Source organism: Condylostylus longicornis, unplaced genomic scaffold, assembly GCF_029603195.1.
Source record: "Condylostylus longicornis isolate FDR11 unplaced genomic scaffold, ASM2960319v2 ptg000034l, whole genome shotgun sequence".
In the NCBI taxonomy this organism is placed as follows: Eukaryota; Metazoa; Arthropoda; class Insecta; order Diptera; family Dolichopodidae; genus Condylostylus; species Condylostylus longicornis.
Window position 1 is genome coordinate 2,248,442 of NW_026578003.1, and position 144,179 is coordinate 2,392,620.

Sequence of the window (144,179 nt, forward strand, 5' to 3'; positions counted from 1 at the left end):
TGAATCATGTATAAGTAAATAAATTTATTTATGTATGTTGGTTTAAATATTTTTATGTATATATAGTTTGTGTAAAAAATCTATGCTTTAATATTTAGAATCTTTAATGGGAAAAGTAACATGTATTTATATATATATATATATATGTATATATATATAAAGTAGAGAAGAGCCTAAAACAACCCAGTAAAAGCGACCTACACAGTGAGTGAGAGAGAATTCTATTTTAGAATTGTTTTTCTTCTTGTTTTATGTGTTATATTATTATTGTTATTATTATCATTTTAATTTTATATTTCTGCAATTTTTTATTATTATTTTTCCTTACATTTAAATGTATATATATATATATATATATATATTTGTATGTGTATAGGTATTTTGTTATTTTCTTATCTTTTATTACAGAGAATACAACAAAAATAACAATAATAAAAATAATATAAATATAAAGGAAACACTCTGTATATTATAAGGTAAGGTGAAAACATTCATATTTTTCTTATTGTATAACAAAATTGATTGATAAAAATCTTTCAGAAAACAAAAACAAAAACACAAAATATAAAAACAGAAAATAACTTTGTATAGGTATATACAATTATTTTACAACCGCGAAAAAACATTATTATATACATACATTTATATTATACATACTTGTAATACTTATATATAATTGTACAAAATGCAGTATAAAATATTAATATATTTTGTATGTATAATACACATTTTATTCAACGAGATCATATTGAGTATGTGCTTCAGAAAGTTTAAAAATAATGTAAACATTTAAAAAAAAAAAAAATATTTTTGTATAACAATAGAAATATACGAACAAACTTTTATACGAACCATTCCAACAAACATTCATACCTTAAATAATATTATACATGTAATATCATATATATATATATTTATAATATCATATATATATATAAATATAATATATATACATATAATATATATGTATATATATATAATATCATATATATATATATATGTCAATATATATAATATCATATATATATATATATATACTTGTTGCATTACATTACATAGTTTTTAACATGAAAAACTACATCAACTATTTATGTATATTAAATAGTGTATTGAAAATATATTTTTAAACATGCATATGGACATACACACATACACATTGTTTATGCAATTATATAAATATAGGACAATTTTACCTAGAGGCAAAATTCTTATAAACTTATACAATATGTATAAGCATACATATATTAATATTATTACAAGAAATAAGAAAAAAACAAAAATAACAAACAAAACATAAAAAACCTGTTGCCTATAAAAGTTTCAGAAAAAAAAACAAAAAAAAAAAAAAAAAAAAGAGTTTTAAAGCGAAATATTTTAAAAGGCTAAAAAAATAAACACAAAAACAAAAAAAAAAGATATAAGAAAAGAGAAGAAATATTTTTGTTTTTATTTTATTTTTTTTTTGTTTTTGTACATAACATAAAACAGAAAAATTCATATATGTATGTATGTATATATGATTACCTATACATTCTTATAATATTTTCTGATTTTTACAAGATGTTTGTTTAAATGTATTCCTTTTTCTTAAAATATTATATTTTAGTTTCCCTAAAACATAAAACATAAAAAAAATCAAAAAACAAAAAAAAATTGACTTACCAACCAAGAAATTTTAAATCCTTTAAAAAAATATTTTTATTTTATCTTCTTCTTCTTTATTTTTAGAGAATTTTCTTTTAATCAGACTAAAAGATATGCATATATTATATAAGTCTAAATGTATAAATATCATAATAAGTATATGTATATATATATACATATTCACATAAATATAAATTTTATTAATATAAAAATATCTTGGACAAATTATTCAATGTCTTATCATTGTGTATACATGAATATAAACATCTTAATAAAAATTTATAGGACTACTTATAGCTATATCAAAAACAAAACATAAAACAAATGTTAAAAGGGATACTTAATAAAATACGAAAAAATGAAATATTTTAATTTTTAAAAAATATAGTTAATACCTAGTGCATATACAAAATTTAACTACTAGGATCTATTAAATTTTTAACAAAGTTATAGGAACTTTTAATCCATAACATTTTATAATAAAGTTTAAATTATTAACCTGGTCATTATTAAATTAAAAATCTATATTAAAAAACATAGTGGATTTGGGTTTACCTTATTAATATAAAAATTATAATTTCTTTAAAACAGAGAAAATATGAGCAAATTAATAATTTAATAATAATTAAAAATAAGAAATACATAAATTTTGACAAAACTGCATAATATGTAAAACGATCAAATTAATGATTTTGTAAAACAGGACATACTTTTACGATTTGAGTCAAAAATAAACATATTGACATGAAAAATACATAATCACCATAAACACAAAATATATATTGTTGTAATTGTATATAATATGACGTGAATGGTAATACTTGACGTGCTAATGAAAAATCTTCGTTTCTAATTTTGCGGAATAAAATAAATTCTGAAAATTCGAAATTTTTTCTAATCAATATCCAATCAGCTCCAGTGATGCTACTAACAGAATAATAATCCCCTCTATTATGTATATCGGTATCGGCCGATAAACGATAATTTATCGGCAAAATTTTGTGTTTGTATTACCAACATTGTTTATCGGTAAATTTTATCGGAGTCGGGAAAGCTTTTTTTCCCTGTATAGGAAACGTATTAGCTGGTATTATGAAAACGATAAATTGTCGGGTTTTCACCGATTTAAAAGCTGGTACAAATTTTTAGACGACAGATTTTTTTTTTGTAAAATCTTCATTTTATCAAGGAAACTGGTGTAATTAATTGCTTTTTTAAAATGTAAGCATTTTTTCTAAATTATTTTCTTTCAAAATGTTATTCATATATTTTATTTAGGAGTAAAATCGTAAGCAACAAAAAACAAATTGCGCGGTTAGTAGAAAAAATGGAAGAGGACTTAAACCTGGCAAGGAATGATAATCTGAAATTCTGGATAAACCTAAAAAATGTGTACATATTATATAAATAATAAAATAAAATAGGTACATAAACATACATTTTGTTGTCTAAATCCAATGGATTAGTTGAATCTCTTATATGTCGTCTTTGAATAGCTTGCGTTTCTTCACTTTCAAAATATAATGCACGTGACATTTTCCCGATATATGTATACTTTTATTTTACAAATTTAACAGAAAATAATTTTCTTACAACAACTTTTTAGCACATCAAAACCAAATTCAAAATAGTTTTAAAAATTTTTTGAAAATAACTTTTGAAAGAAAACAAATGTCATTAGAAAAAAAAACATTTTCTCCAATTTACAAAAATTTGTATGAAAAAGCTTCTTTTAATCGGTTGAAATATTTTTATCGGTATCGGTTCATAATACAGAAGAAACCCAAAACCGATGAGAACTGCCGATAATATATCGGCCGATACCGATGTTCATAATAGAGGGGAATATTATGAGTGATTATCATATTCTTACAATAAACATATTTTGCATATAATTAGGAGAAATTATTTATTTATAGAATAATAATTGAATTAAATTAATTAAATCAGTTAAGGCTATGTTTATTACGATAACAAATAATGGCAGTATGGCATGATTTTATTTTAAAAATTTCAAAGAATTCACCGTTAGTTTTTTACAATTTTAAGGTTTAGTTAAGGTTTTTATGAATTTGAAGTAATAATTAGTAGGTATATATGTATCTTCAATAAAAAATTTATATTTTGTTATCTTCCAATGACCATGGCTCAAAAATAGAAATTTGGATTAGATTTTTTTAATATTTGTAAAAAGTTACAATTTCAAATAGCCTGAGTTGCCGTCTAAAAAAAAATTATATGTATCAGAAAATTAAAATAAAAAAAAAAAAGTAGTTTTGGTGTAAAATTATTTTAAATTAACGGGGTTAGTAAATGTACGATTCATACAAAAGATTTTATTTTAGAAGTTAAAATTTATTATTAAAAGAAGTTGTCGAATTTGTGGATAACTAGGTACGAAAACTTTTTTATTGTCACCTACTTTCATAGATCTATTAATTAGCTATAATAATTAATTTTATTTATTAGCCAATTAATAAAATTTCTTATTCAATTTTCATACATAATTTTTGTTTCAAATATTTTGATTATTCCAATTCGATTATTACCATTTCTTCAAGTTCAAATTTTTATAAATTGAGAATGATTTTAAATATAAATGGTATCATATACATATATACATAATATTAATTTAGTACCAAAAGTATTTAATAATTAATTGATTATAAATCTAACTTTTAAACTAAATTTTCAAAAAACAAAAACAAAACCTTATTCAAGGAATCCATTATAAATAATTACCAAAATTGAAAGAGAAAATAAAATTGAAAAAAAAAAAAATGAATATACAAAAATAAAAATAAAGGAAAAATAACGATAAATATAAATATAATATAATCACTTCCTTGTACATATTATTTACTTGGAGTCCTTCAATAAATCTGTCTTTATATGAAAAGCGTATTCAGTTAGGTCTGGATCATAAAAATGACACTGACAGCGGACTTTACTTTGTAGCATTTACCTTTTTTCCTTATTTTTATAAGAGTAGGTATACATATCATATTGATGGAGTATAAATATGTATATACATATAATATATTTGTGTATACATATACATATGTATGTATGTATATGTACATATGTACATATAAATTTTTTTTTTCTTGTGAACTTAATATTTTTCATGAAGAAAACAATTTTTATTGGAATAAAATTTTTTTTTTTTTAACAAACATTAACCGTGTTCGTGTATAATGTACTAATGTATATAAGTACATACATACATAATAAATTTCTTAAGATTCTTTTCATTCTATTTATGCCTTATTTCTTAACCTGAAGTTGCTTTTTCATTATAAAAAAAAAAATTTTTAATACCCTTTGGTTGTTTTTATTTCAGTTAAAAATTCGTTCAATATATCTTTAAATTCTCTTTTTTCTTGCCGTTATCGCATATAGAATTTTAAAAAATTTAACAAAATCATAAATTCGTTTATAACATTTCTGATTTTATTATAATAAATATTAAGAATTTTATATAATTAAAAATTAATTTTATTAACTAAAACAACTACTTAATTTGATTCTGCCAAATTGAAAAGTTTTTGTGGAACTGTGAAAATTTTCCATTATATTTTTTTTTTCTTATATTTTACGCAATTATTATTTTAATTCATAACTCAAAGTTTTTTTTTTTTGGTTAATTTATTAGATTAACCAGCTAAAATTTCAAAATTTTAAGAAATCCCTGAATTTTTCTTTAAATATCATGGTATATACGAATAGTTATTAAAAATTGTAGTTTAAGTTGGAGAATTTGGAAAATTTTCGAAAGCAAAAAAAAAAAATAATTAATTAAATATTTCTAGCACTGAATTTAAATTTCACATTTATGAATTTATTTCATACTACTAAAACCTTACCTCGACTGGGAAATTTAAGAAATAGAAATTATGCACTTAATTATGTATCTGAAACAAGCATAATATATGTACCTACATGCATTTCGCCAATATCCTATAATTGAAAAAAAATTTATAACTCTCGTCATCTTTATTCTGTTCCTCTTTCTTTTGCCTAACTCTTTTATGCTTTTCTTTTCATTTTTAAAATACGATACACAAAAAACACGCAATGTCTGCAATTCAAGTGTTTTATTCTTGTTATACATATATATATATTCCTATAAATTTCAACATTTTATCTTAAAGAACTGCAAAGAAAATTAAAAAAAAAAAAGTAAATAAACAATAAAAATTGGCTGAAAAGAATAAAATAAAATTACAAGAATTTTGAGCGTTAACTATGAACTCAAATTCTGAGATGTTGGTTAATGTTATAAGGAAACTGGCATTTTAAATTTCTAACTACTTTTAGGGATAAATTTTAATTGCAAGTAATAAATTTTTCGCTTTTATACAAATTTGTATGATTTTTATATTGTTTGTACGTGTATATTATAATGAAAATTAAAACTAGTTACATATTATTATATATATCATACATGATTATGGTGGTACAAGTTACATATGTATCCCAAATGATGCACATTATCTAATTCTATTAATCGTTTTATTATATTTCTTTTTATAAAATGTATAATTGAAAAAACATAATAGAAAATCTTTATGACCTTTTTAGAAAAGCGAAAAGATAAGAGATTGTTATAACAGCAGAACTGTTTTAAAAAAGGAATTCAGTCAAGTTAAATTTTGTTAGTGCTGGAAACACATGTTTTAATGGTTGTTAAAAAATTATAAGAAATCATTTAAGTATAATTCCTTTCATTATTAATTTATTGTTTTTATATTTATGGATGGATTTCAAAGCACCACAATGTGTTAATGAAATAGTGTTTATTAGATTAGAAAATTTTTTATATTTGATTAGTTTATACATTTAAAATGTAAATATTAAAACTGAGAGTTTATCTATAGTTTTTCAAAAATTTTAAGAATTTTCTTTCTGATTCTTAAATATTTAAATTGTTAATGGGAAAATTTTAAATTAAAACATTATCAAATAAATTAACTTAATATTTTATTACTTACAGTATTCTAAAAAATAATGTAAATATAAATATATGTAATAATATAAGTAAGTGTGTATATAATTTAAATTATATGTTATAAAAGGAATACTTTAAAATAATACAACATTAAATTAAACATCTAAGAATTTGCAAATAAATGCGCCAACAATTCCGGTTCAGTCAATTCGATTTTATATTTCTGGACAATATCTTGAACTTTTAAGCGTCTTCTTACATGTGGAGGCTGATAACTGGAATTTGTTAAATTATATTTTTAATTTTTAAGTTATAAAAATCAACAATTCTATATTTGATGTAAAACTTACGAATCATTATCTAAACGTCTTCGTTTTGACATATTAAATGCAGTTTGTCTAACTAAATTTCCGACAACGCGCCGACTTAATACCATACCATCTACTAATGGTGTTGCGAAACTCATTCTTCCAACTGGACCTTGCAATTTCACTCGAAGCAAACCAGATTGTAATGCATGTAAAAATATTATATGACAATCACTTGAACGAATTATTTGCCCGGTTTGAGATTCTTCACCTGTTCTAGTATAAGGTAGTAAACCATCTAAAAATATTCAAATCAAATTAAAAATAATATATAATTTTTGCCTGTAATCATACCAATAGGAAAATTAATATGATCTTCAAAACTTTCCAACCAAACTAAAAATATTTTTGCTGAACTTTGGGCTTGAATTGTTGATTTTAAAACACCAGTTCGCTTTCTAGCTGGTGGAATAGGCTCTTTCGCTTTATCAATATCTAATGATAATGTTCTTGGTTTTTGATTTGCAGAAGGCTTCAAAGATTGCTCGGAAGTTGATGAAGAATCAGATTTATTATCATACCAAACACTTGAGTTTGATTGCGCACTTGAATTGATACTTTCATTTCCAACACTCGAATTCCATGAAGAACAATTACCATCAGTATTTTCTTGGCGCCCATTCCACTCTGTGGGTACAACAAACGCTATTTCTGAACTGACATCAGCCCAATATAATACCCTGGATTCTCCATTAAATCTCATATCAAATAAACCTAAAATTAATAATTTGTTGTAAGATATAATTCAAGTTTCAGTTACAACAAGCAACCTGAGGCACCACTCCGTTTTGAATGATCGTTTTGTCCTGATTTTGTTGCACTTTTCAAAGCCCAACTATTCCAAACAAAACCAGTCCATCCCGAATGCTCATCAATTTCGACTGGCCAACCCAATGTTTGTAACATATTCCAAAAATGTGGATCAATCATTCGGATATTGTCGTCATTCATATTGCCAATGATTTCTTGGCAATTTGATTGACCATTTTTAACATAAAATACATGAACTGTATCGTAAGTTCTGGGGCTTAATTTATCCAATAAATCCAAGTCATAACAAAAATTTTGTTTTTTTGTATCTAATGCTGTTAACAACCTATTAGTTGATGTTACAAGCTCACTTTCTTTCTTATTACTATCATCAAATGATAAAAAGCCGAAATGTGATAAAAACAATCTAGCTGCTTGAAATTCATGACAAATATTAGGTGGTACCGCTTCATGAGCATGGCTTAATCCGTCCAAAGAATTATCCGTCTCTGCCCACGCTAATTTTTCAAAAACATATTGATTTTCAAGCATTTGCTCAAGACGTTTAATTTGTTCACTTCCATATTCGTCTCTTATTTGATCCAATGTAGGTATTGAATAATCAGCAACACAAGGTGCGATTTTATCAACAATTTCTGGAAAAAAACGTTGATCTAATTGCAAGCATTGCGGCTGATCATTCATTGGAATTGGACGACCTGGATTAACAGCATGGTATTTTGTACCAGACTTACTTCTTGGTAGATGGCGTAACTGCATTGTCCAAGCATGGCGACCGAAAGGACCACGTATCAATACTAAAATTGTTAAAAGTAGAAGTACATATATAATACTACAAAATATTTTGTGCCAAGAAAAAACAAATTTTACTTACGTGTTACTGTGGGTTGAGGATCTTGGTCGTTACCTAACGGCTCTTCAAGAAGAGCTAAAATTGTAGAATTCTCAGTAACAAAATATTTAAACTTTTGAACTGCCATCTCTAAAGTTACGTCTGTAGTAGTAACTGAATTGCAATGTTTTACTAACGCAGTTTCATCTAGAAGGGAAGATACGGATTCAGGCCCACACTCGCTTGGAAAATAGCCAACTTGTTCTAAGATTATGGTTAATAAATTTTCAGCCGCATCTCGAACCCTCATTGAAACAGGTTTCAATTCCTTTTCATCCTTAAATTTAGGAGTATCACCCATTTTTCCAATGCTTTTTGATCCTGAAATACCTAACTCAACAACCTCAAGAACAATATTAAGGCAATCCTTGTCTTGTAATAGATACGGATGCTGCATTAACCATGCAGATGTACATTGGAAGGCAGCCACTATTGTACTATGCAAATCTTTACTATGAGCTGGAGGTGGCCTAGAACATTGATAGCAAATATAATCACAGATCCATTTTACCGCACGTTTACATTCTAATGCATCTAAAAATACAAAAAGATATTTGTTAGTCATAACTTTTATTGAAATATTAAACAAAAAATTAGATACTATGTATACTGAACTAAGTTTTAAAAATATTAATTTATTACCAGCAAATTTCTTGGCTGCATGTTAAATGAAGTTTTTAATTAAATATACAAAATTATATGCTTATTTTATAAATTTATTTTCTTTTTAAAATTTGTAAAAATATATCTGAAATTTTACCTGAATCTCTTATATGTAAGCGTGCAAGTCCCGTAAGTAATTCCAAAGCTGCTAAGGAAACATTCAAATCGGTTTTCCACGACGAAATCAAACGATGACAAACCAAATAAGTCGCCCGAACAAACAATGCATGAGCATTATCTGCTGAAAATAGCATCAAAATCATAAAATTTTAACTTTTCTTAAAAACACTTAGGCCAAAACAATTTACTCATTTATCTATAGCATATTCGCATTCTAAAAAATATTTGTAAATAGCAATATTACACATGAAAAAGCAAACCTTGCTAAACTATATAAAAATTAAACATATTCCTTTTAAAATTGTTACAAATTATACAAAAAAAAATTTACAACTTTTACAATGCTTTTACATAATTTTAAACATAAAAAATGTGTAAATTAAATAAAAAGTCAAAAATTAAAAAAAAAAAATTACCATAAAGTGAAGCAACTTCAAAATCATGTAATAAATCAGCTGGTATATCATCAGATATTGATAAACTTGGACAATCATGATGAGATGAGCTATCTCTTCGTCCTGCACCGATGCTAGCGCCAAGTGTAACAGTACTTTGCATTCCTAAACTAGAGTTACTTGCGCTTGCAATAGATGAACCGCCTTCTGAGCAAGCTGTTTTTCAATGCATATTTTTTTTTTCATATTATTTTTGTATAGAACATACAGAAATAAATAAATTCAGATGAAAAATAATTGATTTTTTGGAATATTCAATAATTTTAAAAATTAAAAATTCACAAAACTTGTTGAATTTCCATCGAAATAGTGAGTAAAAATTGAAAATTTGTTTAAGAGTGTGTAAGCTAAAAGACTAAAAAGATCTCAAATCGTTTTATTTTTATCTTTTAATTCAAATTATTTAACAGCCGCAGTTTTAATTTTAATTAAGACGTAAATTTGAACACAAGATTGTCTATCTGTATTTTATGAAAACGTGTTTCTCTTATTCAACATTAAGAAATTGTTGTTTATAACAAAAATTATACAATTTTGAGAAGAAAAAAACTGAAAATCGATAATAATTTTATGCTAATACCAATGCATAACGGAAGGAAAAATATAAAATGAAATTAAAACAGAAAACAAAAGCATAAAAAGGCTGGAAAAAAATTATTTTTTAAAAATAAAAAATAAATATGTATAACAAAATCTTAACAAACTTATTAAGAACTTTCAATACAAAATCTAAAAACTTTGTTTTTGTTACATTTAAATTAAAGAAGTATAGAAAAAGTGCAGAAAATTGAAGAAGCTCAACAAAAACAAATGTAGAAGAATTCTTCCAAATGTAAATTATGTACTACCAGAACAAAAAATCATATTAAAGTTAAGTTAGAAAAATTTTGAGATTAGCGCACCTGAACTTAACAAATTCGTTTCTGGAACCTGTGGTGAAGATGGTGTTTGCATTGATTCATTGCTTCCCATTTCACTTTCTTCATATGCAACTGCATCTTGTACAGTCAACAATAAACCACCTAGCAACATATGGTTATTTTGAGCATCAGTTTCAACTTGTAAAGCATTCATTAAAATATTTATCATACGCGGCTTTAATTGTGCGAAAGTTATCATTCTTAAAAAAGAAATCATGTTAATTTTATTATTTCACAATTATTTAATAAAATTTACCTATCCATTGGTCCGTTACTTAAATCACGAATTGGAAGTGTTTGGAAATGTAATGGTAATGTTAATATTGACAATAATATATTGATTGAAGCTCGTCTTAATTCTGTTTTATTTACTTGCATTAATTGCGATTTAATTTTTAAATTTTTTTCTGGTAATATTAATTCTAATGCAGATATAAAACCAGGTAATAATACCTGTATTCCATCTAAATCTAATCTAAATATATCTGATGAATTTATTAAAATACTTGCTAATGTTTCATCAAATTCTTTTGATTCTGTAACTTTAAGGCATTGTTGTAAGCCCATGTAAAATCTAGCTAAATACACTGGTAGTATTTCTTCACCCGTTTTCTTGGCACAAAATATTCTACATAATGCTCCTATAGCCTCAGCTCGACCTGATTCGTATTTATCAATTGTCAAATCAGATGGTAATTTTGTATAATCTATTAAAGAATTTGGTTGTGATAATGATATACTGCCTTTTCTATTTTCCATTATCATTGATGACGGTCTTCTGCTTGCTTCTGTTGCTTGTCCTTCAAATTATGAATAACAACATACGCATAAATAAATATAAGGTATTAACAGTTTAAGTAGACTATTGTTAACTACAATAATAAAGCAAAACACAACTATTTTCTTTAAATTTGTAAGGATAATGTTTTGGAGACTCAGCGCAAAAAATTTGAATTTTTACTTTTCATTTTTAAAAATGTTAATTTTTGAAGAAAAGCATACATGTAACGTGATATATGTACATACATATGTATTTCAAAAATTTTATTTTTTTCTCATAGTCAAAAATGGGTACTATACTTACTTTTAGTGTTCTGAATCCATGCATCACTACCAATATGAGCCGCTTCAAATAACCATTCACCAAATAAATGTAGAATACTATTACATTTTGGTCTGGAATTAGCTAAAGGTGCCCTTATTTCTCCAAGTATTGTTGGTATTGCTAAAAATTATGATAAGTTATTTTATTATTTAGTTAAGAAATTAGTAATTTATTTTATTTTAATTGTATATTTTATATACATGAGATACTGCTCGAAGAAGGTGGACCAGAATTGGGTGTTAATGGTGGATGAACAGATGAACGCGATGTTGTTAATCCAATTAAAGCAGCCTTACTCAAACCTAACCAATATAATACAGAAAATTTAGAATATTGTTATTAGATCCCAAAGTATTAAAGACAGAAAATATCGGAAAATAAAAAATTAAAACAAAAATGGTTAAGATATGAATACAATATTTTATTTAAAGCTGTACATGTAAAAGAATTATGTATGCGAGTATTACGAGTGTTATTCAAAACAAAAATTTGCTCCCTATCTATAATACATATACATATAAATTCGGAATTGATGGGCGGATATTATTATATTCATAGTACTTAATGTTAGATATAATCAGAAAATGCAAAATATTTTACAAACATCCAAATATGATAGTATTTTAGTTTAAACAGGTCTAAGATAGAATGAACTATATAGCTTACGATGTAAAATTATATTCAATGAAATATGATGTGAGAAATAAAATTATTTTTAATGGTAAATATGGTTTAAATTTTTCTTTTCATAAAAATATTTATTTTAATAATATAAATAAGTTAAAATTTGCTTTATTTTCATATTAAAAAAACATACATATATATTTCTAAATGATTCGAAATTCTACGCATTTATTGGTAAGTAGACTTATCAAAACAATTAATATTTAAGTGAATAAATCAAGATTTATGTAAATGTACTTTAGAAGATTGCTAAAGTATATATTTTATTAATATATTTATACAAAGTTATTTATATTTCTACATACGGTTTGAAAATTAAAAAGAACTACTCAGCTTAACATAAACGTCCTTTTAAAAACCATTTGAAGAGAATAATCAAGGAAAAATCTTTTACCATTTTGATTTAGTAAATTAAGTCGTAAAAGAAATGGAATATTCAAAATTTGCTTAGATAAAAAGTTGTCTGATATTTATTAACGTAGAAAACCTTAAATTAGGAATGAAGTTTAAAATTGCAGAAACTTGTTATAAATGTAGCATTTAATGCATTTTTAATTCAATTTTCTAATCATGAATTCAGTAGTTAATCACAAATACGTGAAACATAGCTACAATTTCAAAAACATGCAAAATCAAAACTTAAATTTCAACAAAATAGCATAAACAGAAATAATACACTTTTAACTAATATAACAATGCATTTGGAAACTTTAACTTACTCAGATCCAAAAACAGAACTAAAAGAATAACTACTTATCAAAATTTAAATAACTACCGTTACCGAGAATCTTATGATCACATTAAAATTGTAATTCTTACAAGCTCAAATAAATAATAATAATTGAACTTAGCAGATTAGCAGCTTTAATAAGAACTGTTTGTACTATAGTACAAATAAAAATTGTAACTTTAACAAAAAAGTAAAAATATTTTAGTTTTTAGTGTAGCAAAATTGTGTAATAACAAAACAAAATCCATATTAAATTATAAAAAAACATTATAAAATGACGTTTGTTTTTGGTTAAGACTGTAAGGAGAAGAAAATCAAACCCTTTTGCTGAGATGTTGATGGCGCTACACTAAAACTTTTCGCCAACCTTCTTTGTAAAGGAGGTGTTGGTGAATGTGGTGTATTGTGATCAAATATGCTATGACCACTAGATAAAGCTGCTGTTGTTGTTATAGGAGTTCCATTACTATGGTGACCTGTAATTGCCGATGCTGCTCCAGCAAATGCAGAGAAATGAAAACTATTTAATATTCCTCCACTTCCACCTATAGCATTAGTACTACTTGAAGAGGCAGTATGACTGCCTCCACTACCACCACCAATTGAATTAAAAAAAGAGTAATTATCTCTAAAGTAAAAATGACTACTACCACTAGATGTAATATGACTACCACTAGATTCACTTGTAGCACGCAATTCTAACGTCGACTCATCCCCGTGCTGTTGTGATTGATATATTCCTATATGATTAGAAATAATGGTTTAAAAAAAGAAAATAATTTATTTCTCGGTATAAAATTAAAATGTAAAGAGAATGAAAGTATGTTGAGAAGACAAAACAGTTTGTAATTAATCCATCTATAATTTAATTACCGAGAAAAGCGTCAACTTGACTGGATATTCCTTTGATCGCTTTTAAAAATATTTGTGGTAGTAATAGTAAACACGGATGGTGGTACGGTTCAATATTGTTTCCATTGTTCCTCATTAATGACCACTGAACAAAATGTTGCGTTTTGCTAATAAGATGCGGGGAGCATAATGCAACTGGACTACCAATAATTCGAAGAAACCTATACCAAGTTTGTGCTATACAATCATTTGTCATTCCAGCTGGAATCAACTGAGCATCTTCTTCCACTAAAATAATTTTAGTTTTATATATAAAAAATTTTACTAATTGAAATTGTAATACTTACAAACTTTTAATTCTGGAAAAGAACTTCCATATGAAAATTCAAGTAACCGTGCAGTTAATATCAAATTAACCCGGTTCCATTGCTCGACCAGTGTTATCCTATGTCGCCAGTTACAACAAGTTTCTTGCAATGTTTTCCACAAAGAGGGTGATGGAAAGCAACGCACACAAGCTAAGAGCCATACTTCAAACAAAACACTTAAAACACGTTCACACAGTTGATCTCCTACATCGTCTTTTACAGTAGGAGGTGCCAAAAGAATATCATTAATAGCTAACAAAAATAAAAGTAAAACTTCCCAAGTTTCTCTTTCAATTATTTGAGATATTTGTGCAGTTTGCTGTAAAGTTCTTAGAACTCTATGACATAGCACAGTTTGGCGATTGATAACATCTGTACCTGAAATAAAAATATTTGTCAATGTAATGTGAAATAATCAAGATATAAAATTAACTAAAAGAGAACATTTTATTAATAATTTTTGAAAGCAGGTATCTTACCATAATCCAAATACAAAAAAGTAAAGACTTGAAATATTAGTCATTTCATTAATCATGAAAGTATTATTTAATATAGAAGTAACTAAAAAATTTAAGCTTACTTTCTCCATGACGAGGTACAAATAAATTATGAAAATGGTTTATAATTTTCCTGCAATACATATTGGGATCTTCTATAATAGGTTTTGGAACACATATTTTTGGGTTTGGATGTAAAGCTGTCATCCATTCGCAATAAACATTTACACAGTCTTTAATTGTCTCATGCTCTTGTAGAGGAAGTGATAATCCATAACAAATAACATCCATACACCATAAAACCTAAAGAGGTAAAGTATACAAATTTTAGAAAGTACATTTATACACACAAATATATAGCTTTTTCGCCCACCACTTCAAGTGCAAATATTAATTTTATTACCTCTTCATCTTTAACCAAATGACTTGGTTCTGCATTCTGTGTTATTCCCAAATTCGATGCCAACTGTCGAACAACATTAACAGCAACTTCTTTTCCGGCAGAAGCTGGAAATTTATTCAAAACACTTTGAGATTGAGCTCCTGACGCATTCGATTGCAATGTAGATGAAAGTGATACCCATTCTGAATACATTTTGCAAAACAAGAAATAGTTTCCTTCAAATTACTACATTCATGCCCAAATAAGAAATAAAACGATTTGTATTAAGTATTATTAGATAAAAACTTAATATTTATAAATTTCTCTTTTCTTTTAAGAAAAATATGTAAATAGAAAATTTGACACGAAGCAAAATTAAGAGACGTCAATTTGTATTAGACAGAGATAGATATGTATTAACCTATAGGTGATAAGTAGGTGCAATTTTACCTCTGATATTCTTAATATACGTAGAATATTTTGAATATGTCAACTGAAAAAAAGTTACCTTTTATTTAGTTAAAGATGTTTATATAAAATTTTATTTAATCAAATCGTAGCTTGAAAACCCATAGAATAGATTTCATTTCAAATGCAATTACAAATGTAGAAATTAATAATAATATGTTAATGTTTATGCAAAACATTAGCAAAAGTTTTTGATTGACTTCATTTTATGGCATCAATTAAACAGGGTAATTGTTACACAATTTAATAATCATAACTTAAATACTGAAATTTTCGGTAATACAGTTTTATAGACATTTTGGAATAGACAAGTTACGTACAGTGTTCTTTGGACAATATTATTTTCGAGTTAAAATTTTATTCTACCCAAAATAATGAATAATGTGAACGCGTTTGGATGTATGCATACATACTTAAAAAAAATAAAAAAAAATAGGCTCTGTAAATTATGCAATGTATTTTCAAGATAATCTGCTTTTACGTATGGTGTTCAAGTAATATCCAAAACCCAAATATGTATGTACATATAAATACATATAAATAAATTGAATATACCTAAGTATGCATACATTATATTGACCAATTGACATATACATTGTGTCTACTTTTCATATTAATTCTTTAAGTCCTATGTGTATAACCGATATATCCAATTAAAACGTTGACAAAATCTCGTGCTTACCAGTGAAAAGAACACGAATAGGGTGAGTTACATTGTAATACAACATCTGCAAAATTTTTTCTAAAGTTCCATTCTCAAGCGATGACCCTTTATTCATCGACAATACATATGAATTTCGACGTAAGTTTCACTGTGTTTATGGGTGACCATGAAAACTACGTGTTAGTTAACACATTTTTCGTTACTATTTGAATTCTTTTTTCTTTTACGTTAACCAAATACATTATTTTCTTTTACATTAATCGAGAGTAGGAAAAAAGGAAATAAAATTTTGTTAAATTACCAAAACTTTTACAGTTATACATTCTAAATTTATTAAAATTCTCATTTTGCAATTACATATTACTCGTGTACAACATTAAAAGCTCAATGAGCGACTATTAATAGTCATTTAATAGCTTGACACTAAAAAATAAAGAACAATTAAATTAATGTTAACATCAATTGAAAACTTAAAAATATTTTTAAAATTACCTGAAAATTAAATTTTTACTTGCAGACACATAATTATATTATTTAAATGTGATTTCTAGCGAAATATTTATGTATAGACTCTGTAAAAGCACATATGTATGTATGTATTTCGTACAAAATTCTATGACATAATCCATTTTGAATACGGCCCTCATTACATACATACATATTATGTATATATTACAAATTCAAATATGTATAAATTACTGTTTTAAAATTAATAATTTTTTTGTACTTTCATGAATTACGAACTAATTTCATAGGTAAGTTCCTAAACAAAAAAAAAATAGTAAACAATTTCGTATATTTTCAAATTATGAGTAATAGAAAAATAATAATGGAAATTGACTTGCAATCATGATGCGTTTAATGAGGACAAATTATAGTAATTTGCAGGTAATTTATATATATATTATGCAAATATGTATGCTTCTTATCTTTATGTAAATATGTCACCATATTGTAGAAACAATGTCGTAGATGTTAAAAATGAGTAATGAAAACAATTTAAAATTATTTCACCTTAGGAACATATCATCTACAGCGAAGAAAACGTAAGTGATTGATTATTTTTCAAGGCATTGACCAAAAATTTGCTAAAAATTTTCAGACGTAGTGAAACCAATGGAAAACATTAAAGAATAATAGATAATGAAACATTTTTGAAATAAAAGCACATCATATAAATTATTTATATCTATACAATTATTATTTATTAATTGTACATTTCATATTAATGTGTATTTTAAACTAAAACCTAATTTAGACATTTAATTTACAAAAAAAAAAAATGGAAATTTTCAAAAAGGTACATTTTAATTCTATAAATTAGTTTTTAAAGTTTTTTTAAAATAAAAAATATAAAGAACTATATTTTTGGTTTTATTCACAAATTATTTCTTATACACAGACATACAATATTTATGTATTTTATTTTATTATAAACTTTCACTAAAAGCAATTTAAATTTATGGATTTTACGATAGGTGATTTTGGAAAACAAATTTACTAGTCCTCTATTATAATTATTATTTAATTATCTACAAAATATTACGAGTTTTTAACGAAACAATTTAACAAAGTAATATTATCATTAATGTTCCTATTGAAATTTTATGAAAGATCTTATATCTTTTATGTTTTCTTATAATTTCAAATTGAGAAACAAACTTAATTTATTATTTTTATTTATATCTAACAAATTCTATATGTTGTATTTTTTGAAAACACGAATCGATAAAACTTCGGAAAAAAACTACCAAAAGCAACTTTTCAGTCTTTCTTTTTCGATTCTTTTGTTTTAATTTCTTCTTCTTCTGATTTCTCTGTATTACTTACATTACTATTTTCAATAGCTTTGTTATCTTTGTTGTCAATCATTTCTCCAGAAAATCCAAATTCATTAATACGTTTGTGATCTACTTTATAAATCCATCTTTGATATAAAAATATGAAGAAAACTATATCATCACGGAAACAGCCCAATCTGTACATTGTAGGCATCTTAATTACGAATGCAAATATATCATCAATAAATGTATTCAAAAATTTATATGTCATCATACGCCATGGTAAATGTGCAACAGATTTTAATTTATAATTAATAAATAATTGCGGCGTCATCATTATAAAACCAAACGTTAATAAATAACCATATAGCATGTTTAAAATAAATGAATACCATCCTTTATGCTCATTATATATTAGTGAATATATAGAATATCCAATTAATAATGGAAAACATACCCAACCTAAATATTTAAATGCCAATTTGTCATATTGTTTTGTAGATGATTCAACATAAGATCCTTTATCGTTAAACTCAATTCTTGGTAAAAATCCGAAAATTTTTCTTTCTCGATCATATTTAATATCGGTTACTTTTTGAATTTTCCATACTTCGATTCCTAATCCAACAAAACATGATATCCGAATCATTATATTTGTTTCATTATCTAACACATATAGTAAAACAATCAAAGATTGGAATACTCCAAAGAAAACAGATCGCACTGATAAGCCTTCTAAAGATTTGCGATTATTCCAAAATTGAATATCATTTTTAAAAGCTAAAAGTTCAAAAACGGAATGTAATATCGAAACAATTATAGTTAAACCTAATAAGTATGGGTTAGTTTCCAGTAAAGTTTCTTTAATAGAATCTTGATCTTCATCGGATTCTTCAAGTCCACCAGTCATTAAATCCCCAAATAAATTTCCTGTAATGAAAAAAATACATAAGTTTGAAAATAAATCAATAATTGAAAAAAAAATATTTCTAAAGCATGAAATAATTTAATCATCTTTTCTAAAATATAATATCAAATCTATGTATGTATGTGTATGAATAATTTACCAGCTATACTATTATTCCAAATATAAAAAAAAAAATATACTTATTTGATAAAAAATATATAAAAATATTAAATTAATTCTTAAATTTTTTTATTCCATATTTCAAAACATCAATTAAATAAAACCACATTTTCATTACAAGTAAAATGATAACAAAATTTCCAGAAAAAGAACAAAGATGATAAATAAATAAAACCCTGTTTATAAATTAAAATTATAATCTAATCGGCTGAACAAACATCTTCCTCAATTTCATCTGATTCTAAACCTAAGATTAAAAGAAAAATTTATTTCACAGTATATTTTGCAATTGCAATTAATTTTCAATATTTTCTAAATAGAAAAGCCAAAAACAAAATAAAAACTTCACAAATCTACTTATTGTCGAATTACAAGATTCAGATAGTACTTTTGTTATAAAAGAAGCACTGCAAAAAGCATTTGCAATTTTTGTATTTGAGGGTAGTTATTGGCAATTTTTTCTTTCGCAAAATAAAAAGTTTTCATGATTTTCTTCATGTTCAAATATAATGCTTCATAGAGCATTGTTATTTTTGAAACTACATAAGTTATTCATAGCTGTAAATACGTGTAAAATAGTGTTTAATCACTTATACGCAAAAACATAGTGGCAATACAATGGAATAAAAAAACTTATCTTTTGTTAGTAATGAAAACCAGATAAAAATGATTGTTTATGATAAGCAAAACAATTTTTAAAGGTAATCGCAAACTTGAGAAAACTTACCGTTCCATTTATTTCTCATAGCCTGAGCAGCATATAGCTGCCACTTAAACATGCTCAATGGTTGAAATGTTACTGTTAAATCTAATTCTTGAGTAGTTTCATTCACTGGTTGATAATCTCGTAACATATTCCAATAATCGTTCACAAAAACAATTGGCAAATATGTGCGCCCATTATCTACAAATTCAACATATTCATCTAGTGGCTGCGGTATTGAACCTTTTGCCCAATTTGTTTGATCAACTACTAGATTCACAGTTATATTTGGATGCCAATGTGTTAAAATAGTGTCTTTTTTATTTAAATTCTTTTGTACTTCTTCGATTTCTTCTTGTCCCCCAGTTATCAAATTATAGTTACGTTTTGATTTAATTTTTTTATATTTACTCAACATACGATGAGTTTGAGATAGATATTCTTTGGCGTAATGTGGAGAAGCTGGATCAGGAGAACGACCGCTTTTTACCACATACGCATGTAAATATAACGACCCATTGTTCATTAACCGTTTGCTAGCTAAAATTTTAGTTGAATGTGAATATGTACCATCTCCATTCAATCCACCATACCAATCACCATAAACTAAATCATCTTTTTCCCATATTAAACTATTAGGATTTTTAAAGTCCACGTAATTACTATTCTCTGATACGTACACATAAAAATCAAAAATTGTTCCATTTTCAAAATAATTCCACGCGACTGTTTTTTGAATGTTCGCTTGTCCGCCTGCTGTCGAAACAGTTTGATTTGCGTCTTGATTGGCAGGACGACGGAAAAATGATGAAATGAAATAAATTATTAAAGCCCTTAAAATTAAAGATTTGGTAATTGCGAAAAATGATTCTAATTTGCTAACAGGTTGTTGCTGCTGATCCTGTTGCTGTTGTTGTGCATTATTTTCGGAAGTACTAACGACTCCATTCTGAAAAAATTCCATCATTAATTTATTAATTTTTCTTTATACTTACTGAAAATGATGAAACAATATAAAATTTTATATTTACATTATTAGTCGCTGCCAAAATAGTTAAATCTTCTTCAGTCATCTTAGTTAATTAAAAGAACTTCTAATAGCTTAATGAAATAAAATTACATTTGATTATTCCAGTATTATTAAATAATTTAACCTTCTATTAAGAAAAAATTATAAAAATGAGTATTCACTATTGTAATAACTTGACTTTCCAAAAACTTATGATTTGGTAGACGTCTTACTTTGACTTTAACCAGTGGTTGTAAAACATTTGAATAAAAGAGATTCCATAATCGACCGTATTTTTCGTGTAAAATACATAAACAAAAATTTCTACTTAATTATATTAATGGAATCATACATACAGTCGAATATTCATACTGATATTGTACTGATTTTTAAGCGAATGTTTGATTTTTAAATTGATTGCTTAGCGATTTTTTTCAGCCCTTAATAGCGTTTCTATGAAACTTTGCATTTTTTATAACTTTTAAAATACCTGATACACATCAGGATAAATCTAGAATATAATTACACATAAAATCTAATGAGCATTTACACATCAGACTTATTTTATATTTTGTATGTCAAACTTTTGAAAGAAATGTTTTATATAATATTATCTACATAATTGTAATCTATAAACTTACATTACAGATTTTCACAATCAGATTTAAACAGATTATACCTTAATTACACTTTAATTAAAAGACCTTAAATACATTTAAGATTTTCTTCAGATTCATATTTTATCTAAGATTTAATCTGATCCCAACTCGGTTTTTGTATGTAAAACTAACAAGGAAGAGTGATAAAATACGTAATGTTTTATAATAACTTACATAATTTTCTTGAAACTGAATCAAAAAAATTTATTATCTTCAAATTACATTTAAAAAATGTTTTACTATTACATCAAAAGAATAATTAACTAAAAATATTTATTTTGGTTTTGATTTTTTACGTTTCAAGTAATTCGTGAAATAAAATTCAATACGCGTGAAAACTCAACTTGCCTTCAAAATCCGGATTCAAATTATTGAGCGTTCAACTAAATAAAAAATTTATTATTTTTCAAAATAATTTTCCTGAATTTCAATCTGCGCGAAAACCTTTTTCGTAATGTATACTGGAAAAACTATGCCAATGTAGTATCATCTTAATTTTCTTGATTTTTCGAAAATATTTTGACAGTGACATTCGTATTTTTGACAGCCATACAATTTGAGTTTTCATGTTCAATGTTCATTCTTTTCGTTTGTCAGTTTTTTAAGAAAGCACACGTTTTAAAAGGTAAGAAAAATATTAATTTAATAATTATTTGAAATCCTAAAATTTTACTAAAATTTTAGTAGTAAAAAATTTTGTTAGTATTTCAATTATTATTTGGTTATGATGTTGTAAATTTTTGTAAAGTTTTAAAAACCAAACTAAATTTTGCATGTTAATTACGGATTCTTATTGTTTCATATAACCTAGATGGCGATTAAAATAATTTGTGTTTTTTTTATTTGTTTTGCAGGAAATCAAAATGCAAATTTTCGTTAAAACTTTAACTGGCAAGACAATTACTTTAGAAGTCGAGCCATCCGATACAATTGAAAATGTTAAAGCAAAAATTCAAGATAAAGAAGGTATTCCACCAGATCAACAGCGTTTAATTTTTGCTGGAAAACAATTAGAAGATGGAAGAACATTATCTGATTATAATATTCAAAAAGAGTCTACTTTACATTTAGTTCTTCGTTTGCGTGGTGGTATTATTGAACCATCTTTACGTATTTTGGCCCAAAAATATAATTGTGACAAAATGATTTGCCGTAAATGTTATGCACGTCTTCATCCAAGAGCAACAAATTGCCGTAAGAAGAAATGTGGACACACAAACAATCTTAGACCAAAAAAGAAGTTGAAATAGATATTTATCATCTATTTCGATGAAATTCCTTTTTATTAAATTGAGAGTAGTTTCATTCTAACTTTTCAGTTTCAATAAAATTTATAATTTGAAAAAGATTAAATTGTTTTGTTTATTCAATTTACATGATTACATAGTAGTTAGAAAAATGTAATTGTTTATCGTATTTAATGGGAATTAATTTCTCTTTGAATATTAATACTTTTACCAAAATGAATCAGTAACTATTCATTATATAGTTCACTTTTTGGTCGGTACATACTTAAATACGTGTTACTTGAATAAATTTCTCATTGCAGTTGTACAACATCATTGGTAAAGAAGTTGTATATTTTAATTACAATATGTATATTCAGAAGGAAAATAAATACTTTTATGTACTTCATTATTCGAAAATATGTTAGTAATTAACAAAAGACAAATATGTATTCTGCGGTTTCAATTGCTTTCATTTTTGTTATCCTAATTTCAATTGCAAAATTTTTGTTATCCTAAAATTATGCAATATTTTTTGTATTCTAAATAGTTGTTAAGTATTGCATATTTTTATTAATAATATATATTTTGAATGAACACCTTTATGAAGTCATGGTGTTCTAATTAAATCTAATTTTTTGAAAGAAGTAAGTTGAACATTTTACTCCTTAACACGTTCGCTACCATCGTCGCATATATGCGACGCATTTGTTCTTGCTTTTGAGCCCGGTGGCGCAAATCTGAGCCATGACTATCTTATCAGTTTTTGCTACGGTATTGCACTATTTTTGTGGCAAAAACAGATTTAATAGGTTAAGAATAATGAAATAACTGCAAAGTGTTCTTGGTCTGAAGATAATAACATTTTTTTTATTCTAATGCTATTAATATAATATTAAAAAATCCAATGCCATTTAAAGTCATTCCATAAGAAAAATTTCCATTGTCTGTAGTACAAGTTTTTCTTCTCAAGCTCCGGTAGCAAACGTATTAATTTTCGATTATCTTATTGACATATGAGGTAAATAATATGTATTTGAAACGTTGTGTTTTTAGAGCGAATGAAATCATTAGTTACATTATGAAAGTATCAAATTTAAATTTGATTGGAAAATCTGATGAAAATTAATGAAAAACTTTCAGTTGTTATTGTTTATTGGCATTGGAATATTTTAATTTTTAAAATTCACAAACTGTTAAATTTTTCTTTTTCACTTTCTCGCAGTTTACTTTTCATTTTAATTGCTGCCAATAAAATTAATATGCATTGTACAATAACAATACATAAAAGGTCTGTAGGTACCTACTTAATAAAATGTAAATCATAATATTTTTTTTTTTTTAATTTTTAAATCTTTTCTTTCATTAAAATATAAAATTAATAAAAAAATTAATGAAGCATATTATAATATAGAATGCATTCAATGTGAAAATAAAATTATGACAACATTAAACTAAAAGATTAAGCTGGAAATCGTTTCTAAAAAAAAAAAATATAAGTAAATTGTAAAATTTCATTAATAAGATCTACAAAATTTGTAGGAATGTATATACTATATGTATATAATTATCTAAGTATATATGAGTTCGTATATAATACCTTTTTTAAATATACAAAATATGAGCATAAAATATTATATGAATTTTCTACAATAATCACATATACCAAATATCATATTCTATTGTTGTACATACATACATACTATCTTTATCACTTATATATTGTTTTTTTTTTATTATACATATATACGAACACATTTAATTTCTAAGTTTTAGTTTAGGAAAAATCTCTTCAATCTTTTTTTAAATATTATCCATTCATGATTTATTTAAAACTGGTATATCATTATTATTTTTATTATTATTTTATTATACTATGAAAAATAACTATATATACATATGTATGTATTACATATAAATATTATGTATGTATGTAAGTTTGTATTTTTAAAGTCAGTATCATGCAGCCAGTTATTTTTTATCTAGCCAGTACCTCAAAAAATTTTTTTTTTTATGGCTTGTACCTTATTTTAAAGTAAGTACTTATATATCTCATACATATATATATACATAAATATATAATATGTAGGTTCCAAAGTCATAGTCATAGTATATATATGTACAATATATATAATATACATTAATTTTTATGAATACATATATATATATAATATAATATACTTAAAGCGCATGATCATATGAAAAACTTTTCATATATACAATATATATATATATATTTATGTATGCGCCCGCAAGTGTCTCTAATGAATCGTATATATGTATATAGTATGTACACATTATAATAGGAGTATTGTAGATAAAATCTTAAATATCTATGTACATAATATGTATAAACATGCATGATTCCAAATAATAAGAAGGAACTGTTATATTCATATATATTTGCAGCATGTTCATCAATATATACCATTCATAATATGAGTATATTCTAAATTATATATCCATATACATTACTACAATATGTAGTAATTATTAAGTTTTAGTTCAAGTAAAATGTATGTAATACAGAAATTTTTTTTTGTTTTATAAAATATTCTTGAAAGATTCAACAAAAAAAATATTGTTTTTGAATTTTCTTTACATACTTTGTAGCTACCATATACACACAGTACACTATACTTAAATTACGAAATTTCGATAAATTATTTACGAAGAATATGTTTCTTTTTTCTTTTCGAAATTAAAGAGAATATTTTATTACATATTTTTTGTAATCTCCAAAAAAAAAAAAAACAAAAATTAAAAAAAAACAAAAAATCTACGAAATATATTTTCTATCTATATATATATATATATATATATATATTTTATATACATGCGCTACATACTAACATTACACTATAAAATGCTGTTGTACACATAAAATACATTAAATACAAACTGGAATAAATAACAAAAACAAAAAAATATGTTGTTTTTCCTTTTATGCTTTTATTATCATCATTTTTATGCTTATGTTGTATTGGGTGTCTCTCTCTAAGCCTTTTTTCTTTTCCTCTTTTTCTTTTCATTATTTTGGATTTTCGAATATGAATTGGAAAAAAAAAAAAAAAAATAAAACGAAAGAAAAAGTACCAAAAACATAACGAAAATAAGTCGCAAAAAAAAAAAAATAAAAATTCTGGATAAAAGCTAAACTCTGGTAACAAACCTTAGACGCTCTGTGACCGTTTAACTTATTAGGTCGTTCGTTATAATAATTATAATTCATTCAGTCGAGGCGAGTGGAAAATCTATTTTTTTTTCTTTTAAAATTTTTTGGCAAAGAAAATATAAAAATATTTAAAAAAAAAAAAAAAACCAAAAATAAAAAAAAATATATTTTTTTTTTCCTGAGAATTTTGTGAAAAAATTTAATAATTAAAATAAAAAAAAAAAAACAATAATTATTTATTATTGTAGGTAAAAATTCTTCGTTACATCTTTGGTAATAATCACGATATTCGAAAAAAAATTAAAGAATTTAATTAATTAGAGAAAAAAAAAATTGCATACTTTCATAAGAATTTGTGTGTAACTTAATCTCATTTTGAAATTCAATAAAAAAGTTAAGAAGAAAAATTTAACAATTTTCAAAAAAAAGAAAAAAAAATAATGGTGAAATAAAAATAAGCAAAAAAAAATTTTATTTTACAGTATTGAGAATTTGAGAAGAAAAAAAAAAATTAATGAAGGAGAGAGAATAAAAATTATAATTACATGTAATATATATACACATATATACATACATATAAGTTTATAAACATTTTGTATATATGCAAAATTTGTGAGAAAAATAACTACTGTTTTTTTTTTATCGTGTTATTTTGTTATATTTTTTTTTTTTTGCTATTTCTTATGTTGGGTTCATTTTAGTATTGACGTAAAGGGCCAAATTTTCTATATACGTATATATATATATTAATATATATATATATATATATATATATATATATGCATAATATGCTCTTTCTTCTAAAATACAATTCGCCTATATATTATATACCAAATATGCCCACATATTATATATAACATTACCTATATAACATACCATATATACATATATAACAGTATATTATTTTTAAATATATCGCTCAAAATTACCAATATATTATTATGAATTTTTAGTGTATAATATATTCAATATTGTACATTTATTATGTATATACTAATTCTATATAACATTTTTGTATATTTTGTATAAAAATTTTTAGCATAAAAATATCGACATAACATTTTGTAGAGTTTTTTTTTTTGTAGCTTAAAATTTTTCTCATTACATTTTTTGTTTTGCTTTATTTTTTTGCTTTCTTACTGATTTTTCTGATACTAGATTTAGGTACCTATATAATATTCATACATACATACATGTATATGTACTGTATAGTAGAAAAGTTTTGAGAAAAAAGGTACCAAAAAAAAAATATTTATGTATACAAAAAAATAAATAAAAATAGAAAGAAGAAGAGAAAAAATTAAGAAAATGAAATGAAATTCGTAAAAGAGTGTAGATTTGTAGATTTTTTTTAGAAATGTTCATACTCATATATACCTATATATATGTATATAATATATATATATATGTATATATGTTATATATGTATAGAATATTGATAATAATATAATATGTGTATATAACTCTCTATAATATTATATAAGTGGGTACTATTCTGTATGTATAGAGTTATTTTACAATATGTACATATATATATATACAAAGTATATAGAACCCATATTTTCATTTTATTATTAGGTATACATAATATATACTTTACCTATTCTAGTATATATACAAATAATATATCCATCCAGATTTATATAAGTTTTCATATATATAAGTATTTATTTTTTTCACAAATTAATTAAAGAAAAATATTGAAAATATTTGGAAAAAAAAAAATGTATATATGTATATATATATACATATACATATATGAAATTTTAGAAAGAAATATTTAGTAAAAAAAATATTAAGTGAAGGATTTTTTTTAATATTATTATTCATTTTCTTTAGTGTTATTAAATAATAAATATATATAATAGAAACTGATTTTAAAGGAAGAGAAATTATAAGTATAAATGAATTAAAAATATTGCATATATATGCATATATTGTTATACTCTTATTTTTTGTGTGTATATAAGTATGCCGTACTTATTTACTTTCATGAATAAAATTAATTTAAAAACAAATTGTAATATAAAATCTAACGTATATACCCTATTACATAGACAAAGTATAATTTTATATTATAAAATATATTACATACTTATCTTTTATACATATAAAATAACATTCATAACTATTATATTAAAAACAAAAAAAAATTATAAAAAAATTTCAATAAATTAAAAATATTTTTTTACTATTGTAATTGCAAAACTTCAATATATATATATATATATATATATATATATATATATATATATATAATATATATATATATATATATATATATATATATATATATATATAATATATATATATATATAAAAACAAAAAATTAATTTATTTATTATTATTTTTATTTAAAATCATTTAATAATAATCATTAATACGTAAGGTTAATGCTACAACTAAATAACTCGCAATTATTGACTTTTGAAGATACAAAATTTAGCAATATTATTTATCATAAAGATATCTAGTTTTTGGTATTATCATTTTCAGATATTTAAGAACACTTTTAAGCTTAGATATTGATTGCAAATGAAAGAGTATTCGATTTTATGACGCCTAATTGCCTAAATATATAAAATTTTCCAGTTATCTAGTTGTAGTATTAACCTTACGATATATATAAGAATAATATCATTTTTACAATATATATATATATATTAAGTTATTATTAAAAATAAGTTCATTAATAATATTATGTTAAATTTCATTATTTAATTAAAACATAAAATCAAATACCAAAGTACCATCATATAGCAAGTGTATATATATAGCAATCATATGTTCTTTTTACTTAATTATTAAAATATAAAATAAAATAATAATAAATATAAGTACTTATTTTATTTTATTTACTTTACTCTTATTTCTTTTTTTGTTTCGTTTTTAATGAATTTATTAATTATTAATATAAAATTACTTAATTATAAGTATATATATATGTATATGAAAAGAGAAGGTAAGATTATTATGATATTATATTTTTAAAATATATTATAATAGTAAAATATTATAACTAAATTTTTTATTAAAAAAAATTTCAAAGGGTTTCAAGTTACATTTAAAGGGTTTTAATTAGAAAAAGATAAGTAATTATTATACTTTGTAATTTTGGAATAGAAAAACAGTTTATAAAGATAAATATATTGGTATATATAGAACATATATAAGTATATATATGTACTTATTTGTGTACTATGAATTTAAACCATAAATATAGAAATTTGGACTTTAATATTTTGAAAATTTTCAATATTATATTTATAATTAGTAATTATTTAAGTAAATATTTAAGTATTACTTATATTGTTTTATAGTAGTTGGGTATATGTACGATTTTATTGGAGAAAATATTGTTAAAATTAAAAATGTCCTGTATATTTCTATTCAATTATCAAATAGATAAGAATTTAATTAATTTGATAATATTAAATAATACTAACCTTATACTTACATGGTTTTCATTTATCTTATATAAAAGTTTCTTAATGAAAATGAAATTTTTATTATATAAATAAATAGAATTTATTTAATTTTTGAAATATTAATTAATATACTTAAAACTAGTGATAGTAACACAAATATTATTATCATTTACAAATATATATATTATATATGTTCCATAATTAGAAATATTTTATTAGTTTTTTTTTACCTACTTGATTCCTGGGTGAAGTATGAACCAGTTTCTTACGTCATTGAATTTACTATAGGTAGGTGACGAGCCTACCATAATTTTATTAGTTAAGATCTTATACTTACTTAAAGATTTTCAAATTTATTAATTTTAATATTTTAATTTTGAAAATTCCATAAGTAAGCACTCAATATTTATTAATTAATTATTTCTCATTAAATTTTCTGCAATAATTTTAAAATATACAAGTAATCGTCTTCAACATCTAATTACTCTTATATTGTATACGAAAATGTTTTAATTTGATATTTCTGTGCTAATATGATACACAAGCAATAATTTAATTTTTTCTGTTCAATGAGCCTCTTAATATTTTCATATTCATGAGCATTTGTTTTAAAAGAAAATCATGTCAATCAAAAAATTTTACTTACTTGACTTATTAAATCTAATATAATAGCTAAACGACATTTTCGTACTTTCAAGCTGACATAGGAAAAACGTAGCTTGAGTTTCGAGTTTTGGTTTTAAATGAAGTACTCAAGCTGCAATATAAACGAAGTGTATGTTTTATTATTAAAATTACCACTTGTCAAATGTTGCTAATGATAATATTTTCAAATAAAAACAAAAAAAAAAAAATGAAAAAAAATTACGTTAAGCGAGGAAAAAATTTACGATCTTTGATTTCCATTAAAAAATTGTATGGGTTGTAGGGCGTGGGGTGTAGATAATTAGGAGATCATGGAATTATTATAATTCCTTAAAATTATAAAGATTATAATTAATAGTAATTAATAGTAAAAAACGTTCTTATTAATGAATAATTGTGAAAATTTATATTAAGTAAATTTTTGGTCTTATATGAAGAAATCATCTCTTAATTTTACAAAAATAAATACTGGGCTATATAAGTATATAGAGTATTTTTATACAGTTATATTGTCAGGCTTATTCAATATTATGTTCCTATATATATATATATATATATATATATATCATTCTTATTTTTTTAAGTTTAATCCCAGATAATATCAAAACATTATTGTCAACCATTATTTATCATATAAAAAGAAATATATATTTTATTGTGTGTTATGGGAAACAGAATAAATTTTATTAATCGATAAAAAAAAACCATAACCATATTATATATATATATATATATATATATACCAATTCTATATTAAAATTATGTGCTCCATTGTATATTGCAGATAAATTTTCGCATTCAATTTTATATTTTAAATATTTAATGACTTATTTTTTTTAAATTTTATTTATTTATTTTTTATAATATTGAAAAATATTAATAATATTATGTATATGGTTTGTTTATAGGTAATTTTATCGATTATTTGCAGTTAAAGAAAAAAAAAATTTTTTTTTTTTGAAATTTAAATCTTGATTGAATACATAAGTCGAGAATTTTATTGGTTCCAATAAAATTTTTATTTTGTGGTCGTTTTTTTTTCAATAATAAAATTTTATAAAGATATTTTATAAAAAAATAAAAATGAGGGTCTTAAAATTATGTTAACTATATGTGTTAAAAAACAAATTCATAAATAATAAAAATCAAAGATTTTTTCAATAATAAAATTTATTTTTTCTCCATATAATGTGAATTTAATTTTCATTACATGTTTGTCGTCATAATATTTAAATCCATTTTGCAAAAAAAAAAAATGAATTAGGAATTGAACTTGAATTTATAAATACCTTTCCGTATTAAGATTAGTTCGTGATACTATTTAGTCTAAAAGTGAAGATTCAATAATTTTTTAAATTTAATGCTTTTATCTTATACCTCTGATTTTATTTCATTCCTCAGTCACTAATTATTAGTATAGAAGAAAATTAAGAATAATTTCCAATATTTTTAAAAAATTTACATTATTCTTTTGTATTTGGAAACTTATAAGAACTTACTTTTAACTTAACGGAAATTTCTTCATGCAACTGCACAGCAAATTGATGACGTAATCAAAGGAACGAGTTAAAGGCTAAAACATTAAAAAATTTTCTCCTCGAACTGGACTCGAACCAGTGACCTACCGCTTTCTAGGCGGACGCTCTACCAACTGTGCTACAGAGGTATGAAGAAATTGCCGACGAAATGTTCTCTACATTACTTATAAGAACTTACTAATTTCATATTGTGTTACATTGTACTCACAGTCTGTATAAAAAGTACTAACGAATTAAGAATTAATAAGAATAAAAAAATTAAAATGAGAATTTCAAAAAAAAAAAAAAATGCACTTGTTAAATTTCAGTTTTGATTTACAATTTATATGTAGGAAAATTAAGCAGTGTAGAGGGACACTATATTGTTGATTAGAAATTCATATACAGTAGATTTATACTCTTTTCGCACATTTAAATCAAGTAGGTTTTTTTCGGTGTTTCCTTAAATTTTATTTGTTTGTTATTTTATTTTATTAATTCAACATTTACTCAAAGGAGCTTGAAAGCTCGTATAGAGTTCTACTAACAATTCTACAATTATACATGCTTTTAAATATTTAAAAATATTCGACTATTTTTATATACAGTATGGTTTGATTTTTACAATTATTATAAAAAGATTTTATCACTCACAATAAAACAATTCACAATTATTGTTATTTTGACGACATTCTATACTACCGACTTTGTATTATCAATACTATTTTGGGAAATTCACATGTTTGGCACATTATACAAATTCAACTGTATTTTGTAAATTTTGTTTCTCGATTATTTAGTCAACTATTCCTAATTGCTTGTACTCACATTTCATCATTTTGCATTATATAACTATAGTATGTGTGTATGCATTAATATAAAATAACAAAATTAATAAATATCAGATTGATTTTGAATAAACAATCATAAGTAGTCAATATTTTGATTTTATATGTGTACTATATGTGAACAACTTGCGATTTTCAATATTACAATGAGTAAATGTTTACAACCAAGACTGCCGTTTCATTTTTTGTATGAATAGCAGAAATATCCAAAAAAGAGAGCCATTTTCAAAAAAGTGAAGCCGATTCCTATATTTCATTAAAAACCAATTTACTTTATTTCAAATTTTCTTACCGTTAGTTAAATAAGATCACAACTTGGTTTCTAGCATTTTGCATCAATATTTTTAATATAAATCTTTTGAATTTAAAATGTTGCTTACTATTTTAAGATAAAACGAGTTTCTCAATTTAGTTTTAATCAAATTAACAGAAGAAATACCCTTTCAGCTACAACAATGCGCTAAACTGAGAGAGTTTTAAATAAATTTTACAAGTTTTTAAAAATATACGTACTCGATCTACTTCAATTAAAATGTTAAAACTGCAATATTATCGTCTATTGAAAAATTTCTATACCAAACATATTTCATCTGCTGCCATCGACGAAATTTCCTAAGTTTGGTTATTTGACACTTTAACTGATTAATTGATTAACTTGACTACAAAAAGGCAAGGTGGCGGCTTCTGAATTAGCAGAAAAAGGAATATGTACATAATTATGTTAGCCACAAATTTTTAAATATTACAAAAAAAATTTCAATTGAAAAATTTTTTCAAGAATAATTATCAATATTGTTTTTGGGTCTGAGGAGCCGGGAACACAAATTTTCAAATCGGAGCCAAACGACAGCTCTGTTTACAACTGATCTTCGATTATAATGTGCAAGAAATTTTTTCATTTCCAATTGATATAAAATTTATGGAATTGCAGGTGTTCTATTCATATATACATACATACATGAGTACCTCTGTACTCTTATATTATGCCACTGTCCTTTCAAATATTTAGAATGAAATAGAATAAAAATTAAGATTTAAAAAAAATATAATTTTAACTTTTCTTTCAACTTTTATAGAATTTTCAAATCTAAAAGTTGTTGAAAAAAAAAAAGAAATTTTTTTTTTTATTTTAACTTTCAATTTATAGGTGCAAGTTTTCTATAAAGGAAAAGAGAAAAAGAAAAAAAAATCAAAATCACTTTTTTTTTCTCAAAAGACATGAAAAAAAGTAGAAAAGAATTTCAATAAAAAAATCATGAAAATCAAAACAAAATCGAAAAAATAACATTAAGTCGATTTTTTTTGCTTCTCTTTTCTCTTCTCTTTTCTCGTAAATATGTTTATGTTTTGTTTTTCTTTTGAAAACCAGTTGTGTAGAGAAACGTTAAAAAATCATTATTGTAGTTGAAAAAAGGCAAAGAAAATTTTTTTTTCTGTTTTTGTTTTCTCTCTATTCTTGGAGACTTTTCGAAAAATTTGTTTTTCATATTTTTGTTTCTGTCATGTTTTTTTTTTGCTCTCTCTTCGACATAAAATATATTATATAAAAAGTAAAATGTTATGTTGATATTGCTCCGGTACGGTAGCCACAATATAGAGTTAAGCTACACAACATAACTGCTATCCTACTCTACTACTATAAACTAATGCATATATGTATATTAAAAAGGAAAAATGGGAAAAAATGGAAAAAAAAGAGAGAGAGAGAGAGAGAGGAGAGAGAAAAAACTGTGTAATATGCATGCATGGTGGGTTCTTTAGTAAGTTGTTTATTATTAGTGTTTGCTTCCTAGCTTGCTTTTGGGTTTTATACCTTTTTTTTTATAATTTTATTTATAAACTAAATTATAATAATATGCTCTTCTCTCCTCTTTTAAAAATGAAAAAAAAAATAATTTTGTTCTGATAATATTAAGTACATAACTACATACATATATACCTACATATATTTTAATCCAATTCATATTATATGTGTTGTGTATGAAAAATCCCGAAATATAGATGTACATATGTGTATGTATGGGTGAATGATTATATTACTGCTGCTGCTGCTTCTGCTGCCGTGCGGTGCTGTATCGTTGATAATATGTTATTCAAATATTTATGTAGGTTCTCTCTTATTTTTTTTTCTTCTACTTTCCCGATATGCTCCTAAACATACATATGATTGCTACAAAAATATTCACAAATTATTATATGTCTATGTGAATATAGAATATGCTATTCCAATTCCAGGGATGTTATTTTTGCTCTATAATATTTATAATAATAAAAATAATTGTATATACATATATATATAGTGTATATATTATGTATATATGAATGTGTATAACATATTTTTTAACTTTTCATTCTAATATCATATTTACAGCTATTGTATTATGCACAGTATGCACATTTATATACCTAATATATTATAAATTTTTGTGAATAAATTTACATTCACATATGCTTATATAACTTAATATTTATGTATATATGTAATAATATAATAATTATATGTATACAATATTAATAAAATTATTTTAATATGGTAATTAGGGACATAGAAGAATCTGTTTATTTTTATTCAGAAAAAAAAAATAAAAATTTTTGTTTTGCAAAATAAATTTAAAATTGATAATAAATTCTTTTGAATTCCAGATTTGTGCCGAAAATGCATTTGAAAAATTATGAATACTCATACAGATATACATATGTACATATGTGTATGCACCTCTATATTTAATATTAGAGGATCGTTTAGATTTATAGGTCCATGCAAATTGAATTCGCGTATTTACTATACGTACAGAAATTATTTCAAAAAATTTTTAATTTATATTATGTTAGACAGTGTTATTGTATATACATATATGTGAATATATATATAATTATGATTTATAGTTTAAAATTTGTTATATATACTTAAATATTCATCATTTGGCTAAATTTTGTTGGCGATATTGTTTTTTTTTTTTAGAATTTTAAGTATAAAATTTTCTATTACTTAATTATGCAAATAAATAAGTTTTAGTGTTAATATTTTAATTAACTACATAAAATATATTTACATATTATATACATATATACATATGGATATATGTAGGTATATAATATATATGGGTAAGAAAATAATTTAATTTTTTTAATTAATAATATTCAAAATTTTTATTCAAATCCTTTCAAAATTTTATTTGAAATTGTTGGAAATAATTTATTTTAAGAAAAAAATTTTTCAATTAATTTTTTAAAAATGAATTTCGTTAAATATTTTTTATACTCGTATACATATACATTTCTATATATGTATAATACTTATTAGTGTCTAAATTCCATTTGAAAATTAGTTTTGCATATTCTCTTGAACTCTGATTTTTTATTATTGAAAATTGTTAATGGCTATATGTTGAGTACGTTTTAATGTGATTGCAGTACCAAAACAACATTTCATATATTTATTATTTAGTTTCGTAAATAAATATGAAAAATATACTAGATTAAGAGTTTCGATTCAAGGGTATTTGATTGTTGGAATTAAAAAATTAAAAATTGTTAATCTCATATTGTATATTTTAAGTATTTAAATAACAAATCAACTAAATTATGAATTAATATGTATAACAAATTGTTTAACACTTTTAAAATTTAAGTTTGATGTATAAATTTTTATTAGCTACATGTTTTTAATTAAATATCATATAATAACTATATCATATAATATCATATAATATTTGATAAATTTAATTTTTTTATATAAAATTTAAAAAATTATCTAAAAATAAAAAATGATGCATTACTGAGAAATAACTATGGTATGTAACTTGGGTATAGTTTAATTCCCACTAAAAGATAATCTTACAGTCAAACACGCTTAATGTCGACCCTGTTTAATATCACAACTTGGTTAAATTCACAAAATTTTTTGAAAAGAAAAAATCTCCGTATATACTTTTACACATATTCGAATTCCCTTAATAAAAATTTCTCTTAAAATCACGTAATTCTCGTCGTCGAAATGTCTAATTTCATTAAATTTCGTTTTCTTAAAATCACAAAATTAAAATTCGACAAAAAAACCAAAAATTTCAAATAAAAATCCAGAGGAAAAATTCTTGCTTTTTTAAACAAAAATTGTTAATCTTTTTGTTTACGACATCTGCTGGCAATTTTTTTTACAAATCTATTGATTGTGAATGAGTTTTTTTTGTTTTTTTTTTTTGAGAATGCACCCGTTGAGATAGCTGACAATTATGATTTATATTTGTCATTGTTTCCAGCTTTTCTATCTGTTTAAATATTTTTGCCATTAAAATCGTTTTGAACTTTTTTCAAAATAAATACATATGTAAAAATATTTTATAAGCTTGCTTAGTTTCACATAGTGTAAATTTATTTGAGCATCGCTTAATTTTACAACTGGTTTATAATCACAAATTCTTGGTAATTTTTCTTAGAAATTTGTTCACTTATATTTTTTGAAATTTTTTTTAAAATTTTGCATACTTATAGGAGCTTCCCAATAAAATGTAATTTAAATGATGATCTTAAAACACCGCTAGCTATTTAGTTTTCTTTAAATATTTTTAAATCGTGTTTAGAAACATTAATTGATTAAAAATTTTAATTAATTTTAATGCAGAACAAAATTCCAGAACAAATTGAATTGAAATTTTAAATTATAATATTATATTAAAGGAATTTTATTTATTTTTTTTTAATTTTCATTCTAAAATTGATAGGAATAGATTTTTTAAAGTATAAATTCAAGTAATATTTAATTTTCATATTTAATAATTTTAATGCTCGAGCGTTAATGGGTTAATTAGTATTGTAAACATTTCTTTTCATAGCTTACTACCATAATATAGAAGTTAAAGATTTATTCATTCTTATTTTTAATAAATTCTAATAATTAACTTTGTTGTAATATTAAAAAGAAAAATTATTCCATATAATTGCATATATGTATATAGTTATGTATATATATACTTATTTTTTAATTACATAATTTATAGGGACTATAAAATTTTTTCAATATTTTACATATAAAATTTATTTTAACATTATGCATAAAATTTTATTGTTTAATTATTCTTCAGAAATTCTATTATAATTTAAAAATTTTTTTTAACATGACAGAGAATTTTCTTGTAAAATTTTGCAACTTTGTATATATACGATTTATATTTACATATATATATATCTAATATACAGTGGAACCGCTTTTATAACGCCATTTTCATATCACGAATATCTTCACTTTACGAAGAAATTTGTTTGGCATTTTTAGCATTTTTAAAAACTTTTCATAGAAAAAAAATCTCTATATTACGATACTCTACTTAACGACATTCTCTATATGACAAATAAACTTGATTTTCTGTTTTTCGTAAATACCCTTTCCAAATAATAAGCAAAAAAAAAAAACTTAAAAAATCTTTTATCAATTCGACTAAAAAATTTTGCTCTTCCATTTTAATTGTCATTGGGGTGATATTAACAATTGAAATGTCATTATTAACAGTGGTTTTGCATGAACGCGATTATATATTATCTATAGTTTTCCTCGTCAAAAAATAATGATGCAAACATTTTAGATTGCATTTTTTTTCCGAAACTCTCTAGGTATACTGCGAATTTTTTTTTCGTAATAAAGAGAATACGAATTGTGTTCGTTATATAGAGAATTTATATTTAACGAAATCTCCATATTACGAACAAAACGGTTAGGATTCTAGATGTTCGTTATATGGAGATTCTACTGTATATATCATGTTTAGAATCTACTTGTTTAAAATTGAATTTTGAAATTCTTTAATGAAAAATATTAAAAAAAAAATTTTTTTAAAACTCAACGATAGCAAAAATTAAAATAGAAAAACTTGGAACAAGTAGTTTTATATAAGAAAGAAAGAAAAAAAAAATAAGCAAATTAAAAAATATTAACAAATAAAAATAATGAAAAAAATTTACTTGTACGTTACCAACGTGGTATAAGAGAAAGAAAAAGAAAAAAAAAACAATTAAACTTTGCTCATTTACAGTTTCTTACCTTGCATCGCGTTTTATTTATTTCTCTTATTTTTTCTTATTATTCTTATTGTATACGGTTAATGTACGCGCTGTGGTTATTTATAACAGATATCCAACTATATACATATACATATATGTGTTTATTTAAAATTATTATAAGAAAACCAACAAATTATAGTGTAAAAGAAATAAAAAGAAAGCAAAGTAAAGCAAATAATCTAACTAGATATTGATTATATTTACTTTGCATTTTTTAGCTGTCTTCTAGTATGCTTGGTTAAAAACGAAAATAGATAACATCAAAGTTATGCAAAAAACATATAACAGTAAGTTTAATGCACAACTGTAAAATTTCATTTTAAATATTGAATTTCTTATATTTATATATTTTAATAAAGTATTTCGTATATATCCGAAGCTAATTTCTTAATTTAACTTGAATTAAATTTTCGGCTAATGAACACAAAGTAATGAAATAAATTTATTAGCATAGCTACTGCAGCTTATTAGAATATTAAAGCAGATATTGTATTATACAATTTGTACAGGTACGACGTATGTTCATATCTGTATATGTAGGCATACATACTAATATAAAATGGGGTGCATTTTTGGGTACTAATCCACTGTAATAGTGCCTGTTTATATTAAGATGTTTTATATATTCCATGGTTTCAACGTACATATTTATAATAAAAAAATTTTTTTAGGTATACATATCTTATACTTATCAATATATTTTATACATCATATTTCAACATGTGTCTACGTAGATATACGAGGCCAAAAATTTAATTTAAAAGGTGATGATTTTTTGTTTTTTTCTTCTCTTTTACATTTTTAATCCATTTATAAGCAAGTATGAGTATAAATTTTTTTTTCTCTTTAGATCATTATTTTTAATTGTTACACTTGTATATTACTTTACATAAATGTATATAGTTATATAAATGTGTGTATACATATGAACATTTTGTTTTGCTACTGTAAAGATTCGAAATTTTGATATTTTAGCTTCGTTTTCTGCATGACACAATTATGAAAATATAAAGTGGCAAATGATAAATTTTCAAAATATGACAAATGAATTGTCAAATTAAATGTCAGAAAGGTTTGTTTTTAAAGAAAGTATTATACTTGTTAAATATGATTTACAATTTAATTTTGTAAATAAAATATAAAAACTATATTCTAGATTAAGAACCTCAATTCAAAGGTATTTGATAAGAAGTTGTTTTGCGATTTGCTTTACTTACTAGTTTACAATCTAAAATTTTAAATTTATTTCAATTATAAGTACAAACATTAAGTATCTAGTATATAAAGTTTCCTTATACTATTATTCGAGAGAATAGCTGCTCTGCTTTTGAAAATTTAAACATTAGATTATGCAATATTCTAAGTTTCTAAATTTCTAAGTGAAGAAAATTTAAAATTTAGATTAACAAAAATTATATTAATCTAAAGACACGAGCTTATCGAATTCCATTTGGTGATATCTCGAACTTTTACATTATACATTTAAAATGCTTGACAAAGTTTCCATATTTTACGAGTAATATTAAATAATTAAGTAGAATTTGTCAAATAAATTTTCATGTCAAACACAAATAATAAATATTAGATTTTATGGGTTCAATAGAAAGTTCAATAGTAAGGTTAAACATTGCAAATTTTTAAAAAACTAATTGATAATTCTGTCGTATCTAGGCAATAAACTTAATACAAAAATTGTGAAATACAACACTAGCTGTACACTTAAACAATTCTAAGGAAAATAAAATTATTTTTTTTTTTATAAGCAGGCTAATAATCATATTATTATTTTTCATATTTCAAATTACAAAATTTCTAATAAAATTTTTTTTAGATTTTTAGTTTATTTGGAATATTCGAGACGTTCGAAATGTAGAATTTTTATACGGGGCTCGGTAGTATACATATAAGTGCATGTGTTATAATTCGGAATAAAGTGTAAAATTTCAGTTTTTCCAAGAATTTTTAAATAAGAATTTTAAGCAGAAAAATATTTCGAGAAAATTCAAGAAAAACTTTATGTAGCTTATTTCGAGAAACTAGCTCACTGTCTTAGCTGCTATATTGTAAGTAAATATTTGAATAATTTTTGTAAATTAATTTGATGTAACTTGCAAAAGGAAAATTTTTAATATTTTTGAAATTTTTTGTATGGTTTTTATTATCATAAATGAAGTGCAGTTGGTGCGGTTAAAAGTGGTTATTGTTTGGATTTCCTAAAAGTATGTACATATTTGGTTTCCAAATCAAGATAGAAAATTCTATAATACGTTATGCATATTTTATATAAAAAGAGTCGAAAGACTTAAAGTTACATATTCCATGGAAAAATTTAATTTTCATTTACTCTTTTTTCAATTCTAAGATTTTTAGATGTTAAATGTAACATTCGAATCGGCCTACAAATAATAATAATAATAAAAATAATAATAATATGACATTAAATGAAATATTTACCGTTTTATAATAATAATAATGTCAAAATGAAATGTTTTCAAATAATCATGAGTTGTCATCTTAAAGAAAATTATTTTTAATTATTAAGTATTATTGTTATATTGTTATTATTATTGTATTACCGTTTTTTTTTACGCTGTTATGCTTAATTTTATTCAAAAATATTTTTCAAATACATATGTACATAATATATACAAAATTATGGATTACAAACAAGCCATTACCATTAAGAATTCGTTTTCAAAATGATATTTTCAATTATTTTCATATTTAGAAGAAAATTTTTCAGAAATAAAAATTTTCAATCTTGTGCTAAATATTTTTCAAAAAATGTTATTTGATTCATAAATAATAGAAAAAAATAGCAATATATTATGAACTTAATTAAGTTCCAAAATTCTCAAATACTGCTTTCTATATAGGCTTATGGTTTAATTGGGAGTGTTATAATAAAATATGGGAGATTTCAATATTCAAATTTAATATTAGAACTGGTATAATTTCGGTATTTGAACTCGAATTCTAAGCGAGGGCTAATTGAATAAATAATTTGCAGCGCGTTATAATAATTTAGATATATCATTTGTATAACACTGTTGTATAACACTTCAAATTACTCTCTAATAGCATATTAATTTATAAATTTAATTATAGGGAATTCGAAAATTTTCTTTCTTCGTAATTAATGCAAAATGTAAAAATAAAATTATAAAATCATTTGCTGAAATCTATTTTCAAATATCCCTTTATTAAGTGAATCAGTTGGAGGGTTTGTTTTAGATTTTTTGTATTATATACGCTTTAGCTGTTATATATATGTACTTATATTGTTATACGTTTGAAATATTGCATATGCTTAGGTGCAAAATTTTATATAAACCAATATGAACCATTTTTATAATTAAGATGACTTTCGAAACAAATACACATATTTTGTATAAAAGTTTTTAATAAATATTGAAGACATTTTTGTGTTTCTAAAAATATACATAAAAAATAATTTATTTAATTTATTTACGAATCATATGTAGGGCAATACTACTGTTTTGTATCTTATCTATAAATATAAATTCCTACTGCAATTACTAATATTTGATAGGATAATCTGTAATAAAATACTTGTGTGTTTTATATGTATGTATGTATGTATATGATGTGAAAAAGAAATGTGACGCCAAATCATTTGTATATATAGTGAAATTAACCGCAATTTCAATATTTTTCTTTTTTTCTTTTCCCTATCTTATTTATTTCAATTTAATTTCTTTTTATATGTATGTACATATGTATTGGCATTTGCATTTATGTATATATACGAGTAGTAGATTTTTACACTATTAAGAAGTAATTAGGTCTCGTATAGTTTTACAATTTCGTGACAATAATTAAATGTGAGCAATAATTTTGTTTTTTCTTTTCATTTCAAAGGTTTAGGTTAATATTATATTAAATTGCATTATTTGCAAGTTCATACAAAAAAAAAAAAATAAAAAAAAAATAAGAAGAAAACAAAAAAAGAGAAAAAAAAAATTTTTTTTTCTTTTTCTAATCCATTAAGGGCACCCTACCCTTTTGGAATTTATTTTCAGTTTTGTGTTTTCTTTTTTTTTGTTTCTCTTTAAATTGTAAACAAATTTTATTATTATTATTTTTTTTTTTTTCATTATAAAAAAATACAACCATTACTGTGCGCATATCAGCTTAATTTTGTGAGAGAGAAATTTTTTTTTTTTTTCTAAAAAAGCTTAAGATTTTTTTTGTAACGTTTAAAAAAACACAAAAATATTTTGAAAGGTTATAGGTACCAGAAAATAAAAGAAAAAGCAAAAAATCTAAGAAGGGATTAATAAATTTTTTTTTTTTTTATTCATATAAGGTTAAGTGCGCTTATGTAGGTTGACACACAATATTTATATTCGTTTGTATGTGTGGTAACAAGAAGGAATTGCTTAAGTCATCATACTTTAAATTCGGATTCCACATTGTGTATTTAAAATTGATATAAGTTGTTATAAGTTTATTATGGTTCTTTGTAATTTTTGATTCTTTACAATGTCATTTATTCCTTAATAATTTTATGTAATTGGCTATCAAAATTATATAGAATTTGTCAAAAATTAAATAGTAAGTCAAACTTAAATTTAATTTATTCGGAATATGATTTTTCGACTTATGATGTTTTTCTTTAAAACCACTGATATAGACACGAATAGGCTCATGACAGAAATTTTATTATTTGAAAAATAAAATTTTATTGAATATTTTTGGAATTTAAATTTAAAAAAATTAGAAAATAGTGTTACCCTAACATAATTATCGTTTTGATGAAAAAAATTTAATACGATTTCTTTTAAAATTAGTAAACTCTTTTAGTTCGTTTCATCGAATATTCAATAGTATTTTCATTTCGTCTCCGAATTAGTTTATAAAATACCGATTTAAATATAATAACGTATGTACGTACACTTTGTTTTGTCAGAAAAGTTATATTTGTTGGAAAGGGAATAAAATTTTAATTCATAGGACTCTTTACTTGATTAATAGTTGAATATATAATTTCGTTCTATCTCCCCAGATATGGGAGAAAAATTGTCTATAAGTACCTACATATATGACATTCTTATTTATACCGGCGTAGTTTACATACATTAAAAACTTTTGTCTGTAAGAGATATTGAGACAATTTCTTATTTATTATTGGTTTCGACAAATATTTACTAAATTAATTTATGAAAATCATGATTTTCTTAATAAATTCATATGAACTGCAAGCATAATAATTATAACAAAGACTTGAAGTAATTTTAATTTAGGTATAACTGCATATGTCGGTAGGACTTTTTAATACCAATATTCGATTAAGAAAATTTAGTTCAAATTAATATTTATTACTATAAAATTTTCTTCAAAATTTTTCATATATAAAATTTTCTAGGCAACGTTTGAGTACATGATCATTGAATTTTATATATATATATATAGCAGAAATTCCAATATTCATACATGTTTTACTATGACTTTATGTATATAAGGTGTACTCAATTTGTAAATTTACTTTTATATACGAAATTTTTAACATAGACAATTTTAATTACTCAGATTTCAAAATTTCTATTAAATAACGTAGTATACAAGTATTAAGCTATAAATTTCTGAATATTTCATATTATTTTTAATTGGTAATTGTATAAATACAACTCTAAGTTTAAAGAAATTAAAGTTATATAATCTGTGTTATAAATTTTAATGATGATAGCAAAAATTTTTGTTAAAATAATTTTTAGAAAAATTTCAAATATTTTAATTCTAAGAATAAGAATTTGTGCTTGGTCAATAAAATTTTAAACCTAAACTCGTTTAATACAATATGTTAGTACTATTCTTACATATACGAGTATGATATATAAAACGGGTGGTTTTTTTTTCTGCCTGATTTTATGTTTGATTTTATTTTTGATACATTGCGTGTGACTCTTTAAATTCGTCAACGTTAAATCAATTTTCCTTAGTTTTGCGATCTCAATATGGAGGGATAAAAAAGGAAGAATAACGTTTCCAAGTTATTGAAAATTTATTAAAGAATTTTTTTGGTCAGAAACTAATTCCATGTTTCGGAACACCCGTGACATTTCTATAAACTGTTTTCTTGTGAAAATGTGTGAAATCTCTTGCAAATAGATCGTAACTTTGGAAAATGGAATTCAACATGTATTTGGTGAAATATCCCGCAAAGTGCACAAAATACGAATCTTTGAATGCAGCGCATACGAAATATTTAGTCTTGGCCAAAATTTACATGAAAGTACGTATATAAAAGGCGATTAAAATTTGATTAAAAAATCTGGTCTAACTATTATCTTATATTTAGAATTTTTTCTGTTTTCTTTTAATTTAAAAATCGAGTGCTTATGGAAATCACCCATTATATTAGTTTATTATTTATGAATATATCTAAGTGCATGCCTATATAAATACGATATAAAATTCTTTTCGAGTTTAGAATTGATTTTGAATTTAATTTTCAAAATATTATAGGTTTTTGTTTTTTGTATTTTTTTTTTAAAACTCATTTATTATTTGAAAATTAAAATCGACCCAATTCAGTTAGACTCAATAAATTCTATTTAAGTCTAATTTAAAAAAAAAATTTCATTGTGTAAACACATCTTATACTCATATGTATATGTGTATGCTGTGCATATATAATATGAGTGTAATAAATTATATAATGACTTTTGAATGAGAATTTCCCTTATATATAACAAAGGAAAAAAGTAACAAGCTACAAAAATTAAAATTTTTTTGTTCATAGTTCTTTTTTCATTTAAAGAAAATTGTTTGTTTATGTAAATTAAATGATTCATTTAAATCGCATAATAATTTTATAAAATTCATTTTCTTTTTCTATATACATATGTACATACATATATTATGATGACATCATACATATTGATTCGGTCATAAAAGTCTTTTAAAAATGTGAATATTTTGAAATTAATTTCTAACACTAATCGTTTGCATTTTATATATTATTATATATGTATGTATACAGTTACATATATATGTATAACAAATATGGATGTGTGACATATGTGTATATATAGGGTGTTCAAATATTGTTCAATATTAAAGCAGCTATAATTTTATTGAATATTGAAGTAGACATATGTGACAGTTAATAATGATAATGGGAAAAATATTAGATATAATTAGTGATAGGAAAATATTTTCCAAGTCATGTTGACATAATCGTATTTGAATTCAAGTAACTTTTTCCATTATATTCTCCCTCCTCTAATTTTCTCTTCTCTCTAATTTTCTCCAAAAAACCTTATTAAACAAAAGTCGGAGTTCTTAGATTTAGGTAGCCAATTAACAGTTCTCATTCGATATTTGATTGTATTTGTATAAAATATTGAACAGTTCTTTTGAAATCACATGCTCTACTCTAATTTGTCAAAATAAAAGCTAGTATTATTTGTAGTAACAGCGTGAATAATTTCATGAATTTCTCATTTAAGATTCGGCAATTTTGTGTATTTATATATTATGTGCCAATTTCAAAAGATATGATGTTTTATTATTTAAGATGACTTTGTTAAAAAAAATACCATTAAGCGTTTTTTTTCTTTTTTGATTTAGGAAAATAATTTTGAATACTGAAGAGCGTTGTTTAGTCATGTACTAACCCAAATTGCCTAACAGAAACTATTATACTTGATAGTTATGAATAAATAATAAAATTGGATAAAATAAATCTTTTGTAAATAAGTACTTTTCCCTTCAACAAGTGAAAATGCTGCTTCCAAAAGTGATCTATGGCATGGTATTTACCGTTAGGGCTCTGCATTTAGAGAATGCATTGGAAATTTTTATGACTTTGAGGGGATAGAGGGAGAGACAGACGGACTGGCGGGTAGACGGACAGATGGATGCAGGGAGAGACGGACGGACGGATGGACGGGCGGAAAGACGAACGGACAAACGGACGGACGAACGAACAGATGTATGGATGAGCAGACATATGGGTAGAAGTACTTTTTTTCGAAATTTTTTTGGAAGAACTAAAAATTATATTAAAAATACAAATGTCGTCAAATTAAAAGAGCTATTTTAAATTTAAACACCCATTATATTAATATATAAACTGTTATATAAAATATTATAAATTTATATACGTATATTCATATATTTGTGTAAACGTATATTATTTATTATTAGTACAACAGCCTATTTGTAATATAGTATTTATAATGAAGGAAAAGATCATTTAAATTATGAATAAATTTTTTTTTTTTTGTTGAAATTTATTTTATTAATTTTAATTCATTTTAACTATTTTATATTTACAAATATGTTGATATGTGAAATATAATATTAATATGTACATATAAATTAAGTAAAATATTATGCATTTCCAAAATATTTTTTTTGAAAAGAATTTAAATTGTTTTTAATATCAATTTTTTTTTCCTTCTTTTTTTTGATTAAAAATAATAACCGTAATAAAATGTTAAAATGAAATTTGAGATATTTTATCTCTTTTTTATTGTTATATTTTACAAATATTTACATTTTTTTCAAATTTATATAAAATTTAAAAATTATAATATTCCGTTTTTTTTTTTTTGTAATAATTTACATTTGTAAAAAACAATAATTATGGCTTTCTTTTGCCCACCCCATACAGCATTGAAAAGTTTTGTGCTTGGATTTCAAAAATTAGATATTAAATATAGGAAAAAAATCTATTCAAAATTCATATGTGCATTTCAAAAAAAAAAAAAACCTCTAAAATTTTAAATTGGTTCATTAAATTAAATGTTACGGAAATTATTTAATTCAGTTAGGAAAAAAAAAAATCAAAATAAATTAATATGATTGAAAAAATTGTGCAAAGAATTATGTTTATATATTATGTATAACAATATAAAAATTTTCATGCACATATTTCCAGGAACGTAAAAATTCGTAATCAAATTAGAAATTACTCTACTCAATTTCTATAAAATACAACATTATTCTAAATAATTCTAGCTAAGATTCACACCACAAATTGAGATTTTAAGTAGAGAGCTTAATTTTTAATTTTTATAAAAAATTTTCATATTTTATTAGAAATTTTGTACTCCCAATGTTTTATATAAGTATGTACATAATTATTAGCAATTTATATAAAGCATTCTATGAACATTTATTTAAATTTTATTTAACAAGAAAATTAACTTTATTTTTTTAAAATAAAATAAAAATATTATGGGTGTTGAGAAATAAATTTCAATTGAAATTTTTGTACTTTTTTATTACTTCTTATATTTAATTTTTTGTATAGTATATAAAAGGAGTTTTCTAAAAATAATTCGAAACAAAAAATATTAAGAGTACAACGTTTTTTTAAACTATCAATATTCATTTCTAATTTTATTAAATATATAAGTATAAAACAAACTTTTCAAGAAGTTTTATCAATACAAAAACAAAAAATAAAAAAAAAAATATAAATTGAATAAATTATCAATCCAAATAAAAGTTGAATCAATCCCATAGTTTGTGGAACAGCACATTTCCTATAAAAAGTTAAAAAAAAACTTTATATTTACAATATTCTATGAGTAATATTTATTTCCCGTTGGAAGGAACAGCATAAGAAATAAAAGTATGAGTATTAATACAAAAAAAACACTAAATAACCTCAAAGAAATAACTGGTTGAGAATTAATATTTTCTTAATTTTGGGAAACAGTTAATTAGGAGAAAAACTAGGAGGGATTAGCAGGGCGAACTCAAAAAACTATACCAGTTATTAATGTCTTCAAACAGTAAAATTTGAAAAAACATACCGTATAACTTAGATATCACGGAGGGAGAAGCAAAACGCTGTCTTTCTACGTTTGATCAATTTTCAAAGGTTCAATTTGCAAATTCTGATTTTTTTTTAATCTAAAATGGTGTAGAAACTTTGTAATCAGTGTCAGCTTAACAAGTATATTTTTTTTTTTCAATTTTATTGAAAATGTGCTTATTTAAAAAAAAAGTAAAGAAAATTGAAAAGTTTTTAAAAATGTAATTTTTGTCTTATCGAACTTAAAAAAGTTATTCAACTTAGAAAATAATATATTATTTTTGATACAGTACATACATACATATAAATTTTCATACTACGTAAATAAGTATACGGAAAAGTATACATATATGTACATATGTGTATATATAGCATAAAATACTGATTCACAAAATATATAGGCGAATTGAAAATGGTTCCCATTGATTCTGTTAAAACAAAAAAAAAAAAAAAACAATTTGATAAGTTTAGAAAACGTAACTTGTCGAACTTTATAAATTAATCAAAACAATTGCTTATTCTTTTCATCAATAAAAGAATTTCGTTGCTCAAGCATAAATCGAATTATTCTTGTTCGCTGATCGCATAGTGCATTGTTACCCAATTAAATCGAATTAGAACTGCTACATGTATGCAATTAATTATTATTAGTTATAACTTATATAACTAATTTGAATAATACTCATCAATAAAGTTATTTATATATTTAAAATTCAAATTTTTAGTAAACTCATATAAATTTTGTATTATAATTTATTAAATTCGAAATATTTAAGAATCGCATATTGTGATGCATTTTAATAATTACCTTTCATTATTCATCACACATTAATAAGACTTAATTGAACAATCAACCATATATGTATGCATGTAAATTAACTACAATGATAGGTCAAAGAGGCCATCTGGTTAATAATAATATACAACCATCGCATTAAACAATATTTTACTGCATAATATTAACATTCTTGGATGGTCGTATTTTAAATTATATAATATTTACACATATGTACAATATTTTAACGTTTGTACTCGTATATAGGTCAAACCCACTTATTTTTACCATTTTCATTTCTATTACATATGTACATATATAATTAATTATATTATTGTTATGATTAAATTGTTACAAATGCTTTTCACTTCAATTGGACAATAAAAGAAATAATAAATTTTCTTTGTTATTAATTTCGTTCTTATTCAAAATAATTGGTAGCATTAATTTAGAAAACAATTTAATAAATCATCATAAAATTAAAAAATTAAAAAAAAAAAAATTATGATTATTTTTATTTAGAACAATTATGTATATTAATAAATGAACATGATTACAAAGGCACAAAAGCAATCTAAATAAAATGTACTTGTTATGTAACGATTACAGAAAATATGGAATCGAAAACATGGATTTATATCGATGGTGAAGTACATACAAAGACATGCTAAGTAACAAAAATTTTTCAAAATTGCGTTTTTTTTTTTTTTACACCAACATACTAATTTCGAACGTTCCTCTCTGTTTGGTATGAATAGGCGTATATGTATCCGTTTGCGAGACAATTTTGTGGTTGCAATACTTTAAATGCAAGGTTGAAGTACAAAAAAGTGCCTTCTACAAAAGTTTTTTTTAGAAAAATTTATATGGTGATGAAACACAAAATATTATATGCTAAGAATATCCGTTGGTATTAACAATTTTAACATTGATCGCCATTTTATTCTAAATAGCTGGCTTATTTTCGTAAATTTGCAAAATTTCAGATCGCTCTCCTGTACAATTTGCATTTGCTACTTAGCATACGAGTATCTTCATTGCGCTTCACCATTGATATATCAAAGATAATTTGTTGATAAAAATTTTTTAAAAATATTTTTCCTTATATAATCTAATTGGAACCTTGATTTTATAATTATATTATTAATGTAAATGCATATCGTAAATTTGTTTAAAATTTGTATACATTTTTTTTTTATTAACGTAACCTACGCTTTTTACACCACGTTTTTTGTTTTGTTTTTTAACATATGGAAAACAAATTTTTAATTTTACATTTATATTTTGTGATATCTTCACATTTCATAAATTAATAAAATTTATTTTATTAGGTAACAAGCGTTTATTATTAAAATTATTCGAATAAAATAAAATTACGTAAAGTTGTTAATTTACTAAACTTGTATACTACTAATATTTTTTAGTATAAATGAAATTGCTTTGTTAATTTTATTATTTAAGTTGTTAGATTTTAAATTTAGTTGTAGCAGAAATAAAGTTTTGGGAGAGTGACTTTACAAAACTTCAAATAATTATCGGGAATTATTAAAATTTAATGTCAATTAGTTAAAATTTATAATTCGCATTCTAGACAATTCGCAGTTTCGCATTCTAGAATTCTCTTGTATAGCCCTTCATTATAATAAAAAACCTTAACCATTCAATTAGAGTAATTTTCTGGATGTTTAAGAATGTTTGACTATGGTGTATATATTTTCTACATGACGATAATTAATATATTTTGTTTGGAGCAGTCTTCGGGATCCAAGACTTTGTTAAGCCATTTTAAAAAAAAACAATTTCCAATGTTGGAATCTATTCTTAGTCACGGACTCTGCAAGTAGTGACTTTCATGAGATATACCATATAACATGAGAAAATTACCATATAAGAATATGCAATATTGACTCATTTTTTTCCCAACAAAATCTGGTTAAGTATTATAATTTAATTCCGATTCTTACTTAATGAATCTTCTTATAGAATATAATTTGAAAACCAATAAGTACTTTGCAAATATACATAATAATATAATTACAATTTTCTATACAATAAATTTTTAATTGGAAGTTTAATTTTGCATAAGTTCATCAATTCATCATTAAATATTATTAAATATATATATACTTATAGTTCGATTACTGAATTGACATTTTAAGAACTAATTGTATCTTAGTAATGGAATGAAAAAAAAATTATGTATTCATTTGAATTTACTATAAAATATACATTCTAATTAATTTCATTTTGCATACAATAATTAAGTTGAATTCAAAAATTGTATATTTTATATGAAAATTTAAAGTTTTATTATAGAAAGAAATTATATTTTCTGTTATACTTTATTATATCTTATAGAAATTTTAAAATTTTATATAAAATTTGGACAAATCTTGCAAATATATGCATACTATACTAGCTGTATATTTATGTAGGTATATATACAACTATTTCACTGTACAAATAAAAATAATTGTCAGTAAATATTGGGAAAAATATACGGCAAAATATATACGGAAAATATATAGAGAATAGAGAGATTTTGTCATGACAAAGTTAAAGTTTAGGAAAATTTCAAAAACATTTTAAGAAATATGCGTATAAATTTGATTAGAAAATTATATAAATATTAGAGTTGCCGTTTTATGAAAATAATTTACAAGTATTTTAAGATTTTTATTTATCGTATCCTTAAATAAGGATTTCCCTAACTGCGATTGAATAAGTTCAAAACTAACTGATTTAAAAAAAAATCAGTCAGCTATATGGTCAAAAATCTAAAATAAATAAAGTGCCAGGAAGAGGTTTCTGATTTTTCCAAAAATTTCATTGTGACAATTTTATTATTTTATCAAAATTGATTTCTCGACAGACTGACATCTTGTTACAAATATTTTTTATTTTATTTACATTTCTGTATGTTGGAGGAATGTAATTCTGTTAAAAATTCGACTAGTAAAATTTAGCAAAAAGTGTGATTATAATTATTGTAAATTGAAGATTAATTACCGAAATATTAATATCATTGCGGCCAATTATTGTGGTATGTACTCCATAAGCACAAGTCCTATGTTATCCCTGTTTTATCAAAGGACCTTATCAAAATGTAATGCTACACAATAAGTTGGACAAAATATCCAGAGGGTTTAGATGATCAAAACCAAAAAGGTGGAAGTATCGGCCTAACTTTAAAGCAATATAAGAGCTGCAATTCATTATAAAATTTCGAACTTTGAATTTTGAATGAAATAATCTAAAAGTATATACAAAATATATTTTCAATTATAAATACAAAAGAATTGTAGTTATGACAGTAAAATGCTACTGTTATAAATGTTATAATCACAATTTAGTGTATTTAATATTATTTTTGAATAGCATATTGTTTTATCATGTATAAAGAATTTTATATTGAAGTTTGCAATTAGATTGTATAGTGTTTGTGGGAATATTGGTTTTTTATATATTATACAATTTGTATTACAAATAATATAAATTAAATGGTTAACGGAATTCTATTCAAAATTTATAATTATGTCTCAATTTATATGTATGTGTGTGTATACAAAGTAGTAAATATTTTAAATACTTAATATCTTGTTTGTAGAATATGAAAATTTTTGATGGAAAAGAAAATTTTTTATTCTTTTTCTCTAAAATTCTTAATGAAATGCATTTTATGTTGATAAAATCTCAATTAAACTGCTTCATTTTTGGGTTTCTTTAATTAAATATTTTGAAGGAAATTCTTTAAGGATATTATTTAAACAATTTACGTTCTTTATATAGTTAGCCTTTTTGTAACTTTGTAAAATTTAAATTGGGTTTTTGTTTATTATTTTCATTTTTATGTTTTTTTTTGGGTTTTTGTTTTTTGTATTTCAATTAACAAAACAAATTTTAATGAAGGATCACTTTAGTGTATACATAGTTTGAAAATTTTGGTTAGTAATAAATTTTGCTAAAGTGTAATAATTTGTATATATACATGTACATATGCATAGGTAAATAAATTTATAAAATTAATTTATTTTGAATTTGAATTTTTTTGATTAAATTTTTACATTTATGTATTGGAAATAATTCAAATATTATTGAGATTACATTTAAGCTGTTACTCAGTTTTTATTTGTTTCTTTAAGAGAAAGGAAAATATAGGCGACAGTAATTAATTGAAATATGTTATCCGTCATGAAATATGGGATTTCAAAAGAAATACTATTGTATCATTACACCCTTGTACATATGTACATAAATTGTCCCTAAAATATTGTCAGGTAAAAAACTTTGTTTTTGTCAAATTCTATAAAAAAATTTTATTAATTTTCCTCAAATATTCGGATGCAAGTATGAAAATTTTAATAGATGACTTTAAGAATGGAATTTTGAATTAAAAATATTTTTTCTCAAATATTTCAATGTATGAGTATAAATAAAGATAAAGCATTTTCATTAAATTTTTGTATATTAACGCAAAACTTAAAAAAAATTCATTGCATTTTATTTAATATTATTATATAAAAAATATTAATTACCATATACAATGATAAAATTTACCTATATAGCCATTTAAAAATCAAGTTGTATGTTGCAAAACTTATCCATTTAAAATTCACTTCATATTTTTAAAATATTTTTCCAATTAATATACAAAGTAGTAAAAGTTTTTTTTTTAACTATAATTAAAAAAATATAAAAATAAAATGCACGTAATAAAAATGAATTACTTTGCCATTTTAATTTGTAAAAAAGGGCTAATTATGTAAAAAGTTGAGAAGAACTGAAAAATGAAATATAAATTTTTCATTTTATTTTTCACCATTCCATTTATGGCTCTCACCAACTAACTTTTTACACGTATTGTATAGTTGTCGCGTAGGTACATGAGAAATTATTTACAATTTTTATAAAAAAGAAAATTTATAATTTTTGCATTCATAAATTGTTAATCATGGCTACCTACTTTACTGTTTTAGTTTAGTTGCCCATTTGTCTACACACAAAAAGCTGCCCACATTTGTTACCAAATGCATTGTAAGACGATATACAGAATAATTTTTTCTTATTTATGACATTAATTATTTAAATTAAATTTCTTTATTTAATTTAATTAAAATTTATTTAAAATTAAGAAGGATACGATTATGATAATTAATGAAAAACCAATTAAAACTATGAAAATGTAAAAATTTAAAAAAGAAATTTTCGTCATGATTTATGAAAATCGATTTTAATATAAAATTAATAACGTAATATGAATATTATAATTTGAATTGAAAATTTTGTTTAATACCACAGGCAGATTAGATTTTTAGTTTTTCAACTGTTTAATTGCTTATTTGTATTCCATAAATCTATATTTAAGTGCTCACATCTGCAATTGTATGATAGAATGCAATTAAACAATCAAAAAATTTCTAATTTTTTATAAACAGATTGCAATTTATGAATTTTAAATAGTTTAGTTGCTTATGCAATCAATTTACAATTAAACTATAATGGCAAAACTAAAAATACCTGAGCCCTGATATAAGAAATTTTGCCATTTTTTAAGGTGAGTGCATTTTATTTTTCGAAAATTGTATAATAAATATTGTGTAACGATTTAACGATTTAATATACAAGGGATGTTTTTTTTTTGCCTAAAATTTTTGGATTTTATTTAATGGGCATAGAATTGTAATCCCATTCCTTAAAAGATAATATCGAAGATAATATTAGTGTAGAAATTACTGGTACTGTAGTAAATATTAGTGTAGTGTAGAAATTACTGGTACAAAATTTTTTTGTGTAATAAGTTACATTAAGTATATAGATAGACTATACAATTGACGAGACCAAGAATTATTACCTTATACCTATACAGAAAAAAATTAACAATAAATTTGCAATGTATACATAAGAAATACTCGTATTTAATAAATTTCATAGAATTACACTTTATTCTGACCGTATACATAAATAAAATATTCACTTAAAATAAAAATCAAACTAATTGAAAGTTTATTACATAGTATAAAATTATGTGAGCATTTACTCATAAATTTACTAGTACAATTTTAAAAAAATTAATTATTTCAATTAAAAATTAAAAATATTGTAATAATTGCCTTATATTTTTAAGTATAACAATATTCAAAAAAATTATTTTTTTCATTCTGTTTTCAAGTATACCCTAGAGTTGATTAATTCAAATTCATATTCGGCACCCCTCCCCCTCGTCATTTTATAATAATTTTTTGTTTTTAACCAATTTTTCATATTTTCATTTCATTTTTTTATTTCTTTTTACACTATTATTTTTTTTTTGCTTCCACTTTTGATATAAGAAAAACTTATGAACCGATTTTGGTACTTTTTGTTGAAAAAAAAATTGAAGTTTATATCGTAACAAAAAAAAAATTAAAAAAACAAAAAACCGCGTTAAAAAAAAAATTTATTTTCACTTCCAATATAATAGAAATTGCAAGAGAATTTTCCGAACTAACAACCATCCCAACAAAAAAAAAAATTAATTTTTTTGTTTTCATAAGTTTTGTAATTATAAAAAAAAAAGAAATAACTAAAATACAATTTAATCAAAAAACACAAGTGGAAAAGAAAGAAAAACAATCCGCAAAGACGGAAAAAAATTTTGTTTTTTTTTGTTATATTTAAAATATCCTGAAATTTCCTGAAATATCCTGAAAATTTTTAATATACTAGTTTAAATATTTTTAATACGAAAATTTTTTCTTTATATTTTTTTTCTTTCCTTCCAGGATAATGAAAAGTGAATTGAATTTTGAATGAAAAAAAAAAAATCAGGAAAAGAATAAAAATAAAACAACAATAAAAGCAAAAAAAAAAAAAATAATAGTAATTATATTGTACAAACAAGTAAATAGAAAAATATAATTAAAAAAATCATTTTTATTCAAAATTAAAGTTGAAACAAAATTAAAACACAACCGAAAAGGAAAATAAGAAAAAAACTTAAAGGAGCTGAAAAAAGTGAAAATAAAAAAAAATATTCAAAAATAATAATGATAATATTAAAAAAAATAATAAAATTAAATGAAAATAATTAAAAAAAAATATTAAGGTGAAATTAAAATAGAAAAATAAAAAACACAAAAAAAAAAGGATACAAAATTTTTTAATTAACAAAAGATGAAAAATAAATAAAAAAATAAAAAAAATCAATATAGTGAATTACGTAATATTTAAATGAACATTAATGAAATAAATTTGCAATTATAATACAATATTACATACACACATATATATATACATATATGTATGCAATTATATTCAATAAAAAAAAGTGTGCACAAATATTTGTGAATAAAAAAGTAAACTGAAAAAAAAAAAAAAATAATTTTTTTTTTTTAAATAAATTTCAATAATTTTCTAAAATTAAAAAAATATTCATTAGTATAGTATTAAACAAACCAGTACAATAATCTATGTATATATATATAATATATCGAAATAAATAAAATAAAAAGCAAAATAAAATAAAATAAATTGAAATCAAATTTTTTTGGATATAAATATAATACAAATACTTATTTACATATATATATATATATATATATATAAATAGTTATAATATATATCAAAATTAAAAATATAAACATAAAAATATAATATATACGGAAAAAAAAAGAAGAACGAAAAAAGAAGAAAATAAAAGCAAATAACAAAACACGGAAATTAAGCTGCATATGAATATAAAGATCAGGTGTCAAAAGGTAATAATCATTAGTTTTATCTTATATATATATACATATATATATATATATATATATACTGTTATTCTCATTATTGTGGTTCTTTAATATACAAAATTTATTTATCTATATATATATATATATATATATATATATACTTATTTATTTATTTAAATTAAATATTAAAATAATTATAATAAATTCTTATGTAATATGGGTTTTTAGTTTATATCGGAAAAATTTATATTATTTTATATAATATTATATTTATATATATATACACAATAATATATATATATATATACAATTATATTGTATAATATTTTATTTATTTTATTATTATTATTAAATATATAATTCTATGAAATTGAGAATTTAAAATTAATCCTGATTTAGTTAGTGATGCATTTAAAATAGTATTTAAATTTAATAATAGTTATTTTTCTATATATACAATATAATGAATATACGTACTATATATGTGTATATATAAAAAAAAAAAATAATAGTTATATTGTTCAAATAAAAATAATATTATTATATATATTAAGTAATTTAATATTTAATATTTAAATATTATTTTATTGTATATACAGTGAATTTTTAAATTTTGAATTTTTTTTTTCAGAAAAATTATCATGTTATATGCAAAATAATTTAAATTATATGTAAAGAAAGTGTTATATAACCAAAAAAATTTTGTATTCTTGTGGTAAATTAATTAATATTTTGCAATTATGGGGGAGGGTTTTGATGATTTATGATGCTTGAATTTAAGTGATTTAATGGTATAATAATGATAAGAGACACAGAATGTTTATTAGACAACAGTATTTTTAATAGACACAGTCTACTTTGGCCGAAAAGAGTGAAAACAAAAACCAAGTGTTTTGCCCTTCTATTACAGGCCATATGGATATTATTTATACTTTTATTAGATGATATGTAGTAATTAAATTAAAATCGTAATATGAAATGCCTAACAATTTAAGTTCAAAAACTCATTTGTAATAATAATTTTTTTTAATAATTGCACAAAATATCAATTTGATCAAAAAATTCGAAGATGTACAATTGAATTTCTTAGCAAAAATTAGTTTTTTAAGCTATGTAAATTGCTTATATTATTAATTTAATTATATTATAATATTATAATTATTTTATAATTGCTTATATTATAAATTTATTAACTATAACAGTTAAAAATTACTTCGAAATATAGAAAATTTAAATTAGAATTATTATAGAAAATTAATTATAATCAAATAGTTCCAGAATTTATTAGGAGATTTCGAAATTTGTTTACAAATTCAGTTTTAAGAGTTAATTCCTTTTAATTAATTCTTAAAATTAAATTAGTATTTGAATTCTAATTAATTTCTGTGTTAAAATTAAAGTATTTTATGTGAAATGATCTAAATATAAATTTAGAGGTTCTAAATTTTTGCATACCGATGCTTAAAAGAAATTTTTTATTTCTAAAACAAAATTTAATAATTGACTATCTTATATTTTTTTGTTAATAACTGTATATACAATAGATAAAATCAATTAATAATTAAAATTAAAATAATATCGTATAATAATAATTAAGTAATACTAATAATATATTATTGTTATTAAATAAAATTTTATACAATATGTAAAAGAGTGGATTATAAAGTATAATTACAATATGTATCATTAAACAAAAGATCATAAAATATTTATAAATATTAAATATTATATTTTATTTTTTATAAATCTATAATGTGGTTATCATTTAAATAATTTTATTTACACAAAATATTAGAATATTTGAAAATGTCAAAAAGTTACAAGATTATATTATTAATTAAATACATGCATACATATTTATATGTATGCATGTATTTAATTAATAATATAATCATATATGTAAATATTAAATTATAATTATGTGAATAGAATAAATATTTATCTAGTATTTATATTAGATTTGAATATAAAACTTTTGCTTTAATATACGATTACAATTTGTTTTAAAGAAAATTAACAAATAAAATTTAAATATATAAAAAATTGCATATTTTGAGGTGCAATTTTTAAAATTTAATATTTGATATTAATCGAGTGTTAAATATTAAATTTTAGTGTAATTCAAATTAAAATTTATGGAATTAAGATATACTTTTAACATATACAATTTAAAATAATTTCTTGGAGTAGAATTTTGTAGAAATTTATGAAAATAATTTTCGAATTAATTGTAAATCATATAGAATACCACGAACTAGAATAGAATAGAATGTTAATTTATCCGAGTTTGGTTAACCCTCACTGTTTGAAATTTCTATTTTAACAATAATATGAATTCAAACTTTAAATATACATAAAATTTTTATCTTTTAGCTACAAATTTTCTGCAATTTTTTTATTATTTTCCTTTGGAAAATTTTAAAACGATAAATTGAATAATTCACGTTCATATTATTATTTCTATTAAACAAAATTGTTTTTCGGCTTTTAAAAAAAGTTTTGACTGGAAAAAAATAACTTTGTTTTCGAATTCAAAAATATATATATATATATATTTGTGCATTTTATATAGTGCATATTATATAATAGAGTTCGCCTTAAATTTTTAATTGAAAAAAAAAGAAAAGAGTATAAATAAGTAAAAATTACGGAAATAGTAAAGTTTTCATTTTAAATTAAAAATAATTTTTCCAAGTTTTATTTTCTGTTTTGGTTTTTTTATGTACATTTTTCAATTCTTTAAGATATTTAATGTTTGCACATTTGAAATTAATATTGAAAACTTATCGAAATTTATATATATGTATGATTGTATGTACATTGGTATTTTTTAAATAAAATTTGCTTTTCAAATTATGTGCTCTTTGCTATTTTTAGCATTTTTCCAAAAAAAATTTTGAAAAAAGTGCTTATTTGTTTCACTCTCTATTCGTCCATTGATCCGTTTACCAAACTTCTATACCCTTGAGCATAGAAAGTTGATATTTCAATTGTGCATAGATCTTTACTAGAAATTTATTTCTGTGCAAGAAAATTTTTACCAATAAGAGTTATAACTTCTCAAAGGCCTTAAAATGCCATTTTATGATTACTTGTTTTAAAGAAACCATAAATATTTTTCAAATTTTGTTAATGTAGGAAAGTAGAGTCGGGATTTTTCTACAGCGGCGCAATATAACTAAGTAACAGAAAAGCAAAATGGTGCTACTAATATTAACTGTTATCTAAAATCAGTTTTTTTTTTCAGAATTTTTTATATCGTTCTTTTCTAGGCCATAAGTTGTTTGATTTGGAAATATTAGCAGCTTTAAGATATTAATAAAGTGTCTACCCATTCTTAAGTTATTTTTTGAAAAATATAATATTTAAATATTTTTCTTAACTCCCACAATTAACCCTTAAATTCGACGGTTCAAGGATTGCATACATTGCTTATCCTAAATGTATGCAATCTTTGAAATATTTCGAAAATTTGTTACTTTACAAACACCATTGGTTTGACCCAAATTTATTTTATATGTATATATAGAGAATATTCAAGGATTATCAGTAGAGACATAAGTGTGTGTTCGGAAGAAGAAAAAATATATATAAGATTTCCTTTGAAATACATAAAGAATATTAAAATCGCTAAAACTTTCTTTTTATTTCTTCATATTTTTTTCGTAATATTTTTATGCATAAAAAAATATTAAAATATGTTTTTTCATGTGTAAAAAACATTTATATATCATTTTAAAAATTTCCTAATTTAAGATCACAAAACTTTGTTTTTTTTTTGTATTCAGAAAAAAGGTAAAATTTTCAATTTGAATCTTTAATTTGTTTTTCGTTCTCTTGTAAAATTTAGTAAAAAAATATTTATTTTGAAAAAAAAACTTTTTAGACATTTAGTTTTTCTCATTTCGTATACTCGTATGTAAATGCATATGTACATATATACTTAGCCATATAAGGATAAAATTTTAATATTGCTGATTTGAATAAAAAAATCTATGATTGCAAAACAAGAAAAAAAAAAAATTCTTAATTGGATTGAATTTTAAATTTATATTGAACAAAATAATATGAGATTATATATTTAATAGAGAGTATATGTATTGAGGGGTGTTTACATAAAATTTATTTTGAGAAATTCATTTTTTTTTTTGCTTGCATAAATTTAAATTTTTTTTTCTCTAATTTTATATTATTTATACATACATACATACATATATGTATAGTATCTTAATATCCTTTTATATTCACAACAAATTGAATTATGATTTTTTAACAAATCTTTTAATTTTTATAAAATATTTTTTATATTTATTAGTTGATTTCACGAAATTATTAATTTAAGTGTATATAGGCAATAGATTACATTAAGTACATTTCAAGTATGCCATAAATACATTAGAAGTCAAGTAGTTTCATATTGAAAATTTCTAAAAAAAAATTCAATAAGAAATTGGGATTCTTCGATTAAGAGCGACACGTTATTTTATTATTCTGTATTTTCTGTACATATTCTGCTTTTAACAGTAATCAATAATATACAGATTTCTGCCGAACACATTCTCTGATATTTCTAAATAATTCCAAATTAAATTCGCTTTTAATTTTAGAAACTCTTAAAATAATCTTTTAATTTAAATTAATAATTTAAAATCCTTGAAAAATAGCAAAATCCACGACTGTTCAAGAATAATATCTTGAAATTGAGTTAAAATTGAGTATTTAAATTTGAGCAATGATAGATCTTGGAGATTTTTTCTCTTATTTGTTATAATATTTCCAAATATCATCTATTATATTAAATTGATAAATATCTGTTCTCTCTTATTCTCTTTGTTTCAAATAAGTTGAATATTGAATATAATTAATGCTTGAACTGAAAATGAGAACAATTAATTAAAATAAGAGTAATAGAGTTTTCACTCAGAAAACATGTCAATTGTATTATATTTGTAATAATGTAGTTTTAATTTATAGTAATATTAAGTAAAAAGAATTAAAATTTAATTTTAGTTAGTGTGAAATACTATAATATCTCGGATTCTCAAACTCTATTCTCTTTATATTTTATTTTTTATTTTGCAACACAATTTCTGTATGTTTAAAGATATTTGAAGAGAATCGTATATTTTAATCTTAATTTTATTTAGCTTATTTTATTAATTTTTTTTCTCTATTATTCTTTTATTTGTATATTAATTGAATTTTGAAGTGTTATATAGAATATTATAGTCCATTTGAGATTTCTAATAACCCAAAAAATTCCCATACACAATAAATAAATTACCTATATGTATTTTTATATAATAATATATATATTATATAATAATAATATGTATTCATAAAAATAAATAATATAAAAATTCAGTCCTTAGATTTCTTATTTGACGTTCTTAGAATTTTAAAATGAGCGTTCTTTTTACTATTTTTACAAAACAAAGAACAAAAAAAAAAATGTTTTATGCTTCCTTTTTTAGTGTTTTTTTTCTTCTATTTTTCATTATATATATATATATATATATATATATATTTAATATTTTTGATTGAAAGGAGAGGGCTAAGAAGCTTAATCTTTAAAGAAGAAGAAGCAAATATAGATGAAAAAAAAAAAAAAACTATTTCATATTAAATGTCAAACATTTTACACAAATATAAAAGATGAAAAAAAAAACGAGAATAGACCATCAAGAGAGATGTGAATGTCAACTTAAGTACGTATACGTACACCATTCGTATAATAATACTATTTGCAGCTGATAAAGAATCAAAAACAACAAAGAGAAAAGAAAAAATATATAAACAAAAATCATAACAAATGACGACTCACATACTTTGTTAAGGTTTTCAAAGCTCATTTCTTGTCATTTATTATTTCAGTCCTTTGTAAATTATAAGAAAAAAAAAAAAGAAAAGAAGAAAAAAGAAGCGAAAATCCACTTTTCCTTTATGTATACACATACATACATATACATATGTGTATATTTTTTTCCATTAGGTATTTTAATTTTTTCTTTTTCTTTTCTGTTTCATTTTATTTATTTGTTATTGTTTGTATGTATAGAATCTGGTCCTTATGACAATAGAACTTTCAATATCTGACATAGAACTTTATTTTTTTGTTTCTTTCTTTCCTTATACTCTTAAAAAATTTTTTTTTTTTTTGTTCTCTCTTTATATTGTTAATCTCAACATTATTTCTTGCATACAATATAATATATGAGTATATAGATGATAAAAAGTTCCATTTGGAAAAACTTTATTTATTTTTACACATGCATATATGGAATGTAGGTGTATATGTAATTCTTATATATATGAAAATTAGGAATACCAAATTTCAAAAATGATAAAAGAATGTTATACTTATAATCATTAGGAATAAAGATGAAAAAAAAAAAACAAGAAAAAAAAAAATAAAAAATTATTTTACTATAGAGAACATGTGTAAGATCTTTGTCATTCTACCATTAAATCTTATGATATAGATAATGACTCTGTTGGATCATACATATATATATATATATACAGGAGAAAAATGTGTTAATTTGATATATTGTATACGGAACGCAATATTAAGATAAGTATTATTTTTTATTTTATAATAAATTATTATATTTGTAATAGTTAGTAATTTTGAAATTTTAAAATTGGATATAAATTTTTCCTATTTACCAAATCTTCCCTGTACATATATTAATTTATATAGCTAAGATCGTTAGGTCGTTGCGGTATTACAAGAAATAAAAAGTTGCAATAAAATTTAATTTTAAATTCTAATTAATATAGTCATATTTTTAATTTGCAGAAAATTTTTGCAAAAAAAAACTCTCAATTAGTTTTGATATTTTGAATTTCTTTATTTTGTGAATTAGAGTGATAGTTTTCTTATAAGCATTAAAAATATGTGATTGTGATCATGCATTGTTCAGATTTAATATTTCATTTTGTATTTTATTAGTTATTTAAATAATTTTTAAAATTATTTGTTATTAAAAGTTCAAATGAAGATCAAATCTTGGAAAAAAAAATATAACTTTAGTAAAAGATAAAATGTTTACTGACTTGTTAAATGGGTCTTTGTTTAAAATTTTTTTGGGTCGCTAAATTTTTTTCTACATATTGGCGGAAAATAACGTATCTTATATTACATACCAAAGGATTCGAAGTGAAAAATTTGTAATACTTCTCCTATATTATGAAATATATATCAAAAACAAAAAAATATTTTAAAATGTTTGAATTAATTTTAGAGTTGTTGAGAATGGATCAATTTCTTGTCCAGTATACATAATTTTCCGGGTAATAAAATCTGCATAAACTAGATAAATTTCAATTCCTTTTGTGAATAAGAAATTGGGCAATTACCTATGAGTAATGAGGAGGTAAATGCCATGCACATTTTATATATATATTCTGCTTTAGTTGCCAGGAGTCACAAATGGTTTGTATAATACTTTTTAAATACTAAATATGGAGGTATATTTCTAAGTAACGAAGATAGTTAAAGGCACCAATAGCTTATTCTAACCTCACAATATCTCGGTGATCGAATATTCTCTTGCTTATATCCCTCTTCTCTGTTGAAGTTAAAAAATTTCATTAAAATTTTCTAGTTTACATGAATGGTTTTATTGCGTCGTATAAAAATAATAATATTAATTGTGTTGTATACTAAACATGTGATATTTGGTGGAATTCATTGCTATATGAACAAGAAGCTTGTGCAGTATAGCTTTAAATGTATTATTTCACTTATACAAATTGATCCTCTATTCAGGAATATATTCCAAATCTTATAGTTTGAAAATAATTTATTTCCCATTATTCCAACTTCACATAATAATTTTGGCATGTCAAATTTTTAACAAAATAATTTTTTGATTTATAATTTAGGTTAATGGTAGTACAAAAAACTATCATGATTTTAAAAATATTTATATAACATTAATAGAAAAATTCGTATGAGACGAAATTAATTTTGCAACCCTGTAACTTTTTCTCTTATTACATATATATCCATGTATGTATATATATACATAATATTAATTTTAATATATGGAGGTTATCAGGTTGTTTCAGTTTTTTTTTTTATAAAATTTTATACAAAAATATTACACAATCCTATAGAATTTTGGATATTTATTTTTATTTATTATGTTTTTTTTTCTATAGGACCATGAGAACAGAAATTATATTGTATAAAAATATATTACTGTACACATGTATATATATATATACTTAATATGGTTGCATATATATATAGGTATATATGATTATAATAAAAAACTGATTTAATCGATTTAGCTTTGCGTCATTTGAACAATATTACGTTATAATGTTCTTGAAAACTTTATATGTATAACATTATAAGGATATAAAGAAATTTTTTTTCTTTTAAGAATTACCTAACATTTATATCAATGTCTTATATAATAAGCATATAAAACTTCATATAAATCATTTATATACAAACAGTATAGTAAACAAACAGGGATCACATGGTATGAGATGGATATTGTTAAATTACCACTCAACTTCTTAAAAGATAGAAACTATCCTAGAACTATTTTAATGCTAATTTTCAATTTATTTTTTTCATGATTTTTTCAATTTTAAATACACATAGAACTGTCGTCTAATAACTAAATATAACTTTTTGATTAAAATACTATGAACAGGTTCACAGATGCAATATAATCTGTATTCTTTAGATTTGGTGCTTTTTGACAGGAAGTGAACTTCGTAAGATTATTTAGGTTAACAATTTTTGATATGTCTAGTTAGGCCGAAATATCTAGTTATTAGAGCATACAATTGGCGTATACAATTTAGAATTGATATGGAATTTTTAATTGCATAGTTAAAACGAAATGGGAAGAATGCCATATACCGCCCTATACGGAGCCCCCCTTTAAGATTGTTAAGGTTAATTTTCATATTGAAAATTTATATTTGATTTGCGAATTATTTTGTTACCCTTTCTTTTCCAACTTTTTTTTTTACGCTGCACTGTCTGTACGTAATATACCTAAATAAAATTTATACTCCATATTCTAGACATCCCATACATTAATATAGACTTAATACGAAAGCACACATAAATGTATATGCTTTTATATTAAGTGTGGTATATATAGATTTTCGCGGTGCAAACAAATCACAAGAAATTTTTGAAATATTTTTTTTTTGATAAATTGAGACAAGGTTTGTTGTTTGGTTTTTGTTTTTTGCACATATGTATATACTTATGTATACATATAAAATGTACAAGATAATATTTTTCTTCAGAATTATGTACATATTAATAAGTTCAAATAATGATCATATACACATGCTCGTATAACTTTATGTGTATGTAGGTCTACATTTATGTTGAAAAAATTAAAAAAGCACACTTTTAATATTACAGAACTTAAATTGTTCTTATGTATTATATAGGATATTTTATTATGAACACATGAACATATTTTAAATTCTCTGTTTTCTATATGTACATATGTATGTATAAAATATGTCAACTTCATTATAACATAACCTTTTCTTTAATGAAAACTTCAATTAGCTTTCCATATAAAGATTTAAACGTAAAATAAATTTATGATGAAAAAATATGTTGAATTCTTAAAAGTAGAAGGAAAAAAGGCACGGCACGGAAAAGTTTAGAAATATTTTGAATGCGACGGTTCTGTATATAATTTAAATTTATCATGAATGAATAAGGAATGCTTAAGATGTATATAAAATTTTATATATTTATGATTGGTATAGGTAAGTTTTCGCGAAAATATTTTATGCATTATATACATAATGATGTACGAGTATAAGGTATTAGGTTCCAATAATTTTAAGTTTTTATTATAGTATGTTTTACATTTTTTTGAGTTTGTTTAAGTACATACATATATAGTACTATACATTTTAGTTATACATAAGAAATTTTAAATGAAGCCAGAATATCTAAGAAATTTTAAATGAAGTTTAAAATATGAGAAAAATTTTCATAATTAATTACCACGTATATTAGAGAAATAAAATATTAAGTGAAGAAGTAAAATAAGAAAGCTAATTTCTTTCATCAAACATGTTAGTTCTCAATTAAATAAATATCAAACACTTATATTCTCAAATTTTGACTCTAAGTACTTATAAATATTTCAATTTTCTTCTGCAATGAATTTATGATTACACAAAATTTTAATTAGGTGTATAAATTTTGTTATGATTTTCCATCTAATGATTTAAAAGAAAACAATTAAAAAAAGAAAAAAAAAGTTAATAAAATGTAATCCTCGAGAAACGGACCAAAAACCATAGTTTGTACTGATGTGGGTGCATTTTACCGAGGCGTAGAAGTAAAAGAGAAGGAATGAAAACTTGCTCGTAGTGTGCTGCGATAGTATTCATTAGATCTGGCACGTGTTTAGGGTATTAAGGATAGCTAGCTCAGCAGGACGCATAATGACGGTTGAAGAAATGATTCCCGGAAATGGTGTATTCCAAGAAGTACATAAGACTCTCTCAAGGTTTTTCAGATAATAGGACTAATAATTATTGGTGCTTATTAATCAAAGAAAAATTATGGAAAAACAAAGAAAGAGTTGTTTTGTTTTTACCTTTATAGACGAATGACATATTGGATCATTAATTCTGTATAATGAGATGGTGACCCGCTTAAGGTTAAGATTTTGTGGATCCGTCTTAAGTCTTGAGATAACGTGCTGACATAATATTAAAATTTATTTGAATAAAGTGCTTATGTAGGTTGGGCCATGAACTAAAATAAATTCCTCCGGATCAATTTGAAATATGCCGAAAGGCTATTTACTTCAATTTTTTTTGTATAAGAGTTTAGAACAGTTGGAAAAATTATCAGTTACGAAAAATCATAGCTTTAAAGCTTGTTTACATCACATTTTTTCTATTATTCAACCGTCATTCTATGATTACTTTTATAACTGATCTACCAGTAAAAGCCATATTATCTACAAGATTAACAAATTTCAAGGACTTCTTGTACAAAAACCAAAAAATAACCTTAGCACTTTTAAAAGAAACACATGTACAATTTACATGCATTCTTATTGGAAGGCACGTCGTACATATTCTTTAAGTACATACGAATGCTAATAAAAAAAATTATTATATGTATATATAATGAAAAGCTAGGAAAAAATGAAGAACATTTTTCTTTTTTGTTTAACATGATAATCGCTTACAGCCGTCTTATAAATTATATTTTAAAATGCGATCAAAAAAAAAAAAAAAAAGACGTGTAAAATCAAAATTTTTGACTTAAACTTGTAATCACGTAGAAAATAAATTTCTTAGAATTTTATTTTTATATATAAAAAATAATTTTTTGAATAAAAACTTTAGTCTAGGTAACAGAAGGGAACAAAAAAATTTGGAAATTAAGTAGAATATGATCCTTTTTTCTTAATACCATGAAATAAAATATGATTGTGGTTTTATCTTAAAGTTTTTTTTTTGTTGTTCTCGAACCAAACATAATTTTTTTTATATTAGTCTTTTTTATAAGGCATTTGTTAGAAACTGTAAAACGGTATAAAATTGTTAATTAGTTTGTGATTGAAATGCTAAATGAGTAACATATACTAAATTTAACAATCGTCTAAATTCTAACAAGCTAATGAGTAACTACACTCTTTTTGGCGTAACAGCAACTATACACTTAATAAACAATATTACACACTTAATATATCAGAATTGATATCAATTTTAAATGTGACACAGTTATCCCTGTGAAAACTACTATGTTTTTCAGTATGATTACTTCTCTTTATAGGGAATGATTCCCTATTGGGAAATTATTGAATAATGGTTGAAAATTGAAAGTTTTCGCTTAATTTATATAAAAATCAATGCTCCATATTTGTTTTTTTTTTATCGTAAATTTAAATAAGATGCAAATAAAATGGGCATTTTATATGATTTTTACAGATATAGATAATTGGAATTAACGAAAAGTATTTTATTTTATAAAAAAACATATTTTTGCTATCAGAAGAGTTTTATGTGCGCTTAGATTAGTGATATTCAAAATATAAATTTTGTTGACTAATTCGTTTCCAAGAGTACACTTATAAAATCACTCAATCGCCTTGTTACATTTGATCTCTTTTTGATAAAAATTCAGTTCAAACTAAATTTCGTAACGAGAACGAATATTGTTGTCTCAAATTTATTGTACTATAAAGGGAAAACAGTCGACGATTAACCAGTTGCAAATTGTTAAATTTTAAATTTGTGTTAATAAAAACGCTCTTAGGCCGCAAACATTCTGAAAAATTAAATTATATTTCAATTAATTTCATATGAAATTTTTTTTCAATAAAATTATATATAGCGATCATTGATAATCTGATAGTTGCATTCTTAATTTTCATCATTTGTCTTACTTGCTCGTATATTTTTTAAACAATTTATTTTTGAATCGCGTTTAATGCTTTCTGTCTAAATCTCTTTCTACTTCAATTACAACATTTTGAATTTACGGTATAAGAATACTCTATTGCAACATTTTGAATTTACGGTATAAGAATTTTGAATATAAATTCAGCATAAGATAAAATTTTAGAATTTTTGTTTTTTTTTTTTGTGAAAGAGTAAAATAATATCCTGTTATTTAAATAAGTAATGTATTAGGTATTTATGTAAGTGGGTAATATGAAGGCATAATGTTAATTTATATTTCAGGTTAACAAAATATATAAGTGTTGTATAATATTTATATATATATATATATATGTACGTATATATCAATTTTAGTATATATATTTATTCTGAATTTTATATTTTAATGTATTCGATCTTTGGGTTTTGGTTCTTTTTTTTTTTTTTTTGTTTTTTCTCTTAAAGAAAAGGGAAAGCCTCGTAATCTTATCTATATACATAAATATATAAGCAAAAAGAAAAAAAATTTTTATCTCTTTTTGTTTTTTTATTTTGTTGTTGTTTTGTGTATGACCGTGAAATTTAGTTTTATTTCTTTTATATAAATATATATTATGTCTTACATACATGTATACACAAACATATTTAAATTTTAGGATTATTTTATCAAAAAATGTACTCAAATGTGTTTGTAACATAAATTTGTTTTTTTTTGTTGCATTAAATATACATTCATATATATTTATACATTAATATATTTGTATAACAATTTATTTTTTTATTCATATTTGTAAATTTATTTGCGTTTTTTTTTTCTGCTTTCATATTATATACTTGATATTTGCTTTTTTTTTAACCTAAAATGTAACTAATATATCCTTGAATTGCTCGTACATATTTAAGTATATGTATATATATATGCACATTTATATATGTATATATTTATATTTTTATATTTATCATAAATTCGTGCATATAATATAGTATATGTACAGGTGTGTATACAAATGTATAACGAATATAAATTATTTTTATTTAAAATTCCGCAAAAATAATAATAAAAGTACAAAAAAAAAATAATAAAAATATAAGAAAAAAAAAATTAAACCAAAAAGGATAAATAGGTAAAAAAAAAAAACAAACAAATAAAATGCAAAAGAAAAAAAAAAACAGGAAGAAAACTGAAATGAGCATAAAAGAAGAAGAACGAAAGAAAGAAAGAAAAAATGGAAAAATATAACAGGAAGTTAAATGAAAAGCTTTAAATTTAACAAAGCTTTTAACTTTGCATGCTGAATAGCATTTTTATATTATTATATACCGTTACGTTATTTTCGTTTTTAGTCATAAATGGTTGTATTTTTTTTTTTTTATTTGTCGCTCATTTTACTTCTTGTTATTTCTCTTCTCATTTGTTTTGTTTTGTTGTTTTTTCCTTTCCTATTTAATGTTTTCCTGTAATGAAAATTCTTTTTCATATATATGTATATAACGGTAAAATTGTGTTCAGTTTTAACATTTTTTTTTTGTTATTTTTGCGTTATTTTTCATTATTATTATCCTTTATTTTTTTTTTTTTTGTTTTTTAATATTATTGTATTGTTTTGTTACTGACATGAAATGCAAAAGTCAAATAAGATGAAAATAACGCAAAAAAAAAAAAACAAATATGTAAGTGAGTGCGCAAGACACTATTATGACATTACTTTACTTTCAATGTTGTGTACATCACAGTCATTCGAAAAAATATATTTATAAATATATAATATAGACATATGTACATATGTAGGTATTCATTTTGAATATAAAAATGGTGATTATTCAAGTGCCGTTATACAATATTGTATAAATAAACCGTTATAATGTTCCTTTCATATATATATATATATATAAAATAAAATAGGTTGTTACTTTAAAGTTAACACACATTTGGAATGGAATTGTGCTTTTAATTAGTCACATTTTAATTAAAAACAAAAAAAAAAAAAAAAACAAAACAGGGAAAACAGAAGACAACAAAAAAAACAAATTTGTATATGAAATAAAAATATAGCAAAACAAACAAATGGAATAATGAACAAGAATATAAGAAAATAAAAAAAAAAATATGTGAAAAAAAAATAACAGAAATTATAACGGAATAAGGATAATACAAAAAAAAAAAAAAATATTCTCTTTTTTTTTTATTTTTTTTTGTATTCTGTTTATTTGCATTTCATATTTTTTTTTAATTTTTTGTTTTTCTTCTAATTTTTGTTTTATTTATTTTTGACAATCTGCACTTAGAGCAAATGTTCATGTATGTACTTTAATAATATTGTGTATATATAAGAATAACAACTAGCGCCAGCACCAAAAAAAAACAGAATTAGAGCGACAACATCAACAGTAACAATAATTTTTGCTTTGTTTTTTTCCTTTTTCTTTTTTTTTTTCTCTTTTCTTTTGTTTTTCTGTTTTTTAATAAATGTATTGGTCGGAGTATGCTTTTATTTGTTTTGTTGTTTGTTTCTTCTTCTTGTCCTTTTTGTTTGTTAATATTGCAGTTAAGTTCTATTTTTGTTATACAATTATTTTGAGTAGGTTTTTGTTTTTTTTTTTTTTTTTGAACATAATAGAATTAGTACTTGAATTTTGAGTTTTTGTTTTTTTTTTGGTTTTCTTGTTTATTTTGTTTATTTTGTTATTTTATTCTATAAAATGTCCTGTGATATATTTTAATTACAATTGCATTATAAAGTATATGTAAAAATTATTCTAGCGAATATTTTATTTTTAAAACAAGAAAAAAAGCAAAATTTTAATCTCTGTTATTCAAATGATATGAAGTTTTCGGACATGTGCTTGTATTTATTTATGATACAGTATATAGAATGCATGTACTCTAAATGATTTCTACTTCCGGTTTAGGTTTTATGCATTTTTTGTTTAGGGCAAATGCGATTTAAATAAGCATTTAATTATACAAATGTGCTGGGTGTCGATTACATTTTTAATAAAAATATGTTTGATAATTTTTATAAGAAATTTTTATATTTTTTCCCATTACTCTTGATTTTAGTTTAATTTTTATAGAAATTTTGCAAAAAAAGAACAAAGCTAATTCTCTGGTTATATTAATATCCAATCTACTACTTTCAGTAGATTCCTACAGCATGGCAATTTGCATGCACAATGTACATAATATTATTCATTCGTACGGTTATCACAAAGTTGATACGGTTTAACACTACCTATTCTCGTGTAGGTGAAAATTTAATTCACTATAATTTTTTAAAAAATATAGAATAAAAATGTATATATTGATTTTATATTTATTAGGTATATTCTAGAATTATTAGGGATAAGCAGAAAAATTACATTTAACTTAGATTAAGGTTAATTTAAATTTCTATAGGCACTTTCATTCTCGTATTGAACGTACTGCTAGCTTTATTGGTATAAAATTCAAAAATCTTATTACACATGCATAATTTATTTTAATACAGATTAAAAATGTATATTATTTTGGAATCTATTTTGGAATCGAACAAGATTTTTCGATTTAACACAAAATACCAGTTTTCTTATGGAAAGTATTTAATTCTTGTACGGAAAAACTAAATTAGCGCCGAGGCAATAGTTGGTCTGTAGGACAAATTTTATCCGTTCAGAGTTTAAGTGATAGTTTTTAGGGTAGAAGTCAGTTTTCCCCACTGTCGGAGCAAAAAGGCAGGTAGCGCTATCCTTCTTCGTCTTTCGAGATTTTTTTACCTAGTAGAAAAAAAAATTTTTTGGAATCTGATGGAAGTTAAAATTTAATATTTCAAGAATTTGAAAATTTCTGTTTTTTATTGTTATTATTGTAGAGCTGTTGGTAGAGTCTTATATACCTGAAACTATAGTAAGCTAACAATATTTATTATGATTTCCAACTTTTACTGTTACCATACTTTCTTCAGTACTGATCTTCGTCTAAAAGAATAGATTTTCTTTTATATTTACTCTTTTAATCAGCAGTACTAATTTTTAAGTGGAAGCAATTGAATATTATACTAAAATGGATCAAATAAAAAGTGAAAAATATTAAATTTCTGTTTTTGGTTCAGTTAATTCGAAATTTATTATTATTTTTACAAGGAATCATAAAAAATATTAAAATTTATATATATAGAATTAAGGCAAGAAAACATAAGAGAATTCCCAAAAATTAAACACATTATTGCAAAAAAAAATTGGTTATAATTGCTGATGGACATTAAATGTATACGTGTGCTGTTTTTTTATTTTTTTTTTAAATCTTTCTATATCAAATGATAAATTAATATTTTGAAGGATATTTATTTTTCTCTCATATAACAAGTGGTCTAGTTTTATTGTTAAAGGTGTTCTGTAGAAATGAATTTTTTGTTTGGTAGGTTCTTTTTTATCAATTAATTGTATAAAAAACTGACAGCCAATTGTCAGTTTTAGTTTAATATTTTTATTTTTTTCTGTTTTTTTTTTCCATTTACAATTTTTTGTAAAAATGTTATTTTTTTCATTTACTTTTAATACAGAAGAAAAAAAAAATTTTTTTTTTTTCGTTTACTAAAATTTAGGACAAGGATTTAAAGTAAATTGAAAAAAATATCGTAACTAAATTTGTGAAATGTTATATAATTTTTTTTTTTTCAAATATTTGTAAAAAAGAAGTGTAATATTAAGGACAAATGTCTATTTTTTGAATTAGGTAATATTTTTTTTTTAGAAAATTTTGTTTTGTTTCGATTTACTTATATTTTTATTTTATTATTGAAAATTTATATAAGCAGGGAATATGTTTGAGTGGGTACTAACACAAATTGTATGTGTTAGTACCTACTCAAACACCTCTATATTATATAGAATAACTTTGGCACATATCAAAAGTTTTACCTTATAAAATTTTTAATTTTAAAATTTTCTAATGTAAGTATTTTATAATATTTTCAAAATTATTATATATTTGTTTAGACTGATATATTGTTATATATTTAGTGAGGCTGATATATTGGTAACAAAAGATTTTTATTTTGAAGGACGTCAGTTTAATAGAAAAATAAAAAAAATCCTTTATTTGTTAAGCCAATCCTTTGTAAAATAGCACTTTTTCCTTCAATACGTGAAAGTACTGATTTTAAAAGTAATCAATTACATTATCTCAATTACTTTCATTGATATATAAAAATATTTTGAAAATTGCATACATTTAGGATGGAAAAATTTATGCAATTTCTGAATTAAAACAAAATAACTAGTTGAAGAAGCGTTAACATATTGTTTAAATTTAAGAGTTAATTGCATCGGTTAAGAAAAATAATTATGCTTTTTATAGGCATGTCACTTCCCGTTAGCTTTCTGTATTTATAGAAATTTAGAAAAACTTACAGTTTCGGAAATATATGGTGTTGAAATTTGAAAAAATTTTCTTTTCTAACAAAACAAATTATTTGTTAGTATTTGAAAGCTGTTAAACTTTCAGGTATCCACATTTTGTCGTCTAGAAGAATAACGATATCAAAAATTTGAAAAAAAAAAATTTAGATAACAGTAAATTTTAGGAGGTATTTTGTTTTTTTAAAGTTCAAATATGTTGTGCCGCGGTAAAAGAAGGCAGCCCCTACTTTTCTGCGTTTGTAGAGTATAAAAATTGTTTACTTGGTTTTGTCATAATAAATAGTGCAATAAATGACATTTTTAGGGTTTTGGGGGGTGGAAGTACAACTTTTAAAGGGGGAGATAGGTAAAAATTTTTTTCTACGGAAATAAGTTTCTAGTAAAAATCTATTTACATACGAAATTTCAATTTACATACGAAATTTCAATGATGTAGAAGTTTTGTAAACATATCCATGTACGGACAGGCGGACATGGAAAAATGCTAAAAATTAGTAGCATCTAATTCAAAATAAGGTTAAATTTTTTTTTTTAACAAATTACAGTTTCGTTTAAACGTTAAAAAATTCAATACGAAATAACTTCGAGGAATTCTATGAAATTAGGCAAAATCCGAAAATCAAATTTTAGAAGAAATTTTAGTTAATCTTGAAAATTTATTATATATCAGCAAAGCTTTTGTTATGCCGAAATTCGGTAAGATTTAAAAGCGTTCTATTGAATAAAATAATAAGATTTTGTGCAATTTAAAAATTTTAAAATCACATAAATTGGAAAGTTTCCCCTTATAGGATACCTGATTCTAGCATATTTTTACAGACCTGTTTTATAAAATGAACAAACACAGGATTAAATAATTTAAATTTAGATCAATTTTATTTTACTTGTTTTAATAAAATAATTTTGTAGTTTTGTATCGAACGTTTGTACTCCCATAATTTATTCTAAAAGAAAAAAAATAATTTTTATAAGGATTAAAAATTCGATATTAAATAATTTAAATATGAGGATTTAGATGTAGTTTTGTAAATTACAAATAATTTATAAAATATTAAATGAATTTTTTAAACTCAATTAATTTTTGATACATAAGCAGCACTATGACGTTCTTTAAATATTACTTGTTAAATTTTAATTATTTTATTTTATAATATTAGTATAATTAGAATATTATTTGAGTATTATGAAAATTATATATAAATTAAATAATTTCGGGAAATATATTATTGGCGCAATTAATTAAAGGATGAAATGACCTGAATCCAAATTTTTTTTTTGAATTTCAAAATAATCGGATTTTATCAATACCTTTATATTTGCTTTTATCCTTTTGATCTCATACACAATGTGATAATGATTTTTTTTTTGGCAATTGAAGTGCATTTGTAAGCGTTCTACTTTTCAAATATTATTGATAATATTTTTTTTGTGTAATACAAAAATTTAATGCTCAATTCCAATTTTAATGCCAATAATTTTAAGATAAAAAATACTTTATATGTTTTGTTTATATATTTTGCTTATATGGAATTAGATTATGTTACGTTTTTTTTCGATTTTGACATTTATTATGCATTAAATTGAAATATATATCCGGATATAACGGTAAACTTATTATACATATATATATTTTGAACCATTGAATGGCATCAACACCAGTAACTTAATTTTAAAATTGAATAAAAATTGGAGCTTAAAATTCAAATATTTTAAAAGATTAATTTTTTTTTTCAAAATCTATTTATTTAAAAACAAAAAAAACTAGTTAATTGTGCGTTTTTAAATTTTTGACCTTTTGTTTTTACTAATCTTTTAGGTTTATTTTTTAATACAAACTCGTATTTTTCTAAGTTGAGTAAAAAAATTTTAAATGATAATTCGCTTGTTGTTCTTTGCTTAATAATGTGGTTGGCACAATGGTTCCAATTTTGGGGTGTTTAGTTCGAATATCTCAAATTGGAAATATGTTTTTTTTTCAAATCAATACGAAATTGTTCTGGATTTCTGGATCTATTAATTTATTTTTTAAGGAATACGCAAATATGTAAGGTTTTCAATTATTTATAAGTTATAAGCTGGTATTATAAGTTTTCTAGAAAGGCATATAGTTAGTATCCCAGCTGTTAAAACAATTAATTCGAATTATTATACATTATTTTCTTAATATCGTAAATTTTCAATTTATTGCATATTTTTAGGAGAACAAAAATTATAGTTAAATATTAATAACAAAATTATTTCGAAACAAATTCATTTAAAATTTTCAGAAAATTGGTTTTAAAATATACAAATTTAAAGGAAAATATTAAATGTTGCCGTAACAAATTACTTTTACCGTAAAATAACTTAGTATATAGGAAGAACTAGAATTCATATAATAAAATAATTTTGATTTAACTATAATCGAATATTTGAAGATTTTTGGATAAACACAAAAATGACCTCTATCATTCATCTTTAATTAATTAATTCCACAATGTTTTGTACAATAAAAAAACAGGTGCCAAAAAAGACGTCATAAAGTAGGTCAAAATCTTAAAAACAATATAAAATATTAGTATAACAATAATAACAATAATAATAACAGTGAGAGAGATATTCAAAATTGTAATAATACTTCTGTCTACTAGGTACAATGAAAATGAAATGAAAATGAAAAAATTGGGTTTACGTCTAGATATGCGCGTATAAAAGATGTGTATGTATATGTGTTATTCAGTTTGTGTGTACCCTTAATATAGATAATAAGTAAATATATAAGAATAAAACTTTTATTTTGATCATTAAAAAATCATAAAAAAGAAAAGAATTCAAAAAATTTGGAAAATTTAATTGTGGCTTCAAAAGGTACTATTTAATTTTATTTGAAAAGAAGAGAGAGCGAGAGAGAGAAAGAGAGCGAAATGTAATGATCTGTACACCATATTTTCATTCATTTATTCTTTGTTTTTTTTTTTTTCTACATTATCATTCAAAACGAATAGCGATTAAATGAATAAAAAACAAAAAAAAACTTTCAGGTGCCTATTGTTCTCTTTTTGTTTTTTTGGGTTATTTTAATTGGGTAATTATTTTGTACATGAACCGTTTAATGTAAGCACTTTTAAAAGTTACAAAACTAATGTCGTGTGCGTGTATTGTAAAATGATTTTTAACACTCTTGTCTTTCAATATTACGTTTTTTTTTTTTTCAGTTTTGATGAAATGATTGACGTGATTTTTTTTTCCACAAAAAAAAAATTAGGTTTTCTTTTGTCTTTTTCTTTTAATTTTTGTAAAATAATATGCCGTCTTTTCTTTTTATATTTTATATTAATGGAGAATTTTTATTTTTATTGTGGTTTCTTTTTCTTTCGATTAGCTTGTAGTATTAACGGTGTATTTTATATACGAAACGTAATTTGTAACATTTCAATTATATAGTTACTTCTAATGCGAATACGATTTTAAGTTAAAAGAGTTGAGTTAAAAGTGTTGAGAACTTGTCACCTTAAGTAATAACAGCTTAAATGGTTTGTTTGATTGGGAATGGTAATATGGGTAAAATATAATTATCAGAGTATATGGTGAAAGAAAGTTTTGTTCGAATATGCTAGTTTTTTTTAAGTACTAAATTTGAAACTGATTAATTTAAAATTTTTTTTTTTAAATAATTTATAGTACAAGGGAAATTTATAATTTTTCCAGAAATAGTTTTGAGTATAGTCTTATTGATTTAATAGTTTTTAAAGAAATTACGTATTTGTTTTAAAATTCTACAGTATTACGAAAATTTATAAATTGTATAAATGTTGAAAATTAAATTGGTAGCGGTCTACAGACAGAATTGGACAGGACTTTTGAAAAACCAACTATTGTTATCATTTTGTAGGGCTTGTAAAAGTGCGCCCACGCTCCCGTATTAAAAATTTGATCGTAATTGTAATATTACTCTAAAATAGTTATCATATTGTGAGTACGATTGATCTAGAGTACATTTTTCAGGAATTTTCATATGTATTTTTGGAATAAGTTCTAAAATAAGGAACAGTATTGAATATTTAATTAACAACAATTTAGTTTTTTTTTATATATTTACGTATATATACATGATAGACAAATTTATTATCGCAATAATTAAAAAATAGGGTTTATACATATTTGTAATTCACTTGTTGGAGTTAAATGAACTCTTTTACATTCGTATATTTTAAAATCTATTTCAATGACAGTTAAGAAACACATAAAAATAATATATTCAAAAAATTTTGAAGAAATTGTTAAAAAAATTGTTATTCTAAATCTTATTTAATTTTTTAATATCAATAGAAATATTCGAAAATTTTTTACATTGAATTTGAAATTTTTAGTAACATGTTTATTATAACATTGTAAAATTAAAAAAATTTTACATTTTTGATTACCTTGGTATAATTAACATAATATATATATATATATTTTTTAAATTTTAAAATTTACGGTAAATATTTCTATGTTAATTCTAATTTATTTTATTTTTTTAATATTTTATGAAAATGTCATTAATTTATTTAAATTAATTTTAAATTAAATTACCTTGAATGGTTATAAATTTGATGTAAAATTATACATGTAACATTTTTCTGTAATAAATTCAGAGAACCGTATAATAGAAATGCTTTATTATAATATTATAGTATTCTTCAAAGATAATTAATGAATAATTTTTGTACAAATTAATTAAGTTTTTTGATTATCAATGTGGAAAAATATCTACAAAATTCATTGAAACTACGAAATATAATTTTCAAACAACCCAGCTCTGTATTTTCTCAATAATTTTGTAAGACATCCACTACATCCACGACATCCACAAAAATAAGACATCCACTAGTATCTTATATTACATCCTTTTATTGTTATATTACATTTGGTTATAAATTAGAAAGTTCCAATACCATTTACTGTTGGCCTTTCTTACCTAATTTTTTTTTGTTTAATTTTCAGTTAACAATTTTTTTAAGTTTTCTTTAAATATTCGTGTGCCTTATATAGTGTGAAAAAATATATTAGCATTTAATTTTATCTTAATTTTATTTATAGTCTTTTATTTTAGTCTAAAGGGCCAAAGCCCATAGACAAGAGCCGGAGGAAATAATATGGCTGTGAGGTGCATCCAAATAAATCTACAGCATGCTAGGGCATCTACTGATGTCCTGGCTCATAGATTTATGAAGGATCACCTCGATATCGCCCTTATCCAAGAGCCTTACATAGTGAAGGATCAGGTTAAGGGCCTAACAGGTGAGCTATTGTATGATAATACAATTGGGGGCAGGCCTAGGGCTTGCATCTTGTTTAGTAAAAAGCTAACGTATTTTCCCATTCCAGATTACTGTTCCAAGGATCAGGTAGCTGCGTTGGTGAAGGTGAAGTCCTGCGGGGGCTGGACAGAGTTCATTGTGTGCTCATCCTACCTCCCGGGGGACTGTGCCCACCCGGACGAGCAACTGAAGGATCTAGTGGACTTTTGTGGAAGGAGGAACTTCCAACTTATAATAGGAAGTGATGCCAATGCCCACCACACCGTCTGGGGAAGCAGCAATATAAACAAAAGAGGTGAGTGCCTACTCGAATTTATATATAGCAATAAATTAATGATTATGAATGAAGGCAATAGGCCGACATTCATAAATGCAATTAGGGAAGAGGTCCTTGACATCACCCTTTGCACTGAATTTATCGGTAGTAGGGTTGGTGGATGGCATGTCTCAAATGAGACATCCATGTCCGACCATAGGCAGATTAGGTTTGATATCATGGTCTCCGGAGGCCTGGCAGAAGAAATTTATCGGGTGCCCCAATCCACAGATTGGAGTCAATTCGAAACGCTCCTCATGGATGGGATTAGATCCGTTCCTGCTTCTGTCAGAACGGTGATGGATATCGAACTGGCCAGCGAGGCCCTGACGGCGGCTATTACTAATGCCTATCACGGGAGCTGCCGTGCTAAGCCGAGGCGGAGCAATAGGAAGTGCCCGTGGTGGAATGAGGAGCTTTCAAGGCTTAGACTAAAGACCAGGAAGCTATTCAATAAGGCCAAAGCGTCAGGTTCGTGGGAAGAGTATAAGGACTCACTCACAAAATACAATAAGGAAATTAGGAAAGCGAAGAGAATCTCGTGGAGGGCGTTCTGCAAGGGCATTGATGAACTCCCCAGCAGTGCGCGTCTTCACAGGGTGCTTTCCAAAAAGTATGCTAGCAGGTTGGGCCTAATGGAACGTCCTGATGGCTCCATGACTGAGAACGGAAGGCAGACGTTGGAGCTTATGGCGTTAACGCACTTTCCTGACTCGGAGATTCTTCGGAATCACTCAAATGCAGTCATCGAACCGGGGGCACCCTGGCCCAGGAGGGATGACTGGCAACGATCCCGTCTAGTCTTCACGATGGGCAGGATTAGATGGGCTGTTTTCTCTTTCAGGCCCTTCAAATCTCCAGGTGATGACGGGATATATCCTGCATTTTTGCAGAGGGGTTTCCAACATATCGCTAGAGCACTGTTGGGAATTTTTCGCGCCAGCTATGCGTGGGGTTACATCCCTCAGGCATGGAGGGTGGCTAAAGTGACGTATATTCCGAAGGTGGGTAAGCGACCAAGCAACCACCCAAGGTCTTTCCGTCCGATCAGCCTTACTTCTTTTCTATTGAAAGCAATGGAAAAAGTGATTGATAGATTTATACGGGACGGTGCACTGGGAAGCAATCCCTTGCATGAGTCTCAATACGCCTATCAGTCGGGAAGGTCTACTGTACTCGCTCTGCAGAGTCTGGTGGGGGTCCTTGAAAACTCACTGGAGGTGCGGGAGGTAGCAGTTGGCTGCTTCCTTGATATAGAGGGAGCTTTTGACAACACCCCATATCATGTCATCTGTGAGTCGTTGCACAAACGACGGATTGATGCGACGACTAGCAGATGGGTCAATCGGATGCTACAGGATAGGATTATTAAGTCCACCATAGCTGACGATACACTCTTCATCTCCGCTGCAAAAGGATGTCCGCAGGGCGGGGTTCTTTCGCCCCTCCTGTGGTCCATTGTAGTGGATGATCTAATAGCTGCTCTCAGGGGCTCCGGGGCGCGTGTCTGGGGATACGCTGACGATGTGGCCTTCGTCGTGCGGGGAAAATTTGAGAGCACTATTTCTGATCTTCTACAGCAAAATTTACGTGTTGTGGAAAGGTGGTGCAAAGGCGTTGAGTTAAATATAAATCCAAGCAAGAGCACTTTGGTCGCCTTCACCAGACGCAGAAGCAGGGACAGATTAACGAGCCCAATTCTGTTTGGTGAACGTATTAGTTACTCGAGGGAGGTGAAGTATCTGGGGGTAACCCTGGATGATCGTCTCTCTTGGAATACCCATATCGATAGAGTTATCGGGAGAGCTACGGCGGCCTTGTGGACGTGTAGGAGTTTCATCGGGGGGACCTGGGGAATTAGTCCCAGAATAGCACTGTGGCTATATACGGCCCTTGCTAGGCCCATCGTCACCTATGCGTCGATTGTATGGTGCCGTAAGGCTCAGCAGGCGGGTGTGCGGGCCAAGCTGGAAAAGCTACAGAGGCTGGCCTGCCTGGGAGTGACCGGGGCGATGCGGACGGCTCCCACCGCTGCATTGGAGGTGATGATCGGATTGCCGCCACTGCACCTCCATATATTGAAGGAAGCTCGGCTGGTGACTAACCGACTTCTCTCTGGCGAGGACGGGGCAGGGCTAAAGTTGGCCCACAGAACTCACAGAGACTTCATTGAGGGCGATCCGATTCTAAGGATAACCATGTCAGATACCTGTCTGCCGCGGTACAACTTCGACCACAAGTACAGGGTTCTGTTTCCTGATCGATGGACGTGGGATCGGGGTGGTCCGGTACTTAGGTCGGGTTCGAGCGTGTGGTATGCGGACGGGTCCAAAACGGAGTCGGGGGTGGGCTCGGGCGTATACGGTGTCCGCCCGGACACACGTGTATATGCAACCCTTGACCCGTATTGCACAGTGTTCCAGGCCGAAATACATGCAATAGAAATCTGTCTGAGAATCAATTTGGAAAGGGGGTATAGAAACCGCACCATCTATGTGTTCTCAGACAGCAGGGCTGCACTGCTGGCGCTCCGTTCAGCTCAGGTTACATCCAAGCTGGTCTGGAGCTGCCTTGCTGCACTTATGGAATTGGCATCGGAAAACAGAGTGATGCTCATTTGGGTGCCGGGCCATAGTGGCCATGCGGGCAACGAAGTTGCCGATGAGTTGGCGCGGAGGGGATCTGGGGCTGCCTTTGTGCAGCCGCTGCCTTTCTGTGGTCTGCCTTCTTCCGCCGTGGGGGCCAGGCTTGCCTGTCTACTCGCGGCGGAATGCAGTCGTCACTGGCGGGACACGAAAGGGTGCCGTCATGCGAAGGTGTTTGTTCCGGCGTGCTCCGGCGGATTCGCTGCGGAGTTGCTGGGGATGAGCAGGAGCCGGGTTCGCACTATTGCGAATTTCTTCACGGGGCACTGCCCGGTGAAATACCACCTGCACAGGCTGGGGAAGTCGGGCTCCCCCCTGTGCAGATTTTGTGGGGGTGGCGATGAGACCGCCGTGCACATCCTCTGCGACTGTCCGGCACTGGCTGTTCGGCGCCGCAATTGTCTTGGACATGGGTCCCTAAGTGTTCGGGAACTATTGTCCAACTCCCTTAGGGATATCGCCGGCTTTGTGATTGGGACGGGGATATTATAGACGGGAGAGTGGGGTGGCTACAATAAGTCAAAAATGGCTGCGGTGGCTTGGGGGGATGCTCCTGTCCCACTCGGTTCCCTTAGAATCTACGAATCTACGAAATAGTCTTTTATTTAACATAATATTGTTATTTAGAGTAAAATTACACATTATTTAGAAGTGAAAATTTTGCCATATAAAAATGTACAGGGAGAATATGTAACGTGGTATAATCTCCGATTTTTCCTATAAACCGTCCAGTTAACAAATGAAATATCTTTGGTGCGGGTCATCACATAAACAAAGTTATTTAAGATATAATTTAAAGACCAACTTAAAATCTTTCAAATTACGAAAAAAAAAAAATTGAATAGGGTAAATTTTTTAGTAATTGTTCATTTAGTGAAAAATTTGATATTTGTTTTTCTATTTTTTTTTCATTAATTTCCTCAATAACTTTTTAAGTAATGTCTTGAATGATATAGAATGTTTTTTTGTTATAAAAAAAGCTACTTTGCCATTGCATATTAATTTTTTAAATCGGTTAATGATTATGGGAGTTTAGCCTTTTAAGGTGAGACACCTTTTGTTGAAACAAAAAATTTCCAAGTGGAATTTTGGAGATTAAATAATCATTAAATATAGCCCGAATTCTGAAATTTCATTTGTTTTTTTCTGACTTTATTCAATAGTGATATTGACAATGTAAACATTATTTAGGTAAAATGTAATTTAGGAATTGTAATTTTTTCGCAAATTTTGCTATTAATAAAGCTATAAATTTTCCACAAAATTTTCCAACTATTTTTTTTTCCAATATTTTCAATTACAATATTAATAATTTAAAAAAATTTTAAAATCTACTAATTTTTTCCGAAATTTACTAAGATAGCCTTAATGAAATTTATTTTCAATTCTAAATTGTTTATTTAGATTTTCATTTCAACTATGGTTTGGCAATTTATTGTAAAAAATTAAAAACGTTAACAAAAGATTTTGTTTGGCAATGTTTTTTTTTCTTTTTGAAAATTTCTTTAAAAAAAATTTCCTTAATTTTATCTAAAACTATTTTAATAATCGATAAGCAAACAAAAAAAATGCTCAAATGTTAAGTAAGAGGAAAAAGAAAAATGTTATGGAAAAATTTATATACATAGGTAAATATTACACAATATATATATATATATATACGAGTATATTTATTTATTTATATAGGAAGAAAACTTGAAATTCCAATTTTCTATCGAAATTATCATAATACCAATATTATAATCATTATTATCAAAATCATGATTTCGATCATTATCATCAATATCATCATTAAATTACCGACATAATATCTATATATATATATATACATAATATGTATATTATATACATGAATAATATAAACACGTATATAAAATTTATTCAACATTATTTTTCTTTTTAAATCATTAACGTCATCGTCGTCATTATTACTATATCACTATAACCATCAATATTATCAATGTTGTTATCAATATCATTTTTATTTGATTTTTTTCTTCATTTCTGAAAGAAAAAAAAAAAAAAAGTAAATATAATTTTTGAAAAATTTAACCGAATGCGCTAAAGAAAAACTCAGAAATAATAAAAAACAAAAAAATGTAAATAAGAAAAACCTGACAAGGAAAAAAAAATTAAAAAAAAAAAAAATAAAAACAAAATGTTGCGGCTGCGGAATTCTAACTAAACTTACTAATAATAATAACATAACAGTTATTAGAGCTTCCCCTACCTTTGTGTAAAGGTAAAAAAAAAAAAGAAAACAAAACAAAAAAAAATTAAAAACAAGAAAACACCAAATCAACACCAAAGTTGTCCGGCGAGTTTTTGTTTTCTGTTTTCCGTTTTAGTTTTTTTTTTGTTTTTTTAATTTGTTTTTTTTTTAAATTTAATTCCCTTTTTGCATCTCTTCATCAATTTTTTGTTTTCCAACATGTATACAAGAATTTTATGAGCAACTATATTTTTTTCTTTTTTTGTAGTAATTACATACACTTGTGTGGTAGTGCATGTATAGAACGTATGTTTGTGTGTAGTGTGGGTATCAAGAATAAAATACATTCCACATTTTAAAAGCATTCACCACACAGAGCCGATTTTTTTTTTTCAAATATTTTTTTTTTTTTTTGTTAGGTGATTTGTTTTCTTTTCGATGACTGTTGTTGTTGTTGTTGCCATTGTTCTCGTTCTCTCATTCTCTCTGGTTATTGTATGATAGTGATAATAATGTTCGGTTATCTATCTAAATAAAAATCTATAACTATTAATTATAGTAAGTTGACTTTTATATTAGATTATGTATTGTTTAATATGAAAGTAACTTTATTAGTGTGGAGGACAATCAACTGATTAGAAGATTGTATTGTAAAAGCCAATATAAGACTCTTTAGTATAAGACTAAGAAAGTATATACAAAAAATTGGTATGTATACATATTTGTAGTGTTCGGTTTCATTTTATTGATATTATGAAAATATTATGTTCCAAAATATCTATAGAATAATCTTAAAAACAGACGTTAATTAATATTGTTTTCTTGCCGTATAAATACAAGAACATATCAGAAACTGTAGCTGTAATAAAATGAAATTAACATGAGAACTGCAATATGTTTGATATAAACTACATAAGTATATACATGCATATATATATATTTTAATATTTGAAATTTAATATTTTAATATTTAATGTATGTAAGGAACCGAAAACAATTGAATTTAGAAAAGCCATTATCTTAAGAGCAATTTCTTGCCAAAAATTTCATAATTTGACTAATCAATGGTCACTTATAATATAAACTTATTTGCACATTTTACGATATACATGCATTGAATATTATATTTGCCTGATTAATTTAAGTACAACACGTGTTTAGTCGAAAAATTTGTATTATAGATGTTAAATTTTTTGGGAAAATTACGTCATATCAAAAATTTCAATAATTCTAAAATCAATATGAATGAAAATGGCAGATTTTGTGAGATTTATATTTCAATTTTGGATGAAATTAAAAAAGGAATCGAACATTCTTAATATGCTTAGGAAATATCAAATTTTTTATTTTTGGTTTTTATATTTGTTTGCCTGTTTGCTATCATTGTTATGCTATAGACATAATATAGCATTCTTTTAGGCGTTTTCTTAATTATTTCTTTCAATTTTAAGAAGCTTTGAAAATCAAATTTTATTAATAAGAACCTGACCGTCCATTTCGATATTTTACCCAGCAAGGGAAAAGAAAGTGAGTAACAATCATATATTCGTATAATGTAATTTTCGAGTGAGAAGAATTATTCGGTATTGTGTATCTCGTTTTTTCTAAAATGTATACAATATTTACTCACTTTGGATTTGAAAGTGGGTAAATTTTGGGTACATTCACTCGATAATTTCAGAAATAATTCGCAAATCCTTTTCGAGAAATGAGTAATCTTTTTGAAAATATGAAATATCGGTTAGAATAACGGATAATTCTGATTTTCAAGTGAATTAAAATTACACGATTAGGCTGTAAATATAGAGAGAAATATTCGCAGTCTCCAGGATATCTTAATTTACTTTTTTTTTGTCTCTCTAAATAAACTAAACAAAACTATTATTGTATTTATGAAGTTATTTAAGATGGAGGAATTATGCGATAACAATATTTTTGTACGTATACTTATTACCTATACTTTTGAACATACTTATATACATATACGTATGTATGTATATAATAAATTTGTACTTATTATATACGGTATTATGCCTGGTTTACTAACAATATTTTTATTGATGAAAATTGTATTCTTGTTGCCACAAAACTTGTTTAGATACAAAAACAAAGAAGTAAAGAACAAGTAAAGAAGAAAAAACAAAACAAAATAAAAAAAATGTTGGAAAAAAAATATGAAAAATAAAAGAAAAAAAAAAAGGAAAAAGAGCAACAAAAATTTTTTTGTGTGGTTTTTACTTTTTTATTTTATTCTTATTGTTTTTTGTTTTTGGAAAATGCTTAAGAGAAATTTGAGAATATTCTCTGTAACTGCATATTATTATTATGGATAGCGGATAAATTGAATAAGTTGTTGTGTTTGTGTGTGAGTACTGATATGCCCAGGGAAGATCAATTTTTTATTTTTGGTTTTCATATTTGTTTGCCTGTTTGTTTCCCATTTTTATTTTAATGTTTTGTTCTGTATATTGGTCTCATCTTTGGTTGTCAGAATGTGGTTTTGTTCTTTAATTTCTTGTGTTTTTCTTATATTTTATTTTTTTTTTATTTTTGTTTCCTTCTCTTATTATTTTACGGTTTTTTGTTTTTTGTATTCCACAGGAACTTTTGTTATAATGTTGCTATTGAGTAGAAAAAAAAATGCAAACAGAAAAAATAATGGAAAATTTTTGTATAAGCTTATTTGCATATATACGCACACACACATGACATGCATAAATGAAAATGTTGTATGTATTTAAATTGAAAAAAAAAATGTAATTCAGAAATTCATAATTAAATAAAATTATGCGCTATGGGAAGAATTTATTGTTGGAAAATTTATGCCATTTTTTTTTTTTGCTTTTGTTGTTTTGCTCACTTTTTATACATATTTTATTTGACTGTCCTTTCCTTTTACAATTTGTGTATATTTTTGTTTTTGGGGTTCTTTTCTTATTTTAAAATTTTGTGGTATTTTAAATAATAATTTGGTAGAAAATTTCAATTTTTTTCCACCAGGATTTATTGTGGCGCTCCAGTCTATTGGGGTTAAGTTTTTTTTTGTTGTTTTCATGTCCCTGTTATTGCTTCATCATTTCTTTTATTTGTAAAATTGAAATATTTTAAAATTTCATAATGTAAAAGTGTTCTTTGTTTACATAATTATGAAGTTAAGTATATGTTTGTATGTAATTGAACATGCCTTTTCCTACGTGATATATGTATCCATAATATATACATAAATTTGCGTACATATTTTATTTATTTTTCAATAATTTATTTAAAAATTTTTATATATGTACTATTTCATTCGTATTATTTGAGGACTAAAATTTTTGTAATTATTTGTGAATTATAATTCCTGTGGTTCAAAGATTGAAAATTTTTTTTTTTATTTTTATTATAATTTTTGATATATATCAAGTGTGTATAAATAAACATTCATAAATAGGATTCAAAACACGTATGTATATGTGCATGTGCATGTGTGAATATATTTTTCTATTATTTTAATTTAAAAGTTAATTATTTTCATATATACCATTTTTGATACATATAATATATATATATATATATATATATATATATATATATATATATTTTTATGTATCGTATATGCATGTGTGATGTGAAATATTTAATTTTTCATTTTTTTTTCTGTGTTTTGTTTGGTTTCATATCATTTATTTTAATTAAAATATTTCAACGGGGGAATATTAGTTACAGTTGAATAACAGAATTTATAAAACAAAAAAAAAAAACAAAAAATGCAAAAATGCAAAAGAGGTCAAAAGTTATAATATTATGACGTTCTTAATTATTGTTTTTACTGTTGTTATATTGTATATATATTTAGATATTTATAAATAAATACATACTTATATACATAATATAATATTTCTATGCATATTATGACAATTTTGTCTGTGGTTATTTTAATAAATCAAAAATTTTTAAACACATTTCACATATTTCATATATTAAATATTAAAATCTAATTAACAGTATGCGTAAATATAATTGAACGGTATGTTGAAAGGTGTATTTAATTATAATTATAAAATGAATATATATATATATATATATATATATATATATACAAAATTTTCCTGGTTGGATTTTAGTTTTTAATGAAAAAAAAAAAACATTTAAATTTTGTTTGTCGTCTTATTGCAATATTTACAAGTATTAAACTGTCTGTCTATTCAATATAGTTCAAAAGTTAAGCAAATATATTTTGATTTTTAATGTTGATAAGTGTCGAATTTTGAGTTTTTCGCGGAGGAGGTAGTCTTCTGTTATTCAGGCTGATTATTACATAAACAGAGTGCAGTTTGTAATGAATAAGATTATTGGTGGGATTGGAAGTTTGTTGACCCGTATATTGAAGAGTATTAGTATGTATCCTTTGTAAGGCATATTTTGGAATATGCTTATCATATTTAGATGCTCTATTGTGTTGTGGTTGTTGCTCGTATTGAATCTGTTCAGGAGAAATATTTGCGTTTTGCTTTAAGGGGTTTGATTTGGTCTGATCCCTTTAGGTTGCTGTTTTAGTAAGCTTGGTTGATGTTTATCGACTTGAAGTCTTTAAGTTTTTTTTATTTCTGCTCGTCATTTTAACTGCCTTTCTTCTTCTTCCTCTATTAAACCTATATCATTCACTCTTTTTCCCTTTCTTTCCTGTAAATAACGACGTTGGTTGTGTGTTAACTAATAATTGCTAAGTTGTGGCTAAAAGATGTTGTTTTTTCGTGTGTTTTGGCAATTTACTGTAGTATTATAGTTGCCTGATTAAAATGTGTATGATCGCTGGATTTTAATGTTTCAGCTCATTTAATTTTTAAAATTTTTAGTCCAGTTAGATCATATATCCTAATACTATTTACGGGTATTTTAGAAAATTCTACCTTATTAAATATTTTAGTTACTCAAAAATATTTTAATTGCTCAAAAATATTTTAGTTCAATCTTTCAAAGATTTGATTTTAAATTAAATTTTTTAAATCACATTTTTTACAATAATTTTAGTAATGGCTGCCTATATGAAAATAAATTACATTTTTTTTTTCTTATATAATATTATTCTCGTTATAGGGTTATGCTAATGTATGCGTGTAACTACTATGATTCGTTTTCTCTTAGTATATCAAATAAAAAAAAAGAAATAGTGATCAATAATGCTATTCTGTATTTGAATGTTTTAATTTGTGTTTGATTTGATGAAATATTAACTGAAATTCCTTAATAGGTTATTCTTGTAAAATTATTATTTAAAAATTATATGATGAAATTTTATACATTAATAATTATGATTTTTCATGAAATATATACAAAATTAGTTTTTGAAAAGGCAAGCTTTTAATTAATTATATGCAAGGTAATTTTTTATTTTTCAATATTTGAACACAGTTTAGGAGTATTTGGAAAAAAAATGAATGAGTTTTAAATAAGAATTAAAGTAAGATTTAGAGCGTATAAATAATAAGGTTATAAAATTGAAAAACTTTAAAATAATTTTTCTGTAAAATTGCATTATAGTTAAAACTCCTGACTTGATATAAATGTGATTGAGTGCCTTTCTATACATGTTTCATCATTTAATTAATTCAAATTATATCAGGAATATTAAATAAATTTTAATATGTAAAATAGTTCCAAAAATAATTCTATTTGTACCTTTACAAGTACAATATATCTACTTTCGATTGATAATTTATAAATTTCGGTTTGACAAAGTTTGACAACGCAACTTAAATACTCACTCATATAAAAGGTTTTAAAATATATTTACATAAAAACTGAAAAATTAAAATTATGAATTAAAAATGTGACACTTGTTGAAAAATTAGTTAATAATTTGACGAAATTAATGAAAAAAAAAAATAAATTTTATAAAAAACATAATTTTGCTTTTAACATTTTCCATATATTTTTTAGATTTTTTAATTTTCATTGTATTTATTTATAATGATTTGCATAAGCACTTGTAAAATTCAGGTTTAATACTGAAATTCTATTAAATAAAATTTGAATGCCTTATATTCAAAATAATACTACGAGCATCCAAAGTTTTCTATTCAAGTACAAGTTTCAATAATATTGAAATTCAAGGATGTTCGTGTTCAGGTTTTGTTCCGCTATTAAAGCATTTACATGTAGCTAATAGCAATATTAGAAAAAGATTGCGTTTTAAATAGCTTTTACAACAAATAGATTCCGAAAATATGTTTTTAATAATAGTTGCCAAAATTCATTTAAAGAAATAAGCGGATTATTATTTGATTATTATAAATAACTTTTGTCTCGAGTGACGTTGAACATTAAGAGTATATAGAGTTCAGTATGTTGGAATATTACATACAAATAAAAAACTCAGCAAATATTATAAAAAGTTGTTTTCCTAAAAATAAACCAAATCATATTAATAAAGTCCTCAGGCCGTCCGAGCATATTTACTTACAAAAACTTATTAGGCCTTTCTAATGTCGTCCCACGAAATGTCTTTTGTGATTCTCATCAGCGCCTACATTAGTACTATATACTGCAATTTGTAATTTATGATATCTTAAGTCGCGGGCCTCCATCGGAGCCACAAAGCCCTATTAGAAACATGTTAGCTATAGACGAGCTACCGCCTCGCATTCACATCATAAGTGCGGCTCCTCCTGAGATTCCTTCTAATACATTCCAGAGCACACAGTTAAGTGGCATATATTTCAGCCCATTAATGGATAGTGTCAGAGGGCCCTTGTGATATTTACTTCCTCACCGTACACACACCCGCCCACTCCTTCATTGCTTTAGGACTCGTTTATATTGAAGATAGGCACGGCTCTAGGACCCCTGTGTTGGCTCTCTTCGCCATGTTTTTCACCCTCGGACCAAAAGTCAAGGCAACCCCATGTGGTGAAAACGGCCGATTTCTCTTACAATATTTAGGTGGCCCCTAAAGTCACCAAATTTTCTGCTGCTCTAACCCTTGAACTGCTTTCTTTACAATGCTCCCTTAATAGTCTGCTGTTTAACATGACCACAAATTTTGACCTTTAATTTATTGTTAAGATTATTTAATAAAAAAAGAAACATTATTTTATTTAAGTCAATTGGTTAAAGTTGCTTTCATATTATATAAAAGTACATGCATTAATTTACAAAAAGATTTTATCCAAAATTTATAAATACTCATATCTCATAAAACCATATTGAAACTTAAACTGATCTTTGAAGAAAATAATAATTGTCATACTAGAATAAATTAAATATCCTTATTAAAATACATAAGATGATTTTTTTGTTTTTAACTTCAAAGATTTTTAAAAGTTTATAGGCGGCTTTATTAAAGGTACATATATTATATCATATATATGAATATAAAATTATATAAGTACATAATATGCATATTATGTATACATTTTTATTAAAGTATTAATCTTGTAATATATGCAAGAGTACATAAATATTGTGTTCTTAAAATATTTTATGGAAATTTTGTTGAAGGCAAACTGTTTTGTTTTTTTTTTGTATATATATTTTTGTGATGTTTCGAAAATCATTTCTTAAATGAATAATTATTACAATTGGTACTTTATGTCTTAAAATGTTCTTATGATTTTCTTTTTATAATTTTGTAAGAAATTTTCTTTTTTTATTAAAATTAATCTATTCAACATAAAATATAATTTTATCAGAATCTGTTTTTCAAGGTTCTTGTTTTTTTTTTTTTCAAATTTAATCGGAGGCATACGAGTACATATAAAATGGATAAAAGTTAAATTTAAGATAAAGCACAATAAAGTGCTTTTCAAGTATATTTTGTTAAGAGTAAAAATTTAATATAAATAAGTACATATATACATACATATTGTTTATTAAACAGATATATATATATATATTTACGTTACATATTATATATATATACATATGTAATATAAAATAATAATAATTTTATTGAATAATAACAACGTCTGGCATAAAAATATTTTTTTTTTTCGTATACACAATAATAAAGTATTTATAACTAGGGCAACGATGATTAAATTTCATTCCCAAAGCGAAAACAATAATAAGTTTGATGAAAAATAGTTATGAGAAAATGTTATAAGAAATTTTATGTCTTTTCTTCGATATTTTAATTTTAACTGTTTTTTTTTTGTATGGTCTGGTTTTTTTTTTTCTTCTTGTCTATTGAGAAAGTCTATATGTTTTTATAGATTCTGGGAATTTCAATCAAAGTTGATCAATTTTATTTTCCCTTAATTCCTTCGTTTATAATATTATATTACAAAATAAGAAAGAAATTACTATTTTATGCTCTACTTTTTTTTTTAATTTAAATTTATGTGTCGTCATTTGATATTCATCAGAGTTTGTATAATAGTTATTTTTATTATTATTTGCTTTAAAATTTTATTCTAATATGTATATTTTTAAATTATTATAGAATTATTTCTATTCAATAGAGTTAAAATTACAAGAAAAAATGAAGATGTTTAAAAAATGAAAAGTTTTTGGTAACAATATTATAAGATAAAGAAAGATGCACATATGATTGTAACAATAAATAATATAATGATGCACATGTAGTAAATTTACTGTTTAGAAAATATAGATTTAAATATCTACATGTAAAAAGTAATACGTAATTTTTAGTTCATTTTTGATATCTTGTTTTTATAAGTACTAAGAGTAATGTGGTGCTATTTATTACCGTGTACGCTTCCTAAGTATATGCAAGAAAATAAAAATAACGAATTTTAAATTTACAAGGGATTTAATTGAAAATTTTATTTATTTTTTTTTCTCTCTCTCGAGGAATCGGGAGATTTCACTATAACCCTTCACGCCTCGAACTATAGGATGTTTTGGTATTCGCGTTTTCTATTTACTGTGGTTTCAGGGATATTTATCAATAAATATACTCTGTCATATTATACATTATGTGTATAATTATCATTGAAAATGAATAAAATTTTATTGAGAACTATAGACATCAAACCAAGCAAACAGTTTCCGAGATAAACAAAAAAAAAAATTTATACGTATATATTTACTTATATAATATACAGTCATCTCTTTTCACCTTTGTCTCTCCGAGCAAGATGGAGAATGATAATCTCTGGCTAGAGGAGGATGGGACGGTTGATACTGTGATAGGGGGGAGGGGGTTCTTCATCGCGACATAATAAATTTTTCTGGGACCTAGAAGTGGCCCTTTCTCATGTAGATGAGGCTGAATATCACAAAAAATTCTATGGGTTGAGATGAGTCCCCCGGGGGCAAAAGCAATTTTTCGTTGCAAGAAAAGTAAAAGTTGCAATTAAATTTTTTTTTTTAAATTATTTTTAAGCTGGATAATTTCGTATTAAATATTTTTGAATTTCGGAAAAAATTTGGTCAATTATGAAAAATTTTCTTTAACTTTTATTCTAAATATAAAAGTGAAATTTCTGAACAAAATTTTATCCACGATAATATGTGAATAGTATATTTAATTTGCGCAACCCTGTATTAAAATACAATAATTTATAGTGTTAAAACTAAGACAGTAATTTTAAATTTGAAGTGTTAAAATTAAAACACTAATAATTTTAACAGACATTTTTCGACGCAATACAATTTATGGGTATACCTCTTCTATTCTATTATTTTACTCAGTGATTCAATGACAGATTATCTTTGCTATAGTGTACATAATTATCACTTTGTATAAAAGTCAAGAAACATGTAATTTTAAAATTCAATTATAGATTTCTACTTCATAATTTGCTTTTTTTTTATAATAACACAGAAATGTACAAATTATACATGGAAAATATTAAAATTCATAAGAAGTGATAACAAGTTAATTTTAAAGAATTTCTACTCGTATTTAAAAAAAATTTTTTTTTTTTTGTAATTACAAAATCTTTTATACAAAATGGGAGAAATATGTAGTGAAAATTTCTTTTTTCTTCTCTCTCTCTCTATGAATATATTAAAGTGTGATTTTGCTTTTTTATTCATTTTCCATTAAAATATCATCTTCAAAATTTTATATTTTGAATTGTAAGTACAGGTGACCCTACCGGTGACTTTGTATTTCACTTTAATGTATGAATCCCTATCCAAAGCTTGTAGAATTTTTTTGTGATCCAAATCATGTAGAATTTTGAAATTCAAAGCAATTTCCATAATTGGAAAGTTTCATAATTTTTAATGAAAATCAAAAGAATTTACAAAATAGTTTAACATGCTGACTAAGACAACGATTTTTCGCCTAAAATATTTTTTCTTGCGGATTCACGTCATTATACAGTTCAGAATGTAACAAAATTTTGTGAAATCCATATTATCTGCCATTTATAAGAAGTGTATTTTTAAGAATTGTAGTGATGTAGAAGATCAAAATTACTATACGGTTACGGTTCTCTTGACTGGGAATTTGGAGAGCATTTGAAAATCTGGAATTGCAGATTTATTATGAAAGCGGACATGGGTTTTTTCCATGACAGTACTGAATTTTGATTTACGTAAAATATAAATTTCTGCATAACAAGGTTTCGAGGGAATGACATGCTGCTTGATTGAAGACGTCTTGAATTGGTACATATTCAAGTGCCACAAAATATTAATTTTTATATTAATTTGCGTTCTTCCAAACACATCACAATTTTCAATGTGTAATCGTGTTATACAAGGGTCAACTGTATTAATAACTGCATATATATATAATTATTTTCTCATCTTTATACTCGTATATTATAAAAATTTTATAAAAATGTACAATGTATGATTAATGATATTTATTTCTTAAATTCGGAGAGTCATTTGAAAATGTGGATCATTTCATTTTGATATTTTCTTATTACAATTTTTCTTGTTTTTCGTTATTTTTTTTTTTTTTTTGTTTTTCTTTTTCAATTCTTATTACTTTGATTGACAAGATATTTGTAATAAATTACAATTTATTTTTTCTTCACTTATAATTTTTGTTTTTATATTTTCTTTTTCATATATAATAATATAATAACATAGTCTAATAAAAAATTCGATTTTGAAATGTAAAAAAAGCAAGAAAACGAAATAAGTACAACAACAAAAAACAAAAAAGCGAAAAAAAAAGAAAATTGTAAAAAGAAATAAATTTCGAATATTCTTTTTCAATAATATTGATGAATTTTTTTTTCTTTTTAGCACCCCAAGACCTAAATTCAATCTTCCGTGTCCGTAAATTATGTATCTCCTCGATATACATTCATTTTTTGTTCTTATATGTAAATTATAATGTATATATGGGTTTTATACACATTAAGAATATACATATATATACACTGTTTTATATTTGCATATACATATGTATGTATTTATATATAAGCTTGCTTATTGATGTGTGTATAAATTCACGTGTGTATAAATTATAAAACATAATTGTTTAATATCCACTTTATATATAAGTTGAATATATAAATATATACCTATATATATATACTTTTATATTTACATATATCAATATAATTCTAATATATTATGTTATAAGTTTGTGGATTTGTAAGAAATATGTTACTACTTTGTTATATCTTGCATAAAATGAGAAAAAAATAAAGGAAACCAAGAACCCTTGTTATAATTTATTCTGATCAAAGGTATTCATTTCGTATTACTTTTATATTATATATATATCAATATACATACATACGAATATACACATCGATATAATGTATATGGCTAACTATATAAATCGTAATTTAGAATATAATGTAATTTATTTCTATTATACTTCTACGTTATATGCATTAAGTATATACTTATATCAAATATATATTGAATTTACCAATACTGAAGTATATATTATATACATATGTGTAATAATAAAATACAGATTGAATATTCTATAATATTATACAGAATAATATAATATTATAATTTGCTTATATTATATTATATACAATAAATATTTTTATATTAATGCTTACGCTTATAAACGCCAAATATTATATTATATAATATGAATGTAATAAAATGATAACAGGAAAATAATAATCTTATCTTCCTTTTGTTTTAAATTCAAAATTTAGTTCATTTTGGACTTATAGTAATAATACATATATATATAGCCAATGCACACATATATATAGTTTAATATATTTTACATATTTATATGATTTTTGCCTTTCTTGCTCTTTTATTCTTGAATATAAAGCCCCGTTTGCATATAATTATTTAATAAACATAAAAAACAATTCTTTACTCAATACTCTAAGTACATTATCATACTGAAATAAATATCTACATGGTATATATATACATAATAGTATTGTATATATATATATATATATAAATGTAATGCTCAACGTAATGGTTACATACGGAATACGGATATCACTTATTCATTTTGTATATGTGAATAAATGTACTTTTTTTTTATAGCACATTGAATTAGGTATGAACTATATTTTTTTTTTCTTCTTAAACTTTCAATTATTATCGTAATATCGAATATTTTCTACTACTTCTTCTTATTCTTATTTGTTTAATGGTTTGTATTTATGTTCGGAAATGTATTTATGTATATGTTATGCCGATATAATGATATGGTGGTGTATATAATGTGGGTATAAAGATGGTGTTATTGTAAATATAAATATAAAAGGCCAGTGCCCTTCGACACAGAAACTTATAAATTTTTTTTGTATAGTTTTTTGTTTTTTTTTTCTTCTTTTATTGTTATTTCGATTTTTTTCTCTCTTATTGTTCTTGTGTTTTTTTTTTGTTTTTAATTTTTTCAAGTTTTTTTTTTTTTTGTTGTGATGCTCATTAAAATATTATTTTTGCTGATGATGTCGTTGATATAGTACGAGAAAAGACTATATCAGTAGTTTTTAAACTCTTTTGCTTTTAGATATGCTAGTACATACTATTAAAGAGTAAATCTAATATAATCGCCAGTTTTAAATTGCTAAGGAATAGATACAAGCTAGTGTCGTACGACAGTATGCCACTAATTTAAGAAAAAAATTAAGAAAAATTTAAATATCGTAATTATATACGATAGCTTATTCTAATAAATATTATTATAGCGTATATGTGTATTACAAGAGAACCGTATATTATAGTTTATTTTGATCAAATTTTTTATTTCAATAAAACAGAAACGAAAGTATAAAAATTAAGCCGCCATTTCAAATTTTTTTTTATATAAAAGACTGTGTGTGCGTTCACATTTTATTAAAATATTTTAATAATTGATTGCATACTTTTAGGCGTACACGTTATTTGTTATTATTTTAAATATAGCTGCAATAATATTGATATAAATTTACAATTTTTAATGTTTTAACAAAATTTTTCGCCTTTTAACTGTCCTTATGAAATTTATCAATTTAAATGCATGTGTGCTGAGTCCCGGAAGAAAAATATTCCACTCTTGTATTGAGATACGTTCGTCTTGATAAATATTCAACGTCTTATGATAATTCGACTAAATAAAAAAATTAAAACTATTTTTACTCTTTACATACATATACGTATGTAGATACATACGTTCATAAATTTATAATCTAATAAAGCAATGTGGTTGCTATTAGTATTTCGCCTAAAGTGGTATTTATACGTAGAGTGCGGAAATTTCGATATAAAATTATTGGATATACAAAATTTTTTTTCCTAAATTTAAATAATAAAAATAAAATCTGAATTTAATTATAGAATCATAAAAAAGTTCTTTTAATTTTTGTTTAGAAAAGAACAGCGTGTAATTTCGAAAAATTGGTTGATTTAGAAAAGATATTGTTAAAAGCTATGTTATCAGTTTATGTAACCAAAAGTTCATGCAGCCAAAAGGGAGTAAAGATTAAATTGTTCAGAATTAGTCTTGGTTTGAACAGCCAAGTTATGGTTTCTAAAAATTAATTGCTAAATTCATCAAAATCGGTTTTTGGTTTTAAGATTCTGTTTTGATTTTTCCAAATCTATTAACTTTTATTATTGTACTTTTGTGTGATTGTCACAGGAAAATGAACTTTTATCACGAATTTTAAAGTGAACTGAAACAAAATAAATGCAAAATTTATTATTATATAAGCTATAGTTACCATATCGTTGTATTTTTGTTTTTTGCATAAAAATCTGTTAATTTTATTTAAAACAATATTTTTGTTATTTCACCCTGAACAATGTTATTATTAAAAGAATTTTATTATTATTACTATTATTATTATATACGATTATAATTATTCAGGCAATATAATAAATTAATAATATTTTAAATAACATTATGGTAATAAGTATAAAATTAAAATTTAATGTTATTTTTAAGTAAATTATGTGCAACAATTTTTTTTTTTTACAAACTGTAATTATATAATAGTATAAAATTTAAAAAATAAAAGTATAATTAAAATGAAATCATTTTTAACACTGAATTTCCATAGACATTATATATTTCGAGTGAAAGAACACATTATAGATAAGTAAATAATATTAAATGAATAAATTGCAATTAAATATCCACATAATGGTATGAATATGAACTGTTTGTGAACATTATGTTGTATTAACATAGAAATATAAATAAATTGTAATATATTACCTATATATATATAAGTAATATAATATTATAATAGTAAATTATATGTTATTATTTAATATTATGTATGCTCATTTAAATTGTAATAAAATCAATTTTTTAAAAGATTTTAAAGAGAAATATATATATTATATATATATATATATATTAAGTAACAAATTAAAAAAGTTAACAATTTTTGGTTTTTATAAATAAATAAATTGGAAAATCTTTTTTGTTTTATATTATTATAATTAATAAAATATTTTTTCTGTGTTAAAAAAAAAAATTACATTTATTTAAATAAGTTTGTGGAATAACAGCTTTGTTGATCATCGTTATAATACTCGTATAACTTATGTTCAATTAATGATTATGCAGAACTGAAATTTTAATAATTTTTTTCTCCATTTTTTATATTTTAATAATTTATTTAATTTTAAATTGAAATTATTAATAAAATATTAATTTATTTTCAGGTTGGTTATGTTTCATGCTCAAACAATATTATATATGATATACGATAATAATGGTAAATTGATAAAATTATATTAAAATATTTATTATTTATTATGAATTTCACAAAAATTAAATCTTTTTCAATAATTAATATTGCAAGTACTTATATTTGTTTGTATATATATATTTTTTTGTATATATATAAAAATATATATATTTTTTTTATTGTTATAAAATAATAATCGTATGGTATTTAATTTAAATTGATTCTTTTGTATTTACGAAGAGTTCGCTATTTTTTTAACATTATATACATTTATTTTGAAAATATATTTGTGTAGGTATATATAGATTACAATTATATGAAATATTTTAATATTTCCAAATGATTTGTTTGTCATAATTTTTTCTGTGACACGAAAACTTAAATAGATTTTCGATATGATTATTTATTAAAAATATGGGTGAAATTTTCAGGTTTCTCGATATAAATACCAAAAAAAAAATCAATCGTTTTAATTTGAATTTTTATATTGAATTTAATGGTAGTGCCGACATTGTTTTAAGTGGAGCGTTAAAAGAGGTCCAATTTTGAGGTAGCATTTGACATGTTCGGAAGAGAACATTACTAATTATATGGTGTTAAAACAAGAGAAAATCAGAAGGCGTCATCTCATATGATTTCGCCAGCTATTTGGTCTGAACAAAATGTGATATTGATTGCTCACTCAAACCAAATAGTAAAAAACTCGACCTCATAAGCATACATATGTGAAGTAGGATAGCAATATAGACCTTTTCAATTAACATTTACCTATAATTGGTATGAAAATATTTTCGAAAACATTTTAATCGGTAATGTTAATTGATTGGAATACAATTTTGAACGGTTTATTAGGATACGAAATTTTATATACTGTTATTTCAATATATTCGTATAAGTTGGATTTCTCTAAAGCTATTGTATATACTTATTATTATAAAGAAATATACGATGTGTAGGAACGTATGAACATTTAAAAAATAACCGTGTTCTGTTATGTAAATTCAGACAAAATTTTTTTATTCTAATAGGGTGATTTATGACAAATCGATTTCATTAAGAGTTTACAATAGAAGTTTCAATAAATTAAAAATGTATATTGGATTGGGGATAAATTATAAAAGGGAAGGTTATTGGGACAATAACAAGTTTGATTCCTTATAAACATTTCAGTTGTATTATTATCAAAATAATAGTTCTTCATCATAATATGTACCCGTAATGCACAATCTTAAAACAGTTTTAAAATCTCTGATTTAAAATTTCGCCTTCATATTTAGGCTTTTCTCTCTTTTTTTTTTTATGAAGATATCAATCTTTAAAATTTGATTATTTTTTTTTTTTGTTTCTTGTATACTCAAAATAAGATCGCTTTAAGTCGACCTGTTATAGACTTATACATATATCGATATATTTAGACTATAAATTTATGCATATTACGAAGTTTAATTTAAATTTATATACATACGTATAATATGTAAGTAAAGTAACAAAAAACTATATTATAAATCCATAAGCGATGTAACACACATTATACACAAAAATGTAGATACACACAAGCACACCTACAATATGTTTCAACAGACATAAAAATGTTTCAACAAAAAATTTTTTCAATGATTTTATTGTTTGATAGTCGATTATGCAAAAATAAAATGGCGCTAAAAATGATTTAGTAATGTAAAGAAGAAATAAAGTTGGGTCAAAGCAATCGCTTGTAATGCAGCACTTTTCCCTTCAACAAGTGAAAATACTGCCTTCAAAAACAATCTATGTATATACCTATCGACTACACTATTCATATACGAAACTATTTAAAGGATTGCATACATTTAGGATGAATGATTTATGCAGTCTTTGAAATAAAGCACAAATAATTTTAAAGATGTTTTAACATAATGTTCGATTTTAAGGGTTAATTGCGTGAGTTGAAAAAAATAATTATATTTACTGATGGCATAGCATTTACCGTTAGCTTTCGCCTTTATAAAAATTTCAAAGAGCTTGCGGTTCTTTACAAATTTCGAGAGGCGATAACTTGAGAGGGGTACTCCAAGAGTGTAAAAGAAGTTTTGTAAACATGTTCACAAACGGATGGGCGGACGGACAGAGTGAAACTAATAAGCACTTTTTTCAAAAATTATTTGTAAAAACCTGCTAAAAACAAATTATAAAATAACTAACAAAATAAAAAATATTTTAAGATCAAGTCCATGATGAGCAAAACTGAACTTCTCCTAATATTTGTCATAGAACAAAGTAACTTCAAAAATTGTTAAAGATATTTTAAGTATTTTGTAAAATGATTGAAAAAAGGTAGTTATTTAAAGTTAGTATAACAATTTAGTAAATTTCATTGACATTTTGTACCTTATATGTTTATTGAAGGAGAAACTTTCTAATGGATATATTTGAAAAGCTTCTTAGGACTCCTAATCTTGATGGCTCTTTGTTATTTAGAATACTTAAAAATTTTTTTAAGAGTTTTCACATAAAACTTTTTTTATTTTGGGTTTCGAAACGCATGGAATGTTCGCCTAGTTTTAGATTATGATTAAGTATTACATGTATGCGAAATATGTCTGGCGTATATTCGAAAAGTTCTATTAACTAAGTTTTGAAGTCTAAAGTCAAGACGACGTTCAATATTTTGATAGCCACAATAATACACGTTTGTGAGATAAGATTACTATAGTCTTCGTAAAATTGCTTTATTTCCTCCTCTACAATATGTAGATTTTAAAACAGAAGTTTTCCTCTAAATTTCCCGGTTTCTTTTCTTGGAATACTATGCTAAATAAACACATTTGGTGTTAATAAATTTGAATTTATAATTTTTAATTTTATTGTCCTTTGGGACATCATTTATAATTTCTTTAATTACTTTTAAATTTACTATTCTCTTACAATTACATTTCCTATTCTCGTTTTGATATTAGAAATATTTTAAACAAAAACCAAGTTTTAAAATTGTCAAATCTCTTCAATAACGCATTTGTATTAAAAGTACTATAATGCGTAGGTATCAACCATATACGTAGATAACATTATTAATCCGGAGTATATTTATTGAATATGTATGTATATATGTATGTCAATATATAAGCTGATTTGCATTATTTTTAGTAATATTGCAATCTGAATGAGATTCCAGAGCATTTGTATTTTTTAAAAGGATTTTTTCTTTATCATTTCGTATTAGAATTACTGCAATACTTTAAAATTCAATCAATATAGAATTTTTATATTAAGATTAATTTGAATTTTTTGTTTACATTCCGAAAACAAAAAAACAAAAAAAAAACAAAAATCCAGACAAATTTAGTTTCGATAGTAATTTTTCAAATTGATTGAGAGCCTACTGTATAATATGTAAACCTAAATAATATATGTGTGTGTGTGGGTATATAAAATAAAACTTACATTAAAAAACAAAACCGAAATTAATTTATCAAAAATTCCAGATTAGGTGAAAAAGGAGAGAAAAAAAAAAGACCAAATAAAAAAAAAATATTCAGTATAAGGAAAAACAACAGCGAAAATTATGTTGGTCTGTTGTTTACAGGTGAACTTAAACAAGGTTTTTATTATTTTTTTTTCGTTTTTTTGTTCTTATTTCATTGTTTTTTTTCTAAATTTACATTGATTGTTAAGTTGTTTATAAAGTTTTTTTTCTCTCTTTTACTCTTTCTTTAATGTTATTATCAAATCGTCTATATATTACATAGATTGATTTACCTTTTTTTTTGTTATTTTGTTTTTTTTTTTTATTATTATTAATAGAATACAAGAGAAGAGAGAATTTAATCGAATCGAATCAAAATGATTAATCGTTTAGTTGATCATATTCGCACAATAATTTATACTTCTTAAGGTTGATTTCTTTTTTAACTTTTTTGTAATGAAATAACAAACTTTAAAAATGAAAAATTATTGATTGATTAAAGTAATACTTGAAATGAACACCAATAAACGTCATAATATGTATAGATATGACGTGTAAATGTATGTTTGTTAAATAAAAATACAGTCTCTTCGAAAAGTTTATTTAAGTTATTTATCAAATTTAAAGCTCAGTTTTGAGAATATTAACAATATTAATTTAATTGACTGCCAATTGAGTTGTTTTCTTGGAATTTGCTCGTATTTTAAAACAATGTAAGAGCATCAATATATCAAATTACCATTTATGTTTGAGGAAGTTTTAAACGAAAATGGCTTGAAATTTTAGGTAACAAAGTGTACAGTATATTTTCTACAGGTACGGTTCTAATTTTTTTGGTGCACTGCGCGGTTTACAAAAAATGCGTTCCATGCTTTCAAAGCAATGACTAATATGCAATTAATAATGCATATTGTCAATAATAATTTCACCCCTGTGTTCCGGTTTTCATTGCATATGCTTATTTTGCATATATAGTAGATCTGGGGCTGATTTCTTAAGAAGTTAATCAAAAATTGACCTAGTATCTATTCTATGGATTTGTGAAAAATTTATTTTTTGGACTAATAAAATAAGTATTTTTAAAAAAAATATACAATTAAATGCCGTTTTTATTGGACATTTTATAGTTCCTAAATAGTTTTATATAAAAATACAGAATAATTTGATTAAGTTATTGAAAAAAAAATTATTTATAAAATAAAAAATAGTTCCATTTTAATTCTATTGTATTTTCGTAACAAAATTATTTCCTAAGAAAATTATTGGAGAATATGGAATTTTCTTAAAAAAACGAGAAAATTATGAAAAGTTTGTATTGATAAATCTTTCCCGTTTTTGTAAAGCAAAAATAAAGTAGAAAATATGATAATGACAATAAGTTTTTCAAATGCAATTGTATTGCTGTGTCCGCCAACCATATTTTAGAGTTGTACACAGTACTTCGAATATTCTATTTTTCAGAATATTCGCAGTATTTTACATAAATCATTGAATATTCTTATCTAGGTATTTTTTGCCAAATGACGATTTCCATACGGGCTTTAGCTAGCCAAATGCCATCCTTGCATTCGACAATCTTCTGATTTTGACTTTTTTCGTTCCACTATGTGAATTATGGCACAAGAGTTGTATTTCTAATCGATTAAATTGTATTCTTGTAACTATAATCTTGAACTGCATCGCTTCCAATGAATTTTGAAGTACATTTATTATATTAATTTTGAAAAGCCTTAAAAATATTTACCCAAAATAAAATATTTTTATTATAAATAATATTATTTATAAAATTTCATTATGAAAATATTGATTAGCTTAATTTTGAAAAGCACTGTACAAAATAACAAATATTATGATACATACATACATATAAATGAAAATATTTTAAAATTTAAATACATACATGCACACCTATGTGTATACATCAGAGAAAAACCAAAGGTACAATAGGGTGAATGAAAAATACATAATGTAAAAAAATGAGAAAAAAAAAATAAATGTGAATTAATTATTTATTCGATTATTTTAATGATTCGATAATTAAATGATTTCAACAAAAATTGGTTTTTATTTTTTTTTTTTTTGCCCCAATCGTTTTCTTAATTTTTAATGGTTTTTTTTTTTTAGTTTAATTATAATAATTATCGTATATAATTTAAATAATGTATTGATAGTTAAAAATTTTTTTTATAATAACCATAAAATTAAGAAAACACAGAGAAAAAAAAATTTTCATTCGTTTTTTTTTTTTCAATAAATATTTTTATATTAATTTTTTTATGACGAAAAATTTATTTTATATAACGAATTGGATTTCAATTAAGAAAAATAAAGAAAAACAGATTATGTTTTGTTTTTTAATTATTAATTTTATTTTTTTATTAAAGAAAGGAAGTAGAAATAGAACGTCTTGATTTTTCCAAAATTTTTTCTTAAATTAAAATAGATAGACGATAATAATTATTTTTATTGTGATGACTTTACGAGTTTTTGTAGCTCTAAATTATAAATATAGAAAAAGTCTTCTACTAACATCATTGTTATAGAAAAAAATATTATTTATTAATTATTATAGGCGCAATTTTTCGATATTTAATCGATAATCAAAAACTTAAGCTATTAGTATTGTTAAATTATCGATAAGATTGAGTTTAATAATATACAGACATAAACCTATTAATTTTGTATAAGCTTATATTTGCAGCTAAAATTTTATATTCCGAGTTAATCTTAAAACATGAAATTTATTCGGCACAAAGAAAAAAATATAAAAATATAAGAAGTATAATTAAATTTATATATCTATATATATATTTAAGAATTATTGAGTAACTGAATTGAAATTTATTAAGTAAGTATGAATAGAAAGGGAAGTAAATAACTTGTATATATTATTGGAAAAGAGCTTGTATTCAATAAGAAAAAACAAGTCTGACCATTTTTGCATTTAAATTCTTAATTCCATTAAAATTTAAATATACATTAGATTAGAGAATAAAGTTACAGTCTTGCGAACTCATAAGATCAAATAAAAACAATTTCAGCAATATACCACATCACTATAATTAGCAGTTTTTTTAAGGATCTTACCGGAGACATTGAATACGCATTTATATAGGATGTTCCTTTCAAAATAAACAAAGTAATGGTATACTTGTTTATAATATTGATCTATGGTCGTAACATATACTAAGTTTGTTTCTGAGTAAATTCAAAATATTCTTATGCAATGTATACTGGCAAAATTGTTACCTATCTTTGAGCTACGTGTTAATTTATTAATATATTCGCTAGTCAATTTTTTAATTAAATATGAAATAATTATAAAGTGCTGTATATAAATTTAAAAATTTTAGCTGGCTATTATTATTTTAATATAAAAATTTTCCTTTTATATTGAAAATTTCATATATATGGACATTTCAGTCTGTATAAACATTGAAATTTGTATACATAAATTTTCTAAATATTTATTCAATAAACATACATAATGTATTTTTTTTTCATATAAACGTATATAAAATATTTAAAAACTAAGTACAGTAATGTCTAATTTATTTTAATGTTATACAAAGTAATATTTACATTGTTCTAATTTTTCACTATAATAAGTTAAAATTACTTTATTTATATAATGTACATAATATAATAATATACAATAAATGTATATGTTTGTGTAAATTAAAGTATCCTTACAAAATAAAATGAATATAAAATTAACAAATCTTTACAATTAAATTAATCCCTTAAAATTAATCAATGTTAACAATATTATTACCACAGAATTAATTTTGTTCCTTTTCATTTTTATGATATACAAATTTTTTTTTTTTGTTTTTGTTTGTTATTTTGAAAAGGAATTGTATAAATAATGTGTAAACATGTATGTATGTATATTTATAATATCCTTTATTATGTATTTGTGTTATTGTTCATATATTATGAATAGAAAGATATCAAAGAACTCTCTCTAATCTAAATTCAACCAGATACATTTTAGATATACTTATGTATTATAAGTTACCCAAACAATATACATGATTATACACCTTTGTTTATTATATGCAAAAGTAATAATATGTATGTATATTTTTATGTGGATTTAATATTCATGGAAATTCTACATAATAATAGCATAACATATTAAATAAAATTATATTCTCTTATATATACAAGATGATTCAGCAACAAGTTAGGAGTTATATAATATCGGGTAGACGGTCAAAAATGAGTGAAATATTTGCTTGGAAAATAGTATTAAATCGAAACCGTTTCTAGCACAAACTACAGGAATTTTAAGAAAATTCGGCGAAATTTTTACATATCTAAGTTTTTTTTGCATGAAGGTTCCGTTCCGAACTAGATAAAAGTTTTAAATAAACAGTTTCTGTAAGGGCTATTAGAATGCTTGAAATAAAGAATATTTAATTATTTGGTTTTCTATGTGTTTTTTGGAAATACAATCATTCGAACTTTAGAAAAATTCAAATTTTTCTTATCTTTTATTTTTTCTTTTTTTCTGACCCGACAATTTCTCATGAAATTTTTTTGAAATTTCCAAATTCTTTTTACGGAATTTTGCCCTACCACCCAAACTTTAATTTATATGGTTCGTAAATTGTTGCTGAATCACCCTGTTTATTATAAACATGTTTTATGTATTAAACAATGTTCTATTGTATTGTTTTATAATGAATTAAAAATAAAGGATAATTTGGCCGTTGTCAGGCATATTGTTATACAAAAAAATACAATCAAAAAAATTATATAAATTTATATAAAATATACAAAACTACTCATATAGATTAATATTATACAATAATAATTATAATAACAATAAAAAATTTCAGAATTGATTAAATTGCCCTGTATATAGCAAAGGACATTTTCGAATTTTGAAATTGTTCTTGTACTCGTATAAGATAAATTTATTTTGAATTTAAATGATAAATTGGGATATTCTCGAATAATAGAAATGATTTTAACTTTCGATCAAAATTATTACAAAAATATGAAATAAAAGCATTTTTGAGTAACTAGTATGATATAAATTCATAAATGAGCGTGTAATATCATTAATCACACCTATAAACTATTAGATGAAATACTTTCGAAAAATTTATTTCGAAGATGAAACTTAATTAATATCCTTAAATTTATAAACGGCATAATAAAAGTGTGTTCTTTTGTGAACTTGTATTTGTATTATGAACAATGTATTACCAAAGTTGAATTTGGTTCTTTGGATACAGTTCTTCTTTTTTTCTCTGGTCATGCAAGCTAATTATTTATAGCACAAAATATATTCTTTTAAGCTTCTTCTATTCAAATACAAATGTATACCGATTTAACACTTTCATTTCTCGCAATCGGCTCGCAAATTGTTAGATAAATTAACAAACCGGTCGCGTGATCTAAACCGAAACGGTTTAAGCTCGCCACTGCATAAGTGTTTTTGTAATAATTATATATACACAAATGTATATCTTTATTTTATATCCATATACGATATAGAAAATTTTGTTTACAAACTTGTTATTTGGTGACCATTTAACGAAATAACACAAAAATAAAAAATTATTAAAAATGGAGAAGAGAAAACAATAGGAAAAAAGAAATTAATTTTTTTTTTTTATTTACAATCTTGTTTATTTTGTGTGTGTATGAATAATTTTTTTTTATATATGTATGTATGTATATTATAAAATTGATTTGTCAGAAAAACTGCACCAGAATCTTTTTGAAAATTAAACAAAAGCGAAAAAATAAAAACAAAATGTTCTGTTTTTTTGTTTTCCTTTTCTTTTTGTTTTCTTTTAAATATTTTACAGGATTATTTTTGTAATTTGCATCATTATAAATGAAATTGTTTGTTTGTTTAAATCGATTTTTCTGTTATTGTACAAAATTCCGTAAAATAAGAACAAATGAAAAGAGGAAAAAAAGAAAATTTTAACGAAAAATTTTGTGAATTTTTTATTAATTTTTTCTTTTACCCCAAAAAAATAAAATAAAATAGAATTTTAAGGTTCCCCAAGTGAATGAAATCAAAAGATTATATTAATTGTAAAATTTTTATTGCTTATTAAAAAATTTTATTACAATTGTGTCCCAAAATTATGCTAAAAATTTATTTAATGACCAACTGCTTTTCTAATATGGAAATTTAAACTTTGTTATAGGAAATGTTCACTGTAACACCCTGTATTTTACAAAATATATGAAAGCTGTTTTTCTATTTTGCTTTCTTTGTAAAATTTGTTTATTTAAAATAAGTGTTCGAAAGTTTTATTTAACACGTGTAATTATTTCATAAGTAAACAACTTTAAATTTTAAAAAAAATAATGAAAAAAAAAAATTAAAAACAATAATAAATTATTTTTGGTTTTTCTAAACAAAAATTTAATTTTAATGCACTTTAAATAAAATAAAAACAATTTTTTTTTTGTTTTTCACGTGCATTAAATTAAATTTTTTGTGTGTAATTCAGAAAATTATTTATTTGTTCGATTAGCGTACATTTAATATTTTAATTTAAAATATTTATTTTAGTTAATCTCTGTTTCAATTCATATTTTAACAAGTGAAGTGCATATACAGTTGAATTATTTCAAAATTTGAAGTTTTTTGACCTTATAGTCAGAACCAAACGCTAAAGAATCAGAATTTTCGATAAATAAAAAATAATTCGAGGCAGAAAATTTTAAATTTTTTTTTTTAATATTAAATTTTGTTTACTTATTTATAGTAATTGGTAAAAAAATATTCTTTAAATTTTATGGTGAAAAACTTTTGCCTTAAAAATTTCTTCACCACAATATAAATGAGGTTTTCCTTAAATAAGTTGGTTACCTTGTAAGTTTCTGAATTGCATATTATAAATTTCAAAAAAAATAAATTAAAATAAAAAATTTATCACAACATGCCATATATAGGTTGCCGAAAAGAAAAAAGATCAAAATAAAAATAATTTGCAATAAAAACAAATAGTTTTTTTTTCGCGATTTTGTTAGTATTTTCCAGCATGTTGTGTGTTTTCATTTTGCTAGTTATTTTCTGAAGAACTTTTAATTAAAACAATGGTTGAAACATTTTTAATATAAAAATTTTACTTTACCTATATATATTTTTTTTTTCAAAATTTTTTGGCAGATATTTGTGTATTAAATATTAAAAAATGATGTAAATTTTTTTTTGGTGGAATATCTGAACTTTTTGCTTCTCATTATTTTTTGAATATAATTATAAAAATAATATATAATGCAGTTCTATCTGTAAATTAGCTAGATAGATCGGTGAGGCGAGCTTGAATGAATTATGAAATTAGTACTTTTCGGTTCCTCAACAGATTTGTTTGTTCCAAGACTCTTTCGGTAACAGTCAAATGTAGCAGAATCAAAAACATCTCAAAAGAATTGGCAAATAATCTCATATACATTATATTATTGCAAAGATGGCAACAAGTTATACACAAGTGTTGGGTGATATTTTTGAAAAACAAGTCCTCCACACTTCAAATTTTAAAATATTTCTTGAGGAAGGTTTTACAAAAAATTAGTAACTGGATCGAATCAACTTTCATTAAGATTTTACTAATATTTTAATTATAATGCAATAATAATTTTCAGTGAGGCATGCAAATATTCTACTTGTTATTCTCATATTTCGCATATTTTGGTAATTAATTTATTTGTTTATGGCACTTTTGTTACATATTTTCTTTTCTATTTTTTTTCGTTTTTCTGCTTTTTTAGTTTCCTGTACAATATGATAATTTTTTGGTTGCATATTTATTGCGATATAATAAAGAACTTTATTTTCTAGGTATTTAATTTTTTTTATGTTTTTTTTTTTGATATTACATATTTTTATTTTATTATATTTATATATATGTATATATTATATATTTTTTGTTTTATACATGAAATATTTTGAATTTCTGTTGGGCTATACGGTATTTTGAAAAAATAATTACCTTAATTAAATGAAAATTTCAACCAAACCGAGAACATATTATGGTATAATAATGGGAAAAATATTATTATAAAAAAATTTACATAACATTGTTATTCTTATATATAAGCATTACATATTATATTATGTATTAAAAAATATAATGTAAGTTAATATTACAAAATAAAAAAAAAACTTCGTTCATAATTTTTTTTTTTGGTTTTTCTCTTTTTTGTAAATTAAATGTTGATGGAAATAAATTAATTTTTTTTAAGTATGTGATCGTGTTGTTGTCCTTTTGTAGTAAAGTGGTTAATTTTATGTGCTATTATGCTATTATGCATATATTATATAAAATACATTATTTAATAAAAATGGGTCAAATAAATGGTTTGTAAAGTAGCACTTTTCCCTTGAAGAAGTGAAAAGACTGCCTTAAAGAACAAATCTACCTAATTGTTAATTTAGTAAAATTAATTAAATTAAAATTACTTTAATTCATATACCAAAATTGTTCGGAGATTGCATAGCCTTAGGATAAGGCAATGAAAAAGAATTAAAAGAGGCGTTAACATAATGCTTAACTTTAAGTGTAAATTGCGTGAGTTAAGAAAAATAATTATATTTTTTGATGGTAGTGCATTTACCGTCAGCTTCTTGCATTTATATATATTTGGAAAAGTTTGTAGTTTCGGAATTATATGGTACCAAAAGTTTAATTTTAATGAATTTTGAACGATGATAGCCTGAGAGGGTATATGAATGGAAAATAATTTTCTTTCAACGAAATAAGCTATTTATTAATATCTAAATGCTATTAAAATATTATATCGAAAATTTGAAAAAAAAAACAGGTTTTAGATAACGGTTAATTTGAAAAGCAATTTTGTCTTTGTAATATTCATTTATGCATTGCCACAGTAGAATTGAAGAATGTTTAATACTGCCATCTATGCAGAATTTGAAAAATGTTTATGGCTATTTTAAAATAAACAGTCAACAAATGGCATTATAAGATCTTTAAGGGCTTATAACTTTTACAGGAAGAGAGATAAGTAAGAATTTTCTTTTGCGAAAATAATTTTCTGGAATTTTACGAGATAATTTACAAATTGAAACCATATTGGCAATTATGGTTTCAATTTGTAAATTTTTGTTTCTTTATTTTATGTTAAGTAAAATATTAAAATTTTTTTAATCGATTTAATAATGTTCTTAATTTACATAATATATATACATATATACAATATATTCTGATTTTTTAAATTCCAGATTTTCTTCTCTTCAATCATATTGAAAAGCTGAATAGAAAAATGCATTCATATAAGACACAAAATACCTCCATATTTTAGTAGACTATTTTAATGATCAGCATATCTTTAATATTATTTCATATAAAAATAATTTCTTAATGGTTTCAGAATTAATACTTTTTATATAAATGCATTTTCTGAAAAATCTCATTCTTTTAAAATATTTTTGATAACTCATAATAATCGGTAACTTTCTTTCGTTTGTTAAATTTTTTTCCTTTAATTTTGTTTTCTTTTCACACTATGTTAATGGAAGTAAAATAATTTTTTACCGACTATATTGTATACTACAATGAGTTAAGTTATGTGATGCCACCAAATTTTGGATATCGAATTTTCGGCGGGGACGCACTTCTCTATAGGGAAGCGTTAATAAACTACTTTTAGAAATCGATTTTACATTGTTTATCACATTTAGGGAACTAATTGATATAACTTTTTGAATTTTAATATTTGATTTCTAAGTGTTACCAAAACTAATTCGTGAACTTTTCAGAATATTCGAATCGCGCAAAGCGAAACTATTTAAAAAAAGTATTTCAAAATTTTAAAATTTTAAAAAATTTTCAATTTTTTGCCAAGGTAGGGGGTCGTGGAAAATTTCAAAAAATTTTCAATTTTTTGACAAGGTAGGGGGTTGTGCAAAATTTTAAAAATTTTTCAATTTTTTGCCAAAGTAGGGGGTCGTGCAAAATTTTGAAAAATTTTCAATATTTCGCCAAGGTAGGTGGTCGTGCAAAATTTCAAAAAATTTTAAATTTTTTGACAAGGTAGGGGGGTCGTGGAAAATTTCAAAAAATTTTCAATTTTTTGCTAAGGTAGGGGGTCGTGCAAATTTTAAAAAATTTTCAATTTTTTGCCAAGGTAGGGGGTCGTGGAAAATTTCAAAAAATTTTCAATTTTTTGCTAAGGTAGGGGGTCGTGCAAATTTTAAAAAATTTTAAATTTTTTGCCAAGGTAGCGGGTTGTGCAAAATTTTTCGCCAAGGTAGGGGGTCGTGCAAAATTTCAAAAAATTTTCAATTTTTTGCTAAGGTAGGGGGTCGTGCAAATTTTAAAAAATTTTCAATTTTTTGCCAAGGTAGGGGGTCGTGCAAAATTTTATAAAATTTTCAATTTTTTGCCAAGGTAGGTGGCCGTGCAAAATTTCAAAAAATTTTCAATTTTTTGCCAAGGTAGGGGGTCGTGCAAAATTTCAAAAAATTTTCAATTTTTTGCCAAGGTAGGGGGTCGTGGAAAATTTCAAAAAATTTTCAATTTTTTGCTAAGGTAGGGGGTCGTGCAAAATTTCAAAAAATTTTAAATTTTTTGCCAAGGTAGCGGGTTGTGCAAAATTTTTCGCCAAGGTAGGGGGTCGTGCAAAATTTCAAAAAATTTTCAATTTTTTGCTAAGGTAGGGGGTCGTGCAAATTTTAAAAAATTTTCAATTTTTTGCCAAGGTAGGGGTTCGTGCAAAATTTTATAAAATTTTCAATTTTTTGCCAAGGTAGGTGGCCGTGCAAAATTTCAAAAAATTTTCAATTTTTTGCCAAGGTAGGGGGTCGTGCAAAATTTCAAAAAATTTTCAATTTTTTGCTAAGGTAGGGGGTCGTGCAAATTTTAAAAAATTTTCAATTTTTTGCCAAGGTAGGGGGTCCTGCAAAATTTTCAATTTTTTGCCAAGGTAGGTGGTCGTGCAAAATTTCAAAAAATTTTCAATTTTTTGCCAAGGTAGGGGGTCGTGCAAAATTTCAAAAAATTTTCAATTTTTTGCCAAGGTAGGGGGTCGTGCAAAACTTCAAAAAATTTTCAATTTTTTGCCAAGGTAGGGGGTCGTGCAAAATTTTCAATTTTTTGCCAAGGTAGGGGGGTCGTGCAAAATTTCAAAAAATTTTCAGGGGGTCGTGCAAAATTTCAAAAAATTTTCAATTTTTTGCTAAGGTAGGGGGTCGTGCAAAATTTTAAAAAATTTTCAATTTTTTGCCAAGGGGGTCGTGCAAAATTTTAAAAAATTTTCAATTTTTCGCCAAGGTAGGGGGTCGTGGAAAATTTCAAAAAATTTTCAATTTTTTGCCAAGGTAGGGGGTCGTGCAAAATTTTCAATTTTTTGCCAAGGTAGGTGGTCGTGCAAAATTTCAAAAAATTTTCAATTTTGTGCCAAGGTAGGGGGTCGTGCAAAATTTCAAAAAATTTTCAATTTTTTGCTAAGGTAGGGGGTCGTGCAAATTTTAAAAAATTTTCAATCTTTTGCCAAGGTAGGGGGTCGTGCAAAATTTTCAATTTTTTGCCAAGGTAGGGGGTCGTGGAGAATTTCAAAAAATTTTCAATTTTTTGCTAAGGTAGGGGGTCGTGCAAAATTTTAAAAAATTTTCAATTTTTTGCCAAGGTAGGGAGTCGTGCAAAATTTCAAAAAATTTTCAATTTTTTGCCAAGGTAGGGGGTCGTGCAAAATTTCAAAAAATTTTCAATTTTTTGCCAAGGTAGGGGGTCGTGCAAATTTTAAAAAATTTTCAATTTTTTGCCAAGGTAGGGGGTCGTGCAAAATTTTAAATTTTTTGCCAAGGTAGGGGGTCGTGCAAAATTTTCAATTTTTTGCCAAGGTAGGGGGTCGTGCAAAATTTCAAAAAATTTTCAGGGGGGTCGTGCAAAATTTCAAAAAATTTTCAATTTTTTGCTAAGGTAGGGGGTCGTGCAAAATTTTAAAAAATTTTCAATTTTTTGCCAAGGGGGTCGTGCAAAATTTTAAAAAATTTTCAATTTTTCGCCAAGGTAGGGGGTCGTGGAAAATTTCAAAAAATTTTCAATTTTTTGCCAAGGTAGGGGGTCGTGCAAAATTTTCAATTTTTTGCCAAGGTAGGTGGTCGTGCAAAATTTCAAAAAATTTTCAATTTTTTGCCAAGGTAGGGGGTCGTGCAAAATTTCAAAAAATTTTCAATTTTTTGCCAAGGTAGGGGGTCGTGGAAAATTTCAAAAAATTTTCAATTTTTTGCCAAGGTAGGGGGTCGTGCAAAATTTCAAAAAATTTTCAATTTTTTGCTAAGGTAGGGGGTCGTGCAAATTTTAAAAAATTTTCAATTTTTTGCCAAGGTAGGGGGTCGTGCAAAATTTTCAATTTTTTGCCAAGGTAGGGGGTCGTGGAGAATTTCAAAAAATTTTCAATTTTTTGCTAAGGTAGGGGGTCGTGCAAAATTTTAAAAAATTTTCAATTTTTTGCCAAGGTAGGGGGTCGTGCAAAATTTTAAAAAATTTTCAATTTTCGCCAAGGTAGGGGGTCGTGGAAAATTTCAAAAAATTTTCAATTTTTTGCTAAGGTAGGGGGTCATGCAAATTTCAAAAAATTTTCAATTTTTTGCCAAGGTAGGGGTCGTGGAAAATTTCAAAAAATTTTCAGGGGGTCGTGCAAAATTTCAAAAAATTTTTAATTTTTTGCCAAGGTAGGGAGTCGTGCAAAATTTCAAAAAATTTTCAATTTTTTGCCAAGGTAGGGGGTCGTGCAAAATTTCAAAAAATTTTCAATTTTTTGCCAAGGTAGGGGGTCGTGCAAATTTTAAAAAATTTTCAATTTTTTGCCAAGGTAGGGGGTCGTGCAAAATTTTCAATTTTTTGCCAAGGTAGGGGGTCGTGGAAAATTTTAAAAAATTTTCAATTTTTCGCCAAGGTAGGGGGTCGTGCAAAATTTTAAAAAATTTTCAATTTTTCGCCAAGGTAGGGGGTCGTGCAAAATTTTATAAAATTTTCAATTTTTTGCCAAGGTAGGGGGGTCGTGGAAAATTTCAAAAAATTTTCAGGGGGTCGTGCAGAATTTTAAAAAATTTTCAATTTTTTGCCAAGGTAGGGGGTCGTGCAAAATTTTAAAAAATTTTCAATTTTTCGCCAAGGTAGGGGGTCGTGCAAAATTTTAAAAAATTTTCAATTTTTCGCCAAGGTAGGTGGTCGTGCAAAATTTCAAAAAATTTTCAATTTTTTGCCAAGGTAGGGGGTCGTGCAAAATTTTAAAAAATTTTAAATTTTTTGCCAAGGTAGGGGGTCGTTCAAAATTTTAAAAAATTTTCAATTTTTTGCCAAGGTAGGGGGTCGTGCAAAATTTCAAAAAATTTTGAATTTTTTGCCAAGGTAGGGGGTCGTGCAAAATTTCAAAAAATTTTCACTTTTTTGCCAAGGTAGGGGGTCGTGCAAAATTTTAAAAAATTTTCGATTTTTCGCCAAGGTAGGGGGTTGTGCAAAATTTCAAAAAATTTTCAATTTTTTGCTAAGGTAGGGGGTCATGCAAATTTCAAAAAATTTTCAATTTTTTGCCAAGGTAGGGGGTCGTGGAAAATTTCAAAAAATTTTCAATTTTTTGCCAAGGTAGGGGGTCGTGCAAAATTTTAAAAAATTTTCAATTTTTTACCAAGGTAGGGGGTCGTGGAAAATTTCAAAAAATTTTCAATTTTTTGCCAAGGTAGGGGGGTCGTGCAAAATTTTAAAAAATTTTCAATTTTTTACCAAGGTAGGGGGTCGTGGAAAATTTCAAAAAATTTTCAATTTTTTGCCAAGGTAGGGGGTCGTGGAAAATTTCAAAAAATTTTCAATTTTTTGCTAAGGTAGGGGGTCATGCAAATTTCAAAAAATTTTCAATTTTTTGCCAAGGTAGGGGGTCGTGGAAAATTTCAAAAAATTTTCAATTTTTTGCCAAGGTAGGGGGTCGTGCAAAATTTCAAAAAATTTTCAATTTTTTGCCAAGGTAGGGGGTCGTGGAAAATTTCAAAAAATTTTCAATTTTTTGCCAAGGTAGGGGGTCGTGCAAAATTTCAAAAAATTTTCAATTTTTTGCTAAGGTAGGGGGTCGTGCAAATTTTAAAAAATTTTCAATTTTTTGCCAAGGTAGGGGGGTCGTGCAAAATTTTCAATTTTTTGCCAAGGTAGGGGGTCGTGGAGAATTTCAAAAAATTTTCAATTTTTTGCTAAGGTAGGGGGTCGTGCAAAATTTTAAAAAATTTTCAATTTTTTTGCCAAGGTAGGGGGTCGTGCAAAATTTTAAAAAATTTTCAATTTTCGCCAAGGTAGGGGGTCGTGGAAAATTTCAAAAAATTTTCAATTTTTTGCTAAGGTAGGGGGTCATGCAAATTTCAAAAAATTTTCAATTTTTTGCCAAGGTAGGGGTCGTGGAAAATTTCAAAAAATTTTCAGGGGGTCGTGCAAAATTTCAAAAAATTTTTAATTTTTTGCCAAGGTAGGGAGTCGTGCAAAATTTCAAAAAATTTTCAATTTTTTGCCAAGGTAGGGGGTCGTGCAAAATTTCAAAAAATTTTCAATTTTTTGCCAAGGTAGGGGGGTCGTGCAAATTTTAAAAAATTTTCAATTTTTTGCCAAGGTAGGGGGTCGTGCAAAATTTTCAATTTTTTGCCAAGGTAGGGGGTCGTGGAAAATTTTAAAAAATTTTCAATTTTTCGCCAAGGTAGGGGGTCGTGCAAAATTTTAAAAAATTTTCAATTTTTCGCCAAGGTAGGGGGTCGTGCAAAATTTTATAAAATTTTCAATTTTTTGCCAAGGTAGGGGGTCGTGGGAAAATTTCAAAAAATTTTCAGGGGGTCGTGCAAAATTTTAAAAAATTTTCAATTTTTTGCCAAGGTAGGGGGTCGTGGAAAATTTCAAAAAATTTTCAGGGGGTCGTGCAGAATTTTAAAAAATTTTCAATTTTTTGCCAAGGTAGGGGGTCGTGCAAAATTTTAAAAAATTTTCAATTTTTCGCCAAGGTAGGGGGTCGTGCAAAATTTTAAAAAATTTTCAATTTTTCGCCAAGGTAGGTGGTCGTGCAAAATTTCAAAAAATTTTCAATTTTTTGCCAAGGTAAGGGGGTCGTGCAAAATTTTAAAAAATTTTCAATTTTTCGCCAAGGTAGGGGGTCGTGCAAAAATTTTATAAAATTTTCAATTTTTTGCCAAGGTAGGGGGTCGTGGAAAATTTCAAAAAATTTTCAGGGGGTCGTGCAAAATTTTAAAAAATTTTCAATTTTTTGCCAAGGTAGGGGGTCGTGGAAAATTTCAAAAAATTTTCAGGGGGTCGTGCAGAATTTTAAAAAATTTTCAATTTTTTGCCAAGGTAGGGGGTCGTGCAAAATTTCAAAAAATTTTCAATTTTTTGCCAAGGTAGGGGGTCGTGCAAATTTTAAAAAATTTTCAATTTTTTGCCAAGGTAGGGGGTCGTGCAAAATTTTCAATTTTTTGCCAAGGTAGGGGGGTCGTGGAAAATTTTAAAAAATTTTCAATTTTTCGCCAAGGTAGGGGGTCGTGCAAAATTTTAAAAAATTTTCAATTTTTCGCCAAGGTAGGGGGTCGTGCAAAATTTTATAAAATTTTCAATTTTTTGCCAAGGTAGGGGGTCGTGGAAAATTTCAAAAAATTTTCAGGGGGTCGTGCAAAATTTTAAAAAATTTTAAATTTTTTGCCAAGGTAGGGGGTCGTTCAAAATTTTAAAAAATTTTCAATTTTTTGCCAAGGTAGGGGGTCGTGGAAAATTTCAAAAAATTTTCAATTTTTTGCTAAGGTAGGGGGTCATGCAAATTTCAAAAAATTTTCAATTTTTTGCCAAGGTAGGGGGTCGTGGAAAATTTCAAAAAATTTTCAATTTTTTGCCAAGGTAGGGGGTCGTGCAAAATTTCAAAAAATTTTCAATTTTTTGCTAAGGGAGGGAGGGGGTTGTGCAAAATTTTAAAAAATTTTCAATATTTCGCCAAGGTAGGGGGTCGTGCAAAATTTCAAAAAATTTTCAATTTTTTGGCAAGGTAGTGGGTCGTGCAAAATTTCAAAAAATTTTCAATTTTTTGCCAAGGTAGGGGGTCGTGCAAAATTTTTCGCCAAGTTAGGGGGTCGTGGAAAATTTCAAAAAATTTTCAATTTTTTGCTAAGGTAGGGGGTCGTGCAAAATTTTAAAAAATTTTCAATTTTTTGCCAAGGTAGGGGGTCGTGCAAAATTTTAAAAAATTTTCAATTTTTCGCCAAGGTAGGTGGTCGTGCAAAATTTCAAAAAATTTTCAATTTTTTGCCAAGGTAGGGAGGGGGGTCGTGCAAAATTTTAAAAAATTTTCAATTTTTTGCCAAGGTAGGGAGGGGGTCGTGGAAAATTTCAAAAAATTTTCAATTTTTTGCTAAGGTAAGGGGGTCTTGCAAATTTTAAAAAATTTTAAATTTTTTGCCAAGGTAGGGGGTCGTGCAAAATTTCAAAAAATTTTCAATTTTTTGGCAAGGTAGGGGGTCGTGGAAAATTTCAAAAAATTTTCAATTTTTTGCTAAGGGAGGGGGTCGTGCAAAATTTCAAAAAATTTTCAATTTTTTGGCAAGGTAGGGGGTCGTGGAAAATTTCAAAAAATTTTAAATTTTTTGGCAAGGTAGGAGGTCGTGCAAAATTTCAAAAAATTTTCAATTTTTTGGCAAGGTAGGGGGTCGTGCAAAATTTCAAAAAATTTTCAATTTTTTGCCAAGGTAGGGGGTCGTGCAAAATTTTCAATTTTTTGCCAAGGTAGGGGGTCGTGCAAAATTTTCAATTTTTTGCCAAGGTAGGGGGTCGTGCAAAATTTCAAAAAATTTTCAATTTTTTGCTAAGGTAGCGGGTCGTGCAAAATTTCAAAAAATTTTCAATTTTTTGGCAAGGTAGGGGGTCGTGCAAAATTTCAAAAAATTTTCAATTTTTTGCCAAGGTAGGGGGTCGTGCAAAATTTTCAATTTTTTGCCAAGGTAGGGGGTCGTGCAAAATTTCAAAAAATTTTCAATTTTTTGGCAAGGTAGGGGGTCGTGGAAAATTTCAAAAAATTTTAAATTTTTTGCCAAGGTAGGGGGTCGTGCAAAATTTCAAAAAATTTTCAATTTTTTGCCAAGGTAGGGGGTCGTGCAAAATTTTCAATTTTTTGCCAAGGTAGGGGGTCGTGCAAAATTTCAAAAAATTTTCAATTTTTTGGCAAGGATGGGGGTCGTGCAAAATTTCAAAAAATTTTTAATTTTTTGGCAAGGTAGGGGGTCGTGGAAAATTTCAAAAAATTTTCAATTTTTTGCTAAGGGAGGGGGTCGTGCAAAATTTCAAAAAATTTTCAATTTTTTGCCAAGGTAGGGGGTCGTGCAAAATTTCAAAAAATTTTCAATTTTTTGGCAAGGTAGGGGGTCGTGGAAAATTTCAAAAAATTTTCAATTTTTTGCCAAGGTAGGGGGTCGTGCAAAATTTCAAAAAATTTTCAATTTTTTGGCAAGGTAGGGGGTCGTGCAAAATTTCAAAAAATTTTCAATTTTTTGGCAAGGTAGGAGGTCGTGCAAAATTTCAAAAAATTTTCAATTTTTTGGCAAGGTAGGGGGTCGTGCAAAATTTCAAAAAATTTTCAATTTTTTGCCAAGGTAGGGGGTCGTGCAAAATTTTCAATTTTTTGCCAAGGTAGGGGGTCGTGCAAAATTTTCAATTTTTTGCCAAGGTAGGGGGTCGTGCAAAATTTCAAAAAATTTTCAATTTTTTGCTAAGGTAGCGGGTCGTGCAAAATTTCAAAAAATTTTCAATTTTTTGGCAAGGTAGGGGGTCGTGCAAAATTTCAAAAAATTTTCAATTTTTTGGCAAGGTAGGGGGTCGTGCAAAATTTCAAAAAATTTTCAATTTTTTGCCAAGGTAGGGGGTCGTGCAAAATTTTCAATTTTTTGGCAAGGTAGGGGGTCGTGCAAAATTTCAAAAAATTTTCAATTTTTTGGCAAGGTAGGGGGTCGTGCAAAATTTCAAAAAATTTTCAATTTTTTGGCAAGGTAGGGGGTCGTGCAAAATTTCAAAAAATTTTCAATTTTTCGCCAAGGTAGGGGGTCGTGCAAAATTTCAAAAAATTTTCAATTTTTTGGCAAGGTAGGGGGTCGTGCAAAATTTCAAAAAATTTTCAATTTTTTGGCAAGGATGGGGGTCGTGCAAAATTTCAAAAAATTTTTTAATTTTTTGGCAAGGTAGGGGGTCGTGCAAAATTTCAAAAAATTTTCAATTTTTTGCCAAGGTAGGGGGTCGTGCAAAATTTCAAAAAATTTTCAATTTTTCGCCAAGGTAGGGGGTCGTGCAAAATTTCAAAAAATTTTCAATTTTTTGCCAAGGTAGGGGGTCGTGCAAAATTTTCAATTTTTTGCCAAGGTAGGGGGTCGTGCAAAATTTCAAAAAATTTTCAATTTTTTGGCAAGGTAGGGGGTCGTGGAAAATTTCAAAAAATTTTCAATTTTTTGCCAAGGTAGGGGGTCGTGCAAAATTTCAAAAAATTTTCAATTTTTTGGCAAGGTAGGTGGTCGTGCAAAATTTCAAAAAATTTTCAATTTTTCGCCAAGGTAGGGGGTCGTGCAAAATTTCAAAAAATTTTCAATTTTTTGGCAAGGTAAGGGGTCGTGGAAAATTTCAAAAAATTTTCAATTTTTTGCTAAGGGAGGGGGTCGTGCAAAATTTCAAAAAATTTTCAATTTTTTGCCAAGATAGGGGGTCGTGCAAAATTTCAAAAAATTTTCAATTTTTGCCAAGGTAGGGGGTCGTGCAAAATTTTAAATTTTTTGCCAAGGATGGGGGTCGTGCAAAATTTCAAAAAATTTTCAATTTTTTGGCAAGGTAGGGGGTCGTGCAAAATTTCAAAAAATTTTCAATTTTTTGCCAAGGTAGGGGGTCGTGCAAAATTTTCAATTTTTTGGCAAGGTAGGGGGTCGTGCAAAATTTCAAAAAATTTTCAATTTTTTGGCAAGGTCGTGCAAAATTTCAAAAAATTTTCAATTTTTTGGCAAGGTAGGGGGTCGTGCAAAATTTCAAAAAATTTTCAATTTTTCGCCAAGGGTGGGGGTCGTGCAAAATTTCAAAAAATTTTCAATTTTTCGCCAAGGTAGGGGGTCGTGCAAAATTTCAAAAAATTTTCAATTTTTTGGCAAGGTAGGGGGTCGTGCAAAATTTCAAAAAATTTTCAATTTTTTGGCAAGGTAGGGGGTCGTGCAAAATTTCAAAAAATTTTCAATTTTTCGCCAAGGTAGGGGGTCGTGCAAAATTTCAAAAAATTTTCAATTTTTTGGCAAGGTAGGGGGTCGTGCAAAATTTCAAAAAATTTTCAATTTTTTGCCAAGGTAGGGGGTCGTGCAAAATTTTCAATTTTTTGGCAAGGTAGGGGGTCGTGGAAAATTTCAAAAAATTTTCAATTTTTTGGCAAGGTAGGGGGTCGTGCAAAATTTCAAAAAATTTTCAATTTTTCGCCAAGGTAGGGGGTCGTGCAAAATTTCAAAAAATTTTCAATTTTTCGCCAAGGTAGGGGGTCGTGCAAAATTTCAAAAAATTTTCAATTTTTTGGCAAGGTAGGGGGTCGTGCAAAATTTCAAAAAATTTTCAATTTTTTGGCAAGGTAGGGGGTCGTGCAAAATTTCAAAAAATTTTCAATTTTTCGCCAAGGTAGGGGGTCGTGCAAAATTTCAAAAAATTTTCAATTTTTTGCCAAGGTAGGGGGTCGTGCAAAATTTTCAATTTTTTGCCAAGGTAGGGGGTCGTGCAAAATTTCAAAAAATTTTCAATTTTTTGGCAAGGTAGGGGGTCTTGGAAAATTTCAAAAAATTTTCAATTTTTTGCCAAGGTAGGGGGTCGTGCAAAATTTCAAAAAATTTTCAATTTTTTGGCAAGGTAGGGGGTCGTGCAAAATCCAAAAAATTTTCAATTTTTCGCCAAGGTAGGGGGTCGTGCAAAATTTCAAAAAATTTTCAATTTTTTGGCAAGGTAGGGGGTCGTGCAAAATTTCAAAAAATTTTCAATTTTTTGGCAAGGTAGGGGGTCGTGCAAAATTTCAAAAAATTTTCAATTTTTCGCCAAGGTAGGGGGTCGTGCAAAATCTCAAAAAATTTTCAATTTTTTGGCAAGGTAAGGGGTCGTGGAAAATTTCAAAAAATTTTCAATTTTTTGCTAAGGGAGGGGGTCGTGCAAAATTTCAAAAAATTTTCAATTTTTTGCCAAGGTAGGGGGTCGTGCAAAATTTCAAAAAATTTTCAATTTTTGCCAAGGTAGGGGGTCGTGCAAAATTTTAAATTTTTTGCCAAGGATGGGGGTCGTGCAAAATTTCAAAAAATTTTCAATTTTTTGGCAAGGTAGGGGGTCGTGCAATATTTCAAAAAATTTTCAATTTTTCGCCAAGGTAGGGGGTCGTGCAAAATTTCAAAAAATTTTCAATTTTTTGGCAAGGTAAGGGGTCGTGGAAAATTTCAAAAAATTTTCAATTTTTTGCTAAGGGAGGGGGTCGTGCAAAATTTCAAAAAATTTTCAATTTTTTGGCAAGGTAGGGGGTCGTGCAAAATTTCAAAAAATTTTCAATTTTTGCCAAGGTAGGGGGTCGTGCAAAATTTTAAATTTTTTGCCAAGGATGGGGGTCGTGCAAAATTTCAAAAAATTTTCAATTTTTTGGCAAGGTAGGGGGTCGTGCAAAATTTCAAAAAATTTTCAATTTTTTGCCAAGGTAGGGGGTCGTGCAAAATTTTCAATTTTTTGGCAAGGTAGGGGGTCGTGCAAAATTTCAAAAAATTTTCAATTTTTTGGCAAGGTAGGGGGTCGTGCAAAATTTCAAAAAATTTTCAATTTTTTGGCAAGGTAGGGGGTCGTGCAAAATTTCAAAAAATTTTCAATTTTTCGCCAAGGTAGGGGGTCGTGCAAAATTTCAAAAAATTTTCAATTTTTCGCCAAGGTAGGGGGTCGTGCAAAATTTCAAAAAATTTTCAATTTTTTGCCAAGGTAGGGGGTCGTGCAAAATTTCAAAAAATTTTCCATTTTTCGCCAAGGTAGGGGGTCGTGCAAAATTTCAAAAAATTTTCAATTTTTTGCCAAGGTAGGGGGTCGTGCAAAATTTTCAATTTTTTGCCAAGGTAGGGGGTCGTGCAAAATTTCAAAAAATTTTCAATTTTTTGGCAAGGTAGGGGGTCGTGGAAAATTTCAAAAAATTTTCAATTTTTTGCCAAGGTAGGGGGTCGTGCAAAATTTCAAAAAATTTTCAATTTTTTGGCAAGGTAGGGGGTCGTGCAAAATTTCAAAAAATTTTCAATTTTTCGCCAAGGTAGGGGGTCGTGCAAAATTTCAAAAAATTTTCAATTTTTTGGCAAGGTAAGGGGTCGTGGAAAATTTCAAAAAATTTTCACTTTTTTGGCAAGGTAGGGGGTCGTGCAAAATTTCAAAAAATTTTCAATTTTTCGCCAAGGTAGGGGGTCGTGCAAAATTTCAAAAAATTTTCAATTTTTTGCCAAGGTAGGGGGTCGTGCAAAATTTTCAATTTTTTGCCAAGGTAGGGGGTCGTGCAAAATTTCAAAAAATTTTCAATTTTTTGGCAAGGTAGGGGGTCGTGCAAAATTTCAAAAAATTTTCAATTTTTTGGCAAGGTAGGGGGTCGTGCAAAATTTCAAAAAATTTTCAATTTTTCGCCAAGGTAGGGGGTCGTGCAAAATTTCAAAAAATTTTCAATTTTTTGGCAAGGTAGGGGGTCGTGGAAAATTTCAAAAAATTTTCAATTTTTTGCCAAGGTAGGGGGTCGTGCAAAATTTTAAAAAATTTTCAATTTTTTGCCAAGGTAGGGGGTCGTGCAAAATTTTCAATTTTTTGCCAAGGTAGGGGGTCGTGCAAAATTTCAAAAAATTTTCAATTTTTTGGCAAGGTAGGGGGTCGTGCAAAATTTCAAAAAATTTTCACTTTTTTGGCAAGGTAGGGGGTCGTGCAAAATTTCAAAAAATTTTCAATTTTTCGCCAAGGTAGGGGGTCGTGCAAAATTTCAAAAAATTTTCAATTTTTTGCCAAGGTAGGGGGTCGTGCAAAATTTCAAAAAATTTTCAATTTTTTGCTAAGGTAGGGGGTCGTGCAAAATTTCAAAAAATTTTCAATTTTTTGCCAAGGTAGGGGGTCGTGCAAAATTTTAAAAAATTTTCAATATTTCGCCAAGGTAGGGGGTCGTGGAAAATTTAAAAAAATTTTCAATTTTTTGGCAAGGTAGGGGGTCGTGCAAAATTTCAAAAAATTTTCAATTTTTTGCCAAGGTAGGGGGTCGTGCAAAATTTTCAATTTTTTGCCAAGGTAGGGGGTCGTGCAAAATTTTAAAAATTTTTCACTTTTTTGCCAAGGTAGGGGGTCGTGCAAAATTTTCAATTTTTTGCCAAGGTAGGGGGTCGTGCAAAATTTTAAAAAATTTTCAATTTTTTGCCAAGGTAGGGGGTCGTGCAAAATTTTAAAAAATTTTCGATTTTTCGCCAAGGTAGGGGGTTGTGCAAAATTTCAAAAAATTTTCAATTTTTTGCTAAGGTAGGGGGTCATGCAAATTTCAAAAAATTTTAATTTTTTGCCAAGGTAGGGGGTCGTGGAAAATTTCAAAAAATTTTCAATTTTTTGCCAAGGTAGGGGGTCGTGCAAAATTTTGAAAAATTTTCAATTTTTTACCAAGGTAGGGGGTCGTGGAAAATTTCAAAAAATTTTCAATTTTTTGCCAAGGTAGGGGGTCGTGGAAAATTTCAAAAAATTTTCAATTTTTTGCTAAGGTAGGGGGTCATGCAAATTTCAAAAAATTTTCAATTTTTTGCCAAGGTAGGGGGTCGTGGAAAATTTCAAAAAATTTTCAATTTTTTGCCAAGGTAGGGGGTCGTGCAAAATTTCAAAAAATTTTCAATTTTTTGCTAAGGGAGGGAGGGGGTCGTGCAAAATTTTAAAAAATTTTCAATATTTCGCCAAGGTAGGGGGTCGTGCAAAATTTCAAAAAATTTTCAATTTTTTGGCAAGGTAGTGGGTCGTGCAAAATTTCAAAAAATTTTCAATTTTTTGCCAAGGTAGGGGGTCGTGCAAAATTTTTCGCCAAGTTAGGGGGTCGTGGAAAATTTCAAAAAATTTTCAATTTTTTGCTAAGGTAGGGGGTCGTGCAAAATTTTAAAAAATTTTCAATTTTTTGCCAAGGTAGGGGGTCGTGCAAAATTTTAAAAAATTTTCAATTTTTCGCCAAGGTAGGTGGTCGTGCAAAATTTCAAAAAATTTTCAATTTTTTGCCAAGGTAGGGAGGGGGTCGTGCAAAATTTTAAAAAATTTTCAATTTTTTGCCAAGGTAGGGAGGGGGTCGTGGAAAATTTCAAAAAATTTTCAATTTTTTGCTAAGGGAGGGGGTCGTGCAAAATTTCAAAAAATTTTCAATTTTTTGGCAAGGTAGGGGGTCGTGGAAAATTTCAAAAAATTTTAAATTTTTTGGCAAGGTAGGAGGTCGTGCAAAATTTCAAAAAATTTTCAATTTTTTGGCAAGGTAGGGGGTCGTGCAAAATTTCAAAAAATTTTCAATTTTTTGCCAAGGTAGGGGGTCGTGCAAAATTTTCAATTTTTTGCCAAGGTAGGGGGTCGTGCAAAATTTTCAATTTTTTGCCAAGGTAGGGGGTCGTGCAAAATTTCAAAAAATTTTCAATTTTTTGCTAAGGTAGCGGGTCGTGCAAAATTTCAAAAAATTTTCAATTTTTTGGCAAGGTAGGGGGTCGTGCAAAATTTCAAAAAATTTTCAATTTTTTGCCAAGGTAGGGGGTCGTGCAAAATTTTCAATTTTTTGCCAAGGTAGGGGGTCGTGCAAAATTTCAAAAAATTTTCAATTTTTTGCCAAGGTAGGGGGTCGTGCAAAATTTTCAATTTTTTGCCAAGGTAGGGGGTCGTGCAAAATTTCAAAAAATTTTCAATTTTTTGGCAAGGATGGGGGTCGTGCAAAATTTCAAAAAATTTTTAATTTTTTGGCAAGGTAGGGGGTCGTGGAAAATTTCAAAAAATTTTCAATTTTTTGCTAAGGGAGGGGGTCGTGCAAAATTTCAAAAAATTTTCAATTTTTTGCCAAGGTAGGGGGTCGTGCAAAATTTCAAAAAATTTTCAATTTTTTGGCAAGGTAGGGGGTCGTGGAAAATTTCAAAAAATTTTCAATTTTTTGCCAAGGTAGGGGGTCGTGCAAAATTTCAAAAAATTTTCAATTTTTTGGCAAGGTAGGGGGTCGTGCAAAATTTCAAAAAATTTTCAATTTTTTGGCAAGGTAGGAGGTCGTGCAAAATTTCAAAAAATTTTCAATTTTTTGGCAAGGTAGGGGGTCGTGCAAAATTTCAAAAAATTTTCAATTTTTTGCCAAGGTAGGGGGTCGTGCAAAATTTTCAATTTTTTGCCAAGGTAGGGGGTCGTGCAAAATTTTCAATTTTTTGCCAAGGTAGGGGGTCGTGCAAAATTTCAAAAAATTTTCAATTTTTTGCTAAGGTAGCGGGTCGTGCAAAATTTCAAAAAATTTTCAATTTTTTGGCAAGGTAGGGGGTCGTGCAAAATTTCAAAAAATTTTCAATTTTTTGGCAAGGTAGGGGGTCGTGCAAAATTTCAAAAAATTTTCAATTTTTTGCCAAGGTAGGGGGTCGTGCAAAATTTTCAATTTTTTGGCAAGGTAGGGGGTCGTGCAAAATTTCAAAAAATTTTCAATTTTTTGGCAAGGTAGGGGGTCGTGCAAAATTACAAAAAATTTTCAATTTTTTGGCAAGGTAGGGGGTCGTGCAAAATTTCAAAAAATTTTCAATTTTTCGCCAAGGTAGGGGGTCGTGCAAAATTTCAAAAAATTTTCAATTTTTTGGCAAGGTAGGGGGTCGTGCAAAATTTCAAAAAATTTTCAATTTTTTGGCAAGGATGGGGGTCGTGCAAAATTTCAAAAAATTTTCAATTTTTTGGCAAGGTAGGGGGTCGTGCAAAATTTCAAAAAATTTTCAATTTTTTGCCAAGGTAGGGGGTCGTGCAAAATTTCAAAAAATTTTCAATTTTTCGCCAAGGTAGGGGGTCGTGCAAAATTTCAAAAAATTTTCAATTTTTTGCCAAGGTAGGGGGTCGTGCAAAATTTTCAATTTTTTGCCAAGGTAGGGGGTCGTGCAAAATTTCAAAAAATTTTCAATTTTTTGGCAAGGTAGGGGGTCGTGGAAAATTTCAAAAAATTTTCAATTTTTTGCCAAGGTAGGGGGTCGTGCAAAATTTCAAAAAATTTTCAATTTTTTGGCAAGGTAGGGGGTCGTGCAAAATTTCAAAAAATTTTCAATTTTTCGCCAAGGTAGGGGGGTCGTGCAAAATTTCAAAAAATTTTCAATTTTTTGGCAAGGTAAGGGGTCGTGGAAAATTTCAAAAAATTTTCAATTTTTTGCTAAGGGAGGGGGGTCGTGCAAAATTTCAAAAAATTTTCAATTTTTTGCCAAGATAGGGGGTCGTGCAAAATTTCAAAAAATTTTCAATTTTTGCCAAGGTAGGGGGTCGTGCAAAATTTTAAATTTTTTGCCAAGGATGGGGGTCGTGCAAAATTTCAAAAAATTTTCAATTTTTTGGCAAGGTAGGGGGTCGTGCAAAATTTCAAAAAATTTTCAATTTTTTGCCAAGGTAGGGGGTCGTGCAAAATTTTCAATTTTTTGGCAAGGTAGGGGGTCGTGCAAAATTTCAAAAAATTTTCAATTTTTTGGCAAGGTAGGGGGTCGTGCAAAATTTCAAAAAATTTTCAATTTTTTGGCAAGGTAGGGGGTCGTGCAAAATTTCAAAAAATTTTCAATTTTTCGCCAAGGTAGGGGGTCGTGCAAAATTTCAAAAAATTTTCAATTTTTTGGCAAGGTAGGGGGTCGTGCAAAATTTCAAAAAATTTTCAATTTTTTGCCAAGGTAGGGGGTCGTGCAAAATTTTCAATTTTTTGGCAAGGTAGGGGGTCGTGCAAAATTTCAAAAAATTTTCAATTTTTTGGCAAGGTAGGGGGTCGTGCAAAATTTCAAAAAATTTTCAATTTTTCGCCAAGGTAGGGGGTCGTGCAAAATTTCAAAAAATTTTCAATTTTTCGCCAAGGTAGGGGGTCGTGCAAAATTTCAAAAAATTTTCAATTTTTTGGCAAGGTAGGGGGTCGTGCAAAATTTCAAAAAATTTTCAATTTTTTGGCAAGGTAGGGGGTCGTGCAAAATTTCAAAAAATTTTCAATTTTTCGCCAAGGTAGGGGGTCGTGCAAAATTTCAAAAAATTTTCAATTTTTTGCCAAGGTAGGGGGTCGTGCAAAATTTTCAATTTTTTGCCAAGGTAGGGGGTCGTGCAAAATTTCAAAAAATTTTCAATTTTTTGGCAAGGTAGGGGGGTCGTGGAAAATTTCAAAAAATTTTCAATTTTTTGCCAAGGTAGGGGGTCGTGCAAAATTTCAAAAAATTTTCAATTTTTTGGCAAGGTAGGGGGTCGTGCAAAATCCAAAAAATTTTCAATTTTTCGCCAAGGTAGGGGGTCGTGCAAAATTTCAAAAAATTTTCAATTTTTTGGCAAGGTAAGGGGTCGTGGAAAATTTCAAAAAATTTTCAATTTTTTGCTAAGGGAGGGGGGTCGTGCAAAATTTCAAAAAATTTTCAATTTTTTGGCAAGGTAGGGGGTCGTGCAAAATTTCAAAAAATTTTCAATTTTTTGGCAAGGTAGGGGGTCGTGCAAAATTTCAAAAAAATTTTAAATTTTTTGCCAAGGATGGGGGTCGTGCAAAATTTCAAAAAATTTTCAATTTTTTGGCAAGGTAGGGGGTCGTGCAAAATTTCAAAAAATTTTCAATTTTTTGGCAAGGTAGGGGGTCGTGCAAAATTTCAAAAAATTTTCAATTTTTCGCCAAGGTAGGGGGTCGTGCAAAATCTCAAAAAATTTTCAATTTTTTGGCAAGGTAAGGGGTCGTGGAAAATTTCAAAAAATTTTCAATTTTTTGCTAAGGGAGGGGGTCGTGCAAAATTTCAAAAAATTTTCAATTTTTTGCCAAGGTAGGGGGGTCGTGCAAAATTTCAAAAAATTTTCAATTTTTGCCAAGGTAGGGGGTCGTGCAAAATTTTAAATTTTTTGCCAAGGATGGGGGGTCGTGCAAAATTTCAAAAAATTTTCAATTTTTTGGCAAGGTAGGGGGTCGTGCAAAATTTCAAAAAATTTTCAATTTTTCGCCAAGGTAGGGGGTCGTGCAAAATTTCAAAAAATTTTCAATTTTTTGGCAAGGTAAGGGGTCGTGGAAAATTTCAAAAAATTTTCAATTTTTTGCTAAGGGAGGGGGTCGTGCAAAATTTCAAAAAATTTTCAATTTTTTGGCAAGGTAGGGGGTCGTGCAAAATTTCAAAAAATTTTCAATTTTTGCCAAGGTAGGGGGTCGTGCAAAATTTTAAATTTTTTGCCAAGGATGGGGGTCGTGCAAAATTTCAAAAAATTTTCAATTTTTTGGCAAGGTAGGGGGTCGTGCAAAATTTCAAAAAATTTTCAATTTTTTGCCAAGGTAGGGGGTCGTGCAAAATTTTCAATTTTTTGGCAAGGTAGGGGGTCGTGCAAAATTTCAAAAAATTTTCAATTTTTTGGCAAGGTAGGGGGTCGTGCAAAATTTCAAAAAATTTTCAATTTTTTGGCAAGGTAGGGGGTCGTGCAAAATTTCAAAAAATTTTCAATTTTTCGCCAAGGTAGGGGGTCGTGCAAAATTTCAAAAAATTTTCAATTTTTCGCCAAGGTAGGGGGTCGTGCAAAATTTCAAAAAATTTTCAATTTTTTGCCAAGGTAGGGGGTCGTGCAAAATTTCAAAAAATTTTCCATTTTTCGCCAAGGTAGGGGGTCGTGCAAAATTTCAAAAAATTTTCAATTTTTTGCCAAGGTAGGGGGTCGTGCAAAATTTCAAAAAATTTTCAATTTTTTGCCAAGGTAGGGGGTCGTGCAAAATTTTCAATTTTTTGCCAAGGTAGGGGGTCGTGCAAAATTTCAAAAAATTTTCAATTTTTTGGCAAGGTAGGGGGTCGTGGAAAATTTCAAAAAATTTTCAATTTTTTGCCAAGGTAGGGGGTCGTGCAAAATTTCAAAAAATTTTCAATTTTTTGGCAAGGTAGGGGGTCGTGCAAAATTTCAAAAAATTTTCAATTTTTCGCCAAGGTAGGGGGTCGTGCAAAATTTCAAAAAATTTTCAATTTTTTGGCAAGGTAAGGGGTCGTGGAAAATTTCAAAAAATTTTCAATTTTTTGCTAAGGGAGGGGGTCGTGCAAAATTTCAAAAAATTTTCAATTTTTTGCCAAGGTAGGGGGTCGTGCAAAATTTCAAAAAATTTTCAATTTTTGCCAAGGTAGGGGGTCGTGCAAAATTTTAAATTTTTTGCCAAGGATGGGGGTCGTGCAAAATTTCAAAAAATTTTCAATTTTTTGGCAAGGTAGGGGGTCGTGCAAAATTTCAAAAAATTTTCAATTTTTTGCCAAGGTAGGGGGTCGTGCAAAATTTTCAATTTTTTGGCAAGGTAGGGGGTCGTGCAAAATTTCAAAAAATTTTCAATTTTTTGGCAAGGTAGGGGGTCGTGCAAAATTTCAAAAAATTTTCAATTTTTTGGCAAGGTAGGGGGTCGTGCAAAATTTCAAAAAATTTTCAATTTTTCGCCAAGGTAGGGGGTCGTGCAAAATTTCAAAAAATTTTCAATTTTTCGCCAAGGTAGGGGGTCGTGCAAAATTTCAAAAAATTTTCAATTTTTTGGCAAGGTAGGGGGTCGTGCAAAATTTCAAAAAATTTTCAATTTTTTGGCAAGGTAGGGGGTCGTGCAAAATTTCAAAAAATTTTCAATTTTTCGCCAAGGTAGGGGGGTCGTGCAAAATTTCAAAAAATTTTCAATTTTTTGGCAAGGTAGGGGGTCGTGCAAAATTTCAAAAAATTTTCAATTTTTTGCCAAGGTAGGGGGTCGTGCAAAATTTTCAATTTTTTGGCAAGGTAGGGGGTCGTGCAAAATTTCAAAAAATTTTCAATTTTTTGGCAAGGTAGGGGGGTCGTGCAAAATTTCAAAAAATTTTCAATTTTTCGCCAAGGTAGGGGGTCGTGCAAAATTTCAAAAAATTTTAAATTTTTTGCCAAGGATGGGGGTCGTGCAAAATTTCAAAAAATTTTCAATTTTTCGCCAAGGTAGGGGGTCGTGCAAAATTTCAAAAAATTTTCAATTTTTTGCCAAGGTAGGGGGTCGTGCAAAATTTTCAATTTTTTGCCAAGGTAGGGGGGTCGTGCAAAATTTCAAAAAATTTTCAATTTTTTGGCAAGGTAGGGGGTCGTGCAAAATTTCAAAAAATTTTCAATTTTTTGGCAAGGTAGGGGATCGTGCAAAATTTCAAAAAATTTTCAATTTTTCGCCAAGGTAGGGGGTCGTGCAAAATTTCAAAAAATTTTCAATTTTTTGGCAAGGTAGGGGGTCGTGGAAAATTTCAAAAAATTTTCAATTTTTTGCCAAGGTAGGGGGGTCGTGCAAAATTTTAAAAAATTTTCAATTTTTTGCCAAGGTAGGGGGTCGTGCAAAATTTTCAATTTTTTGCCAAGGTAGGGGGTCGTGCAAAATTTCAAAAAATTTTCAATTTTTTGCCAAGGTAGGGGGTCGTGCAAAATTTCAAAAAATTTTCAATTTTTTGCTAAGGTAGGGGGTCGTGCAAAATTTCAAAAAATTTTCAATTTTTCGCCAAGGTAGGGGGTCGTGCAAAATTTCAAAAAATTTTCAATTTTTTGCCAAGGTAGGGGGTCGTGCAAAATTTCAAAAAATTTTCAATTTTTTGCTAAGGTAGGGGGTCGTGCAAAATTTCAAAAAATTTTCAATTTTTTGCCAAGGTAGGGGGTCGTGCAAAATTTTAAAAAATTTTCAATATTTCGCCAAGGTAGGGGGTCGTGCAAAATTTAAAAAAATTTTCAATTTTTTGGCAAGGTAGGGGGTCGTGCAAAATTTCAAAAAATTTTCAATTTTTTGCCAAGGTAGGGGGTCGTGCAAAATTTTCAATTTTTTGCCAAGGTAGGGGGTCGTGCAAAATTTTAAAAATTTTTCACTTTTTTGCCAAGGTAGGGGGTCGTGCAAAATTTTCAATTTTTTGCCAAGGTAGGGGGTCGTGCAAAATTTCAAAAAATTTTCAATTTTTTGGCAAGGTAGGGGGTCGTGCAAAATTTCAAAAAATTTTCAATTTTTTGGCAAGGTAAGGGGTCGTGGAAAATTTCAAAAAATTTTCAATTTTTTGCTAAGGGAGGGGGGTCGTGCAAAATTTCAAAAAATTTTCAATTTTTTGCCAAGGTAGGGGGTCGTGCAAAATTTTAAAAAATTTTCAATTTTTTGCCAAGGTAGGGGGTCGTGCAAAATTTTCAATTTTTTGGCAAGGTAGGGGATCGTGCAAAATTTCAAAAAATTTTCAATTTTTTGGCAAGGTAGGGGGTCGTGCAAAATTTCAAAAAATTTTCAATTTTTTGGCAAGGTAGGGGGGTCGTGCAAAATTTCAAAAAATTTTCAATTTTTCGCCAAGGTAGGGGGTCGTGCAAAATTTCAAAAAATTTTCAATTTTTCGCCAAGGTAAGGGGTCGTGCAAAATTTCAAAAAATTTTCAATTTTTTGGCAAGGTAGGGGGTCGTGGAAAATTTCAAAAAATTTTCAATTTTTTGCCAAGGTAGGGGGTCGTGCAAAATTTTAAAAAATTTTCAATATTTCGCCAAGGTAGGGGGTCGTGCAAAATTTCAAAAAATTTTCAATTTTTTGCCAAGGTAGGGGGTCGTGCAAAATTTTCAATTTTTTGCCAAGGTAGGGGGTCGTGCAAAATTTCAAAAAATTTTCAATTTTTTGGCAAGGTAGGGGGTCGTGCAAAATTTCAAAAAATTTTCAATTTTTTGCCAAGGTAGGGGGTCGTGCAAAATTTCAAAAAATTTTCAATTTTTTGCTAAGGTAGGGGGTCGTGCAAAATTTCAAAAAATTTTCAATTTTTTGCCAAGGTAGGGGGTCGTGCAAAATTTTCAATTTTTTGCCAAGGTAGGGGGTCGTGCAAAATTTCAAAAAATTTTCAATTTTTTGGCAAGGTAGGGGGTCGTGCAAAATTTCAAAAAATTTTCAATTTTTTGCCAAGGTAGGGGGTCGTGCAAAATTTCAAAAAATTTTCAATTTTTTACTAAGGTAGGGGGTCGTGCAAAATTTTAAAAATTTTTCACTTTTTTGCCAAGGTAGGGGGTCGTGCAAAATTTTCAATTTTTTGCCAAGGTAGGGGGTCGTGCAAAATTTCAAAAAATTTTCAATTTTTTGGCAAGGTAGGGGGTCGTGCAAAATTTCAAAAAATTTTCAATTTTTTGGCAAGGTAAGGGGTCGTGGAAAATTTCAAAAAATTTTTTGCCCTACCTCGGCAAAAAATTGAAAAATTTTAAAATTTTGCACGACCCCCTACTTTGGCAAAAAATTTAAAATTTTTTAAAATTTGCACGACCCCCTACCTTGGCAAAAAATTGAAAATTTTTTAAAATTTGCACGACCCCCTACCTTAGCAAAAAATTGAAAATTTTTTGAAATTTTGCACGACCCCCTACCTTGGCAAAAAATTGAAAATTTTTTGAAATTTTCCACGACCCCCTACCTTGCCAAAAAATTGAAAATTTTTTTAAATTTTGCACGACCCCCTACCTTGGCGAAATATTGAAAATTTTTTAAAATTTTGCGCGACCCCCTACCTTGGCAAAAAATTGAAAATTTTGCACGACCCCCTACCTTGGCAAAAAATTGAAAATTTTTTGAAATTTTGCACGACCCCCTACCTTGGCGAAAAATTGAAAATTTTTTGAAATTTTGCACGACCCCCCTTGCCAAAAAATGAAAATTTACCTTCCTGAAAATTTGCCTACCTTGCCAAAAAATTGAAAATTTTTTGAAATTTTGCACGACCCCCTACCTTGCCAAAAAATTGAAAATTTTTTGAAATTTTGCACGACCCGCTCCTTGCCAAAAAATTGAAAATTTTTTGAAATTTTGCACGACCCCCTACCTTGGCAAAAAATTCAAAATTTTTTGAAATTTTGTACGACCCCCTACCTTGCCAAAAAATTGAAATTTTTTTTAAATTTTGCACGACCCCCTACCTTGGCAAAAAATTGAAAATTTTTTGAAATTTTGCACGACCCCCTACCTTGGCAAAAAATTGAAAATTTTTTGAAATTTTGCACGACCCCCTACCTTGGCGAAATATTGAAAATTTTTTAAAATTTTGCACGACCCCCTACCTTGGCAAAAAATTGAAAATTTTTTGAAATTTTCCACGACCCCCTACCTTGGCAAAAAATTGAAAATTTTTTGAAATTTTGCACGACCTCCTACCTTGGCAAAAAATTGAAAATTTTGCACGACCCCCTACCTTGGCAAAAAATTGAAAATTTTTTGAAATTTTGCACGACCCCCTACCTTGCCAAAAAATTGAAAATTTTTTTAAATTTTGCACGACCCCCTACCTTGGCGAAATATTGAAAATTTTTTAAAATTTTGCACGACCCCCTACCTTGGCAAAAAATTGAAAATTTTTTGAAATTTTGCACGACCCCCTACCTTGGCGAAAAATTGAAAATTTTTTGAAATTTTGCACGACCCCCTACCTCGGCAAAAAAGTGAAAATTTTTTGAAATTTTGCACGACCCCCTACCTTGCCAAAAAATTGAAAATTTTTTGAAATTTTGCACGACCCCCTACCTTGCCAAAAAATTGAAAATTTTGCACGACCCCCTACCTTGGCAAAAAATTGAAAATTTTTTGAAATTTTGCACGACCCCCTACCTTGGCAAAAAATTGAAAATTTTTTGAAATTTTGCACGACCCCCTACCTTGGCGAAATATTGAAAATTTTTTAAAATTTTGCACGACCCCCTACCTTGGCAAAAAATTGAAAATTTTTTGAAATTTTGCACGACCCCCTACCTTGGCAAAAAATTGAAAATTTTTTGAAATTTTCCACGACCCCCTACCTTGCCCAAAAATTGAAAATTTTTTGAAATTTTGCACGACCCCTTACCTTGGCGAAAAATTGAAAATTTTTTGAAATTTTGCACGACCCCCTACCTTGGCGAAAAATTGAAAATTTTTTGAAATTTTACACGAATTTCAAAAAATTTTCAATTTTTTGCCAAGGTAGGGGGTCGTGCAAAATTTCAAAAAATTTTCAATTTTTTGCTAAGGTAGGGGGTCGTGCAAAATTTCAAAAAATTTTCAATTTTTTGCCAAGGTAGGGGGGTCGTGCAAAATTTTAAAAATTTTTCACTTTTTTGCCAAGGTAGGGGGTCGTGCAAAATTTTCAATTTTTTGCCAAGGTAGGGGGTCGTGCAAAATTTCAAAAAATTTTCAATTTTTTGGCAAGGTAGGGGGTCGTGCAAAATTTCAAAAAATTTTCAATTTTTTGGCAAGGTAAGGGGTCGTGGAAAATTTCAAAAAATTTTCAATTTTTTGCTAAGGGAGGGGGGTCGTGCAAAATTTCAAAAAATTTTCAATTTTTTGCCAAGGTAGGGGGTCGTGCAAAATTTTAAAAAATTTTCAATTTTTTGCCAAGGTAGGGGGTCGTGCAAAATTTCAAAAAATTTTCAATTTTTCGCCAAGGTAGGGGGTCGTGCAAAATTTTAAAAAATTTTCAATATTTCGCCAAGGTAGGGGGTCGTGCAAAATTTCAAAAAATTTTCAATTTTTTGGCAAGGTAGGGGGTCGTGCAAAATTTCAAAAAATTTTCAATTTTTCGCCAAGGTAGGGGGTCGTGCAAAATTTCAAAAAATTTTCAATTTTTCGCCAAGGTAAGGGGTCGTGCAAAATTTCAAAAAATTTTCAATTTTTTGGCAAGGTAGGGGGTCGTGGAAAATTTCAAAAAATTTTCAATTTTTTGCCAAGGTAGGGGGTCGTGCAAAATTTTAAAAAATTTTCAATATTTCGCCAAGGTAGGGGGTCGTGCAAAATTTCAAAAAATTTTCAATTTTTTGCCAAGGTAGGGGGTCGTGCAAAATTTCAAAAAATTTTCAATTTTTTGCCAAGGTAGGGGGTCGTGCAAAATTTCAAAAAATTTTCAATTTTTTGCTAAGGTAGGGGGTCGTGCAAAATTTCAAAAAATTTTCAATTTTTTGCCAAGGTAGGGGGTCGTGCAAAATTTTAAAAAATTTTCAATATTTCGCCAAGGTAGGGGGTCGTGCAAAATTTAAAAAAATTTTCAATTTTTTGGCAAGGTAGGGGGTCGTGCAAAATTTCAAAAAATTTTCAATTTTTTGCCAAGGTAGGGGGTCGTGCAAAATTTTCAATTTTTTGCCAAGGTAGGGGGTCGTGCAAAATTTTAAAAATTTTTCACTTTTTTGCCAAGGTAGGGGGTCGTGCAAAATTTTCAATTTTTTGCCAAGGTAGGGGGTCGTGCAAAATTTCAAAAAATTTTCAATTTTTTGGCAAGGTAGGGGGTCGTGCAAAATTTCAAAAAATTTTCAATTTTTTGGCAAGGTAAGGGGTCGTGGAAAATTTCAAAAAATTTTCAATTTTTTGCTAAGGGAGGGGGTCGTGCAAAATTTCAAAAAATTTTCAATTTTTTGCCAAGGTAGGGGGTCGTGCAAAATTTTAAAAAATTTTCAATTTTTTGCCAAGGTAGGGGGTCGTGCAAAATTTTCAATTTTTTGGCAAGGTAGGGGATCGTGCAAAATTTCAAAAAATTTTCAATTTTTTGGCAAGGTAGGGGGTCGTGCAAAATTTCAAAAAATTTTCAATTTTTTGGCAAGGTAGGGGGTCGTGCAAAATTTCAAAAAATTTTCAATTTTTCGCCAAGGTAGGGGGTCGTGCAAAATTTCAAAAAATTTTCAATTTTTCGCCAAGGTAAGGGGTCGTGCAAAATTTCAAAAAATTTTCAATTTTTTGGCAAGGTAGGGGGTCGTGGAAAATTTCAAAAAATTTTCAATTTTTTGCCAAGGTAGGGGGTCGTGCAAAATTTTAAAAAATTTTCAATATTTCGCCAAGGTAGGGGGTCGTGCAAAATTTCAAAAAATTTTCAATTTTTTGCCAAGGTAGGGGGTCGTGCAAAATTTCAAAAAATTTTCAATTTTTTGCCAAGGTAGGGGGTCGTGCAAAATTTTCAATTTTTTGGCAAGGTAGGGGGTCGTGCAAAATTTCAAAAAATTTTCAATTTTTTGGCAAGGTAGGGGGTCGTGCAAAATTTCAAAAAATTTTCACTTTTTTGACAAGGTAGGGGGTCGTGCAAAATTTCAAAAAATTTTCAATTTTTCGCCAAGGTAGGGGGTCGTGCAAAATTTCAAAAAATTTTCAATTTTTTGCCAAGGTAGGGGGTCGTGCAAAATTTTAAAAAATTTTCAATATTTCGCCAAGGTAGGGGGTCGTGCAAAATTTCAAAAAATTTTCAATTTTTTGCCAAGGTAGGGGGTCGTGGAAAATTTCAAAAAATTTTCAATTTTTTGCCAAGGTAGGGGGTCGTGCAAAATTTTAAAAAATTTTCAATATTTCGCCAAGGTAGGGGGTCGTGCAAAATTTCAAAAAATTTTCAATTTTCTGCCAAGGTAGGGGGTCGTGCAAAATTTAAAAAAAATTTCAATTTTTTGGCAAGGTAGGGGGTCGTGCAAAATTTCAAAAAATTTTGAATTTTTTGCCAAGGTAGGGGGTCGTGCAAATTTTCAAAAAATTTTCAATTTTTCGCCAAGGTAGGGGGTCGTGCAAAATTTAAAAAAAATTTCAATTTTTTGGCAAGGTAGGGGGTCGTGCAAAATTTCAAAAAATTTTCAATTTTTTGCCAAGGTAGGGGGTCGTGCAAAATTTTAAAAAATTTTCAATATTTCGCCAAGGTAGGGGGTCGTGCAAAATTTCAAAAAATTTTCAATTTTCTGCCAAGGTAGGGGGTCGTGCAAAATTTAAAAAAAATTTCAATTTTTTGGCAAGGTAGGGGGTCGTGCAAAATTTCAAAAAATTTTGAATTTTTTGCCAAGGTAGGGGGTCGTGCAAATTTTCAAAAAATTTTCAATTTTTCGCCAAGGTAGGGGGTCGTGCAAAATTTCAAAAAATTTTCAATTTTTCGCCAAGGTAGGGGGTCGTGCAAAATTTCAAAAAATTTTCAATTTTTCGCCAAGGTAGGGGGTCGTGCAAAATTTCAAAAAATTTTCAATTTTTTGCCAAGGTAGGGGGTCGTGCAAAATTTTCAATTTTTTGCCAAGGTAGGGGGTCGTGCAAAATTTCAAAAAATTTTCAATTTTTTGCCAAGGTAGGGGGTCGTGGAAAATTTCAAGAAATTTTCAATTTTTTGCCAAGGTAGGGGGTCGTGCAAAATTTCAAAAAATTTTCAATTTTTTGCCAAGGTAGGGGGTCGTGCAAAATTTCAAAAAATTTTCAATTTTTTGCCAAGGTAGGGGGTCGTGCAAAATTTAAAAAAAATTTCAATTTTTTGGCAAGGTAGGGGGTCGTGCAAAATTTCAAAAAATTTTGAATTTTTTGCCAAGGTAGGGGGTCGTGCAAATTTTCAAAAAATTTTCAATTTTTCGCCAAGGTAGGGGGTCGTGCAAAATTTCAAAAAATTTTCAATTTTTTGCCAAGGTAGGGGGTCGTGCAAAATTTTCAATTTTTTGCCAAGGTAGTGGGTCGTGCAAAATTTCAAAAAATTTTCAATTTTTTGCTAAGGTAGGGGGTCGTGCAAAATTTCAAAAAATTTTCAATTTTTTGGCAAGGAGCGGGTCGTGCAAAATTTCAAAAAATTTTCAATTTTTTGGCAAGGTAGGGGGTCGTGCAAAATTTCAAAAAATTTTCAATTTTTTGGCAAGGTAGGCAAATTTTCAGGAAGGTAAATTTTCATTTTTTGGCAAGGGGGTCGTGCAAAATTTCAAAAAATTTTCAATTTTTCGCCAAGGTAGGGGGTCGTGCAAAATTTCAAAAAATTTTCAATTTTTCGCCAAGGTAGGGGGTCGTGCAAAATTTCAAAAAATTTTCAATTTTTTGCCAAGGTAGGGGGTCGTGCAAAATTTTCAATTTTTTGCCAAGGTAGGGGGTCGTGCAAAATTTCAAAAAATTTTCAATTTTTTGGCAAGGTAGGGGGTCGTGCAAAATTTCAAAAAATTTTCAATTTTTTGGCAAGGTAGGGGGTCGTGCAAAATTTCAAAAAATTTTCAATTTTTTGCCAAGGTAGGGGGTCGTGCAAAATTTCAAAAAATTTTCAATTTTTTGCCAAGGTAGGGGGTCGTGCAAAATTTCAAAAAATTTTCAATTTTTCGCCAAGGTAGGGGGTCGTGCAAAATTTCAAAAAATTTTCAATTTTTTGCCAAGGTAGGGGGTCGTGCAAAATTTTCAATTTTTTGCCAAGGTAGGGGGTCGTGCAAATTTTCAAAAAATTTTCAATTTTTCGCCAAGGTAGGGGGTCGTGCAAAATTTCAAAAAATTTTCAATTTTTTGCCAAGGTAGGGGGTCGTGCAAAATTTTCAATTTTTTGCCAAGGTAGTGGGTCGTGCAAAATTTCAAAAAATTTTCAATTTTTTGCTAAGGTAGGGGGTCGTGCAAAATTTCAAAAAATTTTCAATTTTTTGGCAAGGAGCGGGTCGTGCAAAATTTCAAAAAATTTTCAATTTTTTGGCAAGGTAGGGGGTCGTGCAAAATTTCAAAAAATTTTCAATTTTTTGCCAAGGTAGGGGGTCGTGCAAAATTTCAAAAAATTTTCAATTTTTTGCCAAGGTAGGGGGTCGTGGAAAATTTCAAAAAATTTTCAATTTTTTTGCCAAGGTAGGGGGTCGTGCAAAATTTTCAATTTTTTGCCAAGGTAGGGGGTCGTGCAAAATTTCAAAAAATTTTCAATTTTTCGCCAAGGTAGGGGGTCGTGCAAAATTTCAAAAAATTTTCAATTTTTTGCCAAGGTAGGGGGTCGTGCAAAATTTTCAATTTTTTGCCAAGGTAGGGGGTCGTGCAAAATTTCAAAAAATTTTCAATTTTTTGGCAAGGTAGGGGGTCGTGCAAAATTTCAAAAAATTTTCAATTTTTTGGCAAGGTAGGGGGTCGTGCAAAATTTCAAAAAATTTTCAATTTTTTGCCAAGGTAGGGGGTCGTGCAAAATTTCAAAAAATTTTCAATTTTTTGCCAAGGTAGGGGGTCGTGCAAAATTTCAAAAAATTTTCAATTTTTCGCCAAGGTAGGGGGTCGTGCAAAATTTCAAAAAATTTTCAATTTTTTGGCAAGGTAGGGGGTCGTGCAAAATTTCAAAAAATTTTCAATTTTTTGCCAAGGTAGGGGGTCGTGCAAAATTTCAAAAAATTTTCAATTTTTCGCCAAGGTAGGGGGTCGTGCAAAATTTCAAAAAATTTTCAATTTTTTGCCAAGGTAGGGGGTCGTGCAAAATTTTCAATTTTTTGCCAAGGTAGGGGGTCGTGCAAAATTTCAAAAAATTTTCAATTTTTTGGCAAGGTAGGGGGTCGTGCAAAATTTCAAAAAATTTTCAATTTTTTGCCAAGGTAGGGGGTCGTGCAAAATTTTCAATTTTTTGCCAAGGTAGGGGGTCGTGCAAAATTTCAAAAAATTTTCAATTTTTTGGCAAGGTAGGCAAATTTTCAGGAAGGTAAATTTTCATTTTTTGGCAAGGGAGTCGTGCAAAATTTCAAAAAATTTTCAATTTTTCGCCAAGGTAGGGGGTCGTGCAAAATTTCAAAAAATTTTCAATTTTTCGCCAAGGTAGGGGGTCGTGCAAAATTTCAAAAAATTTTCAATTTTTTGCCAAGGTAGGGGGTCGTGCAAAATTTTCAATTTTTTGCCAAGGTAGGGGGTCGTGCAAAATTTCAAAAAATTTTCAATTTTTTGGCAAGGTAGGGGGTCGTGCAAAATTTCAAAAAATTTTCAATTTTTTGGCAAGGTAGGGGGTCGTGCAAAATTTCAAAAAATTTTCAATTTTTTGCCAAGGTAGGGGGTCGTGCAAAATTTCAAAAAATTTTCAATTTTTTGCCAAGGTAGGGGGTCGTGGAAAATTTCAAAAAATTTTCAAGTTTTTGCCAAGGTAGGGGGTCGTGCAAAATTTCAAAAAATTTTCAATTTTTTGCCAAGGTAGGGGGTCGTGCAAAATTTCAAAAAATTTTCAATTTTTTGCTAAGGTAGGGGGTCGTGCAAATTTTAAAAAATTTTCAATTTTTTGCCAAGGTAGGGGGTCGTGCAAAATTTCAAAAAATTTTCAATTTTTTGGCAAGGTAGCGGGTCGTGCAAAATTTCAAAAAATTTTCAATTTTTTGGCAAGGTAGGGAGTCGTGCAAAATTTCAAAAAATTTTCAATTTTTCGCCAAGGTAGGGGGTCGTGCAAAATTTCAAAAAATTTTAAATTTTTCGAAAAGGTAGGGGGTCGTGCAAAATTTCAAAAAATTTTCAATTTTTTGCCAAGGTAGGGGGTCGTGCAAAATTTTAAAAAATTTTCAATATTTCGCCAAGGTAGGGGGTTGTGCAAAATTTTAAAAATTTTTCAATTTTTTGCCAAGGTAGGGGGTCGTGCAAAATTTTCAATTTTTTGCCAAGGTAGGGGGTAGTGCAAAATTTTAAAAAATTTTAAATTTTTCGCCAAGGTAGGGGGTCGTGCAAAATTTTAAAAATTTTTCAATTTTTTGCCAAGGTAGGGGGTCGTGGAAAATTTTAAAAAATTTTCAGTTTTTTGCCAAGGTAGGGGGTCGTGCAAAATTTTTTGCCAAGGTAGGGGGTCGTGCAAAATATCAAAAAATTTTCAATTTTTTGCCAAGGTAGGGGGTCGTGCAAAATTTTCAATTTTTTGCCAAGGTAGGGGGTCGTGCAAAATTTTAAAAAATTTTCAATTTTTGGCCAAGGTAGGGGGTCGTGCAAAGTTTTAAAAAATTTTCAATTTTTTGCCAAGGATGGGGGTCGTGCAAAATTTTAAAAAATTTTCAATATTTCGCCAAGGTAGGGGGTCGTGCAAAATTTCAAAAAATTTTCAATTTTTTGCCAAGGTAGGGGGTCGTGCAAAATTTCAAAAAATTTTCAATTTTTTGCCAAGGTAGGGGGTCGTGGAAAATTTCAAAAAATTTTCAAGTTTTTGCCAAGGTAGGGGGTCGTGCAAAATTTCAAAAAATTTTCAATTTTTTGCCAAGGTAGGGGGTCGTGCAAAATTTCAAAAAATTTTCAATTTTTTGCTAAGGTAGGGGGTCGTGCAAATTTTAAAAAATTTTCAATTTTTTGCCAAGGTAGGGGGTCGTGCAAAATTTCAAAAAATTTTCAATTTTTTGGCAAGGTAGCGGGTCGTGCAAAATTTCAAAAAATTTTCAATTTTTTGGCAAGGTAGGGAGTCGTGCAAAATTTCAAAAAATTTTCAATTTTTCGCCAAGGTAGGGGGTCGTGCAAAATTTCAAAAAATTTTAAATTTTTCGAAAAGGTAGGGGGTCGTGCAAAATTTCAAAAAATTTTCAATTTTTTGCCAAGGTAGGGGGTCGTGCAAAATTTTAAAAAATTTTCAATATTTCGCCAAGGTAGGGGGTTGTGCAAAATTTTAAAAATTTTTCAATTTTTTGCCAAGGTAGGGGGTCGTG

At 26.0% G+C, this 144,179-nt stretch overlaps 3 protein-coding genes and 1 long non-coding RNA gene across 20 annotated transcripts; 2 read left to right on the plus strand and 2 right to left on the minus strand.

The window, feature by feature from the left end:
• Positions 1–6,616: 6,616 nt before the first annotated feature.
• Positions 6,617–15,757, minus strand: LOC129608749 (ral GTPase-activating protein subunit beta). Of its 17 annotated transcripts, none has more exons than XM_055520434.1 (18): positions 15,424–15,757; positions 15,104–15,323; positions 15,003–15,029; positions 14,503–14,901; positions 14,177–14,443; positions 13,954–14,043; positions 12,090–12,191; positions 11,869–12,009; positions 11,041–11,584; positions 10,767–10,984; positions 9,826–10,020; positions 9,387–9,530; positions 9,269–9,283; positions 8,609–9,160; positions 7,734–8,531; positions 7,258–7,677; positions 6,946–7,201; positions 6,617–6,870 (listed from the first exon to the last, which is right to left on the minus strand). In XM_055520434.1, the coding sequence occupies exons 1-18, from the start codon at positions 15,613–15,615 to the stop codon at positions 6,759–6,761; spliced, it is 4,692 nt and encodes a 1,563-aa protein (XP_055376409.1). In that variant the 5' UTR covers positions 15,616–15,757; the 3' UTR covers positions 6,617–6,758. The 17 variants fall into 17 exon arrangements, with proteins under 17 accessions (XP_055376409.1, XP_055376401.1, XP_055376400.1 ...); XM_055520426.1 differs by having other exon boundaries at positions 9,387–9,527; positions 13,624–14,043; XM_055520425.1 differs by having other exon boundaries at positions 13,624–14,043.
• A 1,956-nt stretch (positions 15,758–17,713) lies between these two features.
• On the minus strand, positions 17,714–21,332 carry LOC129608700 (putative lipid scramblase CLPTM1). The gene is made up of 3 exons (XM_055520365.1): positions 21,137–21,332; positions 20,130–21,054; positions 17,714–19,245 (listed from the first exon to the last, which is right to left on the minus strand). Exons 1-3 carry the CDS (start codon positions 21,176–21,178, stop codon positions 18,299–18,301), a joined length of 1,914 nt encoding a protein of 637 aa, XP_055376340.1. The 5' UTR covers positions 21,179–21,332; the 3' UTR covers positions 17,714–18,298.
• A 966-nt stretch (positions 21,333–22,298) lies between these two features.
• LOC129608707 (ubiquitin-60S ribosomal protein L40) lies at positions 22,299–23,126 on the plus strand. The gene is made up of 2 exons (XM_055520373.1): positions 22,299–22,398; positions 22,628–23,126. Exon 2 carries the CDS (start codon positions 22,637–22,639, stop codon positions 23,021–23,023), a length of 387 nt encoding a protein of 128 aa, XP_055376348.1. The 5' UTR covers positions 22,299–22,398; positions 22,628–22,636; the 3' UTR covers positions 23,024–23,126.
• Positions 23,127–56,644: 33,518 nt separating this feature from the next.
• LOC129608776 (uncharacterized) lies at positions 56,645–100,382 on the plus strand. The gene is made up of 2 exons (XR_008696908.1): positions 56,645–56,973; positions 100,219–100,382. It is a non-coding gene; the product is annotated as an uncharacterized LOC129608776 (long non-coding RNA).
• Positions 100,383–144,179: the final 43,797 nt, after the last annotated feature.

Excerpts from the sequence above, each read along its gene's own strand:
- LOC129608700 (XM_055520365.1), bottom strand. The coding sequence starts at position 21,178 with ATGACTGAAGAAGATTTAACTATTTTGGCAGCGACTAATAAT. Across the intron at positions 21,055-21,136 it reads TTTTGGCAGCGACTAATAAT|AATGGAGTCGTTAGTACTTC; the intron begins GTAAATATAAAA and ends GAATTTTTTCAG. Across the intron at positions 19,246-20,129 it reads TATGAGAAATAAATGGAACG|GAAATTTATTTGGGGATTTA; the intron begins GTAAGTTTTCTC and ends TTTTCATTACAG.
- LOC129608749 (XM_055520425.1), bottom strand. The coding sequence starts at position 15,615 with ATGTATTCAGAATGGGTATCACTTTCATCTACATTGCAATCGAATGCG. Across the intron at positions 12,010-12,089 it reads TTCTTCGAGCAGTATCTCAT|CAATACCAACAATACTTGGA; the intron begins GTATATAAAATA and ends CATAATTTTTAG. Across the intron at positions 11,585-11,868 it reads ATGGATTCAGAACACTAAAA|GACAAGCAACAGAAGCAAGC; the intron begins GTAAGTATAGTA and ends CATAATTTGAAG.
- LOC129608707 (XM_055520373.1), top strand. The coding sequence starts at position 22,637 with ATGCAAATTTTCGTTAAAACTTTAACTGGCAAGACAATTACTTTAGAA.